This window comes from Oryctolagus cuniculus (genome assembly GCF_964237555.1).
Source record: "Oryctolagus cuniculus chromosome 16 unlocalized genomic scaffold, mOryCun1.1 SUPER_16_unloc_1, whole genome shotgun sequence".
Classification (NCBI taxonomy): Eukaryota; Metazoa; Chordata; class Mammalia; order Lagomorpha; family Leporidae; genus Oryctolagus; species Oryctolagus cuniculus.
In genome coordinates, this window is record NW_027208201.1 from 3,733,716 (window position 1) to 3,841,516 (window position 107,801).

The 107,801-nt window shown below is 55.1% G+C and overlaps 3 protein-coding genes across 5 annotated transcripts; 1 reads left to right on the forward strand and 2 right to left on the reverse strand.

Moving 5' to 3' along the window:
- Positions 1–3,171: 3,171 nt before the first annotated feature.
- LOC138847769 (glutamic acid-rich protein-like) lies at positions 3,172–6,650 on the reverse strand. Its single transcript, XM_070067506.1, has 2 exons — positions 6,300–6,650; positions 3,172–3,918 (listed from the first exon to the last, which is right to left on the reverse strand). The coding sequence occupies exon 2, from the start codon at positions 3,666–3,668 to the stop codon at positions 3,297–3,299; it is 372 nt and encodes a 123-aa protein (XP_069923607.1). The 5' UTR covers positions 3,669–3,918; positions 6,300–6,650; the 3' UTR covers positions 3,172–3,296.
- On the forward strand, positions 5,816–94,996 carry ARHGEF18 (Rho/Rac guanine nucleotide exchange factor 18). Of its 2 annotated transcripts, XM_070067505.1 has the most exons (29): positions 5,816–6,819; positions 22,107–22,228; positions 30,048–30,307; positions 30,930–31,080; positions 33,702–33,816; positions 35,638–35,695; positions 35,966–36,010; positions 36,938–37,015; positions 38,531–38,633; positions 38,774–38,915; positions 79,489–79,612; positions 80,579–80,691; positions 80,826–80,966; positions 81,621–81,871; positions 82,553–82,678; positions 84,704–84,821; positions 85,710–85,958; positions 87,367–87,443; positions 87,969–88,147; positions 88,740–88,831; positions 89,152–89,337; positions 89,892–90,029; positions 90,282–90,406; positions 90,956–91,012; positions 91,108–91,155; positions 91,257–91,727; positions 92,205–92,523; positions 93,103–93,228; positions 93,318–94,996. In XM_070067505.1, exons 1-29 carry the CDS (start codon positions 6,456–6,458, stop codon positions 93,476–93,478), a joined length of 4,539 nt encoding a protein of 1,512 aa, XP_069923606.1. In that variant the 5' UTR covers positions 5,816–6,455; the 3' UTR covers positions 93,479–94,996. The 2 variants fall into 2 exon arrangements, with proteins under 2 accessions (XP_069923606.1, XP_051691494.1); XM_051835534.2 differs by lacking the exons at positions 5,816–6,819; positions 22,107–22,228; positions 30,048–30,307; ... (5 more) ...; positions 38,531–38,633; positions 38,774–38,915 and adding an exon at positions 42,743–42,881.
- Positions 94,997–95,803: 807 nt separating this feature from the next.
- Positions 95,804–104,404, reverse strand: PEX11G (peroxisomal biogenesis factor 11 gamma). 2 transcript variants are annotated; one of them, XM_002722010.5, is made up of 5 exons: positions 104,283–104,404; positions 102,549–102,737; positions 100,653–100,831; positions 96,733–96,792; positions 95,804–96,369 (listed from the first exon to the last, which is right to left on the reverse strand). In XM_002722010.5, exons 1-5 carry the CDS (start codon positions 104,340–104,342, stop codon positions 96,135–96,137), a joined length of 723 nt encoding a protein of 240 aa, XP_002722056.2. In that variant the 5' UTR covers positions 104,343–104,404; the 3' UTR covers positions 95,804–96,134. The 2 variants fall into 2 exon arrangements, with proteins under 2 accessions (XP_002722056.2, XP_051691495.2); XM_051835535.2 differs by lacking the exon at positions 96,733–96,792.
- Between the last annotated feature and the right edge of the window lie 3,397 nt (positions 104,405–107,801).

Consider the following 107,801-nt stretch of genomic DNA (forward strand, 5'->3'; position numbering starts at 1 on the left):
ATTGGATCAGCGCGGTGCGCCGGACACAGCGCGCCAGCTGCGACGGCCATTGGAAGGTGAACCAACGACAAAGGAAGACCTTTCTCTCTGTCTCTCTCTCTCACTGTCCACTCTGCCTGTCAAAAAAAAATTTATAAAATTGTTTTAGTTTGTATGTAAAATATTATAAGCTTACACCGATGGGTTTCGTACATAAGGTCTTTTCATTCTTGGCTCCTGGGCTCGTGGTTTAAAACGATATTGTAAAAGTCGCTCTGTAAATTCCCAATACCATCACTTGCCTTTTCACATTGCAACTTTAGCCCACCTCGAAATTTTGCTTTGCTTTTTTTTCCCACACACTGAACTATTTTTGCTCTACCATGTCTCTGTCAAATACAGGCGAAGGAATGGTGGACCCAAGGACCACCTGAGTTGTACAGCCCACTATTTTCCAGGCCTGCCCGACTGGTTTTTTCCGTTTTGCTTGCTGTGGTCCTATGGGAAAGCTCTGCCCTCTAGTGGCCATCTCGAGGATAGCAATAAAGGGCGGAAGTAAGTGATTTTTTGTTTAAGCTTTCTTGTATTTAATTTTAGTTGGCAAACAGCATTTTTACTTACTTGTGAGGAACAGCATCATATTCTGGCACACACATACAGCATGTAACAATCAAATCAGGGCCCTTAACATTTCCATCTCAAATATTCTCATTTCTGTATGTTACAAAATTTTTTCTGATTATTTGGAAATGTATAGTTAATTGTTGTTGTACACTATTGTTTTATGAAAAAGGAAGGAATAACTTTTTAAATATTTATTTATTTATTTATTTATTTATTTTGACGGGCAGAGTGGACAGTGAGAGAGAGACAGAAAGAAAGGTTTTCCTTTTGCCGTTGGTTCACCCTCCAATGACCACTGCAGCTGGCGTGCTGTGGCCGGTGCACCGCGATGATCCGAAGCCAAGAGCCAGGTGCTTCTCCCGGTCTCCCATGGGGTGCAGGGCCCAAGCACCTGGGCCATCCTCCACTGCCCTCCTGAGCCACAGCAGAGAGCTGGCCTGGAAGAGGAGCAACCGGGACAGAATCCGGCGCCCCGACCGGGACTAGAACCCAGTGTGCCAGCGCCGCAGGCGGAGGATTAGCCTAGTGAGCCACGGCACTGGCCATATTTATTTATTTCAAAGGCAGAGTTACAGAAAGAGAGGGAGACACAGAGACAGAGAGAGATTTTCTATCCACTGGTTCACTCCCCAAATGGTTATAATTGAAGCTGGGTTGATCCAAAGCTAGGAGCCAGGAGCTTCATCTGGGTCTCCCAAGTGGGTGCAGGGGCCCACAAACTTGGGTCATTCTCTGCTGCTTTCCCAGGTACATCAGCAGGGAGCTGGATCCAAAGTGGAGCAGCCAGGACTTGAACCAGCTATAGTGGATGACGGCACCACAGGCAGCAGCTTCACCCATTGCACCACAACGCCAGCCCCAGGCTTAAATCACTTAAAGCTAAAAGCAGGACTAGTTCCCAGGCCCTTGCTTGTACCACTCCCCAGGGGTATAAACCCATGAAGCTGAGAGCAAGGACTCAAGTGGACACACAGACACCATGTTCTTAGCAGGATGGCTCACAACAGCCAAAAGGTAAAAGCAGCCCAACTCTCCACTGATAGACGAACCAGTCATACATGCCACCCACATATGTACAATGGAATATTAGTCAGCCACAACAAGGAAGGGAGTACTGGCACCTGCTACAACGTGGAGGGACTCCGGGGACACGGTGCTCAGTGGGAGACACAGACATGGAAGGACACACCCTGCAGGACCCCACTCCTAACAGGACCCTGGAGTGCTCAGAGCCACAGAGACAGGATGCGGAGTGGGGGTGGGGGTGCCGAGGCTGGGGAGGGACAGAGCTTCAGTCTGGTCAGAGGAGAAGGCTCTGGAGGCAGACAGAAGTGAGGGCTGCTCAGCCCCGGGAGCGCGCTCACTACCGCTGAGCCGTGCACCTGACAGGGGTTAAATGGTGCGTTTAATGCTTCGTGGATTTCACCACCAATGCAAGCAGGAAGTAGCCAAGAGGGCTGAGGGCCCTCCCTGGAGGTGGGACGGGGCAGGTGAAAGGGCAAAGGGCAAGAGGAGAGCCAGACTGCACAGCTGAGGGGCCGTCAGCCGTGGGGGGGGGGGGGGCTGCGTGCACAGCACTCTGTTCTCCTCCAGCACGGCTCCAGCCATGCTTGCCTCCTGTCTGTCAGCTGTCCGGAGCTCAGTCCTACCTCCTTGCTTCTGCCCGGGCACCTCCTGCCACCCAGAATGCTTCTCCTCCAATCCAGGGCTCAGCACCCCGCTCTCATTCCCCTGGCCGCCCCAACCTTCCTGCCCTACCCAGTCTCATTGTTCACTTCCTGTCTTCATGGACTTCCTCCGGGGTGTGCTTCCTGCACTGCACCGTGAACTCCTTCCGGGGCTGGAAGTGGGTAGGGAGGTCACATCTCTCTTGTTGCCTGTGTGATCTCACACCCATGACAGTGCCCTGTATACAGTAGGCACCCCATAAGCAAATGTGGCATTCAACTTACCGACTATAGCATCTGTGCTGTGGTGTCTGCCTGAGTCCCCTGCCTTGAGCCTGTTTCGGGGAGGGGGTGGGGTTGTGCCTCATGTGCCTCCCTGGGGACAAGTGTGGAAGTCTGGGTCAGTGAACGCTTCATTTTCTATTTCTTTATTTAGAAGGCAGAGAGACAGAGACAGACAGGAAGACATCCTCCACCAGCTGGTTCACTCCCCAATGACCACAACAGCCAAGGCAGGGTGAGCGCAAAGCCAGGAGCCCAGATTCAACCTGGGTCTCCCATGTGGGTGACAGGGACTCAAATACTCAAGCCTTCACTGCTGCCTCCCAGGGTCTGCATTAGCAGGGAGCTGCATCAGCAGCAGAGTCTGGACTTGAACCCAGGCACTTTGATAAGGGATATGGGCATCCAGAGAGCCAGGTGCCTGCCCTAATGATAGTTGTATTGAGGGGTTTGAGGGAGCCCCAGGAGGGGAATGCAGGGTCTCCATGGGTTCCCACAGCTGCCCAGTATTTGCCACATGTGTGTGTTTAAGTCTCTTGTGTGGGGCTGGCACTGTGGCATAGCAGGTTAAGCCACCACTCGCGACACTGGCATTCCATGCTGGAAGCCAGGTTCAAGTCCTGGCTGCTCCACTTCCGATCCAGCTCCCTGCTGATGGACCTGGGAAAGCAGCAGAGGATGGCTCAAGTGCTTGGACCCCTACACCCATGTGGGAGACCCGGATGGAGTTCCTGGCTCCTGGCTTCAGCTTGACTTAGTCCTGGACATTTGGCCATCTGGGGAGTAAACTAGCAGATGGAAGATCTCTCTCTCTCTCTCTTCTCTCTTCTTCTTCTTCTTCTTCTTCTTCTTCTTCTTCTTCTTCTTCTTCTTCTCCTTCTCCTTCTCCTTCTCCTTCTCCTTCTCCTTCTCCTTCTCCTTCTCCTTCTCCTTCTCCTTCTCCTTCTCCTTCTCCTTCTTCTTCTTCTTCTTCTTCTTCTTCTTCTTCTTCTTCATCTTTATTGTAAAAAGGCTCAACATGGCTTTGTTTGCACCTCTGCAAGCAGCCACAGGGCGTGCATCTCCGTGTCCCTTCCGTGCGGCCACGTGGAGGTGTGCGCTCATGCAGGAACTCATGCTGTGGTTGTGTCTCCTCGGGGCCCCTGTCTAAAGCTGTGCCTCAAGCTTCATGTTTCTAGGGGTCATGGTCCCACGGTGTTCCAGCATGTGCATCTGTGTGCAGTGGGACTCAACGGCGAGTGTCCACTGTGTGCAGTGGGAGCAGCGAGTGTCCACTGAGCAGTTCTCAGGTGCCGGTGCCCATGGCACAGACGCTCTCCCTGGGGCGGGTGTTCAGTCATCGAGACACTGCTTAGGATGCCCACAACTTGAGAGAGAGAGAGAGAGAGAGAGAGAGAGAGAGGGAGAGAGAGAGAGATCTTCCATCTGCTGGTTCACTCCCCAAACGGCCACAATGACTGGAACTGGGCCAGGCTGAAGTCAAGAGCCAGGAGCTCCATCCAGGTCTCCCATGTGGGTGCAGAGACCCAACACCTAGGCCATCTTCCACTGCTTTCCCAGGTGCATTGGCAGGGAACTGGATCGGAAGTGGAGCAGCCAGAACTTGGTGTTCCATATATAGGAAGCCAACATTACAGGCAGCAGCTTAACCCACTACAGGACAACATGACTTTCCATCCAGCTCCCTGCTAATTGCCCCCTGGGAGGCAGCAGGGATGGCCCAAGTCCTTGGGTCCCTGCCACCTACATGGGAGATCTGCATGTAGTTACTGGCTCCTGGTTTTGGCCTGGCCAGGCCCCGGCCATTGTTGGTATTTGAGGAGTGAACCAGCAGATGGGAGATCTCTCTTGTCTGTTTCTCTGCCTTTCATATAAAATGGAAATAAATGGGGGGAAAAATGTTAAATGCTGTTACCTCTGGGTTTTAGTGAAATTGATCAATAAAATAAATACACTTCATGCCAATTTCCTGCTGCCAGTGTGATGTCACTGCACACAGAGGTGGGGCAAGGCGTGTATGCTTCCAGCACTGCCTTGGCGTAAGGAATCTCAGCTCCCAGGAGGAAAACATGAGACAACACCTAGGAAGTAGTGGGCATTTTTATTGTGGTAAAAGAAATGACATAACATTTACTACTGTGACCGTTTTCAAGTTCCTTGGCGGGCTCTCTCTCCCTCATCTCTCAAGTATCTTTTTAAAAAGATTTATTTATTTATTTAGATGGCAGAGTTACAGAGAGGCAGAGGCAGAGAGAGAGAGAGAGAGAGAGAGAGGCCTTCCATCTGCTGGCTCACTCCTCAGAAGGCTGCAACAGCTGGAGCTGCGCTGATCCACAGCCAGGAGCCAGGAGCTTCTTCCGGGTCTCCCACGTGGGTGCAGGGGCCCAAGCACTTGGGCCACCTTGCACTGCTTTCCCAGGCCATAGCAGAGAGCTGGATTGGAAGTAGAGCAGCCGGGGCTCCAACTGGCACCCATATGGGATGCTGGCACTGCAGGTGGTAGCTTTATTGCCTACGTCACAGCACTGGCCCATCAAGTTTTATATATATATAATATATTGTGTATATATATTAATTATATATAATGTATTTATTTTGAAAGAGTTATAGAGAAAGAGGGAGAGAGATCTTCCATCTGCTGGTTCACTTCCCAGATGGCCAAAATGGCCAGCACTAGGCCAGGCTGAAGCCAGGAGCCAGAAGCTTCATCCGGGTCTCCCATATGGGTGGAGCACCCAATGGGTGTCTCTGGACACCCATATCCCTTATCAAGCACTTGAGCCATTTTCTGCTGCTTTCCCAGGCCACCAGCAGGGAGCTGGATTGGAAGAGGAGCAGCTGGGACATGAGCCCAAGCCCCATACGGGATGCTAGCATTGCTGTCAACAGCTTTACCTGCTGCACCACAATGCCAGACCCAGATTAATCATTAAAAAGAAAAAAAGCCATATCAGGGCCGGATATGGTGGTACAGTGAGGTAAGCCACCACTTGCAACACCAGAATCCCACATTGCCATGCTGGTTGGAGTCCTGCTACTCCACTGCTGATCTAGCTTCCTGCTGATGCACCCGGAAGGCAGTGGAGGATGGCCCAAGTGCTTGGGCCCCTGGCACCTGTGTGGAAGACCAGGCTGGAATTCCAGACCCCCAGTTTCAGCCTGGCCCAGCCCCAGCCGCTGAGGCCAATTGGGTCATGAACCAGCGGATGGAAGACCTCTCTCTCTCTGTCTCATCTCTCTAATTAATTAATCATGTTTTTTTTCTTTTTTTTAAGCCACATCTGAGCATTTCCTCCCAACCCACACTCAGTGAGTTGCTCTCAAGCAGCTGAGCCCCTTACGTGGGAAGACAGAAATCAGCGTGAGAGTGAGGCCTGAGGAAGGCAAAGCCCCCTGTGGAAGGAGGTGCAGCAACCTGGGGCGCAGCCAAAGCCTACACGGCCAAGTCCTGCACGTGCCATGGCAACTAAGCAGGTGAGCCCAGCTTCCCCACCAAGGAAGGCACCCAGAGGAATCCGCTACATCATCTGAGAACACCGGGGAATTCCACTTGCTCCACACTCAGCAGAGCCTTTGTCCCAGAGAAGTGGCCGAGGGGACCAGAAGTGGCAGGAAGATCTGGGCCCCATTCCCTTACAAGCCCTGGTCTGGATACAGAGTACGTTCCCAGCTCCCACTCCCTGTGCTGAGCCATCAGCCTGGCCCCACGGGTGAATCCTCTCCACCAAACCTTGCAGCCTTGCTTACCCCAGCCTGAGCATGGACTGCAGTCTCATCTCAGATCCATCTGGAGAGGCGCCGGGCCCCGTTACACTTCGCAGCCTTGCTAACCGCTCCTGTCCGTCTTGCACCAGGTACTGCCCATCTGAGAGGCCATGGGCAGTGTGAACACACACCTGCCCCATGCTCCCTGTGTGCACTCACGGGCCAGCCAGTGCAAACTCACATGCGCGTTCCCTGCACCCATGGCTTCCACAGGAAGCTGTCCTCACCCCCACCCCCGGCTCCCCGCCCCACTGCCTCAGCACACCTGCAGGCCCAGACACCAGGGAGGGGTGGGGGGACAGCTCTTTCCGCCCTCTGTGCGCCTCCCGGGGCCTGCATGGTGGCACAGGCCGGCGGGCGGTTGAGGAAGAGGAAGCTGGGGGAAGAGCTGGGTCACCCTGTGGTTACGCCACGCTCTGGCCGGCCATTGCGCCCCTGAAACCACGGCCGTGCGGCCTGGGGGCTGCAGGATTCCCCAGCACGGAGATCCAGGCTCCATCTGGTGAGTCACCAAACTGGGTGTGAAGGGACACAGAGACTGGGGGACCAGGGGCAGCAGATGGACTGACGGGGCACAGCGACTGTCCACCCTGCCATCAGCCTGCTCTGTGGTCACGAGAGGTCACCCAGGGGCTGGGGTCTGTGAAAAGCCGAGTGACAGAAATCTTCCATCGGCTGGTTTTTTGTTGTTGTTGTTGTTGTTGTTGTTGTTGTTTTGACAAGCAGAGTGGACAGTGAGAGAGAGACAGAGAGAAAGGTCTTCCTTTTGTCGTTGGTTCAGCCTCCAATGGCCGCCGCGGCCGGCGCGCTGCGGCCAGCGCACCGCGCTGATCCGATGGCAGGAGCCAGGTGCTTCTCTTGGTCTCCCATGGGGTGCAGGGCCCAAGCACTTGGGCCATCCTCCACTGCACTCCCTGGCCACAGCAGAGAGCTGGCCTGGAAGAGGGGCTACCGGGACAGAATCCGGCGCCCCGACCGGGACTAGAACCCGGTGTGCCGGCGCCGCTAGGCGGAGGATTAGCCTAGTGAGCCGCGGCACCGGCGGTTTGCTCTTTAAATGCCTGCAACAGCCAGAGCTGGGTCAGGCTGAGGCAGGAGCCAGGGGCTCAGTGTGGGTGTCCCTTGTGAGTGGAGGGGGGCCCAAGCACTTGAGCCATCACCCGCTGCCCCCCAAGTGTGCTGTAGCAGGGAGCTGGCCTCAGCAGCCAGAGCTGGGACTTGAACCCAAGCCTCTTGATGTGGGACAAAGGCAGCCCGAGCACTCTGTGCCAATGCCACCGCCCACCCTTCCCTTCTTAAAGTGCTGACTTGGGAGGGTCTCCCACTCCCAGCCCTTCCTAAAGGGGATGCTGGGGGGTGGGGGTGGGAGATCCAGCTTGCACACTAAAGCTGCTATGGCTGATGGGAAAAGGCTCCCCCTCATTCTTGGACGAACCCCTCCCCCCACTGCTGCCATGGGAGGACCCAACCCCCTCCCCTGGGGGGGGAACGCCCACACCCAGCTGCTGGCCTAGGGGTGGGGCGAGGAGGGGAGGGGGCTGTGGTTTGTGTGAGGCACACCCGTGTCGGCAGCTTCCTGCCAGCCCAGTGTCATGTGTTCCTTACACGAGCTCCAGAGGCTCCGGGGTCTGAGAGGGCGGCCCCAGAGCCAGGAGGGGGAGAGTTTGGAGCACAGGTGGTCAGAATCAAGCAGGGCAGAGCAGGGGAGTGGGCTGGGGATGGGCTCCGAAGGCAGGGTAGCCAGGGAGGTCGAGGGGTCATCCCTGCCATCACCACCGCCTTGCACTGTGAGTGCCTCTGGGAGGGCTTCCTAGCAGAGGTGAGCTCTGTGACTTCTTCAGTCTCAGCAGCAAACACCTGGGAGTGTGTGGTAGGGTCTCCCCCAGCCCGTGACACTGCAACATGTGTGCCTGGGCTCAGTACCGTGTTAGTGTGATGTTGTTGTGTGGGACAGATGTGGGTATCAGTCCCGGCTCGCTCGCCCCCGCGTGGCTGTGGGCAGAGACTTTGCTTTCCTCAAAGAGTCGTCTGGAGACCTCGTACCTGAGCCCTTAGCGCAGGGCTGGGCACAAAAGAGGAGCTGGGAACAGCCCCTCCCGACCCCGTCCCTGTCTGAGGCTTGCTTCTGAAGCAGTCCCCTCCCACACACCAGCCTGTGGTTCTGAGTGACCAAAGACGGATGCGTGATAGATCCCGATCTTCCTGGGTTCTGTGTGTTTGAGAGACAGAGACACAGAAGCATAGAGCTCCCATCTGCTGGTTCACTCCCCACATGCCCACTGTGGCCAGAGCAGGGCTCTGATCCAACCCAGGAGCCCAGAACTCAGTCCAGATCTCCCAGGTGGGTGGCAGGGACCCAAGCACTTGCGCCTTCATTGCTGCCTTGCGGGTCTGCATCGGCAGGAAGCAGGAGCCGGAGCCGGAGCTGGAGCAGGGAATTGAACCTGGGCTCCCTGATTTGGGACCCAGGTGTCTTAACTGAATCTTAATGGCTGCACCAAATACACACCCAGCTCCCAGTGTTTGGGGAAGTACTGTAGCCTCGCCTCAGCCACTGTTTTGGCTTTTTGTGGGTTCAGCTACCCGTGACCAGCCGCAGTCTGAAAACATTATATACTATGAAAAAGTGTGTGTGTGTGTGTGTGAGAGAGAGAGAGAGAGAGAAAGAGAGAGAAAGACAGAGAGACAGAGAGACAGAGAGAGACAGAGACAGAGAGAGAGACAGAGACAGAGAAGAGAGGGAAACTTCACATAACTTCTATTACAGTTAACTGTTACAATTGTTTCTTTTAGCTATTGTTGCTAACTCCCTACTGTGCCTAATTTAAAAATTAACCTTTTATAATAGAAAAAGAATAGTATGTACAGGAACCCAACCCTTAGGCCATCATTGTTGCCTCCCAGGAAGCTGGAATGAGGAGCTGGAGCCAGGGACAGAACCCGGGCACTCTGAGAGGGGACGCAGGCTCCCTCCGGTGTGTGCCTGTGAGGGGAAGACGTGGGGGTCATCTGTTTATGCCGTGAGAGCTAGAGTCACGAGCAAGGACCAGAGGGAGTCGGTAGGGCCAGTGGAGGGGGCAAGAAGTGGCCAAGGACACTGTGGGGACACAGAGCTGAAAGGCAGGCAGCAGCAGGAAGATGGGTCCTGCCAGGGAGAGATGCTGGGAAGGACCGAGGAGGAGCCCATGGTACCAGGAAGGGGATGCTGGAAGGCCCCCAGGAGTGGACCCCAGAGGGAGATCCGAGAGGAGCAGGCTAGGGGTCACGCATAGAGCCAGGCTAGAGATGGCTCCTGAGGGCAGAGCAGAGACAAGGTGGGCCAGGAGGTGAGGAGGGGGCATCCTGGGCCCTCTTGCCTGCGAGGCAAAGCAAGGTGGATCCGGGCCACATATGGAGGGGGTCCTGAAGGAACAGAGCCAGGAACTTTTCTTTTTTAAAGATTTTATGTATTTATTTATTTGAGAGGCCAAGTTGTAGAGAGAGGAAGAGACAGAAGGTCTTCCATATGCTGGGTCACTCTCCAAATGGCCACAACAGCTGGAGTTGGGCCAGGCTGAAGCCTGGAGCCAGGAACTTCTCCTGGGTCTCCCATATGGGTGGCAGGGTCCCAAGCACTTGGACTATCTTCCACTGCTTTCCCAGGCACATTATCAGGGAGCTGGATGAGAAGAGGAGCAGCCAGTGTCCATATGGGTTGCTGGCGCCGCAGGCAGAGGCTTAGCCTAGTATACCACAGCACCGGCTCCCAGAAATTTTTATTTTCAACTTAATATATTGTGTAGTTTAAAAAAATATTTATTGATTGATTTGAAAGGCAGAGTTACAGAGAGGAAGTGGGGGGGGGGTCTTTCATTTGCTGGTTCACTCCCCAGATGGCTGCAATGGCCAAAGCTGACCCAATATGAAGTCAGGAGCCAGGATCTTCTTCCTGGTCTCCTATGCAGGTGCAGGGGCCCAAGCACTTGGGTCACCTTCTACTGCTTTCCCAGGCCATAGCAGAGAGCTGGATTGGAAGTGGAGCAGCCAGGACTTGAACTGGCACCCATAAGGAATGCTGGCACTACAGGCAGTGGCTTTACCCACTATGCCACAGCGCCAGCCCCATTTATGTATTATTTTTGAGATTATATTTTTAAATTTATATCATAGCCAAAGTCTTAGTGCTCCACTGAATAATGAGTTCAGCAAATAAAAAGCAGTGAGAACACAGCCCAGCAGGGCAATCATCAGATGAAAAATGTTTAACCTTGTTCATGCACATGTTAACATACTCACAGAGTCATTAAACTGCAGGGTATGCTCCCCCGCCAATGGTGTTTAGCAAGGATTAAAACAGAGCCTGACAAGCACACGTCTGCACCCAGCACTTCCTCTTTTGCTTGTCTGCAGCTGCAGAGTTTTCACATGCAAGAGTGAAGACGCAAGGCCTGGCATCTGCCACCAGGGGCAGCAAACAGCACAGGCCTGTGCGGGCTCTCACACATAGCACACACAGCACATGCACACACACCATACATGCCACACTACATAGGGAGCACATGCACACCACACACATCATACATACCAGACTGCACACAGAGCACACAGCATACAGACACCATAGCACACACATCATACACGCCACACTACACACAGAGCACACACACTTTTCACACACATCACAGTACACAACCATATATACCACACTATACACAGAGCACACATATCACACACATAGCACAGCACACATACCACACATGCCACGCTACACAGAGAGCATGCACATACCAGATACATCATACACACATCACAGCACACCACACATGCCATGTTGCACACAGAGCACACAGCACACACATGCCACATGCATCATACATCACAATACACACTATACATGCCACAATATATACAGAGCACACACATGCCAGTACATCATACACCCCACATACCATACACACATTACACACCATACACACCACGGCACAGCATACACATTTACACATAGCACATACAGTACACTCATACATCCTACATACTACACATACCATACTACACCATACATACATCATATGCATACCATATACACAGCACATCCCATGCCATACCCCACATATAGCACCCACAGGCCCCAGCACACACATGAGCTACACATACCACACTACACTGTGCACACAAATCAAACACACCACACGCATGCTATATACTTGGACATACACATCATACATACCCCAGACACAGCACACATACCATACACATAGCACATGGACATCACACACACATGTCATATACATACCACAGCACACAGGTGGACACACACAAAGATGAAGACACAAGCATGTAGACTCACAGAAACCCAGACACAGACATCACAACTCCAAGATTCCAGAAAAAGGTGTTGCTTGTGGATCCAACCCCATGAATAACAGACAGAGGGAGAGACAGAGAGATCTTCCATCCACTGGTTCACTCCCCAGATGGCTGCAACAGCCAAAACTGGGCCGATCTGAAGCCAGGAGCTTGTTCTGGGTCTCCCATGTGGGTGCAGGGGCCCAAGGACTCGGGCCATCTTCCACTGCTTTCCCAGGCCATAGCAGAGAGCTGGATCAGAAAAGGAGCAGTTAGGACAGGAACGGGCACTCAGGTGGGATGCTGGCACGGCGGGAGGAGGCTTATTAGTCTACTATACCACAGTGCCGGCCCCACAGAGATTCTCAGATAGCTGGCCTCAGACATGCCAACACTCACAAGTCACACTCAAACACACACTCAGACACCCCAAAACACACTCTTCACCCTGACACAGCCTGCACTGTCACACACACACATGGATGATGACACCCACACATGGATGATGGTGCACACAGTGATGACACACGCCAACGATCGCGTGCCCGCACACACAGGCGCGCGCACACAAACTCCCCTCAACTCCCTGGTTGCTTTATTTTCCCTGGGAACGTCCGATCCAGCCAGGGCAGGGGCAGCCTTAGGACCTGGTTATGGCCTCCCCCGAGCCCAGAACCGCTGAGTCCCTCGCCCTTCAGCCCGAAACCCCAGGAGCCCATGAGCTGAAGCCTCTGGCGGACCCTGGAGGCAGCCTCCGCCACTGCTGCTGGCAGCCCCGGGCTGGCAGGGATCCCCAGCCGGCTCCTGCCTCCCCAGCCTCCCCAGCCCGCGCCGCTGCCGCCGCCGCCGCCGCGCACTCACGGTCTCGCGCGCACACGGGGGTCCCATGGCTGACTCTGCACTCCACCACTCCTGGCCGGCCTTCTCCAAGCTCTGGCTGCGACGGTGGGCCTTTAAGAGAGGTAAGGGGAAGCTGCGACTGGCTGGCCCCCTCCTCCGCGCCCGGCTTCCCTGGCCCGCCCGCCATCCCCTCCCACCCCCCACCCCGACCTCCGCGCGCCCTTCCTGTCCTAGGCGCAGACCGCCTGGACTCCCCAGGAGCCGCTTCGGGCATCCTGTCTCCTTCTCTGGTCAGGCGCGGCTCCTCCCAGGCCCAGCCATGAAGTTGTCTAGTGTGGAGGACTTCCTAGGGGCACCCTGGTGACGCCCCCTGGGGTCTCTCCAGGACCAGGCTCGGGGTGGTGCATACAGGGGTGACATTCAGGGGCCGAATGGGTGGTTCGGTGTTCACCTACCCAGGGTTCCAGTGCCTCAGTTTACTTCTACGGGGGACCACAGAGTCCCTTTATCCCCTAGGGTCTCAGTGCACTGGGCTTACAAAGAGACATCTTTGCAAAGAAGAGAGGGTCAACCCTTGGAGAGAATTAGATGGTGTCTGGGACCCCAGCGGATGGAGCCAGGGACAGGTAGGGGAGAGTGAAAGGAGTTGGCCTCCTGCGTGTCCCTCACACCCCCTGCCCTCCTGTCCGAGCCCCACCTGGTCGGGCCAGCTGCACTGCTCGGCTTCGGCAAATACTGGCACCATCGGTTTTCGAGGTAGCAAGGAGTTTCCCCGAAGGAGGGGGCTGGTGGGAAAGTTCTTTAGCTCATCGTTTCCACAGACTCCTGGCAGACTTGCTGGGGTCAGGAAGCAGGCAGGAGAACCAGGGAACCCAAGGCTGGGGTTGGGAACAGAGAGGGCGGCTGGGAAATGGGGCCGCAATAGAAAAGACGACTGACATGCAGAGTACAGCCACTGCCCGTGGTTGAGCCCTTGCAGAGTTGAGCTCAGAGAGGCTGAGTGACTTGCCCCATGTCACACAGCAGGTGCAGCACCAGAGGAGCCCGGATTTGAAGCCAGTCATGTGTGAGGCCGCCTTTGGGATGTGTTCTGAATGGGGTCCCCTGGGAGGGATTTCCAGTCCATCTGTGGATGGCGATCCTGGGGAGTCCTCCTGAAGGCTCTGCTCTCCTCCTGGCCGCCCAGCCCACCCTGCCTCCCACACAGGTCGATGATGTAATTTATAGGCCAGCAGGTGGGGGAATGAGCTCCGAGAACCTCGGCGACTTTTACACCCTTTTATGGCTGGTGCTCGGGGGATGGAGGAGGAGGAGGCTGCCTGGGACCTGAACTCAGGCTGATGGCGGCTGCTTGGATGGAGGTGGGAGCAGGGAGCACCTCCCCCTGCCACAGCTTAGCTCTCCTGGGAGAGGGTCTCCCTCGCAGCATCTCTCCTGTCTCTAGCTCTGGGCTGAATGGGTATTTTGTGTCCTTCTTAAGCTCTGTCGTTTGCTGTCAGAGCCCTGAGTCAGACTTCCTGAAGCAATGCTGGGGTTCAGCATGGTGGGGGGTGGGGCGGGCAAGTCTCCGGAGAGAAGGACGGAGACCATTGCTGAGTTTCCCTGAGGTAGGATCCTCTCCCTGCCTCTTGCCCTCGTCTGTTCCAGCTACCCATTCTGGCCATGCTCTTTCATTCATTTCCACATTTATAATAAGTGCACACGGAATGAGTGAGTTCCGGGTCGCACTTCGGTTCCCTTCCTGCTAGACTTCTGTGCCACCATTCTGCCCCCCTACCTTCTACATCTTTACCCATCATCCCCTCAGAATGCAATCTCCTGAATGGGGTGCATCACAGCACCTGGACACGGTTGTGTCATTTACCTGCCGACTATCCACCCAGTCATCCAGACAACCGGACACTAACCCATTCATCCATCCACTCACCTATACACATATGCATACATACACCCGTCTACCCACCCATCCGTTCATTCACCACCCACCTATTCATCCACGTATCCAAACACCCATTCATCTACTCAGTTATGCATATATACGTACACGCATTCACCCATCCATCCATCCATCTGCCCATAACCTACCTACCCACTCCTCCATCCATCCATTCACTTATACATATATACATCTACTCACCCATCCATCCGTCCGTTCATCCATCCATCCACCAATCCATATATCCATACACACATTCATCCACCCAGTCAACCACTCATCCACCCACTCACTGATCCTTCTTTCCTTCCTCCCATCCATCCAACTATCCATCCTTTCATCACCAAACTTAGGAGCACTGACTATACCCAGCCTAAATCAGCACAGGACAACCAAAAGGTTGTGAACCCTCGTTTTGAATTCAGAAATATCTGAGTTCAAATCTGTGCTCTTCCTTGTAACATACTGATCTTGGTTAAAAAAAAAAAAAAAAAGAAAAATAGCACACCTGTGTAAGCCTCAGCATTCCCTCTATAAGATGAGAACTCATAGGGTTGCTGTGAAGATAAGAAGTCCAGGATGGGTTTAGCGTAGGCTAGGCATATAGGAAGTGACCACTGTGTATATGATTTTACTACTTGGAACTTGTGTGTATAAAAGTGGATCATAGGCCGGTGCTGCAGCTCACTAGGCTAATCCTCCGCCTGCGGCGCCAGCACACCGGGTTCTAGTCCCAGTTGGGGTGCCAGATTCTGTCCCGGTTGCTGCTCTTCCAGTCCAGCTCTCTGCTGTGGCCCAGGAGTGCAGTGGAGCATGGCCCAAGTCCTTGGGCCCTGCACCCGCATGGGAGACCAGGAGAAGCACCTGGCTCCTGGCTTCAGATCAGCATGGTGCACCAGCTGCAGCACGCCAGCTGTAGCAGCCATTGGAGGGTGAACCAACGGAAAAAGGAAGACCTTTCTCTCTGTCTCTCTCTCTCTCTCTCTCACTGTCCACTCTGCCTGTCAAAAAAAAAAAAAAAGTAAATCATATACTGTCCTTGCCCTCACAGACCTCATACCCTGGAGCAGGGATCAGCAAATCTTTCTGTAAAGGAATAGGCAATAAATCCCTTCAGTTTTATAGGCCATGTGGTCTCTGAAGCAGCTTCTGCATCTGACACTGTAGTGCAAAAGCAGTCATGGATGATACACACATGAATGGGTATGGCTGTGTGAATATAAGATTTTATCTACAAAATCAGGCAGTGAGCTGGATTTGGTCCATAGCCTACAGAGCCCTGATTTGAGGGATGGCAAGTCAAGTACTGCATGGGTAGAGTGAGGAGATATCCAAAGTCCTCTGGCTAAAACTATCCACATGGGATCCAACAGAGCCCTTGGTTGCAAGGGTAAGGAGGGAAATGGGACCATTACAGAAATAGGCAGGATAGTGGTGAGTCTGGGACTCATGTGTGAGAGAAGGAGTTGAGAGGGTTGACTGAAAAGGTCTCTGTGTATCAAGCCAAAGGAACTGCAGTCTATGGTGGGCTGCAGTAGAAGGGGAGTGACCATCAGAGTATTGTGTCCAATTCCAGAACAGAAGATGGACCAGAGAGGAGAGATTGGAGACTGAGGGTCAGTGGAAACTGTAGTCTATAGTCTATAGTACAAGGGTTGAAGCTCAGCCCATGATACAAGGTGAGGATTCATCCTGTGACACTGGGATCGGGGCTCAGACTGACATGAGGATTGAGGCTCAGTGTATGATATAAGATCTGGATTTGTCCTGTGACACCAGGATTGGAGCTCAGTCTATGACACAAATGTTGGGGCTCAGCCTAGTACACAAGATCAGGACTCAGCCTGTAACACTGGGATCAGGGCTCAGTCTGTGACATCAAGAATTGAAGTTGTGTAGGGAGAGCTATAATGGGAAAGAGGCTGATATTAAGACAGTGGCAGAGTAAAGAAGGGATGGAATAGAGAAATGTCATAGAGGCGAAATCAGCAGGACTTGGTGTCCTGAGGGGAGAGGAAGAGCTGAGGCTAGCTCCAGGTGTCTGGTCTGCTCACTGGGAACACAGGATGGCTGCACCCGTATGGGGATACAGGAGAGGAAGGGAAATTGAGGTCGGGACAGCTTGGTATTGGGGTGTGTGAGCCACTATTGGGTAGTGATGACAAAATCTGGAGCTCAGAGAAGAGAACCTGCCACCAAAATCAGAGCTCAGTGTGTGACCCCAGGATCAGGGCTCAGCCTGGGACCAGGTTGAGGCTTCAGTTTGTGATCGGACTTGGGGTTCAGTTTATGGCACTAGGATAGGGGCTTGGGATATGACACCAACAACCAGGCTCAACCTGTGAGAGCGGAATGAGGCTCAGCTATGGCAGCAAGATCAGGGCTCAGGATATACCACAAGGATCAGAGCTTAGATCATGGCTTCGGGATGAGGTTCAGTCAGTGACACTGGGATCAGGGCCCAACCTATTATAGTAGGATGAGACTCAGTATATGAAACCAGGAGGAAGCTCAGTTTATGATGCAAAAACTGAGGCTCAATCTGTGAAACAGTGTCAGAGTTGACGTCATCATCAGGTCAAGTTCAATCTGCTCCCGGGTCAGAATCTTCCACATAAAAGCTGAACTCATCCCTGCTCTTTCGCCTTTAGCTTTTGGACCCTGGCCCTTCAGGGTTCACAGATACAGGGCGTGGGATTCTGCCTTTGGCCTCTCCAGGCTGTAAGAGTTCTGCCTGCTGAGGTAGACAGACCCTGGAGGCTCACCTCCAGCCTCTACTTGACCGGCAGACGGCAATGGCCCTTTCTTCCTGAGCTCCCATAAGCCTCCAGGACACATCCCCACATCTGGCTTTTCTCCTCCTTCACAGCCTGTGTGTTTATTTCCCACATTTCTCTGAGTCATAGATGCTGCCCTGACTTCAGGGCAGGGGATGGGGAGATGCAAAGCTCCACAAGGGCAGAGTCCTCGCCACAGGCCAGGGAAGGCGGCCAGGAAAACGGCCATGGCAGAAACCATGGCATTGTTTATCCATTCACTGTTGATGCAAGGTTAGCCTCCGAATGCATTTGCCTTGAACTGAGCATAGCTGAAACCTCAGACCCCTTGTGCACCTGCCCCAACCAGTGCTCTAGCAACTTCTTTGTAACCACTTTATTGAGAAGTAATTCATGCACCATACAATTTACCCATTTTCAAATAAAGATTTGTCTATTTATTTACAAGTTAGAGTTAGAGAGAGAGAGAGAGAGAGAGAGAGCTCTTTCATCTGCTGGTTCACTCCCTCAAATGACTGCAATGGCCGGAGCTAGGTTGAGCTGAAACCAGGAACCTGGAAATCCATCGGGGTCTCCCATGTGTGTTCAGGGTCACAAGCACTTGGGCCATCTTTTGCTGCTTTCCCAGGTGCATTAGCAGGGAGCTGGATTGGAAGCGGAGCAACTGGAACTTGACCAGCACCCATATGGGCCAGCAGAGGCTTAACCTGCTGCGCCACACGCCAGCCCTCAAATTACCGATGTGAAGTATATAATTCAGTGGGTTCTGGGTGTATGCGCAGCATTGTACAACCATGATTGCATCCACTTTAGAACATTTTCCTCAAACAGAAGCTTGCATCCTTTATTTCTCAACTCATAATCCTCCAGTCCTCCCCCTAAGCCAGCCTTGAACAACGACAGGGACATTTCGTGTACATGGAGTTCTTGACTGTGTGTTCTTTGGTGACTGGTTGCCTTGACATAATGTAATGTTTTCAAGGGTTATCTCTGCTGAATTATGTGCCAGCACTTCATTCCATTTTGTGGCTGAATAGTATTCCATTATGTAGATAGACCACATTGTGTTTAGCCATCACATCCATGAAAAGAGATTTAGATTATTTCTACCTTTTGGCTGTTGGAAAAAAAAATACTTGTTCTTTTTTATAAAGTTTATTTATTTATTTAAAAGGCAGAGTTACAGAGAGAGAGAGAGAGAGAGAGAGAGAGATCTTCCATTCTCTTGTTCACTCCCCAAATGGCCAAAATGGTCAAGGCAGAGCCAGGCTGACACCAAGAGCCAGGAGCTCCATCTGGGTCTCCCACATGGATAACAGGGACTCAAGCACTTGGGCCATCTTCTGCTGCTTTCTTAGATGCATTAGCAGGGAGCTGGGTTGGAAGCAGAGCAGCCAGGATTCAAAGAAGTGCCCATATGGGATGCTGGCATCACAGGCTGTGGCTTAGTCCACTGCATCACACAGTGGGCCCCAGGGATAATACGGCTATACACAGGCATATACATGTTTCTGGACAGATGGATGTTTTCCAGTCTCCAGGGTAACAACCTATGAGTGAAATTCCTGGGTCACATGCTAACCCTAAAATTGATTTTCTGAGGAACTGCCCTTCTATTTATCAATCTCCTTGGGATTTTTTGATACACATGCAGGTGCACATGTAACTCATTTCATTCATGTATTTATAAAATGGTTTAATTTCTGCCGTGGCTCTTGGTATGGCCTGATGCTCTTGGTATGTGCCAAGGACCCCAGAAATTTTGCATTCATAATTGTTTTTAAAGATTTATTTATTTATTACAGAGAGAATTACAGAGAGAGGGAGAGACAGAGACAGAGAGAGACAGAGATCTTCCATCTGCTGTTAACTCCCTAGCTGGCTGCTATGGCCAGCGTTGGGCCAGGAACTGCTCCCAAGTCTCCCACGTGGGTGGCAGAGACTCAAACACTTGGGCTATCTTCTGCTGTTTTTTCCCAGGCCATTAGCAGGGAGCTGGACCAGAAGTGGAGCAGCCAGGATATGAACCAATGCCAATATGGGATGCCAGCATCACAGGTGTCGGCTTTACCTGCTGAACCATGACACCAGCCACAAATTCATAATTTTTTATTCTTTTGCTTAAAGAAGGCTGCTCAAGTTGGAAAAGATCAGACTCCCAAGACTTTATAAGCATTTTTGTTCACACAGCTGAAAGCAGGGTGACGGTGAGGTGGCTGCAGACAGCCCCATCTCTGCCCACCGCTCCCTGTGCCTCCGTATTAGGATGCAGAGTGGCGTCTTCACCTTCTCTTCCCCTCTGCTAGCAGCAGGAGTTAAAGACAGGGCCCCCAGCCACACACTTTGCAGGGGGAACTCTGGGGTATTGTTGACAATCACCCTTGCTTTTATAAAAGGACTTTCCCCCTACAAACTGGGGCGTTGAGCCTCAGGGAAGCCGAGCTGTGGAGTGAACAGGAACTAACCTGGCACTTTCCCAAGGTGTCTGCCGTGCCACTCCCAGTCCCCATTTCTGTCCCACCTCGGGAAGTTACTGCTTTCCCAGTGAACATGATGATCATTCCTCACGTGTGTCCCCCTCAATGGTCTATTCCCTCTCTTCTACCTTCACCCACCCCTCCAGCCTCACCTCCAGGCATTCTCCATCCATCCATGCATCCTTCTGTCCATCTACCCAGCCATCCACTCTTCCTCACATTCATAAGCCCTACCATCCATCCATCCATTTCTCCATCACCCGTCCACTCTCCCATTCACCTGTCCATCCTCCCTTCTACCCATCCATCCAAACTACATACATCTTTCCATCTATCCACCCATCCATCCACTCTACCATATATACAGTCTTCCTTATGTATTCTCTATCCCTCCATCCATCCATCCGTGTATCCATCATTCATCCACTCTTCTGTTCCCCCATCCATCCATCCATCCACTCTTCCTTATGTACACTCTACCTCTACCCTATGTATGCTCTAACTTTCCATCCATCCATCTGTGTATCCATCATTCATCCACTCTTCCATCCCCCATCCTTCCATCCATCCATCCACTCAACAGTACCTGTGGTATGTTTGGGAAGGTGGTATTAGAGGGGAAATAAGGAGAATCTAGATAACAAGGCAATGGGATGTACACTCAGGAGAGGCACAAGATCTTTGGAAGTTGGGGGTTGGACAGGGGTTTTTGGGGGGAGAAGGGTATGATCTTCATGCAAGGTCATGTGAGGGTATGAATGGGAAAGTTCACAGGCAGCAAGAACAAGATACAGCAGGCAGATCCTTGAGGCATCAGTAGCTGGGCCAAGAGATTCAACTTTTTTCCTATAAGTGGTGAGGAGCCTGCCTAGAAAATTGAATAAGCAGGGGTGGACATGATCCAGCCACAGTGCAGGGAGCTCCAGAAGAGAGAAAGCCACTCTTCCAGCAACAGAGGGCTCAGCCCAAGCCCTAGCGTTAAGCCAGGGCACCCTGTTGACCTAGAGGACAAGGAAAGCACAAAGAATGGCCAAGCACCAGGACCAGTGCTTGACGTACAATCCTTACCAAGCCCCTGAAGGGTGGACATTGCCATACCCGCCTCCCATTTCTCAGAGAGACACTTCCTGGACTTGTGCAATTGTTAGTGGCAGGTCCTGGTTGGCCCCAGAGCCCTGAGTTTCTCCTCTCTTTCCGTCCCACCCAGAATTAACTCGGAGTTAATTGGAGGGAGAGAGGAGGGCTTGAGGAGAAGGGGACAACCTGAAGTTCCACCCTCAGAGACTCTTCTTCAAATGTGGGCATCTGATCTGTGAACCCCTTAGCACCACCCCCAAATAAAGGCTTTCTGATAGGCATAACAAATGGATTTCAGCTCATGATCAGCTGGAGACAGCTGCTGGAAATGTATGCAGGGATGATTCTGAATGGCTCAGCAGGAAGGAGTTTCATTGTTGATTGCAAATGTCTGCTACAGGCTCAGGGTGGAAAAGAAGTAGCATGGATGTTGGCTGAAAAGTTGCATGTGGACCGCTGTTACGGCATGTCAGTCTAAGCCACTGCTTGCAGTGCCAGCATCCCATATAAGCACCGATTCAAGAGCTGGCTGCTCAACTTCTGACCCAGCTCCCTACTAATGCACCTGGGAAAGCAGCAAAAAATGGTCCAAGTGCTTGGAACCATGCCACCCATATGGAAGACCCAGATGGAATTCCAGGCTCCTGACTTCATCCTGGCCCAGCCCCAGCCATTGCAGCCACTTGGGGAGTGAACCAGGGATGGAAAATCTCAATCTCTGTTCCTGCCTCCTTCTCTGTCTCTCCCCCCAACTTTTGTGTGTGTGTGTGTGTCCCTCTCTCTCTATAATTCTGCCTTTCAAATTAGTACATACATCTTTAAAAAAGAAACTTCTTGGAGCTGGCACCCAAGCATCTTGGTACCTGCATCCCATATGAGACTGGTTCACGTCCCAGGTGCTCTGCTTCCTATCACGCTCCCTGCTAATGCACCTGGGAAAGCAGCAGGTGACAGTCCAAGTGCTTGGGTCCCTGTACCCATGCAGGAGACCCAGATGGCATTCCTGGATCCTGGCTCTTCAGCCTGGCCCAGATCCTGCCATTGCAGCCACTTAGGGAGTGAACCAGTGATGGAAGATTCCTCTTTCTCTCTCTCTCTCTCTCTCTCTCTCTCTCTCTCTCTCTCTCCATACCTCCCTCCCCCCTTCTCCCTTTCTCTCCATAACTCTGCCTTTCAAATAAATAATTTTTTAAAAAAAGAAAGATCATTAAAAGATCTTTGCTAAGACCTCAGTCCCTTCCTCACCACCATCACCCCCATTTACAGATGAGAAAACTGAGACCCAGAGCAAGCAGCAGCAGATGCAGGCATTGGGTGCCAGCTTAGCCCTGACTCCTGGGCTCTGCTTTCTCCACAGGCTCAGAGCCCAAGCCATGCGCCCCGTCCTATGACTCAGGAGCCTCGGCCCCAGCCACGAAGAGCAGCAGTGGACCCTGGAAGTCTGGCCCGCACTTCTTCTCCACCATGGAGGACGAGCAGGCAGGTGTCCGGCTGCTGAGATGGGCAGGGGCTGATGACAACAGTGTTTAGCCCAGGCATGTTGCCAAGCCTTTACATACATCATTTTCTCAGTGAGCTCTCGTCAGAGCTGGGCAAGCAGTTACAAACTGGTTTTACAGATGAAGACACTGGCGTTCTTTCTGGAACAGACAGAGGGAGGGAAGGCAGGTGGGTGGGTAACAGGGTGGATGGATGGGTAGAAGAAGTGGAGGGAAGAAGGAGGGAGGGAGGGAGAGAGATGGATAGATGGATGCATGGAAGGAAGATAGGTAGATGGATGGATAGAAGGGAGGGAGGGCGGGCAGGCGGAGGGCAGGGAGGCAGGAAAAGCAAATGCAACTTAGAAAGGCATTCTGCCCTAGTTCAGCTCCCTTGGCAGCTAAGCAAGAAGCCCGACCTCATCTGACTGCACAGCTGCATCCTTGCCCTCTGCCCTGGTTACCCGTTCTCCAAGCATTTGACTTGGGAAGCCGGGCCCCTGGAAGAAAGGCCCTCAGTGGTGCAGGTCCATGATGGACCTCATGTCAGGCCCTGGGCTGGTTCTGGGGCTCCTCCTGTCCGACTTCAGGTTCCAGGGAAGGGCATGCTGGGGTGGAGAGCAGGACATTGCCTGGCCAGCTCCTCATTCCTCCAGGAAGCCCTCCTGGAGTGAGCTGCAGGCTCGGTTGTCCCCCAGCCTGCTGCCTGGAATCTTCCATCACACTTGATTCTAACAGCTAGGTTATTAGTTACTATCAATCAGCTCCGTGCAGTCAGGGGATCCCTATTACTCCATCTAGGGCTGTCAGAGACCTGTGAAGAGGCAGGTCCCTGACTCTGGAAATGCAAGATATCTCCATGCACTGACCAAGGGCATGCCACGGGCAGGACCCCATGCCCACACTGCCCAGTGTGGACCGTGTCACCCACACAGTGGCCCTGCAAGAGAGCAGCAGTACCCCCATTTTAGAGAAGAAAAGACTGAGACTCAGAGTGTAGCCAAGGTCACATTCAACTCGTACAAACCACAGCTCAGATGAAAACCTAGACTGAGGTCTTCCTACCTGACTGTTGTTCAAGACCATCTTCCCTTTATCTTTAGATAGATAGATAGATAGATAGATTTGAAAAGCAGAGTTACAGAGAGAGGAAAGAGAGAGAGAGAGGGAGAGAGGGAGAGAGGGAGAGAGAATGAGATCTTCCATCTGCTGGTTCACTCCCCAAATGGCTGCAACAGCCAGGGCTGGGCCAGGGTGAAGCCAGGAGCCTGGAACTCCAGCCGGGTCTCCCACAAGGATCCAAGCACTTGGGCCATCTTCTTCTGCATTCACAGGTCATTAGCAGGGAGTTGGATTAAAGTGGAGTAGCCAAGACTTGAACCGGTGCCCATGTGGGATGCTGGCACCACAGGCGGGGGCTTTACCCATTCCACACATCGGGTGTCCCTATCCAAAATGCTTGAGACTAGAAAGAATTGTTTTTCTTTTTTTTAGAGTGTTGAATATTTGCACACCCATAATGAGACATCTTGGGGATGGGACCCAAGTCTAAACACAAGACTCAAATGTCTCATGCACGTCCTACACACATAGCTTGAAGGTACTTTTACACACTATTTTCAGTGCACCTGCGTTTTGACCTTGACCCACACCCATGATTCCAAGTGTGGAATTTTCCACTTGAGGGTGTCACATTGGGGCTTGAAAACTTTTCAGAGCATATCAGACTTGAGGTTTTACAGTGAGGGATGCTCAGCCCGTATCTGCTTGCTATTTTGTTTGCTGGTGTTTGCTGTTGTTGTTGTTTACATGACAGCATGGAACCAGAGAAACAATTTGCCCCAAGTTGCTTTGATGTGCTATTTTCTTTTAAGAGTGAGCAAGATGAACAACTATTTACATTTTTAAAAGTAAAAGTGTACTCTCGGACTATATAAAAAGCATACATGCCAAGCACCCGTCTGAACAGTGGGGACTCCTGGGATGTTTTGACTCCGGGTTTGACTTTGGAAGGAGGGGGAGCAGCCATCCCTCACGGCTCCCACAGGCCTGGGAGACGGAGCCTGGATTTACTGTATCCTCTGTGGGGTGCCAGGGCTGGTGCATTAGTGTTTCATCGGATGCTTGGAAAGGCCCCTGTTGGGCTGGCTCCCATCTTTTCTAACCCAAGAAATAAATGTTGGGGGAAAGGTGCAAGCTCGCAGGACAAGGTGCCCTGCTCCACCCCCTCATCTTCAGCGTCCTTGCTGGTGCCGAGCCTGGGACAGCCTGTGCCCCACATGTCCCCCCTCCTCCTCCCCCGCCCCAGCTCTGGCCTGGCTCTCACCTCTGCCTCGGATGAGGGAGGCCCGGCCCAAGCCAAGAGCCTGCCCTGATGTGTTTATATTTAGCAAAGGATAAAAACCAGAGGCATGAGGAAACAGCAGAAGAGACAGGAGCCAGCAGGAGGCTGTCCAGACACCGGGGATAGGAACGGACCCATCCCCTGGGCTGGGGGAAGGCGAGAACCAAAAGGAGGCTGCCGTGGAAGCCACAAGGAGGCCAGGCCACGCTGAGGCAGCAGGAGCTGGAGTAAGAAGGGGACAGAGAAGTGGGGTGCTTGTGTTGAGAGGGCAGAGGAAGGAAGAGGAGTCAGTGTGGCTGGGAGGGAACCCAGGACAGTGGCCCCAAAGGAGAGGATCAAGAAAGAAGGGGGTGCTAGAAACCAATATGGTGGATGCTAAACAAGTGTGGGGTGGGAAGAGGCAGCCGTGCAAACTCCCACTTCTGGGTGGAGGCCCAGGACAGGAGGGGGAAGGGGCCCCAATGGATATTTGGCTAATTCACAATAGCAGAAAGGTAGAAGCCTCGGGGTATCCATCAACAGACCAGTGGGTAAATGTAACGTAGTGCATCCATGCAATGGAATGGTACTTAGCCTAAAAAGGGAGGGGATTCTGACACCTGCTGCAAGGTGGAGGGCCCTTGGGGACATCAGGGACACAGAAGGACAAACCCTGCAGGATCCCACTCCTAGCAAGGTCCCCATAGCCATCAGAACCACAGAGATAGGATGCAGTGTTGGGGTGGGAGTGCTAGGGGCTGGGGAGGGAGTGTTTCCTGGGGACAGAGCTTCAGTCTGGGCAGAGAAGGCTTTGGAGACGGACAGTGGTGAACTGAGTGCTTAAAAATGGTTCAAGCTGCATATTTTGTGTTCTGTGGCCATGATGGAAGGAAGAGACAGGGAGAGGCCAGTCCTGTGACGAGATCACATGAGTGAGGGCAGGAGAAAGAGGAAGCCCCAGAGAAGTCCCTGTGCCTGGCAGCCCCTCCTCACCCATCCACATCCCCGTGCATGGCCCCCACCCACTTCTGGCCACACACAACCTGAGCTGGCCCAGGGCCTGGCTTTGCTTTGCAGGTTTTCTCTGCTTTACATTAGAAGCTTCCCTGAAAATCCCCCAAGCGAAAGGTTTTGGGGACTGTAACAAACATCCTCGAGGCTGCAGAACTACATAAAGAGAGGCTTGCATGGCTCTTGGTTCTGGGGGTTCCAGGTGAAGGCATAGTCCTGGGGCAGCACGGGGTGGCACATGGCAGGAATCAGGGAGCACACACATGTGTATGTGTGGGTGCACGTACACTTGTGTATATGCGCACTATGTGTGTATGAGTGTGTCTATATGTGTATCTGTATTGTGCATGTGTATGATTGTGTGTTTATGCACATGTATTCATGTATGTATGTGTACATGTATGTGTGCATATGTGTGTGGTTGCACATGTGTGTGGTGTATATGTGTCATGTGCATATGTACGCACTGTGTATTGTGCATGTGTGTATGCTGTATGTGTGTGCGTGTGTATATCATGTGCTTGCATGCATGTATGTGTATTGTGCATATGTATTACATGTGTGTTTGTGCACGTGTGGGCATATGCATTGTGTGTGCATTATGTGTATTTTGTGTTGCATATATGTATGTGTGTGCTTGTGGTTTCTATGTGTGCATGTGTATATGTGCATGTCTCTGCATGTGTGTATGTGTGAATAAGTATGTGTGTATACATGCACGCTTGAGTTTATCTGTGTATGAATGCATATGTGTATGCATATGTATTTGTGCACATATGGGTGTGTGTGTGCATGTATGTTTGTGTGCATGTGTGTGCATTTTGTGTTTGTGCATGTGAGTGTTCACCTGTCTCATATCTCTTCTTAGAAAACCACCGAATTCAATCACAACGTTTGTGATGCCCCTATCACCTCCCACCTCTTTTATTTATTTGAAAGGTCTCTCTCTCTCTGTAACTCTGCTTCTCAAGTAAATAAATAAAATATTTATTTTTAAAAAAGATTTTAATAAATAAAATCTTTCTTTTTAAAAAATATTTTATTTATTTACTTGAGAGGCAGAGTTACAGACAGTGAGAGGGAGAGACAGAGAGAGAGGTCTTCCTTCAGTTGGTTCACTCCCCAGATGGCCGCAAGGCTGGAGCTGCGCTGATCTGAAGCCAGGAGCCTGGAGCTTCCTCTGGGTCTCCCACGCGGGTGCAGGGGCTCAAGCACTTGAGTCATCTTCCACTGCTATCCCAGGCCACAGCAGAGAGCTGGATTGGAGGAGGAGCAGCCAGGACTAGAACCAGTGCCCATTTCGGTTGCCGGCACCACAGGCAGAGGATTAACCTACTGCGCCATGACGCCGGCCCCAAATAAATAAAACTTAAAAAAAAAAAAACACACACACACAAGGCCCCCCTAGGGACAGGTGTTTGGTTAGATGCTGCTGGGACACCTGTGTCCCAGTGGGGAGTGCCTGGGTTTGTGTCCAGTTTCCCACTGCTGCACACCCTGGGAGGCAGCAGGTGATGGCCCAAATAGTTTGGTCCCTCCCACTGACAAAGGATTCCTGGACTGAGTTCCCACTTCCATCGGCCCCATCTGTTGCAGGCATTTGGGGAATGAACCAGTGGATGAGAAATCTCTCTCTCCTACTTTTCAAATAAATAAAATAAATAGCTTCTTGGGGAGAGAGAGAGAGAGAGAGAGAGAGAGAGAGAGATATCTTCCATCTGCTTATTCATTCCCCCAAAAAGTTGCAATGGGCGGGTGGGGCCAGACCGAAGCCAGGAACTTCATCCTGGTCTCCCACAGGGGTGCAGGGGCCCAGGTGCTTGGGTTATCACCTGCTGCTTTCTCAGATGCATTAGCAGGGAGCTGGATCAGAAGTGGAGCAGCTCCCAGTGCTCCAATATGGGATGCTGGTGTCACAGATGGTGGCTTAACCCACAGCACCACAGCACCAGCCCTGGCAGTGCCTCCATGCAAGCTTCCTGCAGAATTCAGGAGACAGGGGACAGGTCCCCTTAGGGTTAGAGTCTGTCCTGGGGCCTCACAAGGAGCAATGGGGGAGGCCCCCCCATCCAGCAAGTCCTGCCTGGGAAGAATCCTAACAAAGCGGGGGGAGGAGCAGCTCCTGTCATGCAGATCCCGTGGGCTCAGGGGAGCCAGGAAGGCAGTCTTGAGGGCACAACAAAGGTGGGTTTTGAAGAGTGCATAGTTCTCCAGCTAGGCTCTGGGTGGGCTGGGTGGGAGAACCGATTTTTCATGGAACAAAGTCTGGAAAGAATAGCAAATAGGGGCCGGTGCTGCGGCTCAACAGGCTAATCCTCCACCTAGTGGCACCGGCACACCGGGTTCTAGTCCCAGTCGGGGCGCCGGATTCTTTCCTGGTTGCCCCTCTTCCAGGCCAGCTCTCTGCTGTAGCCCGGGTGTGCAGTGGAGGATGGCCCAAGTCCTTGGGCCCTGCACCCCAAGGGAGACCAGGAGAAGCACCTGGCTCCTGCCTTCGGATCAGCGTGGTGTGCCAGCCGTGGCGGCCACTGGAGGGTGAACCAACGGCAAAAGGAAGACCTTTGTCTCTCTCTCTCTCTCACTATCCACTCTGCCTGTCAAAAAAAAAAAAAAAAAGAATAGCAAATAGGGTGAGGAGGAGTGGGTGACAGAAGTGACGGGCAGGAGATGCCCAGCAGAAAGAATCAATGAGAGAAGTGAGAACAGTAGAGAAAGCGCCCAGAGCGTGGGACAGAACAGAACTGGGTAGGAGTGTGGCCTCCGCGCACCGAGGCTCCAAACCGGGAAAGTGGGGCGACAGTGCCCTCTGGTGGATGAAGGAGACCGTGGCGTGTTGGTGCTCGGCTTTGCAGCCCGGGTCTGCGCCAGCGCGTCTTAGACCGCAAGCCTTGGCGTGTCTCGGGCTGGGCCTGAGCTGCCAACTGCTGGGTAAGGAAAGGTGTTATTAAAGGTGATTGACAAAGTCAGGTATTCCAGGTTCCACCCTGGCAGGAGGCAGCGGGAACAGGAGGGCAGGATCCAATATAGATTCAGCATCCCTCACCCAAAAGTCCAAGAATGCGTCAAAAACCGAGACGTTCTGATTACCAATAAGATGCCAGTTGAAAGTCCCATACCTGACCTTGTGGGGTGAAATATGAAAACGCAGGTGCACTAGAACCAGGGTCTAAGGTGTGTGTGCCAGGTGCACAAGTGTGCTTCAAACAATTGATGGAAAATGCAATGAATAGAGAAGTTTGTTTTGGTGCAAAAAGATTTGAAATCCAGGCATAGCTTTTGCATAATGCACATTTTCCAGGAACTTTTGTAAGTTCCTGGATGCATGGATTTCATATGCATATGCATGGATTTCATATGCATGGATTTCAAAAATGTTTTGCACCAAAATAAGCTTGTCTTTTAATTCCCTTTTCCATAAGCCTTTTGGGAAAAAAAAATAAAAGGTTATATAGGAGATTACATTGTATGAGTGAATCAAATGATCACATTTGTATACATTATATACACATATCACATTGTATGTATGTATATTATATACATGTATCAAATCATCACATAATTATTATGTGTCAATTGGAAGGCGTTTGGATAACAAGTACCAAAACAGATCTACTAACAAGTTTTCCTGTTCCATAGCAGAGTTGGGTAACTGTAGTTCACAATACTGTGTTGTACTGGGTGAAACACTCAAGGGAATTAGTAGCCTGCAAACATAAAGACAAGACAAGAAAATGGAAATGCTAAGTGCCTGATCTGATCATTATGTGCTGTGCACTATATCCCATAAAAATGTACAAGTATTACACATTAATCAAAAAAGTTTAAACAAGAAATGATGCATGAGATAAAAATATAGTTAAATTTTCATTAAAGGAAAACAAAGAATGTTTCATTCTGCAAAAATAAATAAATAAAATTAAAATAAGCTGATCGGGAGCACATATGTGGCCTAGCAGTAAGACACCCATATCCCATATCAGAGTACCCAGGTTCAAGTCCCCCTGCCGCTCCTGACTCCAGCTTCCTGCTAATGCAGACACTGGGAGGCAGCCAGCGATGGTTCAAGAAATTGGCTTCCTAGCACATGTATGGGAGACCTGGATTGTGGTCCTCATGGTCCTCGTTCCCAGCTCCAGTCCTGGGCCCACCCCCAGCTGTTGCAGGCATTTGGGAAGTGTCTGCTCTCCCCTCCCTCCCTCTGAATAGACACATCTTTGAAATGATTAGCTGCTGAGCCCCCATGGCAGAGGTGATTATGCTAACTGCCTAAGAGGATCAGACAGAGACTCAGCCAGGCAGGTGCTTGGCCAAGGCTAGGAAGACGTGGAAACCCAGGCTTCTGACCCCTTTGGGAATAGAGCACCCAGCCCATATTGGAGGGAAGGGAGCTAGGTAGCACGCGCAGATTGGGGACTGGGTGCCTTGTGGCCAGGAGACCCCAATCCCTGCTGCCCCTCAGTCAATGCCACCTTCTTCTGCCCTATAGGAGGATGGCTTTCCAAATCGGCTGGGTGAGAGTGCAGAGGACCTCAGCCTGGACTTGGAGGCTCTCCAGGGAAGTGTGTATCTCCAGGACCTGGGCCTGGAGGCCCCCTCGCACAGCCAGCCTGGGGGGGCTCAGGGCAACAGCCCCCCCAGCGAAGAAACAGGAGGAGACTCGCCCTTCACCAGCTCAGTGGAGGCCCAGGGCCTGCTCAAGAGGCGCAGCTGGGAGAGGTCGCGGAGCTGTTCTGAGAACTGGCAGAGGTCAGCCCCTCAGCCCTTCCCACCTTCCACGATGCGTCCCCAGGACAGAGCCAGGGCCCAGGCCACGCTGTCTCACTGCTCCTGCATTTTCTAGCTCTCAGATCACTGGGTGGGGGGGTGTCATAGCCAGCTCCAAACATCCTCTTCTAACACGCATGAGCACAGAGTGCAAATGCCCAGATCCACGTGCATGCTGCTAGCGTGTGCGTGCACAAGCCCAGACTGTAGATGGCACTCACAAGAGCCCACATGTACAACACCCCTGTGCACACTGAATGACACGCCATGCCTAACAGCTTGCATGCACAAAGCCACAGGTGCACTTGGGACCAAAACACAGGTGTGTGCTGGGCTCCATACCCCTCACCCTCTGGCAGCTTCACAAATAGCTGGAGGCAGTAACTTTGGCTACCCCAGCCACCCTTGTCCTTCTAAGTCAACCCAAGTGGAAATTCAGCCCATGCAAAAATGGCAGATCGGCTACCCCAATGCAGCTGCCACAGTTTAATCAGGTTCCCCTCTAGACTCTGTTCTGTGGCCTGTCCATCCCTCCACATCCTGGAGGGATTCAGATGGGTGACAAGTCCCAGTGAAACTTCACTTCTCTCCCTCCTCTCCCCAGGCTCAGCTTTGACGCCTCGGCTGTGGACAAAGGGCCCTGTCTCCCTCGGACACTGGCTAGCTTCGCCCTGAACCTGTCTGGAGAGGGGCTGAAGACTTGGACCCAAGGGTGTCTGCCCGGCGGCAGGACCCCAGCAGAACAGTCACGCAAGGTGGGTGTAACCAGCAGCTGCCCCTGAGAACAGCTCACCTCCGGGCCAGAAGCCAGTGCTGGGGGTGGGAGAAGAGCCTCACCCCTACCTGGCAGGACTCACATGTCATGGTGGGGAGGAGGGAGGGTTCCATGATGTGGGAGTTGGGGGGGGGACCTTTCTTCTGCCAAGATAGTGAGAACATCATTTGCAGGCTGTACAAAAGTGCCAGCTTAAAACCGAGCCTCCTGGCCGGCGCCATGGCTCAACAGGCTAATCCTCCACCCAGCAGCGCCGGCACACCGGGTTCTAGTCCCGGTCGGGGCACCGGATTCTTTCCCGGTTACCCCTCTTCCAGGCCAGCTCTCTGCTGTGGCCCGGGAAGGCAGTGGAGGATGGCCCAAGTGCTTGGGCCCTGCACCCCATGGGAAACCAGGAGAAGCACCTGGCTCCTGCCTTCGGATCAGCGTGGTGCGCCAGCCACAGCGCACCAGCCATGGCGGCCATTGGAGGGTGAACCAACGGGAAAAGGAAGACCTTTCTCTCTGTCTCTCTCTCTCTCTCTCTCTCACTGTCCACTCTGCCTGTCAAAAAAAAAAAAAAAAAAAAAAAAAAACACCGAGCCTCCTGTACATGCACTGGATTTTAAGTCCCACCTACAGCTGCTGGCCTTGGCAGGGCTGGGTCGGATGACTTTGCGAGCCTTACCCGGCCACAGGATGGACACTCCTCACCCTGGCCGCTGGACCGCATGACCGGCCCCTCGCCGAGCCCTGCGATTCCACCTGCATGGTCAGGCCTTTGCCACTAATAGCACGATGCCACAGACTGGGTGGGTGGCAGAGAGACGAGGCTTACCTGGGCTCACGGTTCTGCACATCCAAGGTCAAGGGGGTCTATATCTGGGGATGGCCTTCTTGTTGGAAGAATCCTGAAGGTGTACATGGCACTGTACATGGCAGCACATGTGTGTGTGCGTGCACCGAGTGTGTGTGTGATCTGTATGTGCACTGAGTGTCGCTATGTATGTGTGTGTCTGCACTGAGTCTGTGCCTTTCTGTGTGTGTCCATGTGTGTATATGTGAGTCTGTGTATCTGTTGTATGTGGATGTGTGTCTGTGTGCCTGTGTGTGAGTAGTGTGTGTCTGTGTGTGTCCATGAGTGTGTGTGTCCATGTGTCTGTGTGTGTATCTGTGTGTTTATGCACTGAGTCTGTGTGTGAGTCTATATGTGTATGTCTCTGTGTGTGCATGTCTGTATGCCTGTGTGTGTGTCTATGCACTGAGTCTGTGTGCCTGTGCCTTTCTGTGTATGTCCATGTGTGTGTCTGTGTGTGTGAATCTGTGTGTCTGTTGTGTGTTTGTCTGTATGTGTGCATGTCTGTGTGCCTGTGTGTGAGTCTGTGTGTGTCTGTGTGTCCATGTGTGCCTGTATGTGTCTGTGTGTTTATGCACTGCGTCTGTGTGTGAGTCTATGTGTGTGTGCCTGTGTGTGTGTCTGTGTGTTTATGCACTGAGTCTGTGTGTGTGTGTCTGTGTGTGTGTGTCTGCCCATCTTCTGGTCCCCCCTCCTCTCACAGAGCCAGCAGGACTCCATCCTGATGACCTTGTCTGACCCTGCTCACCTCCCAGAGGTCCCCCCACACACACTCACCATGGTCACGTGAAGCCTCCACCCTCTCAGTAATAGCACGTGGGGACTGAACTCCAGCACGAAAGCAGGCGTGTGGCACAGCAGTTAAGATGCTTCCCAGGATGCCCAATCTGGTATCCGAGTGCCTGGGTTGAAGTCCCGACTCTGCTTCCAATTCCAGCTTCCTGTGAATGTAGACCCTGGGAAGCAGCTGGTGATGGCTGCCGTACTTGGAACCCTGCAATCCACATGGTTGAGTTTCCAGCTCCTGGCTTTGGTCTGGCCCAGCCTCAGTTATTGCCAGCATTCGGGGAATGAACTAGAAGGTGGAAGATCTCTCTCTTTCTCCATCTCTGCTTTCTCTGCCTTTCGTTCTTTCTTTTTTTTAAGATTTATTTATTTATTTATTTATTTATTTATTTGAAAGGCAGATTTACAGAGAGGCAGAGAGAGAGAGAAAGGACTTCTGTCTGCTGGTTCACTCCCCAAATAGCTGCAACACTAGAGCTGCGCAGATCCAAAGCCAGGAGCCAGGAGGTTCCTCCAGGTCTCCCACATGGGTGCAGGGGCCCAAGGACTTGGGCCATCTTCTGCTGCTTTCCCAGGCCACAGAAGAGAGCTGGATCAGAAATGGAGCAGCTGGGACTTGAACCAGCGTCCATATGAGGCTGCAGGCTGCGGCTCTACCCAATACACCACAGCACCAGCCCCACACCTTTCAAATAAAACAAAAACAAAAATATCTTTTTCAATTAAAAAAAAAAAAAAGCCCTCCAGCGTGAGCTTCAGAGGGGACAAAACCTACTCAAGGGGCCGGTGTTGTAGTGCAGAGGGATAAGCCGGCACCTGTGATGCTGGCCTTCCACATGTGCCCCGTGGCTGGGGGAAGTACGTGCATCCCCAGGTTCTGTGGAAGTGACCCTGGCCACGGCTGGGGAGCCGGGCCTGGCAGGGCTGCTCCTGCAGTCCAGGCCACCTTCTGGGCTCACAGAAATGCTTGTTTCCCACAGGGGTGTGAAAGCCCTGAGAAAAGAGGGCGGTCACGGTCTGTGCCCACATCCTGTGATGAGATCAGCTCCCTGAACATTGCTCCGGGTCTGGGCAGAGATGCTCCGCCTGTGCAAGGTGACCTGGTTGGGGTGGGGGTGGGGTGGGGCGGGGTGGGTCTTAAGAGGAGGCTCCCCCCAGATGAAGCCTCCATTGGGACCCAGAGAAGGGAAAGGAGCTGATGGAAGACTCGGGGTCCCTTCGGTGGGAATGGGGCCCCTGTAGCATCTGCCCTGACCCCTGGACTGCCTCTCTCTCTCTGTCTCTCTGACTCTCTCTGTCTTTACCTCCCTCTCTGTCTCTGAATCTCTTCTTGCCTTGGGCAGTTTTCGTAACTATAGCAAAATTCCTGAGGCTAACTTGGCAAATAAAAGAGCTTGACTTTGAGCTGGTGGCTGTGGAGGAGCAGGGTGTAGGTGAGGACATTCTTGGGGACACAGTTCCAAGGCCACCCAGGATGCCTTTATCTATGGGATGCATCCCCCACTTGACAAACTGGCCAGAATTCAGGCGCCGTGGCTCACTTGGTTAATCCTCTGCCTGCGGCACCGGCTTCCCATATGGGTGTCGGGTACAAGTCCCAGTTGCTCCTCTTCCAGTCCAGCTCTCTGCTGTGGCCCAGGAGGGCAGTGGAGCTTGGGTCCTTGCACCCGCATGGAAGACCAGGAAGAAGCACCCGGCTCCTGGCTTCAGACTGGCGCAGCGCCGGCCGTAGTGGCCATTTGGGGAGTGAACCAACGGGAAGGAAGACCTTTCTCTCTGTCTCTCTGTCTCTCTCTCACCGTCTGTAACTCTACCAGTCCAAAAAAAAAAAAAAAAAAAAAAAACTGGTCAGGATTCAGTTGTGGGGGCTGCACCCCAGAGACCCCAGCCCACCTCCTCATTTCCCAGTGGCCCCACCTCTGAACACCATAGTCAATGACGTCTTTGCTTTCTCAGTGCCACGGACCTAAGCCTTTGGGGATGAAGTTCCTGCAGGGGCTCAGGGACTACTCCCAGCACTGGGGAATAGAGAGACACTTGGTGCAGTGGTTAAAATGCTTGGAGGGGCCAGCACTGCCTTGGCAAATAAAGCTGCCTCCATCCCATATGGGCACCGGTTCAAGTCCCAGCTGCTCCACTCACCATCAGCTCCCTGCTGGTGCACCTGGGAAAACAGCAGCAGATGGCCCAGGTGTTTGGGCCCCTGCACCCATATGAGAGACCCAGAAGGAGCTCCTGGCTCCTGGCTTCAACCTGGCCAAGACCTAGCTGTTGCAGCCACTTGGGGAGAGAACCAGTAGATGAAAGATTCTCTCTTTCTCTGTAACTGTGCCTCTCAAAAACATAAAAATCATTTTTTAAAGAAAGACACTTGGGACACATACGCTGGTGCCTGGAGTCAAGACCTGGCTGTGCTCCCCATACCAGGTCCCTGCTGATGCACACCCTGGGAGGCAGCAGTGGGTCCCTGTCTTCCACGTGGGAGACCCGGATGGAGTTCCAGGCTCCTGGCTTTGGCCTGGCTCAGCCCCCAATATTGCAGGAATTTAGGGACTGAACTGGCAGATGGGAGATCTCTGTCTCTCTGCCTTTCAAATAAATACACCAAGAACTCGACTGGCCTCACCAGTGTCAGTCAAACCTCTCTCATCTAAGATCTACCCTTTCCTGATGCACCTCTGGGCTTCTGTGGTCTCCTCTGGGGGCGGGGATAATGCATGGATCTCCTTAGGGAGTTTCCTAGGCTGTCATGTGTAAAGTGCTTAGTAGATTCTGAGCACTCACAAGAGGCTGAGGATACCTCCACCCTGGCTCTCTGCTCCCTCCCTGCCTCTCCTCCCTGGATGGCAGCCAGGTGGGCAGGTACAGGGCTGGTCTCCTCACACCTGTGCACCCTGGGGTGCGGGCTGCTTCCAGGCCTAGAGCCGCCAGTGCTGGAGTGTGTGGAAAAGGACCACGTGGAGCCGGATCGCGTGTAAGTGTCTGCCCTGCATTGGGGAAGGGACTCCCGGGGTGGGGGTGGGGGTGCTGGCTGAGAGAGGGAGGGCGGGGAATAGGAGGCATGGGTAGTGTGAGTGGCTGTGCCCAGCCACCACCCCTGTCAATCTCCCATACTCACCATCCCTCTCCTGGGGGAGGGACCAGAGGCGATCTCAACACAGCAGGCTGGGGCCCATCTCGGGGGATGCCTCTGTGATCCAGAGTGGATCTGGAGCCGCTTTGACCCCTCCCTAACCTCCCACAGGTTGATGGTCCAGCAAGTGCTTCATGAACTTCGCCAGTATCATGGGTAGGTGGGCAGGGGTCAGGTGTAGGGGCAGGTATAGTGGAAGGCAGAAATGGAAGACAGGTACAAGAGCTGACAGGTAGGGAGGACAGCTGTTGGGGATAGGCCTAAGAGTGGCCAGAGGGGCCAGTATTCTGGTGCACTAGGTTAAGCTACCACCTGTGATGCTAGCACCCAATATGGGCAGTGGTTCGAGTCCCGTCTGCTCCACTTCAGAAAGCAGAGGAAGATGGCTAAAATGCTTGGGCCCCTGTCACCCATGCGGGAGACCCAGATGGAGTTCCAGGCTCCTGGCTTCAGCCTGGCCCAGCCCTAGCCATTGCAGCCATCTGGGGAGTGAACCAGCAGATGGAAGATCTCTTTGTCTCTTCCTTTCTCTGTAGCTCTGCCTTTCAAGTAAATAAATAAATCTTTTTTAAAAGAAAAAAAAAGAGTGGACAGAAATGGGGGATAGGTACAAGAGTGGACAGACACGGGAGACAGGTGAAGAAGAGGACTGTAGGAGACAGGTCGAGGAGAAGTGTGGCAGACAGGCGTGGAGATGTAATGGGACACAGAGACGTAGAGAAGACAGAGCTGTGGGTGGGAACTGGGAACAGCAGAGCTGGAGAGGAACAAGCCACTGCAGCCCCTTGGCACCGCTGCAAACGACATTAGGTGCATTTGCCTAAGATCCTGCAGCTTGATAGATTATCTGCCTGCCTGCTGCACTGGCATTCTCCCGCCAAGATGTGTCACTGCCATCTGCCAGAAACCCACCCCCTGCCGACACCGTGTCTGTGGACAGGTCTACAATGGCATGGCCCAGCGGGCTCTCAGACATGGCACCTGGCATACACCAGCGCACTGAAGCTCTGAGGGGTGGGAGAGGAGGAAGCTGGCGAGGGAGACCCTTGACCCACCCGTCTGTTCCCTCTGTTTCTCCTGCAGGGCCCGGCAGAGGGCTCACATGTCTGCCAGCCCTGGGGGAGCCCACTCCAGCCTCACCTGGTTTGAGTTCCTGTCTGAGTGAGTACACAGAGCTGCTGCAGGTGGGGCCAGCGCTGGGTTGGAACAAGCACTTACCAATAGCCTTCTCTATAGGACACCATGTGCTGTGGACAGGAGCTGAGGTCCCCCACCAGGGAAATGGCCAGGACTGCTGGGGAGTCAGGGAAGGGAGGACATCCTGGGAGGGCAGAGGAAGACTTCCTGGAGGAGGTGACAACCCTGAGCTGGGTTCTGAAGGAAGAGCAGGAGTTTGCCATACAAGGGCTCTTCAAAAATTCCTGGAGGAGTAGGCACTTAGCCTGGTGGTTAAGGCACCCGCATCTTACATCAGTGTCTGGGTTCAATTCCTAGCTCTGGCTCCTGCCCCCAGCTTGCCATCAATGCAGATCCTGAGAGGCAGCAGGGATGGCTCAAGTGGTGGGGTTCCTGTCACCCATGTAGGAGACCTGGGCTGAGTCCCTGGTTCCTGGATTCAGCCACCATGGGCATTTGGGGAATGAACCAGTGGATGAGATCTCTGTGTGTGTGTGCATCTGCCTCTGTCTTGCAAATAAATAAAATATTTTTTTAATTTCTAAAAATTAAGTAAATTTTGGTACAAAATAAATTGAAATTGTATCACCAAGCAGCATTCAAAAAATTCTTGTGAAATGCATATTACAAAAATCTATGATTTCAAAGTCTTTTGGCACCAAAATAATTTTTTTTATTTTCTAAAAAGATTTATCCATTTATTTATTTGAAAGGGATAGTAACAACAGAAAGAGAGGAAGAGGAGGGAGGGAGGGGGAGAGAGAGAGAGAGAATGAGACCCTTTCATCTGCTGGTGTACTCCCCTCCCCAAATGGCCACAACATCCAGGAGTCAGGAACTCCATCTGGGTCTCCATGTGGGTGCAGGTACTAGAGCCATCATTGCCCTCCCAGGTGCATTAGCAGGGAGCTGGATCAGAAGCAGAGCAGCCAGAACTTGAACTGGTGCTCCCATATGGGATGCTGGCTCTGCAGGTGGCAGCTTCACCTGCTGCACCACAACACTGGCCCCTAAACATATCTTTTGATTCTATTTTTCCATGAACACTTTGAAGTACCTGGTAAGTATTAAATAGAGTGTTGCAGGGGAAGGGGTGTTGGCCGTCTGGGGGTGGGGGAAGGACTTGGCTGTGCCGTGAGGATGGAGCATGCATGGGGAGGTGCAGGATACAAGAAGAATGGGCAGGATTGAAAGGTCAGCCAGGTATGGGGCAGGGGAGCCTGGGTGTGAAGGAGAAGGAGGAATCAGAAGTAGCCAGAGTGAGGATGTCCAAGCTAGGTCCATCGAGGGACCTCCAGACCGAGAGACCACCTGTAAAGCCCATCCCTGGGGGCTTCTGGATGTTTGTTGAGTGAAGGAGTGAAGGAGAGGAGGAGGAAGAGAGGGAGTCGGGGGCCATGCAAGGGGTAAGCAGAACTGGGAGTCCTCGGGGAGACAGGCTCAAGGAGCATGTCACAGGGCTGTCTCAGAAGGGCCTGTGTCCCCCTGCCCCCCACCCAGGAGTGAGGATGGCTCCTGCAAGAACGAGAAGAGCGACAAGAGCACCAGGGTGAAGCGTAGGCTGAGCTCCCTCCGCAGCCGAGTCACCAGGCAGAAGGAGAAGGTGAGGGCCAGGGTGGGGCAGGGCGTGGCGGGGAAGCTCTCTCTTTCTCTCCCACCCCCCCCCCAAGCCAGGATGCACCGGGCATGAAGGGGCAGCCCCTGCAGAGGACATGCTAACACCCACCTCTGTCCCCCGCACAGGGAAAGAGCCCGATGCATTTGAAGGACAAGGCCCCGGACGGCCGGGAGAGGCGGGAGTGCATCAGTGGGCACCAGCTGGTGCAAGGGACCTTCCTGGGCCACTCGAGCTGCCCGCTGTGCGGCAAACCCTTCCTGAGTGCCGGTGAGTCAGCTGGGCGGCCAATGCCCGCCTCTGGATGGCAGGGGTTTTCCTTCTGCTCACGCCACTGGCTCCTCTGCTGTGTTGGTCTTCGTTTCACTTCAGCCTTGCCTGGCAAGGGCAGACCTCAGTGGCTCCGAGGGAATAGGAGCTCTGGGGTTATCTCGCAATTTGGCAAAACTCCTTTTAGCATCATAGCATTGGCCCTGGCAAGAAGTCCTGAGAAGTACTAATCAGGGATCTCGCTCCATATTCCCCAGCCTTGGTTTGTCTGATGTTTTCTCATAGGCACACGGAGGATGTGTTGGGGACTTTGGGACCTTGTTCCATTGTGTCAGGAGTACAGGCTAGCTGCCTGATGTCCCTGGCGATGTTGACCTTAATCACCGGGTTAAGGTGACGTCTCTCAGGTCTAGTTTTCCTTTTTCTTTCTTTATTCTTTGGAAGCTAATCCTGACATCCAGCCCACCCTCAGGGTGGCAGGAATTAAACTCTGGTGTTGGAGACATCATTTGATTTTTAGGACAAATCTTGGAAATGGGGGAAGATTTGAGTTTGTATCGAAGAAACAATGTGCAGCTCTTAGCAAGGTGCCTGGTAGGAATGAAGAATGGTATCTTTTATCTTCCTCTTCCTCCTCCTCCTCTTCCTCATCACGTGATGTTCTGGTTGTCTAAAGGCTTTTGGCCGGGTGGAGGCAGTGCCTGCATTTAAATCACAGAACATAGCCTTGTGCTCTGACCACCCCCCCCAGCTGTGTCAGAAGGCACACAGCACCAGAGCACCTGTGTGTCACTCCCAGCAGGCTGAGAATGGGCGCCAACTCAGTATCACTCCCCCAGAGACCTGCCTGCCACCCTGGGTATTCAAAGCTGGACATTACTATCTGTCAGGTAGAGGGAATGACCTTGTGCTAGGTTAACTGGAAGGGACAATGAGTCATATACTGCAGGTAATCAGGGGAGGTGTGTCCCTAGGGCAAAGCTGTGGTGCCTTCCCAGGGGCCAGCCCAGTGACCAAACACCATTGCTGATGGTCCTGCTCCTGATGTTGACCTTCATGGTCTGAGCCCACCCATCCTTCCATCCTCTCTCCCATGGCTCAGCCACCCGAGACGACTCCAGCCCCCACCCCTGAACCCTTGTGCCTGTCCACGCACACATACCACCTGTGCTTGGCTCATTCAGCACTGCTCCTGGAAGCCCCCACTGCCACCTGACTCTTACCCTTTCATACAAAGCACAGGTGCACCACCCACAGGACACCTGAGTGTCTCCTAGGCCAGCCACTCTCAGCCAAGGGCCTGAAGAACAACTGGATCAGACGTCATCAGGACCAGAGGGAGCTCCTGGCATCTAATGGTAGAAGCCAGAGATCTAGTTCAATGATCCTCTAATGCACTGGGTTCCCCCACCCCAGCCCCAGTCCCGCCAAACGCCACCGCAGAGAATTATCCAGCCCCAATTGTTGAGAGTGCCAAGTCTGGGAAACCCTGTGTCCCCTTAGCTCTTAGAGGGACCCAGACCCTCACTCAGGACTCTAAGTGCAGAATGGGTGGATGAGCCTAAAAAAGCTGAGGGACTGTCCTCCTTCCTGGCAGCCTCCTTAATGGGGAGAAGTGAGCTAATTTGAAGATTTCTAGAACTAATGCAGCTTAGAAGTGAGGCTAGGGATGCCCTCCCACTTAAAATCAATAGTTTCTGATTGCCGTTGGCAGGAAATCCAGAAGCCATAGCAATTCAGAGAAGGGATGCTGTGTTTTCTGATTTATTTATTTGAGACAATGAGAGAGTACTCCTATCTACTGGTTCACTCCCCCCAAATGTCCACAATGTCCAGGATTGGGCTGGCGCTCAAACCAGGAGCTGAGAACTCCATCAGGGACTCCCATATGGGTGGCAGGGACCCAAGGACTTGAGCCACCACTGCTGCCTCCCAGGGTGTGCATTGGCGGGAGGCTGGAGTCAGGAGTGGAGCTGGGTGTTGAACGCAGGCACTCTGATTAGGAAGAGGTGTCTTAGCCACCAGGCTGCACACTCACCCCACAGTGAAGAAGCATTTACCCACCATGAAGCCTCTGACAGTAGCTGTGTCAGGGCTTCTGGCTTCTACTGGGATAGGGCATCTGCTGGGCAAGGGGCTTCAAAAAAGTTCATGGAAAATGTGTTATAAAAAACTAGGCATGGGCCAGCGCCGCAGCTGAATAGGCTAATCCTCCACCTGTGGTGCCAGCACACCGGGTTCTAGTCCCGGTCAGGGCGCCGGATTCTGTCCCGGTTGCCCCTCTTCCAGGCCAGCTCTCTGCTGTGGCCCCGGAGTGCAGTGGAGGATGGCCCAAGTCCTTGGGCCCTGCACCTGCATGGGAGACCAGGAGAAGCACCTGGCTCCTGGCTTTGGATCAGCGCGGTGCGCTGGCCACAGCACGCCAGCCGCAGCGGCCATTGGAGGGTGAACCAATGGTAAAGGAAGACCTTTCTCTCTGTCTCTCTCTCTCTCTCTCACTGTCCACTCTGTCAAAAAAAAAAAAAAAAAAAAAAAAAAAAAAAAAAAAAAACCTAGCCATGGATTTTAGAAGTTTTACATCAAGATACAACTTATCTTTTAATTCCATTTCCATGTGCATGTGTTTGCAGAACCCCCAGTTCCCTAAGCAGGTGTCTTCTCTTGACCATGACTATCAGACTTAAAGTGTGGACTGGGTAGTTGGGGACTCTGTGCCCCAGCTTCAGGACCGAGGGCTCTCAAAAACACGCTGAGTGTGTTTTGAAGCGACTTGAGTTTGGGGAGCTCTTCCTGGCCTGGTTGGCCAACCTGGACCTTTGGTGACAGCTCCATCCCTGGCTACCACCCCACTCTCCCACCTGCAGGGGACTGTGACTGGATAAACAACCCCAGGGCTGGGATGCCTGCTGGCTTCTGAAAGGGTGCTGGCTCTGGAGAAGGTACCTGGCCTGTCTGGAGGTATTTAACAGCAAGAGGGAGAGAGTGGCATGTGTTTCAGACTCTGAACACCTGCTGGAGGTATCTGACAGCATTTATACTGAGAGTATCAGATGGTCTTCAGAATGTCTCTGGGTGACTGAAAGCCTGTTTGAGAGTATCTGGTAGCACTGGCCTGGGTGTCTGGAATGGGTTGGGGTTATTGGTGGCATCTTCCTGGGTAAATGGTGTGTATTGGGGTATCTGGTGGCACCAGCCTGGGCATCTGGCATGTGTGGGGGTTATTGGTTGCACCTGCCTGGGTGTCTGGCATGTGTTGGGAGTATTTGCTGGTACTCGTGTTGGGGACCCTGAGACCACCTGTCAGGTGTGGGATTTATTTTTCCCCAGATCAGCTTTTTGTCGAAACACTGCCACTTCTTCCTCACAACAACCCCTCTCCTCTGATTTTCTGCCGCCGGGGGTGCCCTGGTAGGTACCCCCACCCTTCCACGTCCGCAGGCACCCGCTGATTCCCCCAAGAATCCCACTATCACTCCCCGCCCATCTACCCCTGGGACTCGCTCCCCAGCCGTGCTAATCTCCCAAGCCCTCTTAGACCCCACAAAGTGCACCCCCAACCCACTGATCCCCCTCTAGGGTCTCTCCAACCCCTCTATCCCCGTAGGACCTCCCAGCCCTGCTGATAAACAAAATGCAACCCAACCCCGCAGACCCACCCCTCAGGGGCCGCCGCCCTCCTCCTCCCCACAAGGACCCTCCTCCCGCCTCGGTCACCCCGCCCCGCACCCGCACTTCGCGGCTCAGCCCGTCAGAGAAGCTCCGCCTCGAAGCCACGCCCCCTGGGGGACCCAACCCCCCTGGGACCGCCTCCGGGGCGGGGCCGCGCACGCGCCCTTCCCCACGCGAGGGCCGCTTGCTTCCGGCTCGGCGCTGTGGGCGTCTGTGGATCCGGGAGGCCGGGCAGAGGCGGCGGCCAGCAGCGGCTGAGGAGTGAACGGAGAGCGGCCTGCGGGGGACTGGGCTGAGGTGAGGGCGGCGAGGCGGTCCCGGAGGGAGCTAAGCCAGGGAAGGAGGTCTGGGTTCCTCCCTGAGGTCGCCGAGGGGGGCGGGACTGCCGGGGCCTCCCGGCGGGCCCTGGACAATTCCCTCCGGCAGGTGCACCCGGCTGCGGCCCAGGCTGCCCGAATCGTGCCTGGGGGCTCCGGGTGGCGCGTGCAGGGTGCGGAGGTGCCGGCGACGCCCGCAGGCCCTGTCCGGGCCAGGGCCGGCCCTGGCCTGGGGCGTCGCACCCTCCCTTCCCCCAGGCCCCGGCCTCACCGCTCCTTCAGGGGTGCGGGGAGACCCTCATCGCGAGCCCTCACACCCCGGAGCGGTGTCCTCCCTACCAGGGGTCGCGTGGGTGCAGAAGCCCTGCGCGGCGGGGGTGCCTTGGGTCTGTCCGGCTCTTTCCAGCTGCTTTGCGGTCTCGGGACCTAGCAGGTGCAGCGCAGCCTTCCAGGGCCCTGCCCAGGTCCTTGCTGCGTGCTGGGTCGTAGCTTGCCTTCCGCTCACCTTTTACCTGTTGCTGCTGTGTCGGAAAGGTGGCTGGCGGAGAAGCTGAAAAGTTTCTTCGAGTTTTACTGCGGAAGCAAAGAGAAAAAGGCAACTTTTTTCTGGCCTTGTGTTCGGGAGAAGAAACTGCAGCCAGTAGCTTTGAAAGGTCCTTTCTGTTTCGCCGAGGTGTGGCCAGCCCGGTGGCTAAGGGCGATTTGGGGATGATTTTTGCAGGTGTCTTCTGGTGAATAATTAATCCCTGAGCTAACAGGAGAAGTGTGGAGAGCTCAGGTGTGATTGTCAAATCAGATCTGGGTTCTGGTCCTAGTTCCAGTCCATACCTGGTTGGCCGTAGCTCTCCTCATCTTTGAAATGGAAACAAAGATTGTTGGGGGGGGGGGGCGGGGAGGTGCAGGGGTCTGAGAGGTAGTATGTACAGGCACAGGAGGAATGGTCAATACGTGTTATATAACCTGAGCGTATGTACACGTGTGCTCCTGGGCCTTGTGTTTTTAAGTCGCCATTCAAAGAAATAAGGAGCCCAGGGAATCTGAGCATCTCGGTTGTTGTTTGGACTGGGCTGTTTGCTGTTTCTGTGGGTCCACAAGCCATTGGTGTGGGGGGGGGGGGGGCGGGGATGAAGATGTTCATTCCAGAGCAAACAGCCGGAAGGCATAAAACATCTCATTTTTTTTTCTTAACTAGAGCTGGTATTTTCACCCAGCTCTGAGTGTATGCTCTTAACCAACACATAGTATTTTTTTTTAATTTATTTATTTGAAAGGCAGAGTTACTGAGAGGCAGAGAGAGAGAGAGAGGTCTTCCATCCACTGGTTCACTCCCCAGATGGCCGCAACGGCTGGAGCTGTGCTGATCTGAAGCCAGGAGCCAGGAGCTTCCTCTGGGTCTCCCACTAGGGTGCAGGGGTCCAAGCACTTGGGCCATCCTCCACTGCTTTCCCAGGCCAGAGCAGAGAGCTGGATCAGAAGTGGAGCAGCAGGGATCCCTATGGGATGCCAGCACTGCAGCTGGTGGCCTTACCCGCTGACACCACAGCCCCGGCCCCACATTTCATTCTTGTGTATGTAATTTGTTCTGATTTTGTAGAGCATATTTCATTTTCTAAAGCGCATATGTTTGAGAACTAGAAAAAGCAATTCTTGTCTTTCTCTTTTTTCCCCCCTTAAATTGACCTGACAATGCCCCCACTTTGAAAGTTGAAGTGGCGCATACCTTGTTGTTGGCATAGCTGGGGTGTAATTTTCATTCTTGTCACACAGCAGCAATTAAGGAGGCAGCCGTTGCCCTTCGGTGTCACCAGCCCCGGGGACGAGGGCTGCGTTCCTGCTGCACCTCCCTGGGTGTTTACCCACTGCATGTTTAGCATAGTTCCAATCCGTGTCAAGGTCTCCTTCATTCTCACATCCTGGGCCACCTTTCCACTTCTCCTGACCCGTTCTGTGACTTTCGAAACATTGTCACCTCCAGCCAGCTTCAGTAACTTGAAGCCCAAAGGCCTTTATAAAGTCCCATCCATCCTGGCTCTTTTGTTATTTGTTGGGTAAACTTCACTCCCCCCACTGCAACCACCCCCCTCCAAAATGGTCGAGAGCTGCTGTGTTTTGAAAACCCTCTCTTCAGGTGCAAAACACTCTGGAGCTGCCTGTAGGAATTTTCTGGAGGAGGAATGTGGCTGCAGGTGGGGGAGGGGGGAAATAGTTACCATAAAGTCCTCCCTGAGGTCCCAGGAAATCCGTCCCTGCAACTGGGCTCACTTTTTGTCCTCTGGATTAAGCTGTGTGTAAACTGATTCAGTCTCATGCTGTGCCTACTTCTGTCTGTAGATAGATTCATGGTTTCCATTGATATAAAATTGTAAATTGTAGCCGATTGTATTCAAAGTAGCAAGTACATGGACTTGTGATCCTTAAAAAAAAAAATGCATTCTAAAGGTTTCGTTGTGCAAGAGTATACCTTGAACACACTGTGGAAAGTTACATTTTAAACTCCTGTCACTTTTTTTTTTTAATGCAACAGCTTTATTGAGATATAACTCAAATACCCTGAAATATACCCTTTTAGTGTATTTCAGAGTTAGGCAACTAGTGCACCAGTATCTAATTCCACCGTGTCATCCCTTTTTTGTTTTAAAGATTTAATTAATTAATTAATTAATTAAAAGGCAGAGTGATGGAGAGTGGGAGAGGGAGAGAGAAAGAGAAAAAAAAAAAAGATCTTCCATCTGCAGGTTCACTCTCCAATTGGCTCCTACCACTGGGTCCACCATGTGGGTGGCAGGGACCCAAGGTCATCATCTGCTATCTTCCCAGGCACATGAGAAGGGAGCTGGATAGGAAGTGGAGCATCCAGGACTTGAACTGGTGCTCCAAGATAGAATGCCGGCTTAAACTTTCTCCCCACCACACACACACACACACCCGGCAATGCTGGCCCTGTCATTCCTATGGGTGGGTTTGGGAGCAAGGACAAATGTCAAAGGAGGGAGGCGGGTCCAAGCAAGGAGCCCGTGTGTCGCAGGTGGGATGGAGGGAAGGGGACCCGGGCAAATTACCCTCCAGCAGGAATCCAGCATAACCCTGCATACAGGGCATCTGGGTCTGCACTGTGAGGGGGGACTCTAATTTGCTGAAGTTCATTGACGAGTGCAGCTGAATTTAGGAAGAGTAGTAGACGGTGAGTCCCCCACAGCAGGAGTCTGTTGGTAAAATGGTGCCATCTTATCTGTGGCACCATCTATGCCCCGTACACTGTCTTAGGCTCTGGCCCCCATTGCCACCTTGCACAGGAAGCTTTGGTCCTAAGCCCAATGGCCCAACCACAGGTGTTAGCTCCACCCTCACCCGAATGGGATTTGCTGCTTCTGCTTCCCTGCCCCCCGCAAAGGTATAACAGGACCTGCTTCTCACACATGTGCTCTCTCTCTCTCCATCTCTGTCTTCGCCCCTTCCCTCTGGCCCGTTGGATTTCCCCCGTCAATAAACCCTTTCCCTTAACTCCGGTGTTTGTGATGGCCTTACAGAGTCAGCCTGCTCAGCAGTCCCGTGACTGGAGGCAAGATAAAGCAAGGAGTGTGAGTGTCCTTGGGTGTCCAGGGCAGCGAAGGAGCCAGCTGTGCTGCTGAAGCGGTTAGGGGATGGGGACTGAGTGATGGTGTGGGTCCCTGTGACCCTCTGTGATGTTCACCTGGGCTCTCCTGATGAGGATTTTAAGAGAGATGGAAGGGACCGGTGATAGGGCGCAGCAGGTAAAGCCACCGCCTGTGGTGACATTGGCATCCCATATGGGCACCAGTTTGGGTCCCAGCTGCTCCACTTCTGATCCAGCTCCCTGCTAATGCACCTGGGAAAGCAGCAGAAGATGGCCCAAGGACTTCACGCATATGGGAGACCCGAATGAAGCTCCTGGCTCCTGGCTTCAGCCTGGCCCAGCCCTGGCCATTGCAGCCATTTGAGGGATGAACCAGTGGATGGAAGATCTCTCTCGTTCCCTCCTTCTCTCCTTCCTTCCCTCTCTCCCCCTCTCTCTGTAACTCTGCCTTTCAAGTAAATGAATAAATCTTAAAAAGAAAACAATGATGGGAAGATGGGAACCTGGGACCCTTGTGTGCTGTTGGTAAGGAGAGCGAGTGGTCGTGGCTGCTTTGGGAAATGTCTGGCAGTTGCTCAGAAGCGTAAACTTAGCGTTAACACCAGACCCAGCTTTTCCACTCTGAGATGTCTGCCTAAGAAAAATGAAAACACAGGACTACTCAGAAACTTGTACAGGTGCTCCCTGGCATAGGGTAGAGTTATGTCCTAATAAGCCCTTCCAGAGTTGAGAATACTATAAAGTCAGTAATGCATTACTCTGGCTGGCCTAATGCCCACAGCGGTGGTTTCTGCCGAGTGCATTTTGCCAGTGCACTGTGGTAAAGTCAGACCGTTGTGAGTCGTGACCATCTCTACACAAGTGTTCACAGCAGCAAGTTTTGCAGTTGCCACAAAGTGAAGATGGCACAGTGGGCCAAGCCACTGCCTGCAATGCCAGCATCTCACATTGGCACACCAGTTCGAGTTCCGGCTATTCCGCTTCCAATCCAGCATCCTGCTAATGCCACTGGGAAGGCAGCAGAAGGTAGCCCAAGTACTTGGGTCCCTGGTACCCACGTGGGACATCAGGATGGAGTTCCAGGCTCCTGGCTTCTGCCTAGCCTAGCTCAGCCCTGACTGTTATAGCATTTAGGGAGTGAACCAGTGGATGATCTCTTTCTGTATCTCTCTCTCTCTCTCTTTCTCTCTCTCTCTCTCTCTCTCTTTGCCCATCTTTCTTTCTCTGTCACTCTGCCTTTCAAATAAATATTTTCTATCAGCTGATGAATAGGTTTTAAAAGTGCAGTGCGCTCATAGAATAGACTATTATTCGGCCATAAAAAGGAATGGAATTCGGATGCATGGATGAAACGTGAAAGAATTGTGCTTAGTAAAAGAAGCCAACCTCAAAAAGCCATGTGTTACGCTATTCCATTTGTGTGCAAGGTCCAGAATCAGCAAATCCACAGAATAAGAAAGAGAGCCATGGTTGCTAGGGCAATGCAGGGTGACAGCCGAGGGGTGTGGGTTTTCTTTTGGGGATGACGAAAACATGGTGCTTTTGGTTGCACAACTCTGCATGTTCTGAGCGGGGAGAAACGTAGGATAAGAAAGCAAAGCACAGTGGAAGTGGCTATGGGCATGGAACAGGAACTCAAGGCACGGTTGGGGCTGAGTGGGCAGGAGGCTGAAAAGCAAAGCAAAGAGAAGGGTAGAGGAAGCACCAGGCTGTGCTTGTCACCGTGAGGTGTGGGGCTGGATTACTGACACTGACATGTTGTCATTTTCCTCTGTGCCAAACAATGCGCCAAGCGCCAAGGACAAAGATCACCAATTTAGATGCTGCCATCTGGGGGAAGTGAGAGTGCCTCCTTGCCCTCTGTGTGATGAGCACTGAGGCAGGGGTGTGGGTGACAGCCTCGTGGGCACAGTCCAGGTGAGGTGACACCTGATGGGTGGGGGGAGCCTTAGCCAGTACTGGCAGTGGGGGGAACAGCGTGTGCCAAGGCACGGAGTCAGGAAGCACCACAGTGTTCCTGTGGTGGCACCAGAAGCAGAAACTTTTTTAGGCTGGGCTGTTACCACAGAGTGCTTTCTGCTGATTTCCATCCATCAGGAGTGGCCTGGGTCTAGATAGAGACCGCATGGAGATGGAGAACAGGAATCAGATCTACCTCAGGGTACAGGTGGCTGGACCTAGGTGATGGTGTGGGAGAGGGGTCTCCTCCAGGGGCCTCAGGGCACATGGGAGGAGATCCTGCCGTGGGCCGCCCCATGGGCTTTATCATGCACTGGGGAGGTGAGAAGCTGCGTCCCCCCAACACACTCCACCCCAAGATCTATCTGGTTTTTGTTGTTGTTGTGTTGTTGTTTGTTTTTGATTTATGTATTTATTTGAAGGACAGAGTTAGAGGAAAATATGAAGGGGCTTTTCCGTCCACTGGTTCAGACCCCAAATAGCCACAATGGCCACAGATGCACCAGGCTGAAGTCTGGAGCCTGGGACTTGATCTGGGTCTTCCACATGAGTGGCAGGGGCCCAAGCACTTTGGTCATCTGCTGCTGCTTTCTCAGGAACATTAGCAGGGAGCTGGATCAGAAGTGAAGCAGCCAGGACTTGAACTGGTACTTATATGGGATGCCAACATCACAGGCAGCAGCTTAACACACTGCGCCCCAGCAGTGACCCCACCAAGGTTTTCCTTTCCTTTTCCTTTTCCTCTTCCTTTTCCTCTTCCTTTTCCTCTCTTCTCTTTCTTTTCTCTTTCTCTTCTCTTTCTTTCTTATTTATTTATTTCAGAGGGAGGGAGGGAGAGACAGAGACTGGTCTTCCATCCTCTGGTTCACTCACCAAAAGACCACCACAGTCAGGTGCTGGGCCAGGCTGGAGCCAGGAGCTTCTTCCGGGTTTCCCAGGTGGGTACAGGGGCCCTAGCACCTGGATCGTCCTCTGCTGCTTTTCCAGGTGCAGTAGCAAGGGAGCTGGATGGGAAGTGGAGCAGCCGTGACTTGAACTGGCACCCATATGGGATGCCGGCATCGCAGGTGGCAGCTTTACCCACAAGGTCTTCCAATATGGCTCCAGTCAGGGACCCCAAAGTTGTGCTTCGAGGTGGAGAGGGTAGGGCAGAAGGCAAGTGATGATGTTGATGCCCTGGTCTGCTGGAGGGCGACAGGCAGCAGAGGATGGAGTGGGGCTGGATGACACGCAGTCCATCTGACACAAAAACCAAAGTGAAGCCAGCAGCGCTATGGGTGCTGCACTTGTGCAGCCAGAGGCAGTAGCCTCCAGTGGTGTCCGTGTCCTTGTAGGTCTTCTGGCCGCTCTGTTCACTCTGTGCAGGCTTCAGCGAGTTCTGCAGGGGGAGTGGAGGGATGTGTGGGTCCCTTCTCTGTTCCAAAATGTGCAGCAGGCCTCATCAACTACGCTGCTCCTGCAGAAACCTGGTGACCATCCTGGTAGGCAGGATAACAACCCCCTCCCCAAGACGTCCACACCCTGCCCTGAGAGCCGTGAACACCTCACATCACATGTAGACAGCAACTGGGCACGTGTGACTAAACCAAGGTCTTGAGATGGGACAGGGTGCTGGATATTCCAGGGGCCATTTTCGTCACGGGGTCTTTGTAAGAGGAGCAGGAGGGTCAGAGTCAGGGAGAGACTGGGAGGGGCTGTGGTGCTCACTCTGCAGGGGGAGGGAGGGGCCAGGCGCCTCTAGAAGCTGGCAAAGGCAGGACCAGATTCTCCCTTGGAGCCCCCACGAGGGAGTAGCCCTGCCCACAGCTGCGTTTCAGACCTCTGACCTCCACCACTGTAGGATAAAGAAACAGGTGTTATTTTCAGCCAGGGCTTATGGCCGTTTCTCCAGCAGCCATGGGAAGCTAACAAGCTTGATTTTCTTTGATCCATGAACATTTAAATTTCCCAGCTGACTTGGGAGCCCCCTGCAGCCCCCTCTCACCTTCCCCTCCAGCCTTTCCTTCTTCCTGGAGGGCTCGTCAGACGCAGGGGGTTTCCTGTACCACCACCCCGGCAAGCACGCTCCCTGCCCCCTCTCTGACCCAATCCTTGGCCCCTTCTCCTCCCCTGTGACCTGAGTCCCAGGAGCAGGAGGGTGGGGCTGGCAGGAACTCAGGTGGGCTCATATGGTGTGGGAGATGCTCCCAAAACTGTCTCATCCTCGGTCTCATCATCTATAAGATGGAAACACTACGGGCCAGCGCCGTGGCACAGTAGGTTAACCTGCCAGCAGCGGTGCTAGCATCCCATATGGACGCCGGTTCTAGTCCCAGCTGCTCCTCTTCCAATCCAGCTCTCTGCTGTGGCCTGGGAAAGCAGTAGAAGATGGCCCAAGTCCTTGAGCCCCTGCACCCACATAGGAGACCTGGAAGAAGCCCCTGGCTCCTGGCTTCAGATTGGCACCGATCTGGCTGTTGTGGCCATCTGGAGAGTGAACCAATGGATGGAAGACCTTTCTGTCTCTCCCTCTTACTGTCTATAACTCTACCTCTCAAATAAATAAATACAAATCTTTAAAAAAAAAAGAAGTTGGAAACACTCAGCACTCCGCTCTCCATGGAGTTGTTACTCATGGCTCTGTGCACAGTGTTAGGGTGTTTGTCCCTTCATTCGTTCATTCCGTGGATTATGGCCAGCACCTGCTGTACGAGACAGGACGATAGTGGACACAACTCAGCCTTTTCTTAAAGCTTGCTTTTAAAAATGTCTTTGTGAAAAACGAAATGGGGGGGGGGGGGGCTGACATTGTAACATAGTGGGTTGACCTGTATGGGCACCTGTTGCAGTCCTGTCAGCTCTGCTTCCGATCCAGCTCCCTGCTAATGGCATGGTTAAGGCAGCCAAAGATGGCCCAAGTCCTTGGGCCCCTGCCACCTACACAGGAGACCCGGAAGAAGGTCCTGGCTTCTGGATTGAGTCCTTGAGTCCTGGCCGTTGTGGCCATTTGGGGAATGAACCAGTGCATGAAAGCATGCTGTCTCTCTCTGGCTGCCCTTCATAGTCTTTTAAAAATTGGGTTATCGCCAGCGCCGCGGCTCAATAGGCTAATCCTCTGCCTAGCAGTGCCGACACACCAGGTTCTAGTCCCGATCGGGGCACCGGATTCTGTCCCGGTTGCCCCTCTTCCAGGCCAGCTCTCTGCTGTGGCCTGGGAAGGCAGTGGAGGATGGCCCAAGTGCTTGGGCCCTGCACCCGCATGGGAGACCAGGAGAAGCACCTGGCTCCTGCCTTCGGATCAGCACAGTGCGCCGGCTGCAGCGCGCCAGCCGTGGCAGCCATTGGAGGGTGAACCAACGGCAAAGGAAGACCTTTCTCTCTGTCTCTCTCCCTCACTGTCCACTCTGACTGTAAAAAAAAAAAAAAAAAAAAAAAAAAAAGGGTTATCATAATTCCAGTGTATAAAATTTCCCCTTATACAGCTCAGTAGTCATACATTTACAGTGTGGTGTGACTCTCACCACTGACCCCAGGGTGTTTTCATCACCCAGAAAGGAATCGCCTCCCTCCATCCTCCCTGAAAGTCACAGCTCTGCTCTCTCTGCGCTCGTTCGCTCGCTCTCTCCCTCTCTCTCTTGGCCTTCCTTGTCTGTGGAACCCAACAACACATGGGACCTTACTTGGCTTAACAGCTTCAGGGTCCATCCACGTTGTCAGCTAAACTTAGCTATCTCAGTCCTGGGGTAGTGTGGACATTGCAGTAGCAGTGCCGGGACAGCTGCCCGAGGGAGTGTCCTTTTCTGCTTGGTTGGCCTGACCTCTGATTGTTGTTGGTTTCCCCTGCCTGTCTCTGTGGAGACGGTGAATTAGCTCCTGGCTTGAGGGACTTCTCAGCCTGGGTCTGCCACTGTCAGTACTGACCAAACTGGACAACTGAAGAAAGGTTACAGTGAAATCCAAGAGGTTTTTTTTTTTTTTTAAACATTCATTTTATTTATTTGAGAGGCACAAAGCTGGTGACAGAGCAAGCATGTGTGTGAGTTCCTGTCTGCTGGTTTACTCCCCAGTCAAACCCAGGAGCCAGGAGCTCCATCCAGGTCTCCCACGTGTGTGGCAGAGACCCAAGTACTTGACCATCATCTGCTGCCTCTCAGGGTGCACCTTACCAGGGAACTGGAATCAGAAGCGGAGCTGGGACTTGAACCCAGAAACATGACACATCCCAAGTGGGGTCTTAACACTGCACCAGGCACCTGCCCCCAATACCCTCATCCTTTATTTCTGTGTTCCACGAACTTTTGGAAGTCACCTCGTGTCAACAGGCATCTGATGTCACAGCCCCCGTGTGTTCAAGTGCTGCCTTCATCCAGTGCAAGCGTTTTGTGCCAACCTGCTACCCCAGCACCTGGCCTACGCTCTGACATTGGGAAAACTGGCGTTGTTAAAATGCATTCAAGCTCACAGGCTGCAGTTCTTAAAGGAATGCTAATGATGTCTTTGCAAGGTCTTAGAATTTCCCTGAGGTAGGGGCTGGTCACTCACTTTCATTAATGGGTAGAGCCTGCATTCTTGGGATGATGGCAACTTGAGATGCTCAGAAACCTGCCTCTTCGCTACCTGTGTGCTGTGGGCATGGCTATTTCAGGACTCGAATTTGGTACTTCTGCTTGTCAGGGACAGCAGTGGTAGTCCCCAGCCTGGTAGCCTCTCTTCGGTTGTTGGGAACGATCCCCTCCCTCCCAGGGCAAACCAGTTAGATGCGGTAGACCAGCATCAGCAAATCTGTTCTGTAGAGAGCCAGATGATGACTATTTTAGGCTCTTCAGACCACATAGCCCCTGCTGAAGCCACACCATGAGCCAGTGCGGCCACAACTCATAGCAGCCACAGAGTGCTCAGTAAACCTGTGGTTATGGTTGTGGCTGTGTTTCAATAAAACTTTATTTGCAGAAACAGATGGCTGGCCCTTGGCCTACAGCAAATTTTTTTTTTTAAGATTTATTTGTTTATTTGAAAGTCAGAGTTACACAGAGAGAGGAGAGGCAGAGAGAGAGAGGGAGGGAGGGAGAGAGAGAGAGAGGTCTTCCATCTGATGCTTCACTCCCCAGTTGGCCACAATGGCCTGAGCTGCAATGATCCGTAGTCAGGACCAGGAGCTTCCTCTGGGTCTTCCCACAGGGATGCAGGGGCCCAAGGACTTGGGCCATCTTCCACCGCTTTCCCAGGCCATAGCAGAGAGCTAGATCGGAAGTGGAGCAGCTGGGACTCAAACCGGTGCCCATATGGATGCCAGCACTGCAGGTGGTAGCCATACCCGCTATGCCACAGCACCTCCCCATCTTTTTTTCATTTTTTTAAGATTTGTTTATTTATTTGAAAGAGTGAGAGTGAGAGAGAGAGAAAAGCAGAGGTCTTCCATCTGCTGATTCACTCCCCAAATAGCTGCAACAGCCAGGACTGGGCCAGGCCAAAGCCAGGAGCCAGGAGCTTCCTTTGGGTCTCCCATGTGACTGCAGGGGCCCAAGGACTTGGGCCATCTTCTGCTGCTTTCCCAGGTGCATTAGCAGGGAGCTGGATCAGAAATGGAGCAGCTGGGTCTTGAACAGGCACCCATAGGCAATGGCTTAACTGGCTATGCCAAGCTCCAGCCCCAGACTCCTAGTTTTTAAAATTCTGTGTCTAAGACCAGAGCTGTCTGACTTTGGCAAGGAGCACAGCTTAGGGGGCAGGAAGCCCTCACCTGGCTCATGGCCTCTGCAGATGCCTCTCCCCGAGGGGTACCTGTTCATGCTGTGGAGCGGGCACAATGATCTCTTGTTTGCAGATCAACCTGGACCTCAGGCTCCCCCAGGTTTTAGAACAGTGAGACCTCCAGTTGTTCCAGTCCTTCCTCCAGGCCCACACTGGGCCTGACGTCAGCGTGGAAGCCCCATGGAGAGCCCTTTCCCCGGCTCCTCTACCCTGACCCCATTCCAGTTGTCTTTTTCTAGAAGCATAGTGCCCTTGAATCCTTGCCCAACCCATTGAAGGCAAACAGGTTTAGTCTGGCCTTCTGCGGCTCTGCCCTGCTTCTGGCCCCCCCACCATTCCCGCCTGCCCCGGACAGAATGGAGCCTGCCGGCCTCCTGACCACCGCCTTTCCTCTCTATTTCCACCTGAAAGTTGTCTTTACACAATCATCACCACCACCCTCAAGTCAGTGGGGTTCTCTGGGCCATTTCTGATGTGTGGCAGCTCCACCTGAACGAACCTTTTTGAAATCAGTTGTTTTCATTAAAATGTCTTTCAGCCACGTCATTTCAATCTCTGCACAGTCCATGGAACTGACATAATTGTTTAAAAGAGGAAAGCTGCAGCCGCCCATCCTGGGAATGCCCCAGGGGTGGTGGGGATGGGTGGAACGGTTCTGCTGGGACCCCTGACGGTTCAGCATCTGAACGCACCAGAAAAATATGAGGATCCTTCAAGAAGTTCGGGGGGGGGGGGGGTGGAATGAAATGTTTAATTTGGTGTGGAAAAAAATTTTTTTTTTAAGATTTGTTTATTTATTTTAAAGGCAGAGACAGAGAGAGAGGTCTTCCATCCACTGGTTCACTCCCCAAATGGCCAGAGCTGGGCTGAGCCGAAGCCAGGAGCAAGGTGCTTCTTCCGTGTCTCCCTTGTAGGTACAGGGGCCCAAGGACTTGGGCCATCTTCTACTGCTTTCCCAGGCCATAGCATGGAGCTGGATTGGAAGTGGAGCAGCCAGGACTCAAACTGGTGGCTATATAGGATGCCAGCACTGCAGGGGGTGGCTTTACCTGCTATGCCACAGTGCCAACCCCTGGTGTGAAAAATTTTGAAACCCATGCATAGTTTTATTTTTGTTTCTTTTCATAATGTACATTTTCCATGAGCTTTTTGAAGCCTCATATACATAAGTTTCTATTTTTATTTATTTTTTTTTATTTTTTTTTTTTTTGCGGCACTAAAGCAGACATCTTTTGTTCCATTTCTCCACGAGCTTATCCTGCAGCCCCCTGGCACTTGCATCTGGAATACCCATAAATCTCTTGGCAGGTCCCTGTGTCCTGAGTGCTTCCCAAAAGCCAGTGTGAGCTCAGGGCAGAAGGGAGCAGGTGTCTGGGACAAGCCCAGGCAGTGCAAGGCACCTGCATCTCATTCTTGGTGTTCCTGCACATTCTTATCTTATGTTTTCTCAGAAATGTTACAAATGAAGTCACACAGCATGGCTCTCCCTGGGCCCACCATCCCCTTCTCCAGCCTCAAGGCTGTAGTTCCAGCCCCCTGGTGGGATCCACCCCCTTCAGCCTCTGTCATTTCTCCTGATGTGTCATCTCCTTACTGCTGGTTCTTTTTTTTTTTTTTTTTTTTTCTTTTTTAGATTTATTTACAGAGAGGCAAAGGCACAGAAAGGGAGGTCTCCCATCCACTGGTTCACTCCTCAGATGGCTGCAATGGCCAGAGTTGTGCCGATCTAAAGCCAGGAGCCAGGAGCTGCTTCTGGGTCTTCCATGCAGGTGCAGGGGCCCAGGCACTTGGGCCATCTTCTGTTGCTTTCCCAGGCCACAGCAGAGAGCTGGATTGGAAGTGGAGCAGCCAGGACTTGAACCGGTGCCCACATGGGATGCTGGCATTGCAGGCAGCGGTCTCGCCCACTACGCTGGCCCTACTACTGGTTCTTTTTTTTTTTTTTTTTTTTTTTTTAAGATTTATTTTATTTATTTGAAAGAGTTACAGAGAGAGAGGTCTTCCATCCACTGGTTCACTCCCCAGATGGCCACAAGGGCTGGAGCTGCGCCGATCCAAAGCCAGGAGCCAGGAGCTTAATCCCCTGCACCCCCGCGCCAGCCCCCCCCCCCCTTACCTGCGCTGGGATTGCCTGGGAGTTGTGATGAGGAGAGGCAGGGACTTCTGGGCACTTGCATACCCAGACGAGAGTGTGTTGGAATCAATCGCTTGAGGAAGTTGCTGGGGTCCTATCACACGGGATGATTCTCGGTGGAAAAGCACGGAAAGAAACTCCAAGGAGTCCTCCTCTGTTTGCCTCTGTTCTGGAGACTTGAGATCCACGGGAGGAAACCTGAATCCAAGAGAGACCAGGAGCAGCAGGTCTGAGGTTCAGGTCTCCCGCAGGGTTAAGTCGCCTCTCCTTGTTTTAACCGTTTCTTTCTTTTAAGATTTATTTTTATCTATTTGAAAGACAGAGTTACAGAGAGGTAGAGACTGAGAGAGAGGTCTTCCATCTACTGGTTCACTCCCCAGATGGCCACAACGGCCAGAGCTGCGCCGATCCAAAGCCAGGAGCTTCTTCCAGGTCTCCCACGTGGGTGCAGGGGCCCCAGGACTTGGCCCATCCTCCACTGCTTTCCCAAGCCATAGCAGAGAGCTGGATCGGAAGAGGAGCAGCTGGGACTAGAACCGGTGCCCATATGGGATGCCGGCGCTTCAGGCCAGGGATTTAACCCACTGCGCTGCAGCGCCGGCCCCTTCAACCGTTTGAACATACAGCTGAGCAGCATGAAGCAGGTTCCCATGGCTGTGCAGCCACCACTGCCGAGTGTCTCCGGAACTTTCTCCGCTTCCCAAACTGAAACTGTCCTCGTGAAACACTCACTCGCTCCCCACCCCCATTCTGCTTCTGTCTCTGGGGCTCTGCCAACTCCAGGGACCTCCTGTGAGTAGAGGCACAGGTACTTGTGTTTTTGTGTGGGACTTGCGTCGCTCGCAGCCCACGCCTGTTGAAGCAGGTGTCGGAACCTCCTTCCTTTTTAAGGCTGAGTCACAGTCCGCTGGAAGGGTGGACCACGCTGTGTTGACCCGCTCGTCTGCTGATGGGCTGTTTCCACCTCGCGGCTGCCCTGAGTCACGCCGCCGTGGTCCTGGGTGCGCTCCTGTCTGTGAGTCCCGGCCTCCTTTCTTACAGGTGCACACCCAGAGGTAGAAGGCTGGGTCGAGGGCTTGCCAGGTCCTGTTCATGGCCACTGCCCCATGTTTCCTTCCCACCAGCATGCACGGAGCCTCTGGTTCCACCACACCCTAACCAGCGCTCCTGAGAATGGCACCATCCTGGCGGCTGTGACACGTTTTGTCATTTGCACTTGGTCATGTGTTTCCCTGATGACCTTGATGTTGAGCTCCTTCTCATGTCCCTGTTGGCCGCATGCGTGTCCTCTCAGGAGACATGCCTGTTCAGAGCCTTTGCCCATTTTTTCATCCGAGTCGTCGTGTTTTATTGTTGAGTCGTAAGCGTTCTCTACACTGGTAGCATCTGACACTATAGGGTCTTGCAAGAACCTAAAAGTGAATCACGGGTGCCTGTGACCTTTGACATCTAGCCATGTCCACCAGGTGGCTGGGATCTGAGAGGTGCAGTCCCAGGCTTGGGAAGGAAGCAAGGAATTGTCAAGGTTCAGTCTTTAAGCCCAGCCGTGGTCACCCTGAAAAGTGAGTGAGGGTCACAGGCAGGAGCCCAGGACTCAGCAGCCTCCAGTGAGGCCCCGCCCCACTTTCCCAGGGACAGGAGGAGATGTGCAGAGAGACCGTGCAATGCCCCCAGTCCAGCTTCCGGCTGATGCACACCCTGGGAGGCAGCAGTGAGGGCTCTAGTGCTTGGGTCCCTGCCACCCACGTGGGAGGCCTGCATGGAGCTCCTGGCTCCTGGTTTTGGACTTTGGGCATCTGGAGAGTGAACCAGCAGGTGGGAGATCTGTGTGTGTGTCTGTCTGTCTCAGATAAGATTAGACGGATAGGGCCGGCGCCGTGGCTCACTAGGCTAATCCTCCGCCTAGCGGCGCCGGCACACCGGGTTCTAATCCCGGTCGGGGCGCCGGATTCTGTCCCGGTTGCCCCTCTTCCAGGCCAGCTCTCTGCTGTGGCCAGGGAGTGCAGTGGAGGATGGCCCAGGTGCTTGGGCCCTGCACCCCATGGGAGACCAGGAAAAGCACCTGGCTCCTGGCTCCTGCCATCGGATCAGCGCGGTGCGCCGGCCGCAGCGCGCCGGCCGCGGCGGCCATTGGAGGGTGAACCAACGGCAAAGGAAGACCTTTCTCTCTGTCTCTCTCTCTCACTGTCCACTCTGCTTGTCAAAAAAAAAAAAAAAAAAAAAAAAAAAAGATTAGACGGATAGACAGTTCTGAGCTAATGACCCCTCAGCCAGGCCCCTAACCAGGTAGATGGAAGTTCCCAGAGCTACTCATCAGTGGGCTGCCCTCAGGTGCCACCCTGGGCACCTGTTTAACGTGTCATTTGTGAAGGTAAAGACGCAAGAAGATTTCCTATCACAGCTGCAGGTGACAGACTTGAGCAGAGGGGCGGAGGGACCCAGAGTCTGACCCAGAGTGACCCAGAAGGATCCAGAGTCACCAGCCGCCAGCGCTGTGCCTCAGGGACAGGATCGGGCACTTGGGTCTGAGTCAGGGTTTCCCAGCCCAGACACTCGGCCTCTGGGGCCAGGTCATTGGTGGTGGCGGGGGGAGGGTGCTGAGCAGTGTCTCCAGACGCGGCCAGAGTCGCCCTTCCCCCACCACCACCACCCCGGTTGAGAGCCACTGCTCTTAAAGAAGCAACCACATAGATACAGGACCAGATGGCAGCCTATGGGAAAACGACACAGGGGTTTCATTGATAAAAAAGCTCATGTGTGCGCGAGCCTTTGACTGTGTGGCCAGGGCCCTGAGGAAGTGAATTCTGGGTCCTGTCCCATTTTATACCTGACCCCCAGCCCTGTAGCTCCTCCCTGGTCCTGCAGCTCACTCCCACCCTCTGATGCCTGAATTCCCTGGCTTAGGTCTCCCTCCTGGGTCCTGCATTTCCTGAGTCTGCCTCCCTACCCCTGCCCAACTCACCTCTGCCCTCCCCCATCCCTCCGCTTCTCCCCAGCATCGCTGCCCTGGTCCCCCAGTGTCCTCCTCTGTTGTCCCCCTGCATCCGGTCTGTTCCTCGCACTGCAGCCTTTGCAGAAGCAAACTCTGTCTGCCACTCAGTCTCCTTTCTGTGGCTCCAAGTTCAGGGAGAAGATAATGAGCTCCAAGGGCCCCTGAGGCCCACGACGGAACCTCCCCAGCCAGGTGCTCCGTTCACCCTGTACTTTCGGTTTCTCCTCTGAGGGCCCCCAGACCCGAAAGCCCCTGGGTTTCCCTGGCCTCCCTGCCCTTCAGCAAACACTTAGCATGCACCCACCATGCACCCACCGTGCTCCAGGCCCCTCACCGGCAGCGATGCCCCCAGAACACCCCTGTGAGTAAACATAAGCACAGTGCAGCCCCAGTGCTGGTGGGCTCCGGGTAGAACTTCTGTAGCCCCCACATCCACGCTTGTGCTGCATTCATGGTCATTAACGCACGTGCAGAGGGATGGACCACGGGCAGGGCGTGCACCCTGGGACGCACACGGATGCTCTGCCCTCACGTTCAGCTCTCGTTCTGGAAGCAGGAGCCCTCCCCAGGTGTGTTGGCTGCCACCACCCTGTCTTTTTTCTTTGACTTTTGTGCTTTTTGTTGGTGATCTGATGTTGGCTGCAACCCCCAGGTGTAGCACTGAAGTGCCCACTGATGCAAGAAGGCTGCGATGAGCTCAGGGGAAGATAGGAAAGTTTGTGGGAAAATGGAGTGAAAGGATAGGTTTATTTTAGCTTAAAACAATTTTTTTAATCCAGTGTTTCCCATAATACAAATTTTCTATGAACTTCTTGAAGATCCCTCATCTGTATAGAATTCAAAATTTTTGCACCAAAGTGTATCTTTTAATTCCCTCTTGTCACGGTTTTATTGATCTGAAAGGCTAAGAAACAGAGATAGACATCTTCCACCCTTTGGTTCACTCCCCAGATGCCTGCACCAGCCAGACCTGGGCCAGTGCCCAGATGCGGGCCAGGAACTCAATCCGGGTCCCCAACAGGGGTGGCAGGAGCCCATGTACTTGAACCACTGCTGCCGCCTCCCAGGATGTATGTCAGCAGGGAGCTGGAATCAGAAGCAGAGGAACCAGGACTCTAACCAGGCATTCTGAGAAGGGATGCAAGTGTCCAAAGCAGCGTCCCAACCATTGCACCCAACGCCCACCCCATCCGTGAAGTTTTCAAAGCCCCCTGTATACAGCAGTGGTCCCGTCATGTTTTAGCTCCTTGTGACATCGTGGCTTAGTTTGTGTGAGCTCAGCCTGTGACGTCCCCACAGGGATAAAGTCACCTAGCCACATCTTCCCCAGAATGCACCCCGTGCTTTTGGGACTCCTGGCTGTGTCACCTGCCTGGGTTCTTGACGGTGTCTGCTGGGTACTCTTTTTTATTTTATGGCATTTAGAAATGGGAAAACTGAGGCCAGTGCTGTGGCACAGTGGGTTAAAGACCTGGCCTGCAGTGCTGGCATCTTATATGAGCCGTGGCTCAAGTCCTGGTTGCTCCACGTCCAATCCAGCTCCTTGCTAATGAGCCTGGGAAAGCAGCAGAGGAGGGCCCAAGTGCTTGGGTCCCTGCACCGATATGTGAAGAAGCTCTTGGCTTCAGATTGGCTCAGCTCCGGCCACTGCAGCCATTTAGGGAGTGAACCAGCAGGTGGAAGACCTTTCTCTCTCTCTGTCTCTACCTCTTTTCTGTAACTCTTTCAAATTAAAAAAAAAAAAATCCTTTTTAAAAGAAATGGGAAAGCTACTCAGTCTTTACCAAGACAGCTGCTACATTGAGTCCCAGAGGCCATGGTTGACCAATCCCCACTGTGGGCACAGGGAGCCCCCGCAGGGCCTGAGCAGGGGAGGACATACCCACCTTGGTTGCTCACAGCCTCGCTCCAGTGGCTGTAGAGGGAGTGAGCTGTCACATCCACACCTGGTGCTGGTGTTTGCCCTGTACCAGGTGCTGTTCTAGAATGTTCCCTGTCATAGCTGCCTTCTGAAGAGCGTGCTGCTGTTACCACTCCCCCGTTCTACAGATGAGGAAGTGGAGCAGTGGTTGGGTCACTCGCTTGCAATCTTGGCGGTGGGCTCTCTGGCTCCAGTGCCCATTGCCAACACACTGCCCTGAGCTGCCCTCTGCCAGGACACGGATGGAGTCCTTGGTGTGGACTCAAGGTGGGCAGAGGGAGGGGAGGATGCAAGGATGGCACTGGCATCGTCCGCTTGTAATTCCACCTGTGCAGATTTGAGTCTGCCTTCCCTGAGACACCTCAGATTCTGGATTGTGGCATAGTTGCATATTTGTCATGAATATTTCAGGGCTGGGATGCATGCAGAGCTAAACACAGAATTTATCTGTCAGGCTCACAGCCTGAGGTCATTTAGTGCACCTGTGTTCTGACTGTAGCCCATTGTGTGAGGTCACGTGTGGAGTTCTCTGCCTGTAGGCGCCCAGGGTGTTTTGGATGTTGTAGCATTTGGGATCTGGGGGTTAGGGACGCTTACCCTGTACCCATTGCCTAGAGGCTCTGCCTGACCAAATGTCTCCTAGGACACCTGGCACTTGCCTGGTGAGCACCAGAGAGCAGAAGAACCTGTCTGTTATTTCTGTCCCCCACGGTTGTCCTCTGCGCCCCAGGTGCCCCTAGAGCTCCTTCCCCAAAGCCTGGGTACCCCCACCCCACCATGAAGGGACCTCTGGTTCCATTACCTCAGGAGCATACCTGTTCACACCCTCTCTCGTCCACTTCAGGGCCATCCCCTCCCTAGCCTTGGTTCCAAATCCACCACCCTGCAGAACCTCTCACTACTCAAGACTCACTGTGCCTTCAGCACCCTTGCCCTGGCCCCACACTCCAGACTTGCCAGCCCGAGGACCCCTGTGCAGCACAGACCCTCCCCCTATTAGGTGCTTCTCTACCGTGACATCTACAGCAGGAGGCTGCCTGTGGGAGAAACACCAAGCCCAGCTCTTTGAGCCCTCAGAGATCCCAAGTCGATCGACAGAGGTCAAGGGCAGCACCAGGCGCAGTGATCAAGATGCCATCTGGGACACCCACATCTCACATTGGAGTGCCTGGGTTCAAGTCCCAGCTCCACTCTGATTCCAGCTTCTTGCTAATGCACAGCCCCGGAGGCAGTGGTAATGGTTCAAGTAGGTGGGTCCCTGCCACCCATGTGGGAGAGCAGGCTCCTGGCTTCAGCCTGGCCCCGCGTTGGCCATTGCTGGCATTTGAGGAGTGTGCCAGTGAATGGAAAGCAAGCCAGCTAGCTATCCATCTTGTCTTCCAAATACATAAAATGATTTTTTAAAAAACAGAAAGTCCACGGGGCCAGTGCTGTGGTATAGCAGGTAAAGCAGCCGCCAGTAGTGCCAGCATCCCATATGGGTGCCAGTTCATGTCCCAGTTGCTCCACTTCCAGTCTGGCTCCTAGCTTCAGATCTACCCAGTTCTGGGCATCTGGGGAATGAACCAGCAGATGGAAGATCTCTGTCTCTGTCTCTCTGTCTCCCTCTTTCCCTCTTACTCTTTCAAAATTTAAATAAATCTTAAAAAAATAAAAAGGACAGCAGTTACTTTTAAAAGTTACATGCTTGAAATACTTCCTTCAACTTTGAGTGGATAAACGCAGTTGAACTTGTTGGTCTTCTGATGTGGACCAGCAGCCTTTCCTTCAAGAGGGGAGTTTCCTGTCCTTATCATCCATTGCTCAAGTCTACGCCCTGTATGTAGACTGTAGCCTGTAGGTACTCTCAGTGCTCCCTGGCCTCCACATAAGGCAAGATGAGCATTTAGAGAAACCTGGAGGAGTCTGGGTGCCGGACTCACCTAGATTCTAGATCTTTGCAGTCATTTGCCCGGTTTTCCTTTTCTGTTAGTTCACCTTCTCCTAATTGGGTAGCATTTTGGTTTTTTTTTTTTTTTCTTTTCTTTTCTTTTGTATTCGAGAGGCAGAGGCAGACAGACAGCACCCGTTTGCTGGTTCACCCCTGAAATGCCCACAACAGCCAGGGCTGGGCTGGGCTAGGACCAAAGCTGAGACTGGGAGCCCAATCCAGGTCTCCCACAGGAATGGCAGGAACCCAATTGAGCCATCACTGCTGCCTCCCAGAGTGTGCAGTAGCAGGAAGCTGGAGTGTGGAGCCGGGTGTGGGACCTAGACATCTTAATCACTAGGCTAAATGCACACCCCAGTTTTGCTTGTTTCCCAGAGCATCTGACTCCATTCCATACAAACCCCTAATTCTTTTACATCCAGGGATCCACAGATTCACATAGTAGTTTGTCATTAAAGTACAAGCCTTAGTCACACGAGTCCCTGGCATGTAGCGCTCTGGGAACAAATGGCCCTCGTGGAGCTGAGGTTTGCGGGCTCCTGCCTGTTGCTGGAGAGGAGACGTGGATTCCCCAGGGGTGGATCTGTGGGGTGGAAGGTTTTGGGTGCAGACAGCGCCTGGGTCTACTTGGTGCTGCCGTCTGCGGGGTTCTGTCCTCATGCCCTCCTTATCTTCCACCGTCCAGCGGGTCTGCGCTGGCTTGCTCCCCAGCAGCTGTGCCCAGCAACCCTTCTGAGTCCAGCTTCTCTTCAGCTACCGTCAGGACCTCTGCACCTTCACCTCTGTTCTGTGCGTCCCTCCTGTCCCTTCCTTCCTGCGAGTCTCACCTCAACGAGTCACCCTGAGCCAGACGTCTCCCTCGCTCCCTGTCTCCTCCGTCCGCCCCCGTGTCTAACAGGACGCCAAGCCCTGCCAGTTCCGCCTCTGAACTCCTGCCCTGGCCTCCACCCTCTGCCTTCCTCAGGGCCTTTGTCGCCTGGCACGCAGATCGCCCGACTGGTTTCCTGCTCCTGTCACCAGTTCTCTCTGAAATGCAGGTCTGGTCACGCCTGTTCCACGGCTCCCCAGCAGGAAGGAGAAATGCCATAGGGTGGCACATGAAACAGCACATAAGACCATCCCAGCCCACTCTGACCCTCATCTCTGGCCACGCTCCTCCTGTGTCCCCTGCCTGCCCACCCACCCTGAGCCCCCTGTGCTGTAAGAACCCCCCCATTTCATCGTCCCTTATGTCCCTTCTGCCCTTGCCTACTACCCCCACTTTTCTTTTTCCTCCTAACAACCTCCTACTCATCCTTCAAAACCCAATGCTGATGACCCGTCACTTCTCCCCATCACCAGTCAAGACCCTCGCACTCCTGCAAACCCCGTGACGGTTTGCTAACAAACACATACCACCCCTCGGTCTCACACACACAACACCAGCATCCCAGTGACAGGGTCAGAGTTCAGCTTTTCTCCACAGATTTCTCAATGACTTTTTATTGCAGGGCGGGAATGGAAGGGAGGCCCGGGCCATCCGTAAGCAGTGACTGCCCAGACAGTGTGTGGATTGTGCACTGGGAGGAGCTAGGTCTCATATGTAGTCCTGCCTGCTTCCGGAAGGTGCTGTCAGGTCTTCCTTGGTGAGAGGCTCAGCTCTCAGGATCAGGCTTGCAGGAGCTCACAGGTGACCCCCGCTCTGTCCCATGCTGTTCAGGTTCAGTTCCTCATTAAACCCTCCCAGGCGCCCGTGAAGTAGATGCTATTTATTGCTGTTGCACAGATGACTAAACAGTCCCAGGGGACCACATAATTGGCGAAGATCGCAGACAGCACCCGACACAGTTCAGAGTCAAACCCCAGGGAGCGCTGGGCACAGCAGTTCAGACACTGCGCAGGACGTCCGTATCCCACGTCAGAGTGCCTGTGTTTGAGTGAGACCCAGCTATCCCACTGGCTAATGCCCACTCTGGGCGGAGCAGTGATGGCTCAGGTCCTGGGTCCCTGCTGCCCATGGAGACCTGGATGGAGCTCCTGGCTCCTGGCTTCAGCCTGGCCCAGCCCTGGCTGTTGCAGGCATTTGGGGAATAAAGCAGTAGATAGAAGATCTCTCTCTCTCTCTCTCTCTCTCTCTCTCTCAGTCTCTCTCTCAGTCTCTCTCTCGGTCTCTCCACCTTTCAAATAAAAATAGATGGGCTATTTTAGAAAACAGACCCAACTCCAAAGCCTGTATCTGAAGGAGAGAACCGTCATTTACCAAAGTAACCATAAATCTCCAACCCCACACCTGGGAGAAGAAACTGGGGCAGTGGTTCTTACACGGCTGAGTAACCCTTGTCCAAAGTGCCTGGGACCAGGAGCATTTGGGATTTGGGATTTTTCTTAGATCTTGGAACAATCACATATACATGATAAGATATCTTTCATGTACACCTTATGCGCATAGCCTGAAGGTAATTTTTGCACAGTCCTGTTCACGCACCGCACCTGTGTTCTGACTGCACCCATCACATGGAGCCAGGGGTGGAATTTTCCACTTGAGGAGTCATGTGGGTGCTTCAGGGGTTTTGGGTTTAGGAGCATTTTGGATCTTGTTTTTTTCGAATTAGGAATCCTCAGCTTAAATAACTGAATAGAGATGGAATATGTTCAGGCTGACACACTGTTGGTTTGGGGTGGCATCAAAAATTGCTACCATCGACTTTGAGCTTTTTAAGTTTCATTTTGGAATCATTGTCGATTTAAAGAAGAGTTTTATTTATTTGAAAAATAAGAGAGACAGGCAAATAGAGCTCCAATTCTCTGGTTCGCGCCCCACAAATGCCTGCAATATTTGGAGCTGGACCAGGCTGAAGCCAGGAGCCAGGAACTCCATCTGGGTCTCCCACATGGGTAACAGGGACCCAAGAACTTGAGCCATCACCTGCTGCTTCTGAGGGTGCACCTCAAGAAGATGCCAGAATTGGAAGCAGAGCTGAGACTCAAACCCAGGAACTCCAGTGTGGGATGCAGGCTCGCAAGCGTCTTAACCACTGTACCAAACGCCTGCCCCATTGGAGAGTTTTCTCAGGATGGTGTGGGGTGGGCAGTGTTGCTCCATGGGTTAAGCTGCCCCTTGGGATCCCCGCATCCCATAATGGGTGCCCGCATCCCAACCCAGCTTCTGCCTAATACGTCTGAGAGGTGATGGCCCAAGTGCATGGGTTCCTGCTACCCACGTAGGAGACCCAGGTGGAGTCTCGGGCTCCTGACTCCGACCTGGCCCAATCCTAGTTATTTTGGGCATTTGGGGGAACCAGTAGATGGAAGACCTCTCCCCTACCCCTGCTCCCACCTGCTCTGTCACTCTACCTCTCAAATAAATAAATCTTTGGCTAAATAAATAAAAGATGGTACAGAGTTCCCTCCCTACTGTTAACTTTGGGAAAGGTGATGATAGCAGTCTTGTGACCATTGCAGGACATTTGGAAGATGAAAGAGCGAGGGGCAACCCCCATCACCCCTTGCGACTTCACTTCAATGCCACCTGTCACATCACCCCCCAGGATTGCCTCTCGGTAGCCAGATTTTCCTGTGAGGTTGTGCCCCTTAGGCCTTTGGAAGGGTACTTGGGTGGTGCACATCTAAAGTCATTCATAACCTTTGCCTCCATACCCGTGTCTCCCAGAGGCTTGTGCACGACACTGGAATGCATCGCATGCCTAGCAGTAGGGTGATCAAAGCAGTGCTTACGGAAGCCGGAAGGGAGCCGGTGTTTGGTGCAGCAGCTAAGAAACTACTTGGGACACTGACATCCCACGTCAGAGTGCCTGGTTTGAGTCCTGGCCACTCCACTTCCAAGCCGGCTTCCTGGTCGTACACGTTCTGGGAGGCAGCAGGTGATGGCCCAGGTACTTGGGGCTCTGCTACTGGCTACCTAGGTGTGAGACCCGGGTTGAGTTCGAGTCCCAGCTACTCCACAGTTCTGATCCAGCTCCCTGCTAATGCACCTGGGAGGCAGCAGACGATGGCCTAAGTACTTGGGTCCCTGTCACCCGCACGGGAAGCAGACTGAGTTCTGGACTCCTGGCTTCAGCCTGGCGCAGCCTCGGCTGTTAGGGTCATTCGGGAAGTGATGGAAGATATTCTCTCTCTCTCTCTCTCTCTCTCTCTCTCTCTCAAATACTGTTTTTTTAATTTCATTGTGAAGTTAGTATATACAAGGATACTTCAAAATCTTCATGGAAAATGAAATTAAAAGATGTTTATTTTGGTTTTAAAAGTTTTGAAAGCCTTGCACAGTTTTTTGGGGTGTTTTTTTTTTTCATAACGCCAACCTTTCACAAACTTTTCGGAGCCCCTGAGTGAGCCCTGTGACTGGAGCCCTGAGCCCGCATGCCCGCATCAGTAAAGACATCTGCAAGCCGCAGGTGTTTCAGTTGGTGTTCGCTTACTTCTGACTTACTCTCCTGGAGACGCTGAGTCCGAGTCCTCTCGGGCTGTCCCCGAGGACGGCTTGCGCTCAGCCAGCAGTGGTAGAGGTGACTCTACTTGAGCTTTTATCAGCACCCCCTGAGGGCCACTCTTATCGGCCGGCATCTCTGTGCGTGACCAGCTCTCACCCGTTCATCCCAGGAACGGGGCGGCCGGCTGATCTCACACTGGAGAATGTTCCACTTTGCTCTTTTTTCCCCTTTCCTCCCAAGATGACTCACCTATGGCAGTTTGCCTTAGTTACTTCTTATCTTTATTAAACAAGAATAAAGCTTTTAGCATTAGAAATTAAAGAAATACTCTGTTGATATTATCTAATGAATTCAGAATGGGATATTTAGGCAGAAGTCTCCCCGCACACCACCACCATGAAAAAAAAAACCACCTTTGGAGTTCAGGTTTATCAGCAGGTATTTAACCCATGTCTAGTGATTTAAGCAGCACAGCTCAGCTCACTGCCTGCCTCTTCCATTTCCATCCCTTCATGCTTTTCTCTTCTTTTCTTTTCTTTTTTTTTTTTTTTTTTATGTAACTTGGCTAAGACCATGTTTCTGTTTCTTTTAAAAAAAATTATTTATTCAAAAGGCAGAATTAGAGAGGGAGCGACAGAGATGTAGTTCTTCCATCCACTGGTTCATTCCCCAAAAGGCTGCAAAGGCTGGAGCTGGGCTGATCCAAAGCCAGGAGCCAGGAGCTTCTTCTGGGTTTCCCATGCAGGTGACAGGGACCCAAGGACTTGGGTCATCTTCTACTGCTTTTCCCAGGAGCACTGACAGGGAGCTGGATGGGTAGTGGAACAGCCAGGCCTCAAACCAGTGCCCATATGGGTTGTCGGCGCTGCAGGTGGTGGCTTTACCCTCTCTGTGCCTCAGTACCACTCCCCACCCCACCCCCATTTGTGGTTATCTGCACATAGTATCACCAGTTGTTGCTGCCCTAGCCGAGTGAACCTCTAAACAGAACAGAATGTTTCCTGCATATTTCCATTAAGCCAGGAAATCATCCAGGCCTCCCATGTGGGTAGCAGGGTCTCAAGTACTGGAGCCATCACTGCCACCTCCCAGGGTGTGCATCAGCAGAGATCTGGAGTCGGGAGTTAAGAACTGGGGTGTGGGGTGCAGACGTCCCAAGCAGCATCGTGCCTGCCTCACAGCAGAAGTTTCTGATGTCTGTGAAGATGACTTCAGTTTCCCTGAAGTGGCTTCCATTGAGGAAATTGCCTGCATTTTCACGTGTGTGTGAAACTGACTTGGTAGTGAATGGCGGCCGAGCAGCGGCAGTGCTGGAAGCGTCTTCCCTAGTTCCTGGTTGGCTTTCCTAAGAGGGTCACCCCAGCACTCGGGAACCTCCTGTCCTCTGTCTGTCTCGCTGGGCGCCCGCCTGCTTCCTGACCACAGAGCCCGGTGGCCACACAGCTTCCGCATTGTGCGATTAGTCAACCTTTTATCACCAAGCCTGGATTACCTGAGAAGGGCTCCCTGGGAAGCAAGAAGGTCGATTTCAGTTCAGAATCAGGCAGCCCCATTGGTCTGGTGTCTGAAGAGGGAGGTTGACGGACACAACAAAAAAGCCAGGAGCTTCTCCTGGTCTCGCACATGAGTGCAGGGGCCCAAGCACTAGGGGCCTCCTCTGCTGCCCTCCCAGGCACATTGGCAGGGAGTTGGATTGGAAATGGAGTAACTGGGACTTGAATGGGTTCCCATATGGGATGGCAGAGCTGCAGGTGGTGTCCTTACCTGTTATGCCACAGTGCCAGCCCCACTGCTCCACTTCTGATCCAGCTTCCTGCTTAATGCACCTGGGAAGGCAGTGGAAGATGACTCAAGTGCCTGGGTCCCTGCCACTCACACAGGAAACCAAGATGGAGCTCCTGGCCCCTGGCTTCAGTCTGGCCCGGCTCTGGTTGTTGTGGCCATTTGGGGAGCAAACCAGCAGATGGAAGGTCTCTCCCTCTCCCTCTCCCTCTCCCTCTCCCTCTCCCTCTCCTTCTCCCTCTCCCTCTCCCTCTCTCTCTTTCTCTTTCTCTCTTTCTCTTTTTCTTTCTCTCTTTCTCTTTCTTCTCTTTCTCTTTCTCTTTCTCTTTCTCTTTCTCTTTCTCTTTCTCTTTCTCTTTCTCTTTCTCTTTCTCTCCCTCCCCTCCCACCTTCCCTCCTTTTCTGGTAACTCTGCCTTCCAAGCAAGTGAATAAATCTTAAAGACAACCCTGAAGATCAAGTGTTCTTAAAATTTTTATTTATTTGAAAAGCAGAGTAAGAGATCTTCTATCTTCTGGCTCACTCCCCAAATGGCAAAACAGCTGAGGGTGGGTCAGCCTGAAGCCAGGAGCCAGGGGCCCAAGCACTTGGACCATCTTCCACTGCTTTCCCAGGCCATTAGCAGGGAGCTAGATCAGAAGAGGAGCAGCCAGGACGTGAACTGGTGCCCATATGGGATTCCGGTGCCACAGACGGAGGCTTGACCTACTGCACCACAGTGCTAGCCCCTTTTATTTTCTTTTAAATAAAATAAAACCACCACGATTTGATCCTGTAGGCTGTACCCTAGCAACCTAATCACTTCCAGGGGCCCCTGCTTCAGACAGCGTGATCAGCTTAGCTTCCATCCTTGATCCATCAGCTTCAGCCTCTGGGGACCAGGCCTGTAACACAGGATCCACTTCATTAGAAAGTGCCATCCCACAGAGGTAAAAGCCGTCACAGCAGCCATCATCCTTAAAGTGGAGGCTGTCCCTGAGCCCACCCCAGCCCATCCTCACTGCACCCCATCCCCTTGCAGCAGCTCAGGTAGCCTGCATGCTTGCACAGCAGGAGGCCGACTGATCTCACAGATCTGAGGTGGTGTGGGCGCCCAGAGATGCGAGATGCCTGACCTCAGCCCTGGGGAAGTCAAGGCGCCCACAACCAGGCCATGAGGGCTGTTGTCAGCACAAGCTGGGTATGCAGGCCTTGACTATGGCCAGGGAGCAAGGTGTAGGGAGGGGGCGGCCAGGGGATTCCTGGAATCTGTCCTCCCTCTGAAGCCAGCTGGGTACTTGGGCATCTCAGGCTGCATCTCCCCAGTGCTGTCAGCATGATTGGAGTACACAGTGCAGATGGTGGCCAAAGGTGAGGAAGCCGGCAAGGAGCTAGGACCCCAGGTGGGGAGGCCGGAGTATGAGCATGGTAGCCCTCCAGGAGCTTAGTGACCAGGGGCAGCCCCATGGCCCATTAAGGAGACAGAAGGCAGGCCCAGGGACTGACTGGATATGGAGGTGCAAGGGACATCCAGACTGGGGCTTGAGTATGGGCACAGAGGGAAGGAAGTTTCAAAGGGACCACTGGAGGGAACAGGGGGCAGAGAATCTGGTGCTTGTGAGTGGTGCCATTGCTTAGGACCCGAGCCTGGAGTCCATGATCCTCCAGCAGGGGGCAGACCTGTGTCCCCAGCTGGGTAGAAATCTGCTGAATGAGCCAACCCCGAAGGGTCAGAACCAGGACCCTCCACCTGCGTGAGGAGCTGCAGGTGCCACCAGGTAGTTCAGCAGCAGCCATGCTGCGCTGTCTAGAAGCTGCAGACCAGGGAGGGACTGGGGACGAGCTGTGCAGTGGGGCAGGGAACTCTGGGGCTGTGGAGACGCTCTCCAGCATCACCCCTGGCCTTGGCCTCTCTAGAAGCGTCTACCTATGTGTCAAGGTGAGCTGTCACAGCAAGACTGAAGTCTGAGGAAGCCCTCCCCACATCTGTTCTCTGGGGCCCTGTGAGGGCAGCCCGGGCCGGCTGAGACATGGGGCGTGATTCTATCCTGGGTTGCTGCAAGTGCTCCCCTTCTTTCCAGACCATCCCAGACTCAGGTTACCCCCCGCCCTGCTCCCCGCCACGGTGAGCATGACACACACAGATAAGGGGGTGCTGCAGGACGCTGGCACGGGGACTGCACCTGAGCCCAGACCTGTGACCGCCCCTGCTGTCACAGGATGATTCTGGCCCCTGAGGGTCCCCTGGAGCCGTCCCTTTCCAGCCACGTCCTTACCCTACCACCCCCCTACCCACCACGAGCCCTAGAAGCACTCGTCTGACTCAGTTGCATCATTTCAGGGGTGTTATGAAAGTGGGGTCAGATGCTGGCCTGGACTTGGGGACCTTTCACTCTATTACACCCTTGAGACCAACCAGCACTGCCTGATTGCAGTCTTCTGTGGGTGCCGTTGGATACCAAAACCCACAAGTCCTCCATGTAAAGTGGCAGTGTCTGCACAGACCCTGTGTACTTCGTTCCACATACTTTTTTTTTTTTTTAATGTTTATTTGAAAGGCAGAGAGAGATGTCTCATCTACTAGTTCACTCTGCAAATGCCGGCTACAATAGCCCAGGCTGGACCAGGCCAAAGCCAGGGACTGGAAACTCAGTCCAGGTCCCCTTCCATGGGTGGCAGAGACCCAAATACTTGAGCCATCACCTGCTGCCTCGTAGGGTGCACATTAGCAGGAGGCTGGAGTCAGGAACTGGAGCTGGACCTTGAACCCAGACACTCCGATGTGCCTGGCATGGGGTTAAGCGATGTCTTCACTGCTGCGCCAAGTGCCCGCCCCTCCTGTGGAGTTTAAATCATCCCTGGGTGACTTACAATACCTCCTACAACGTAAATGCCATGTAAGCAGCTGTGGTGCTGTGTTGTACAGGGAGCAGAGAACATCCTCAGTACCAATGCAATTATTCCTCCTGTTGTTTTCCATGTGCGGTTGGTAGACAGAACGCCAACCGTCTAGGTTAATGAAGACTGACTCATAATTGTCTTCTGCACTACAACAGGCCTTTTTAAACCTTTTCTCTTGAGGTGGGGAGGAGTGGGTTAAAAGTTTTTTTTAAAAAAACCCTTTCTTACATTTTTATTCTTGCTTAACACCGTCTTGCTTGTGTAACATCAAAACGAGGCAGGGCAGAAAAATCAATGCCGCCTCCTCTCATCGATTGGATCTCGTCCCAGGGGGCTGCAAAGCCAGGAAGTGTGAGCTGCAAACTCCACCTCGCGTCCCGTTGCCCTCGGAGCGTCTCGCGAACCTTTGCCGCTAGCCAGCACTTGCCAGAACTCTCCAGAGACGGGCAGTGCCCTCAGCCCCCAGGGAGAGGACGTGGTCGAAACAGAGACCCAGTGGGCAGCTGAGGCCAGAAAGCCTCTCAATCTGAGAAAAGGGGCAGTCGTTTCCAAGGCTGACCTCCCAAAAGCCCAAGCCCTCCTGCGGTCCATTTCCCCTTCCCCGTGACCTCCTTTTTTTTTTTTTTTTTTTTTTTAAGATTTATTTATTTATTTATTTTAAAAGAGTTTCAGAGGGAGAGACAGATCTTCCATCTGCTGGTTCACTCCTCAAATGACCACAACAGCTGGAGCTGGGCCAATGCAAAGCCAAGAGTCAGGAGCTTCTTCCAGGTCTCCCATGTGGGTGCAGGGGTCCAAGCACTTAGGCCATCTTCCACTGCTTTCCCAGGCCATACCAGAGACCTGGGTTGGAAGTGGAGCAGCCAGGTCTCAAGAGTGGAGCAACCGGAACTTGAAACGGCGCCTATGTGGATGCCTGTACTGCAGGCAGAGGCTTTACCCACTATACCACAGCGCCGGACGCCCCCCACCCCCATAATCTTTGACTAAAAACCACAAGAACATCTGTCCCAGGGCCCCGATGCCTTGAAAGTCCATTTGCCAGTGAGAGGCACCCGAAATCTACAACCCAGAACCCTGCTCATAAGTTGGTGTGTCCAGAAGCCGGTGTGGTTCAGGTTATATAAAGAGGCAGACAGTTAATATAAGGGTACTTCACAAAGTTCATGGAAAAGAGAATTCGAAGATAAATTTATTTGGGTGAAAAAATAAAGGTTGAAATTGTATGTGCATGGGGCTGGCACTGCAGTATAGCGGGTAAAGCCACTATCTTCGGTGCTGGCATCCCATATGGGCACTGGTTCAAGTCCCAGATGCTCCACTTCCAATCCAGCTCCCTGCTAATGCACCTGGGAAAACAGCAGAGGATGGCCCAAGTGCTTAGGCCCCTGCCACCCACATAGGAGACCAGGAAGAAGCTCCTGGCTCCTTCCTGGCTTTGAATCATCCCAGCTCCTGCCATTGTGGCCATTTGGGGAGTGAACCAGAGGATGGAAAAATCCTTCTCTCTCTCTCTCTCTCCCTCCCTCTCTCTCTGAAACTCTGCCTTTCAAATAAAATAAAATAAATCTTAAAAAAAAATTGTACATGCAAGAGGTCTTCAAAAGGTCTTTGAAAATGTGTTATAAAAAAAATCGGACCAAAATTGATTTTTTACAAATATTTTTGTTTCTTTATCTGAGAGGCAGGCAGAAAAGGAAAAAGTTCCCATCTACTGGTTTACTCCCCAGATGCCCGTAATGGCTAGGACCCAGCCAGGCTGGAGCCAGGAACCAAAAACTCCATCCAGGTCTCCCATGTGGATGGCAGGGGCCCAAATACTTGAGCCATCAGTGCTGCCTCCCACAGTCGGCATTAGCAGGGAGCAGGGGAGCAGTGATGTGGTATGCTGGAATCTAACCACCAGACCAAACACCTGCCCTTAAATTTACCTTTGATGTCCGTGTTTCACTTTTTGAAGCACCCTCCTATGTCCTGCTCAGCTTCCTTGGAAATCCCTTCCTGCAGATTGGGAACCCGTCAGCCTGGTTAATGTCATTTCTTTGTGGGTCCTCATGAACCCTACAAGAGCAGATCAAAGGAAGACACCCGTGGCTTAGAGGACTGATGAGAATGTGGGGGTCCGCAGGCAGGAACACTGTGCAGGGGCCAGCGCCCGTGTGGGCCGGAGCTTCCCCAAGCAGGTGTGACCCCAGAGCCTGCCCTTGACCTCAGGAAGCCAGCACCAGGCTGATCGCGGTCACAGAAGCCCTCAGGAGAACAGGCTGCCGTTTGTCGCCTGGTGTATTTCTCTCCCTCCCCGCTCAGGCCAAAGAATTTTTTCCATTTTCACTGTTCACTTCTTATTTTCGGCCCTGCCACTTCTCCTGGTCTGCACACAGAAGCAGCTCCGCGGTGCGCGGTGCGCAGTGGCCACAGCCGGCCAGGTCGATGGTGCCTCTCAGCGGGGGGCAGACGGTGCTAATTAGGCTGCAGAGCGGCTCCTGTAGCTGAGCTTGTGAGCACAGCACCACACCATTTGAGTGGCCCACCATGGCTGTCGGCTTTAGGGACACACAGTAGCAGGAGCCAGAGGCGTGTTCCTCTGCGCTCAGGGCCAAGGGCAGCAGGACTGACCCGTCCCATATGTTGAACGACAGGTCCCATCCCGTTCTCCACCTGCCGGGTCAGCCCTTCTCTTCCCTGGAAGTGTGTGTGTGTGTGTGTGTGTGTGTGTGCGTGTGTAACAGCTTTATTGAGAATCACACAAACCACACAATTCACCCACTTAAGGGTATGATTCTGCACCTCCTCGCATATTCAGAGTCACTGCTGTCCATTTCAAGACCCCAAAAAGAAACCCCCATAACCATTAGCCGCTACCTTACCAGCACCGCCCTCCCCAGGCCCCTGGCAAGCATCCGTCTGTCTCTTGTCTGCAGACTTGTCAGCTCTGGATGTTGCCTGCAGATGGAGGAGGCACTCAGCGCGTGGTGTTCCATGTCTGACCTCTTTTATGGAGCCTGGTGTTTTCAGGGTTCTTCCATCTTGTGGTGTGTGTCTGCACTTCATTCTTTCACGGCTGAATGATATCCCGTTGTGTGTGTGGACAGGATCACACCAGGTGATGAGTGTGTGGTCGTCTCTGCCCTGGGCTACTGTGGACCCTGTCACTGTGAAGACTCACACATATTGGTGTGGGTGAGCATTGTCACTTCTTCTGGGCAGGTGCACAGGATTAGAAGTGTCGGGTCCTGTGCTACCTGGGTCCAGCTGTTTGAGGAACCAGCAGACCGTTTTCCAAAGCACCAAACCATCTTCCATCCTCTCCTGCAGCCTTCTAGTGTTTTTTTTTTTTTCCTTTAGAAAACAGATTATTTATTTGAAAGATAGGATAACAAGGAGGGACAGACACAGAGATCTTCCATCTGCTGGTTCACTCCCAAAATGGTCACAACACCCAGGGCTGGGCCATACTGAAGCCAGGAGCCAGGAACTCCATCCTGGTCCAGCACTTGTCATCATCCACTCCCTTATCAGCAGGAAGTTGGGTTGGAAACACAGTGGCTTGGACTCAAACCAGTGCTCCAGTATGGGACGTCAGCCTGGCAAGTGGCGTCTAAACCTGCTGCGCCACAGTGGCCACCCCAGCCTCCCAGTTTCCGTGATGTGGTGCGCTTCCTCTCTCTAGACACAAGAAAGCCACAGCAGGAAGAGACCGGAGGCTTTGCCTACCTGGCAGGCAGTGGTTTAAGGGCACCTGAGATTCGTTGTAGCCAGCAGGGATAAGACACGCAGATGTGGAAATGACCGACATGAAGGCACAAGTGAAAACGCTCAGTGCCTAGAAGCAGGAGGCAGGGCACGCCAGGCACGGCTACGTGGGGACACACCGGTCAGGAGGCAGAGCAGGGAGGAGGAGGTGGGACAGAGCTTTTATTGTGGTTTCTGCAGGAAGGACCACGAGGCAGGCTGAGGACTGGCCCGTGGAAGATTTCCGCAGGCCCTGGGGCTCAGGGCCATCCCCAGATGCAGTCTGGTGGCTGCAGGGGATATGTGGAATCGTGTACCGGAGCAGGTGGCTCACATCTGCCAGCAAGCTTTCCTGTGGTCCCTCTGCCAGAAAACCTCTGCTGCTGCTCTAATAGAAACCAGGACTGGGTGACTGTTACAAAGGAGGGAGGCTGGGAGGTCCCAGAACATGGCACCAACATCTCCCAAGGGCCCCCCTGCCGCTGGGTTGTCCCTTGGCAGAAGGTGGAGGGGTAAAGAGGGCTGGAGTGTGCCAGCTGGATGGAGGCGGCAGGTGGTGAGGGTGTGGATCAACTGTTCTGTGTATGACAGGTGTCTATGAGTTCTTGACATTCTCTAAGAACCAGTGACCCTGGGGAGGGCTGTGTCTCAAGCCCCCCCCCCCCCCCCCCCCCGCCGCTTGAGACCCCAGCTGTCAAAGCATCAAAAATGCCAAACAAAAAGATGTGCTTAGCACGTGGTCTCTGGGCTGAGCCACTGACGAGGGAGTTATTCCCATGGCTGCGTCCCTTACAGAGAGCCTTAGTCAGCGACTGTCCACCCTAAGACGTGAAAACCTCATCATTGCTGTATCATCAGAGGAAGGTTCAAGTCTCTTCCTGCTGGGGAGAAATGAAGGCACTGTGTGGGACCTGTGGCTCCCATATCAAAGTGCCCGAGCCCCACCACCACTTCCCATCTGGCTTCCTGCTGATGCACATCCTGGGAGTGATTTGGGTCCCTGCCACCTTCATGGAGACCTGAGTGGGGTTCTGGCTCCTGGCTTCCTTCTGCCCCATCTCTAGCTGCAGTGTGCATTTGGGAAGCAAACCAGTAGATGGAAGATAAATATCTCTCTCTTTCTCTGCTTTTCAAATACATACATACATATATAGTATATGTACATGTATGTGTGCATGTATAAATTTATAAGAGTTTAGAAACCTATATATAGTTTAAATATATATATATATATATATAACTACAGGTTTAGCTTTTCCAATAGTTTATTGGTTTATTAAGACCAGGATGGAGTTATGGGCTCTTGGTTTATTAAGGTTCTTTGGAATGAGCAATTCTTCGGTGGGGTTTACGGTCATCTTTCTCCTGTGCACCATTTGATTAAAGTGGAATCCATCTGACTTGGGGCAGGCCTCGGGCTCTCGGGAGCCGTCTGTCATCCACACCAGGATGCTCAGCGAAGCCTGCCTCTCAGGATCTGCCCCATGTTAGTACTCTTAGGTCACAATTTCCTGGGCATTAGCAGAAGCAGGAAATGCTTGTCCTGGGCCGTGGAGCCCTTGGTCTGTGATTTTTGTCTTTGTACCTGGGTCAATGACAGTCCCATAAATGCCACCCTCACCATGAACAGCTGCGGAGAATGCGTGTAATCCGGTGTCACATGGCTGATGGTTAATATCTCTTATAATTAACAAGCTTTCATCATTCCTCTGCCAGAAAATCTCTAATATGCACTGTCCCTATCTGTATAATAGAATACAGAGACTGAGCAACTTACAAAGAAAAAAGATTTATTTGGTTCATGGTTCTGGATGCTGGGAGGCCTCTGGGGCCCACCTGATACTGTGTCTTCCCATGGTAGAAGACAGAAAGGCAAAGAGGGCCAGACACACTGGTTAGCAGATCCACTCTTGGGTTAACTAACCCACACTGGTGATAATGACCTGAGTCTATTTGTGAGGACAGAGCCCTAGGGACCCAACCACTTGTTTTGAGGGAGGCCCCACCTCCAGCACTGTACCAGTTAGGAATTCAGTTTCCAACCCATGGACTTGGGGGCCACACCCACCTACTGCAAATTTGCAGTCTCTCTGAGTCTCCACCTGAACTAGAACCTGCTCAGAAGGGTGGTTGTGGTAGTGCAGCGATTTAAGCCAATGCTTGTGATGCCAGCATCCTGTGTGGGAGCACTGGTTCAAGTTCCAGCTGCTCCGCTTCCCATCCAGCTCCCTGCTAATGCCCCTGGGAGGCAACACATGATGGTCTAAGTACTTGGGCCCCTGCCATCCATGTGTGAGACCAGGATGGAGTTACGGGCTCTTGGCTTCAGGCTGGCCCAGCCCTGGCTGTTGCAGCCATTTGGAGAGTGAACCAGCAGATGGAAATTCCCTCCGTCTTTCAGATAAATAGAAAGACGGAAAGGGAAGGGATGAAGTGAAATCTGGTGGCCTCTTGACCTGGCTGTGCAAAGTTCAGGAGACTTGGGGGTGGAGCACAATCCAGGCCTCCCAAGTGGGCGGCAGGGGCTTGGTTACTGCTGCCTCCCAGGGTGTGCATTCATTAGCAGGAAGCTGGAGCCAGGCACTGCAGCATGCAGATGGGATACAAGTGTCCCAAGCAGTGGCTTCACCTCGTCCCCGAATGCCTGCCTCAGACTCTTTTCAAAGCTATTACTTGTTCTTGCCTGGGGCAGCCCATCCCAGTGAGGCTGGACATAGGTGGTGGGCTGGTGGTCTCGGAGGGGAAGGGCCATCAGTGGGCAGGCGTGTCCCACATCTGAGCCTCTCCCCTGGCTTACAACCACTGTGTACAACAGGGGCAGGGCCCCTCATGCCCCTTGGTGGTAAAAGTCTACTCAAGTGCCCCCCCTCGCGCTGCTATCCCGTTGCAGATTCATTACCGCGGGCAGGAGCCACACCGAGCTCAGAGCCGCGCAGCTCGCAGTCTGTGGTTATTCTCAGCCAAGGCAAACGGCTCCCTGCTCCTCACCCCCTGCCAAGCCCGAGCGCAGTGTAGAGAGCTGTCAGGTTTTTTCTTTTTTAATTTATTTATTGTTTTACCAAAGGAGAAAACACCATGTCTCCACGCCAAACGGTCACGATGGGGGACCAATTTCCTGCCCTGCAGCCCCGCTGCCTCAGCCAATACTGCGAGGGGAGATGCAGCTTTCTTTTCTAGAAGGATCCCACCGAGGCATAAAAGCCGCGCAGCCGGGCCTGGCGCGGTGCCGGGTCTCGGAGCCCCGAGCGCAGCGCGAACATGGGGAACGCACATTCCAAGAGCAGCGGCGGCGACAGGCGCAGGGCGCTCCCCGGCCGCCCCGAGCTGTCTTTCTACGGCTCTTTCCCCAGGAAGTGGAATGAGAACGTGTTCTTGGATAACGAGCTGTTGACCTCCAAGATCCTGTCGGTGCTGCGGCCCCAGGCGGAGCGGGGCTTCCGCGCCGGCGACCTGCGCTGCCCTGCCCACTTCCTGAGCACCAACTCGGTCTTTGCCTCTGTCGCAGCCTCGCTGAAGGAGCACCCTCCGGGCAACCTCCTGTCCGAGGGCAGGAATGTCGGCATGACGGTCGCGCAGAGAGGGGGTCCCCAGCCAACACCGGGCCCAGCTGGAACGGGGCCTCGAGTCGGGTAAGCCGGGGCCCCTCCCTGTCCTCAGGTGGGGTGGGCGGCATCCAGCAGCCCTTCTGGAAGGAGACCCCTAACTAGGGTTACTTTGATTCAGCAGAGCCAACGCCTCCACCCCACCATGTGCGATTCCCAGTAACACCTGCTCCCAAGCCCCCTGCTTTTTCTTTATTCAAAAGCGATGTGTCCCGGGATACGTGCACGCGTGCAGGGACCACCCGGGACAGGGCTCCTGGCTGTGCTCAGCCTGTCCTCCGCGCCTTGCCTGGCTGCACGGGACTTTACGGTGATTCCCGCAAAGGCTCAGGAAGAAAGAGACGCTGAAACCCAAGGCGTTTGCCGTGATCTTTACTGAGCTGGCGCGGGTCACCCTCTCCTGTGAGAAGGGGCCCTACCTGCCCCCACTCCCCTGTGTCCACCTGGCTCCCGGCAGGAGGAATCCCAGGGGCTGCAGCGGGCTCCTGTGATCCTGACTCGCATGGGGGTAGGGGCTTGTGGAAGACGTCCTGAGGTCAGAGCTGAGACAGTGCAGGGGAGGAGAGGCTGAAGAGCAGCCAGGGGGCAGTGGGCCATGGGTTCCCCAGCACTGGACAGTGGTGCTTGGGGGCCAGTGTTGAGAGGGTTCTGAACACGCCCAACACCAAGAAATGATCAGGGTTTGAGGTGACGGACCGGCCGATGACCCTGCTCTGATCATGATCCCTTGAACATGCAAATGTCACCCTGCACCTCAGAAATACATGCAGTTACTATGTATCCTTTGACAGTAAATGAATACACACAGAAAAATCTGACCAAGCTGAGGCTCCCAGTGAAATCCGGAAAGTTCTAGAATCGTGTCTAATCTGACAGTCATGTTCCGATTGGTCTTTGTAATATGTGTATGTGTGTGAGTGCGTGTATATGGGGATGCGTGTGTTTAATTCCCCTTTTTCAAACAAGTGGGATTTTTTTGTCACTTCCCCCTAGACCAGGCACAGGAGAGATGGATGAGGCCGACTCTGTGTTTTTAAAACTGAAGCAGGCAGCCGACGACTCTGTCTCACTCACGTCCTCCAACGCCGAGTCTGTTTTTGTAGAAGGTATGGTCCCCATTCACAATGGCAAGTGCCAGGGGCCCGCGCTCACGTGTCCGTGGGAGGGACTGTGGTGGGGTGGCCCAGAGAGCCCTCCAGGCTCCAAGCTCCTGCCAGCAGCAGCCCGGCCCTTCCTGCAGACCCCTACACCGCCTCGCTGAGGAGTGAGATCGAATCCGACACCCACGAGTTTGAGGCTGAGTCCTGGAGCCTTGCCGTGGACTCGGCATACGCCAGGAAGCAAAAGAGAGAGGTGGTGAAAAGACAGGACGTCCTGTACGGTAAGACGGCCGGAGCCCTGCACCCTCCCCTCAGTTCCACCTGGAGTCTGGTTCTAGGCCACGACCCCCAGGGACCACGACCCTGCCTGCCCCAGAGAAGGCCTTGGGTGCACACGGACGCAGCCGGCTGTGTGCCCGCGTCTGACTCAGCCTTACCTTGCTGCTGGCTGTCTCGGTCCACTGTGACTTGTCAGCCGCCCACGAGTGGTGCCAGCAGATTCGTACCTGCTGGGGCCCAACTCCTGGTTCCCAGGGGGCTGCATCTCACTGGGGTCTGGGCTCCCATCCGGGGCTCCACCCTCAGGACCCCGTCATTTCTGACATCTCCCACTTGGGAGTTGGGAATCCTGGGAGGAAGGGGACAAAAGCACGCGGTCCGGTGCCGTCTGGATCTGGCTGAGACACACGCATGTGGCAGACCACAGCAGTGCCATCCACAGCAGACCAGGATCATCTGCACAGACCTCGGGCACGGACCCCTTCAGATGCCAAGGTCCTAGCTCATGTCCCAGGCCCTCTCTCTTTGCTGCTCCTTTAGCTGGGGCCGGAGGAGGTCTGGGCAACCAGACACTGGGGAGGGGCAGTTCTAGAAGCCAGCCCGGCACACGCAGCCCGGCAGGCAGACAGCACCCACAAGTGCCCGCGTCTCTGCAGAGCTGATGCAGACGGAGGCGCACCATGTGCGCACGCTCAAGATCATGTTGAAGGTGTACTCCAGGGCCCTGCAGGAGGAGCTGCAGTTCAGCGGCAAGGCCGTCAGCCGCCTCTTCCCGTGCGCCGACGACCTGCTGCACCTGCACAGCCACTTCCTTGCCCGCCTCAAGGAGCGCCGCCAGGAGGCGCTGGAGGAGGGCAGCGAAAGGAATTACATCATCCAGAAAATCGGGGACCTCCTGGTGCAGCAGGTGGGCACGGCCGCGATGGGGGCACAGGGGGCTGCTCCGTGTCTGCCCTTCCCTCCCCCCATGAAGTAACAGCGGCCTCCATGTACCAAGCACCTGCCACCCCAGAGGTTACAGGCCTGGGCCCCTTGCAGCTATGCCCACAAAACAGAGACCTAAATAGTATACACACCTGAACCAACACCAGTCAGATGGTGGTGTTGTTGGGTGGGTCGGTGCTGTTGTGTCTGTGACCTGGAGAAGCGTGCTCGTGGCCCAGAGCTGTCCACTGCAGGGGTGTTGACCCCAAGCGGTCAAGATTGACAGAGGGTCATACCCCTCATCCAACCTCCGACTGCTTGCTCTAAACCTCCCAGCCTGTTAGTTGGAAGTGACAAGAATACTGCTTGTAGCTCTTTGGTGTTTCTGACACTGAGGGGACTATATTTCCTTCTTCTTGGATCTCAGGGAGGTTTCCACCATCTGTGACGTAGCACAGTCCCTAAGCAGAAAGCCTGCTCAGTCTCCCCCCATCCCACCTTGGGGTCCGACCCCCTGTCCTAAAACACAGCCCCGACACAGGGGGTGTCGGGAAGCAAAGCTGGCAGCAGACCCAGCAGTGCCAGCTGTGGGGTGGGCAGGGCCAGAGGAGACCATGCGTGCTTCGTCTCGCCTTGGTAACGGCCGCGTCCTGTGTCGTGTTAGTTTTCAGGTGAGAACGGGGAGAAAATGAGAGAGAAGTACGGTGTGTTCTGCAGCGGCCACAACGAGGCGGTGAGCCACTATAAGCTGCTGCTGCAGCAGAACAAGAAGTTCCAGAACTTGATCAAGGTGAGGCGCGAGCCAGCCGCCCTTGTAGCGCAGTGCTTGCCCTGCTGTAGGCTCCACCCGCGGGACCCCAGCGTCTTGGCACTTGGGGGGTTGCAGCGATTTTTCACAGTTTGGTTTTTCACCATAAACCCATTCAGAACATGCGTCACAGCCTTTTGTCACTAACCAAGTCCCTGAGGCCAGGCCAGCTCTGTAAGGGAAAGAGGTTCATTGCTGGCTCACGGTTCTGGAGGCGCGAGGTTGAGGAGCCGCCCTGGCCGTGTCCGAGGAAACAAACAGGGCATCACATGGCAAGGGCTTAGGAGCACACGTGTCCGTGTCCGTCCGCTCTCTCCTCCTCCTGATAGAGCCACCAGCGTTGGGTCACAGGGCCCTGCCCAAATGATCCATCAGATCTCAGCACTTCCCAGAGGCCCCACCTCTGGACAGCACTGGCAGGCCGAGTTCCCACCCTCTTCGCACCGTTAGCGTAAGACTCGGGAGGAGACGGAGCTCCTGCAGGGGGTGGGCGTTTGGCTGGCAGGTGAGACACTGGTGATCATACCCGCATCCCAGAGCACACTGCCGGGCTCCCATCCCCGGCTCCTCGCCCCAGCTCCCTGCCAGTGCACACCCTGGGGAGGCAGCCATGGTGGCTCGAGTGCTTGGGTCCCTGCCACCTATGTGGGAGGCCTGGGTGGAGCTCCTGGCCACCACTTGATGCCCTCTCCTCCCCGCCCCCCAGTCAGCCCTGGTCATCATGGGCATTTGGGGAGTGAACCAGCATGTTGGGGCTCTCCGTCTCCCTGTGTCTGTGCCTCCTGAATAAAAGCTATCTCCTGGGAGCCCGGGGGATAAGTCATCCTTGTGCCACCAGCAGAGCGCATCAGTGAACCTGCTGTAGGATCCCCAGGGGGGAAAGCAAAACAGACACGTCTAGGGCCCTGCTCCCTGCTGCACCAGGCGGCCCCTCACGTGGCATCCCCTGACCATCACTCCATGGACCGTGTGAGTGACAGGAGAATCATCGCCAGGGCCGCCCGCCCTGCCTCGGGAGCTCTGGCCATGGTCGGGAGCACTGCTGTAAACCTTGGTCCCCTTCATCCTCTGACTGTCCCCCGGGGCCTGCGGAGTGATCCTTGTTGGGGGGTGGGGGGAGGACTCAAAGCTTGGAATCAAAACCATTGCACATCCACAATCACCAGGTCGACCCAGGCCCACCACCCACGTCCTTTGCATAGGTCAAGGCCGGGTTCCTGTCAGCAGTCACCCCTCTGGTTCTGGATCAGTCCTGCCATCTCTGCCCCAGGGGTACCTGTGCTCTGAAGTGACATCGGGCTGTGCTGAGCTGACGTTAACAAGCATGTGTGTCTAACTCAGTGCCATTGCCGTCACTCGGCAGTGGAGCCATGTGAAGCCAGAGAGGCCGTGGGGGCTGCAGCTCACCCAGTGAGCCGTGGCGTGCGTTGCAGTGGGCCTCCCAGTGGCGGGAGCGAGAAGTACCAGGGGGCGGGGGTGTGCGGGGGGGTTCTGACGGACGGCTCGGCCCAGCCACGGACTCCCACAGCCCCACAGCAGCTCTCTGCCATCAATCGCTGACATTCCCAGGAGTCATCCAAGCCCATGGAATGTGAGTCGTGCTGGGGGGCACTGCTCCTGCCCCCCCAGGAAGTGACTGCAGAGGCCACGCCCAGTGTGCTCAGCCAGAGGTGCACACGGGGGGGTCCCAGAGAGGCCCTCTGGAAGGCACACGCCCAGGCTGATTCTACAGGGTTCCAGGACAGCTGTGGGTTAGGGGCAGGGTCACGGCAGCTTTCAAGGGGGCCCCGGTCAGCACACAAGCTGAGGCTGCGTTGGCACTGGTGACCTTTCTGTGTACAGCAGGCGATCCCTGCTTTCGGGGATCCAGTGTGCATCCGCTCCAAAACCCAGAGAGAAAAGCCGCTGGTGAGGTGACAGAGGAAGCTGCCCTGAGCCGTGGTTACCGGTTGTTGGGCTGCTGATGGGATGCTAAGCTCTGCTGCGCTTCTGTGCTCCCCTTCCCAGAAAATCGGCAACTTCTCCATCGTGCGGCGGCTGGGTGTGCAGGAGTGCATCCTGCTGGTGACCCAGCGCATCACCAAGTACCCGGTGCTGGTGGAGCGCATCCTTCAGAACACGGAAGGTAGGAGGTGCCCGCCCCTTCCGGTGCAGCGTGGGATTTCCGACACCAGAAAGTTTGGGCAGCGAGCACCACAAAGACAGGGTCTCTCATGTGTTCTGCTGCCCCCTACTGCCAGCACAGGCTGGGCTGGAGCAGTCCCGTGGGACGCCTGCTTCCCGTGTCAGAGTCCTGAGTTCAAGGCCTGGCTCTGCTTCCTGTTTCAGCCACTTGCTAACATGCAGAAGCACCTGGGAGGCAGCAGGTGGTAGATCAAGGACTTGGGTCTCTACCACCCATGTGGGAGATCTGAATGCGGTTCTCAGTTTCTGGCTTCAGCCTGGCCCAGCTCTAGCTGTTGTGGGCATTTGGGGAGTGGACCAACAGAAGGGAGATATCTCTCTTTCTCTCTGCATTTCAAATAAATAAATAAACATTGGAGAAAAAAAATAAACTCACTCCTGGATAAAGACAGGCCCAGAGATGACCTCTGTGTCACTTTACCAGACTTGAGACAGGGTCATGCCTGGAGCCACAGAGGTCACAGGGCAAAGGGCACACTGCCCAGTGAGTAGTTCTCCAGGGCCAGGGCAATGCTCTCCACACCTGCTGCGTTTCCTGTGGACCCTGAGCAACCTGACCTGGAGCAGGGGGAGCTGGCTCTTGGTCACAACAGCTGGGGGTGGGTGGGTCCTGAAGAGCTGAGGACTGGGGGAGTTTCCCAGGGAGTGGCAGGGGATGGCAAGGGTCCCTCACATCTCAGGGATTAAGTGGGAGGTGGTTCTTGAGTGAAAGCCTCAGGGAACACCCCTCAGAGACACAACCCCCCCGCCAGGTGTGCACAGTGTGTCCATTCCTGTGAGCCCCTGTGCAGGGACAGAGATGGACACTGTGTGTGTGTCTGTCTGTCAGCCGGCACTGAGGACCACGAAGACCTGACCCAGGCCCTGAACCTCATCAGAGACATCATCTCACAAGTGGACGCCACCGTGAGTGAGTGTGAGAAGGGCCAGCGCCTCAAGGAGATTGCGGGCAGGATGGATCTCAAGTCCTCCAGCAAACTCAAGAATGGGCTGGCCTTCCGCAAGGAGGATATGCTGCGGCGGCAGCTCCAGCTAGAGGGCATGCTGTGCTGGAAGACGGCGTCCGGGCGCCTGAAAGGTAAGGCAGCCTCGGTGGGGCACCGTTTTGGAGCAGTGGGCACCATCTTGGAGTGTCAGGCACCATGTTGGAGTAGTAGAGCTATCTTGGAATATTGGGTACCATGTTGGAGTGGTGGGTACCATCTTGGAGTGTTGGGCGCCATCTTGGAGTAGTGGCACCATGTTGGAGTAGTGGGTGCCATCTTGGAGTGCTGGAGCCATCTTGGAGTATCATGTTGGAGAAGAGGTGGCACCATCTTGGAGTATTGGGTACCATGTTGGAGTGGTGGTGCCATCTTGGAATAGTGGAGCCATGTTGGAGTGGTGGCGCGATCTTGGAGTAGTGGCAGCATCTTAGAGTGTTAGGTACAATGTTGGAATGGTGAGTGACGTCTTGGAGTGGTGGGCTCCAGCTGACACCCTGGCCCCTGCAGCCTGGCTCCTTTGTGGTCAGAGGGAGGTTGTGCGCTACGTCGGGATGAGTCTGGACAGCCAGGAGTGCAGCAGAAGTGAGGCAGCTGCATCAGTGCCCTCTTCCTCTGGCCTCTGAATCGGTGCAACCCAGGGGCGCCCTGAGCCCTCCCACACAGAGACCCAGGGCTTCACACAAACTCAGCTGTGATCCCCCTGCAGTCACAGGTCAGTCCCCACAGACCCACCTGCTGAAGGACCCCCTGGGGACACAGAGGACTGCCAGTGTCTCCAGCCCAGGGGGTGCTCTGAGCCCCCCAAGACATCCCAGCCCAGCCCTTGGCACCAGATCTTAAAGGTTGTTCAGGAGGCTACTTGGGGTGGCCGGATGGCAGCACCTGTCCCTTTGTCATGGGAGTGGGTTTGTGCGCCCCCTGGGGGAATCCAGTGCCTTCTGCGTGCCAGGCCCTGAACTGGGTGGTGGAAACAGAGGACCCTGCAAGACCCAGATCCCCTGGGACTTTCATCTGTGGGGCAGGAAACAGGTGAAAAGCCTGGAAGCGGGAGGCTGCGGGGCAGAGGATCAGCTGGAGGAAGGGAATCTGCTGCAGAGGGCATCAGAGGCAGCGCCCCTCCTGCGACCTGAGGGCCCTGCGTGGGAAAGCCTGCCATGCGAGACGCTCCCACGGGGACAGGCAGCGAGCTGCAGGAAGGGCCTGAGCCCAGGCCGGCCTGGCCACAGCAGGAGGCAGGACAGAGCACTGGCGGGGAGGGTTCATGTTGGGACATCACAGCAAGAACAGCTCCAAGGCCCGGGCTTCGCTCAGAGCTCTGGAGCTGCAGGCGCTCTGGGGACGTTGGAGGGCGGCTGGTCGTTCACCGCTCACCAGCACTAAATGTGCAAACCCAGGAGGGGCCGGGTGAGGGTGAGGTCAGAGGGCACGCGCAGGGCAGGCAGGAGCGGGAGCCGGCGGCCACGCTGACTGTGACGCGTCCCCTCGTGTGCATCCCCGCAGACGTGCTCGCCGTGCTGCTGACTGACGTGCTGCTGCTGCTCCAAGAGAAGGACCAGAAATACGTCTTTGCTTCTGTGGTAGGTAGGGGCCGGGAGGGGGAGTCGGGGGCTGTGTTAGCCAAAGCGGGGCAACAGGCGTGGCTGGAACGGCACCCCCTGCGTTCTCCTGGGCCTCCCGGAACCTCCCAGATTCCAGCCTGGCAAGAGGGGAGCATTCTGGGAATAGGTGGCGGGCACTTGGCACAGGGCTTCAGACACTGCATCTCAGATCTGAGTGTCTGCTCCAAGTCCCAGCTCCTCTGCTTCCAGTGTGGCTTCCTGTTAGTGCACGCCCTGGGAGGCAGCAGGGAAGGCTCAAGTACCGGGGTCCCTGCCACCCACGTGGGAGACTCAGATTGAGTGCCACGTTCCTGGAGCTGGCTCAACCCAGCCTTAATTGTTGCAGGTATTTGAGGAGCGAACCCATGGATGGGAGCTCTGTCTCTCTGCCCTTCAAATAAATCAAATGAACAACTAAATAGAGAATTAGAGAAACGGGGTGCACAGCTCCCAGCCCTACTGCCCTCGCCTGAGGCTCACGCTGTCCCCACTGTCCCCGTCCAGGACTCGAAGCCCCCGGTCATCTCCTTACAAAAGCTCATCGTGAGAGAAGTAGCCAATGAGGAGAAGGCCATGTTTCTGATCAGCGCCTCCCTGCAAGGGCCTGAGATGTATGAGATCTACACCGGCTCCAAAGAGGACAGGAACGCCTGGATGGCCCACATCCGCAGGGCCGTCGAGAGGTGAGGGCCGGGGGCCCGAGCCTCTTCTGCCCACTGTTCTGCCCTTGGCTGTGACCTTCAGTCCCCCTCCCCCCGGGAGGCCGCTTCGCATCTCCTCTCCCTCATCTCACCTTGGAGCCTCGTCCATCTGCTTCTCTGAAACGGACAGGAGACCCCTTCCAGCTCCTTCTGACACTGCACGACCTGGGGGGTGCTGGAAAGCCCAGATGTCCCTGGCCAGGGCATGAGAAGCCAGAGAGACCCAAGCAGGAGCCTGCATTTGGGGGCCAGTCCCACTGGAGCAGGTGGTGGTGTTGTGTCCCTTCTCCCCAGCCCTGTCACCTGCATGGCTCGTGCTCTGCCCGACAGAGCACTGGGCAGCACTGCTGGCCTCTCCCGGTGGCTTGCAGCCACCCCCACCTGGCAGGTCCTCACTGCAGCCACTTCAGACCGCCCTCCGCTTGCATACTGACACCTGGCGGCCATGCCCCGTGGTGCTCTCCCTCCCACCCTTGCACCCTTTACAGGCTGAGGTGGCTGGCTCTGCAGAACCAGCATCCGCGCAGAGGCCAGCCCAGGAGGCAGTGCCACCACCTGTCCCCTGTCCCCACAGCTGTCCTGACGAGGAGGAGGGGCCCTTCAGTGAGGCTGAGGAGGACAGGAAGGCGCTGGAGGCCCGCGCTGGGAGACTCAGGGACTTCCAAGGTGAGGGTCCGGGACCTAGGCCTGCCCCCTGTGTGGCCGCAGCCCCACAGAGCCCTCCTGAGTCAGCCAGCCCTGGGCCCCTACAGCCCTGTCGGAGCTGGCCGCCAGCTGAGCTGTGTCCAGATGCTCTGTGGCAGGTTCGGGGCAGGGCTGCGGCATGAGGCTGTGATCTTGGGGGGGGGGGGGGGGGCAGAGCCCCGAGCCCTGAGCCCCCTGTTCAGCTGCACCCCAGCGGTCCTCATGCAGGCAGGAGTTCAACACCTCGCTCAGGTTCAGCGGGGGTTGCCCGCTGGGCCCCTGACCCCGCCGTGCCTCTGCAGAGCGCCTGAGCCTGCAGGACCAGCTAATCTCCCGGAGCCTGGCGGAGAAGCAGCACATCTACCTAGAGATGGCCGAGCTGGCCGGCCTGGAAGACACCACTGCCCACTGCAGGGCCCTCTGTCGTGGCGGGGACCCCTCCGAGACCCTGCAGGGGGAGCAGATCCTGAGGTCCGCCATGACTGAGAGTAAGTAGGTGCCCCCCTCCTCAGAGGACCCCCAGGCTGGGCACACAGCCCAGGTGGCCATGACGTCACTCCCAGGACATATGTCTGTCTGAGGACGGGGCATGGCAGCAGGAATGACCCCCCGCCTCCCCAGATGTCTGCTAAAGCCAGGAGGTCCTCAGACATGGTCAGAGCCCTGCATTGCAGACCTAGAGCACTTTCTCTCCTGCTCAGCCACTCTCTCGTGCCCTCACCGGGCCGGGGGTCTGAACCGGCCAGGATGGGTTCCTCTGTTTGGGACGGGTGTCTCCAGTGACACCCCCAGAAAAACGCAGTCAGAGGGCTGGCTGAGAGGGCTCCCGTGAGCTGGTGCTGGGCCCAGCACCTGCGACTCGCAGGAGGTGGCTGTTGTCACCCTGCACTCTGCCTGCAGCCATCGGTCCAGGCAGAGCCCCTGGCTGCGCTGAGTTGGCCCTTGGGACAGGCAGCCCGGCCTCTGCCTGTGCTGTGGACAGGGAGCCAAACAGATGCAGCCCCTCTGCAGGGTAACCCGTTTCTCCCGGCTCCTTCCACAGTCGAGGGCATCCAGAGCCTGATCTGCGGGCGGCTGGGCGGCGCGATCAGCCAGACGGAGGACGGAGGCAGCTCTGCGGGCCTGCCCCGCAGGGCCGAGACCTTCGGGGGCTACGACAGCACGAGCAGCCCCAGCAAGAGTAGGTGCCTCCGCCCCACCAGGATGTTCCTTAGGGGCAGCTCTGAGCGTCCTCTGAGGTGTGGTTTCTCGGAGCCTTCTGGAACCCCGCCGGTGCTGTCAGTCATGGTCTGGTAGCAGCGCCCTCTGCTGGTCTCTGTGCTGCAGACGGCAGCCTGGCCTGGTTTTCCTTGCTGGGCGGGGGGGAATGAGGGTGGGGTTCCAGACCCTGCGGGAACTGAAGCACTCTCACTCCCTGGCTTGGGCTTCTCAGATGGCAGCTTTAAGAAGAAAGATAACGACCCCAGGCCACGAGACTGGCGAGGCCCCATGAGCATCCCAGACCCAAAGCTGTGCGATGGCGAGGCCCCGGGGGGCTCCGAGGATGCCCCGCAGGCGGTAGGTGGCTCCCTCTGGTGTCCAAGCCACGGGAGTTCTTGTTAATGACAGGGCCCGGCCTCATTTCTCCATCTCTGGTGAACACTGTACGGTGACTGAGAGTATACCCACCCAAATTAGCCTGCAGGCCGCTGGCCTCCCCCCAGCCCCAGGAGGGAGGCGGGGAAAGCCGAGCTCAGAGCGCTGGCCATGACGTCACCCGCAGGTGGATACCCCATACAGGGACTGCACAGGCTATGCTCGATGTGGGGAGCGCCCACCCAGTGCCCGAGGCCCACGGCTGCTCCCTCTCCCTCCATCTCAGAAGCTGCCTCTGGCTGGCTCTGCTGCTTGGGCTTGGCCTCTGTGCCCAGTGCAGACACCCAAGCCTCACTTCTGAGCCAGGCCCAGGACGGCTGGCCGGCCACCCCGCATCCATCTGGCAGATTCTCAGACTGACCCGTCAGATGACCCGCAGGGCCTGTCCCTTCTGTCTTACTGAAAGTGCCTGGGGCCTCCCAGGATCGGTCCTCTGACGCGCTTTGGGGTCTGACTCGGACGTGTTCTCAGGTGGAGGCGCCGGGCACAGAGGCTGGCCCCAGACTGCCCATCACCCTGGAGGCAGAGGTATGCGGGGCTTGGCATCCTTAGGGGGCGGGGCCTGGCATGCACTCCCCATGCGCCTTCAGGGAACCCAGCATCCATCTCTGCCCTCCCCACAGCTTGTCGAGCGCGTCCAGACGCTGTCCCAGCTGCTCCTCAGCCTCCAGGTACCCAATGGGCGTCCGGGAGGGAGCAGCCACACCTGTCCTTCCCCGGCGAGCCGGGCCAGGGTGTGGGCATGGTTCTCACCGGCCCGCCCTCTCCCCAGGCGGTCATCGCGCAGCAGGACAGCTACGTAGAGATGCAGCGGGTAGCCATCCAGGAGCGCGAGCAGCAGTTCCGGCTGCAGTCGACGCGCGGGAACATGCTGCTGGAGCAGGAGCGGCAACGCAACTTCGAGAAGCAGCGGGAGGAGCGGGCGGGCGTGGAGAAGCTGCAGAATCAGCTGCGGCAGGAGCAGCAGCGCTGGGAGCGCGAGCGCGAGCGCCAGCGGCAGGAACTGGAGCGGGCGGGCGCGCGGCTGCAGGAGCGCGAGGACGAGGCGCGGCAGCTGCGCGAGCGGCTGGACCAGGAGCGCGCCGAGCTGGAGCTGCAGCGCCAGGCCTACCAGCACGACCTGGAGCGCCTGCGCGAGGCCCAGCGCGCGGTGGAGCGGGAGCGCGAGCGCCTGGAGCTGCTGCGCAGACTCAAGAAGCAGAACACGGTTCCCGGGGCGCTGCCGCCCGAGGCGCTGGCGGAGGTGAGCGGGAGCCCAGGGGTGGAGGTGCCCGCCCAGGGGCCACGCGCGCGTTTGTGGGAGTGCATGTGTGCCGTGACTGGTAAGTGGGAGTGCACGCGGGAGCGCACGTGCAAGGCCTAGCAGTGGAAACAGCCCACGCCTGCGTGCCAGGGTTCACGTCACAGCTACTGCTCCTGATTCCAGACGCCTGCGGATGCCCCCCTCCCAAGGAGGCATCAGTGATGGCGCCAGTAGTTGGGCCAAAGCATGCCATTGCTCAGAGCCCTCAGTGAACGCCAGGGACGTGTCTTAAACAGCGGGGTGCACACGGGGCGCGTGTGTTTGCGGCCTGGTCCTGCCTGCCAGGAGCTGGGGTGCAGGTGGACAAGGTCTGGCCGTCTCAGACCAGCCTGAGGTCTCCCTATGCTGGTCAGAGACCAGCTGGCGGGCCCCCAGCAGGAATGACAGTTATGGGACGTGTGCTCTGTCACTCTATAGGCCCAGCCTCCCAGCTTCAACGGGGAAGGGCTGGAGGCGCCGGGGGCCCTGGCCAAAGCCACGGGGCCCCGGGTCAGCATGCTGGTGCCAGGCGCCGGGCCTGAGTATGTGGAGCGGCCTGAGGTGGCTCGCAGGGACAGCGCCCCAGCCGAGAGCCGGCCGGCCAAGAGCGACGTGCCCATCCAGCTGCTCAGCGCCACCAACCAGATCCAGAGGCAGACGGCCGTGCAGCAGCAGATCCCCACCAAGCTGGCCGCCTCCACCAAGGGCAGCAAGGACAAGAGCAAGAGCAGGGGCTCCCAGCGCTGGGAGAGCGCAGGTGAGCCCAGCCCTGCAGCTGCCGCTGGCCCTGGGGCGGTGGCTGCTCTCCCAGGTGCCCCTGGACTGGGAGGTCTGGCTGTGGGCGGTGCCCAGGGATGGCAGGAAGGCAGGGCTGCAGCGGAGGGCCTGAGGAGCGAAGCTGGAAATACAGAGCCCCTCTGTGCTTAGTTCTCAAATGGCTGGGGGGTGGGGGGCTGGCGGAGCCCCAGAAGGGTCTCAGCCAGAAATCAGAGCACCCTGGTCACTTGGGACCATGCAGCTGGGGACTCTTCCCGTGTCCCCATTCCACAGGGGGACACTGAGGCCAGAGCAGCCACGGCCGCTGCCCTCAGACCCCTGTGCAGCGAGCTCAGATGCCCAGCAGGGGTACTGGGTGACAGCCCGAGGTGCCTGTGGCCGCGGGGACACAAGGGTCATGGGGAGGGGATGTATCCTGAGCTGCCACACCCCGGTTTCAGATGTTGAGTGACCCCAGGGGCCCTTCCTGGGTCCCTGCAGGGAGTGTGGGGTAGAGAAGGCCGGCAGCCGCTCCGCCCCAGCTCCCTGGAACAAGGCCCACCCACCCTTCTTCTTGCAGCCTCCTTCGACCTGAAGCAGCAGCTGCTTCTCAACAAGTTCATGGGCAAGGAGGAGAACACCGCACGGAGCCGCCGCTCACTCAGCCCCATCCTGCTCAGCAGCCAGGGCTCCGCGTCCCCCACAGGTGAGCCCAGCCTCTACCCCACCCAGGGCTGGCGTGACCACCTGCAGCACCCAGTGGCTGCTGACGTCCCTGGCCCCTGTCCCCTCCAGACTCCAGCTTCCCGGCCCCGAGCCCGACCCTGGCCGACGTGACCCCCGAGGGCTTCTCGCCAAAGGCAGGGGGCCCATCCTTCCCAGTCCCCTCGCCACTGCCGGCCACGCCACTCAGCGCCAAGGAGGAAGCCAGCAAGGAAGACGTCATTTTCTTCTGAAGAGTGTGGCGTGAGGCGTACGCCCCTCTCCCTGCCCTGCCATTCCCCTGTGCCCTCGGGGGACCTCCGAGGGGTGGCCTGCCCACCCAGCTGCCCCTCCCCTCCCAAGTTCGCCCTGGACGACCGCCTGGCTGAGTGGGCTGTTGGTGCTCCGATCGCATGTCCTGGCAACTTTCTCCACCTAGGTTTCTTTTTTTATAAAAAGGAAAGTTTTTAATCGAAAGTTGGACCTGAGCTAAGCCAAGAAGCTGCTTTCGGCCACAGCACCCCCCTTCAGGTGGGGGAGAGGTGGAGCCAGGCTATGTGTCCACGCAGCGAGGGACAGTGCATGTTCCACAAGGCACCCGAGGGCAGGCCAGACCTCAGCCTAGAGAGCTGCTGGCCGCAGCATGGCTTCACGGCCACCAGGAGCCGCTGGAGCCAATCACCAGGGCACCACATGGGGCTGGTGGCATTGGCCAGACACCCACACAGGTTCACGGAGAACCTCGACACGGATGGGACACCTCCTGCCCGGGGACAAGAACCGGGGGCACGTCTGGAGCTGTGGTGGGCAGACCTCATGCTTCACCCAGAGCCACCACCCTGGGGAAGAGGGTCCTGCACCCCCATGGACTGAGCAGGTCTTCCCGGGGCTGCTGGGAGAAAGCCCCTAGTGGCAGGGTGGTGGGGAGGAAGCACCTTGAGACGATGGCCTGACTCCCCTGAAGGAGCTGGGTAGTGGTCCCGGACTGGTCGGATCCAGAGCCAGCTCTGCCCAGGGCAGAGCAGGGGGCAACAGGCATCGGCAAGAGGGTCCTGGACTGGCCATACTGTGGCCCCTGGCAGGGCCAGGCTGCTGAACCCAGCAGCTGGGGACCGCAGGCCTTCTCCCAGCATCTCCTGCCTCCTGTGATGCCCTACAGGGATGTTCCCACCAGCTGGGGCCAGGTGAGCACAGGGGCAAAGTGCTCACCTGAACATCTGACCCAGTGGCCGTGACACCTGATGGGTGCTGCAGGCCCCGGAGGGATGGCCAGGTGCGGGTGCTGGCCTTGGTGGCAGCACGGTGACAGGTGCTGAGCGCAGCAGTTCTCAATGTCCTGAGGCCAGCAAGTGGCGTCCCCATCCCGGGTCCTTTCCCATTGCCAGCACGCTCCATCCGGTGCCCTGGGCATCCCCACCGGCCCGCAGACCCTGTCCGTGCCATGTTTGTAACAGTGTTTTGTATTTTTGTACTGAGAAGTATTGGAGCACTTTAGAAAAGCTGACTTAGGAGTTCCCACCCCCTCCCCCAGGCTCGGCTCCGCCATGCGTGGTCCAGCAGCACCGCGCACCCCTCTTCTGTCGCCAGCACCCCTCAGTCACTCCTGGGGGTGCCCCGTGTCGGTGACATCAACAGCCGAGCCAGTGTGTGCGTCCCCGTCAGCTGTGGCCCTGACCGTAGTCGGCCTGATCCTTCCGTCTCCTCCCCATGGGCTGTCTGGGAACCACCTTAGAGCTTCAGACCCGATTCTAGCAATAAAGGTGTCTCATTGGGCTCCGGCTGCCGCGCGCTCTCTCGGGTTGTGTCTGCAGAGGCTCCCGAGGCTCCCATGCCCCACCTCTCTGACACCCGTGCTCCTGGGTGTGGCCCAACATGTTAGAGGAGCCCCGGGGCTGCTGACCCCGGCGCCCATATGAGATGCTGGCACTGCAGGCTGGGGCTTTACCCACTATGCCACAGCACTGCCCCACCCTGAGATAGTCTGACCAGGTGTTCCGTGGCTTCTCCCCCTGCCTTACAGTGGTTGGCTGGCTGAGTCTCCAGGTGGGTAGTTGGGTGCCCCTTATCTTCCCAGGGGCAGCTGGGGCAGGTGTGCACGGCCCTCTCTAATGAAGGGAAGGCAGAGACTTAGGGAGCCCCAGCTGCCCAGACGTCCTTCCTGGGCAGGGTCTCCTGCACCACAAGTACTCACAGCTCCCGCGTGTCTGTAAACAGAATACGTGTGGGCCCATGTGAGGCTCCTGCAGCATGAATGGCACAGCCACAACTCAGCGCCCGGGTCTGAGACACAGGTGGCGCCAGGCATGCGTAAGATTCCCTCCGTGCCCAGGAGGAGGCGTGGCCAGGGCATGGCCTGGTGGGATGATGGAGTGTGGGAGTGGGGAACGCCCCGGTGGCTGAAGGCTGCTCAGGATCAATGGGCAGCACTTGTTGGGAGACAGGACCCACCAGGAAAAGTGTTCCAGAAGGCAGACTGGGCAAGTAGGGTTTCTTACAGAGGCTGGGTCCCCATGTAGTGGGCCAGTGGGATGCTGGCAAGTGGCCTGCAGCCACCAGTATAATAATCTCTCACACCAGGGCCCAGCACCAGCACCGAGATATTTAATTGCTTTCCATTTCGGCGTCTGCTCTCCTTCCCATTACTGGATGTGAGAGGGCAGCCAGCAGCCCAGGGTGGCCTTGACCAGCACTGCCAGGGCCCAGGAGTCCAGGGGCCCATCCCTGGGGTCTTGAGAGAGGGCTCCCCCTCTGGGACCTGGGGAGCCCCTTGCCAGCCCCTCTTCCCGCTCCAGCCACGGGCTTGCTCCTCAGGCTGCTTATCCAGAGACACAGTCCCCGGCCTGGCGTTGCCTGCGTCGGGGGAAGGGCTCCTCCACCAGTCCCAGATCGTCCACACGCTCCTCATCCGCGTCAGGGGCTGGCAGCATCTGCCTGGCCACCAGCCCGGGCCGCCTGGTAGACGCTGAGCAGGGAGGAGATGGTGCCCATGAGGCCCACCAGCCACGGGGGGAAGCGGCCGGCCCACAGGACGCCCGGTGGCAGCCAGTGCACGGCGTTGGCCAGGTCCGCCAGGTTGCTGAGGGCTGTGAGCGCCTCGGACCGCATCTGTGCCTCCATGGCCCGCCGCTTGCTGCGGGGCAGCCGGCTGCAGGGGCAGAGGGCGTGGATGAGACTCGGGCAGGGGAGGGCTGGCAGGGTTCGAGGGGGATCCAGTCTCTGTCACGCCCCCCAGGGGGAGCCCACAGTGTGAACCAGGAATGAAAGTCTCCCATCCACACCTCAGTACTCCCCCACGCCCCACGACCCAGCCCCACAGGAGGAAGCAGGAGAATGGCCTTGTCCTTGGGAAACCGGCGGGAGTGTGGCCGGGCAGGCTCAGGCCTGGCGTCCCAGAGCGTGCCTCGGTTTCCCCATCTGTGAAAAGCACTGCCTCGTGCCCTGAGACTGCAAGGGTCTGCATGGGGGTGGGCTCTGAGCGCTGCCCCGTGGGGTGGACACCAAGACATACCTGGTGAAGGCCGTGGGGCTCCGCAGCCTCCGTCTCAGCCTCTGCACCGTCCACAGGGCCCTGGGACATCAGAGATGAGAGGAACTCTGCTGGGGCAGCGGGAGACCCAGGGTAGCTGCCCAGTGCCTCCCCGCCCCGGGAGGGGGCTGTCCCTGCCACCTGCGGCCACAGGCTCCTGTGGCATCTGGTTCCCTCCTCCATGCCCTCCTGGAGGGAGCTCTGCTAGCACAGCCCCGGGGCAGGGGGACCCGGTGCCTCTGCCAACCACTGGCCGAGGGTCTCACAGCCTGGTGGGGTGGCTGTGGACACCAGGACATGGAGCTGGCCTCTGGCTGTTTACACAGCCTGAGAAGCTGGAACCCTCTCTGCGCCTGGGCCCCCAGGGCTCTCACTGTGTGGTGGACAGGCCAGTCAGAGTGCCTGGCAGCACTTATGCCTGGAGGTGAGGGACAGAGTCCCAGCTGTGGGCCCTGCTTTGCTTCCTGGGGACTTGGGCCAGGTGTGGCACCCACCCAGGCTGCTCCAACAGGCGCCTGCACCCTGGAGCCCAGGCCATGGCAATGTGGCTGTGAGTGTGCAGGTTCCTGCAGCCACTGTGTACTCAGGCATGTCCCACAGGGTGGAGGATGGGCCGTAGCTGAGGCACTTGGGAGCTAGGGTACAATGTCCATTCACGGACCCCTGTCCCCTGGGTGCCTGGCCCGGGCATCTGCATGTTCCCTGGGGCCCCGAGGAGGATCCAGATCCAGGGGAAAGATGGAAGCCTGGCCACTCTGCAGATGAGCAGAACCACAGGCAGGCCCCAGGGACCTGAGGGCAGTGACAACTCTGGACGGCCCTGTCGTAGAGGACGCCTGTCACTGAACTTGGGTTACATGGGTCCAAGCGGGGCTGAATGGTGACACTGGGGGGTCACCAAGGAGAACCACTGCATGCCCCTGCTGGGAGAGGCCCAGCAGGAGAGCCTGGGGGGCTCTGTACTTGGGGCCAACTTTGCTGCAAAGCTAAAACTGCTCTCAAAAATAATGCTTGTTAAAAAGTGGTGGGGCAGTGCTGTGGCGTAGCAGGTAAAGCCGCCACCTGCAATGCCAGCATCCCATGGACACTGGTTCGTGTCCTGGCTGCTCCATTTATGAGCCAGCTCTCTGCTATGGCCTGGGAAGGCTGTGGAGGATGGCTCAAGTGCTTGGGTCCCTACACCGTGTGGGAGATCCAGAGGAGGTTCCTGGCTCCTGTCTGAATCAGCGCAGCTTCAGCCGTCGTGGCCAGTTGGGGAGTGAACCAGCGGATGGAAGACCTTTCTCTGTGTGTAATTCTGACTTCCAGGTAAATAAATAAATCTTAAAAAAAAAAAAAAAAGAAAGAAAGAAAAATGGAACCCAGGCTGTCCCTGAAACAGGAACAAGGAGTCTTTTGGGGGAGCTCAAGGTCAGGAGGACCCTAAAGGCAGCCAGCGAGAGGCTGTGAGCCGTGGCCTCCCTGTGAGCTGCAGCCCCAGTGGTGACAGAGAAGCAGGACGACCCCTGGGGACCGCTGGGATCAGGAGATGACACCGGGAACCGGGTAGAGGGTGTGGTGCAGTGCAAGACCAGGGCGAGGAGAGGACAGTGCAGGGCAAGGCTGGAACATGCGGCCAGACACCCAGGGGACCTCACCCAGCAGTAACAGATGAGGAAGTGTCGCCACCCACACCAAAGTGGGCGGAGCTGGAGAACATCATGTTAAGTGGAACAAGCCAAGCCCCACTGCCTGCTCTTGGTCATCGATCTGACTTAAAACAGTGATCAGCGGAGGCCAGGAGGGAAGCAGGAGGCAGGACAGCAGGTGCCCAGGCACAGGAGAGGGCTCAGCCCGGCTGTCCTGCAGCGCAGGAGGTGGCAGAGCCCACGGGAAACCAGTCCGTATTTTATGAAGAACAGAGAGGAGCTCGAAGGCTGCAGATGGGGAGAAATGATAAGCAGACGGCCTGCATATGCTGGGGACGTGCTGACCCCCACCTGTGCCACACTGTGCAGTAACTGCATTCATCAGAAGGGGGGGGCAGCCAAAAGGAGAGGAAGAAGAACCCACCAGAGCCCAAACACTGGGGTCTGAGTCTTTTACTTAGGGTGTGTGCATGTCCAGACAGTCCACACCATGCATGGCATGAGGGAACCTGCGTGGGGTAGCCGGGTGGGGGTGGGGTCTGCATGTCCCGTACCATCCACACTGTGTGTGGCATTGGGGCAGCCAGGGTGGGGTGGGGTCTGCACGCCCCATACTGTCCACACTGCATGGCACAAAGGCACCTGTGCGGGGCAGTTGGGGGTCTGGGAGATAGGAATTACTGAAAGGCAGTGCCTCACCTGGGACAAGAGACAGCACACTCAGCTGTGTCCCCCAGGGGAGGGGTTCCATGCCAGGGATCTAAGAGAATTCTGAGGCCTTTCTCCGCCTTGGGTTTTCTTTTTTTTCCTAAGGATTCGTTTATTTATTGGAAAGGCAGGACTATAGAGAGAGGAAGAGACATACATGGCCATCTTCCATCTGCTGGTTCACTCTCTGATTGGCTGTAACAGCCAAGGCTGGCCGGGTTAAGGCCAGGAGACCGGAGTTTTGTCTGGGTCTCCTACGTGGGTGATAGGCCCACGCACCAGGACCATCTTCTGCTGCCTTCCCAGGTGCGTTAACAGGAAGCAGGACTGGAAGTAGAGCAGCTGGGACTTGAACCAGTGCCCTGATGTGGGATGTGGTTTTTACATGTGAAGGCGTAATCATCCTACTGCACCCCAAATGCCATTGGGTCTCCTGGGGTGGGGATTCTGAACAAACCAGCTGAGCAAATTTGCAAAGAGGAAACTGGGAGAAAACCGTCCCTGCCAAGTTCCGGAAACCAGGTGGCTTGGGGAAGCATGCAACGAGTCAGGAAGGTGCCGTTTTCTTCGGGGACATGTGGAATGACGCCCTCACAGGCTACTTCCCTGCAGGCCCTGGAGTTAGTTCTCCCTGGACCTGGCCGGCAGGATCTCGCCCCCAGCCCTGATGACATCCACGCGCCAATCCCCAGGCCCTGGGAGGGTGGCACCTTACGCGACAAAGCGGCCTCTGCAGGGGCAGGTGTCGCTACCATTTGGATACTCCCTCCCCCTCCTGGAGGGTCTGGAATTAAGTCCTGGGTCTGCTTCCAATCCAGCTTCCTGCTGATGCTCCTCCTGGGAGGCAGCGGTGGCAGCTCAAGTATTTGGGTCCCTGCCGCCCATGCCAGAGACCCAGACTGAGCTCCAGGCTCCTGGCTTCAGGCTGGTGCAGCCCTGGGTATTACAGGCATTTGAGGAGTGAACCAGTGGATGGACGATTTCTCTCTCTCTCTCTCTCTCTCTCTCTCTCTCTCTCTCTCTTTTTTCTTTCTCTTTCTCTTTCTCTCCCCCCCCCCCTTCAAATAAATAAATAAATAAGAAGCTTTGCCAATGTGATTAAGTCTGAGACTGAGATTGTCCTGGCTTGTCAGGGTGGCTCAAGGTCACCACGAGGGCCCTTACAAGAGGGAGGCAGGCACGTCAGTCAGAGAAAGAGCTGTGATGACGGAAGCAGAAATCAGTGATGCACGCAAGATGACAGAGGCAGGGGCCGGAGCCGAGGGTCGCAGCGCCTCTGGAAGCTGGGACCGAGATTGTCCCCTGGACCCTGGACCCTCCACCAAGGAGCAGCCTGCCTGCACCTGGCCAGACTTCCAACCTGTACATCCTGAAGACCATAACCCGTGTGGCTTGAGGACGCTGAGACTGTGGCCATGGTGACACCCGTGATGGGACACAGCAGGCTCACAGCTAAAGGAGGAAGACGGGGAATCCAGGGCCCATGTGCCCCACCCCAGCTTAACCCAGGCAACCCACCGGTGCCCCTGCAGCCCTGTTCAGGAGAACAGGACGTCAGGTGCTTACCTGGCGACGCCCAGGAGGAGGGAGAGGCCCCAGAGGGTGGTGCTCAGAGTCCACCAGCGGGCAGAGTCCACACGGAGGACCTTGGCGTCAGCCGCCCAGGCAAGGTGCTCGCAGGGGTAGTAGAGTTGGTCGGCCATGTTGCCCAGGACAGACACCCAGCGGACAAAGACGTCCTCCTCCTGCGGGATGGGGAGAGGGCGTGGGCCTGAGGCCGGACCCACCCTGCCCATCTGGGATGCTGCCAACAAGATTCCTCCCAGCCACCTGTCCCCTGGCCAGCAGCTACAGGAGGAGCAAGGCGCCGGGGGGAGGGGGGCTGGGGGGTCCCCCACCAGCCAAGTTCCGTCTCCACAGAGTGGTCCTCCGTGCCCACTGGGTGCAACAGCAGGTGCACAGTGGTATCCCCCAGAGCTTCAAAAATACCATGCCCTGTTGCAGCCCCAAGACTCTGCCTCCCATGCTCAGGGCTGGGCCTCGGCACTAGGATTTATTTTGGGACCCAGGTCATCATCCCTGTGTTACAAGCAGTCTGGGGATGCCTGGAGGAAGCCACCTGCCCCATGCAGGCAGGCACGGGTGGCCTCAGCCCACAGAAGTGCAGAGTCCACATGGGCTCCTGGCCTGCACAGTGCCACACCCTCTGTCCCTGAGTTCTGAATGATATCCTGTGTTCAGCTAGACCGGGCTGGTGTGGCCACAGGAGTGTCATCCCCTGGAAGACAGGATGGCCCCAGGTGGGGACACAGAACTGGCTGCAGCGTGGTTCTCACAGCAACATCTTAGACATAACCGTCCACCGGGGACTGGGTGAATAACTCACCATCTGCCTTTGCGACCGACTACTGTGTGCTGTAAAGAAGGGGCAGGCGCCTGGCCTGGCGGTTAAGCTCATGGTCAGGACACCCGAATCCCGTGTCAGAGCGCCTAGCTTCCAGTGCTGGCTCTGCTCCTGGTCCAGCTTCCTGCTGGTGCACACGTGGCAGACAGCATGTGGCTGTCACACATGGCTCAAGTCACCAGGGCCCTGGCACCCACCTAAGAGACCCACACTGAGCTCCTGGCTCTGGGCCTCAGCTTCCGGCCAGCCCAGCTCCAGTCGCTGTGGACGTCTGGGAAGTGAACCAGGGGTAGAAGCTCCCCTGTTTGTGTCCCTGTCTTGCTCTGTCTCTCAATGCCTGTTGAGTAAGTTTTGCTTTTTGTTTTTGTTTTTGTTTGAATTTTTAAGAAGAGAAGGAGCTCTTTATGGACCGATAAGGAATGATGCCCAAGTTGTTCCATGACATGAGAAAAGCAAGCCGCGGCAGCGTACATGGAAGAATGCCGACTTAGGGAACTGGGTGCGTTGCCTGTCCAGGCACCAGGGAGCTCAGGAAGCAGACACAGATGCTGCCCTGGTGGCTGCCTCTGCGAGGAAAATTGGGGGCGCAGAAGATCAGGAAGGGAGCAGACACATACTGTATCCTCTGGAACACACTAGCTACTTTTTAAAAATTCAAAGCCAATCAGAACATCTGCTCACCTCAAAAAAGGAAACGATACAACGTAAAGTGTCCTGGGGCAGGCATTTGGCACAGGGGAAGATGCCGCTGGAGGCAGCCACATCCCACATCAGAGTCCTGGCTTCCCTTCTGACCCCAGCTCCCTGCTAGTGTGCACCCTGGGTGGCCGCAGGTGATGGCTCCAGGACGTGGGCCCCTCCCACTCACATGGGAGACCTGCAGCGAGCTGCCAGTTCCCAGGCTGCAGCCCGGCCCAGCCCTGGCTAGTGTAGGCGTTTGGGGAGCGAAGCAGTGGGTGGAAGCTCTCTTTCAAACACATACATTGTATATATACACTGCAACAGATGGGCTCCCTGAGGCCCGCACCCCTCTCCCGGCAGCCCCCGGGGACCGTTACCTCTGGCCCCAGGCCGTACTGCTTAGTGTAGACGAACATGGCCAGGTCGTCAAAGAGCCGCAGGACAGTCCTGCAGTGGCTGAGCTGGGCCGACACCGCCAGCAGGCGCGTCCCCACCTCCGACTGGGTGGGACAGCGTTCCACCAGGATGCCGCCAACCAGCTGGCAGCAGTACCCCAGCGTCCGGATCTGTGGGGAACCAGAAGCAGTGAGCACAGTGGAGCTGAGCTGCGTCACCTTCGACCCAGCCGTGGGCCATGCTGGCCTGCATCTGTGCCCGATTCTGAACCCAGGGGCCACGTTGTGAATAGCAGGTGAAGCTGCCCCTTGCAGTGCATCCCAGAGTGCAGCACTGGGTTCGAGTTTTGGCTGCTCTGCTTCTGATCCAGCTCCCTGCTAATATGCCTGGGGAAGCAGCCAGTGATGGCCCAAGAGCTTGTGTCCCTGCCACTCCTGTAGGAGACCCAGATGGAGATCCTGGCTCTTGGCTCTGCCTGCCCCAGACCCAGCAGTATTAATTACATCTTAAAAGATTCTAGGGGCTGGCGATGTGGTGTACCGGATAAAGCCACCGCCTGCGGCGCTGGCATCCCATATGGGCGCCGGTTCTAGTCTCAGCTGCTCCTCTTCCAATCCAGCTCTCTGCTGTGGCCTGGGAAAGCAATAGAAGATGGCCCAACTCCTTGGGCTCCTGCACCTGTGTGGGAGACCTAAAAGAAGCTCCTGGCTCTTGGCTTCAGATCGGCACAGCTCTGGCCATTGCAGCCAATTGGGGAGTGAACCAGCGAATGGAAGACCTCTCTCTCTCTCTGCCTCTCCTCCTCTCTGCGTAACTCTGCCTTTCAAATAATTACATCTTTAAAAAAAAGATTCTAAATTCGTAACCTTCCAATAGAAGCTGAAAGATGGAAAAGATTCTCGTGGGACAAACGGGCCCGAAAGGCAACCTAGGGAAGTCCAGCAGGACTGCTGCCCCATGTGACAGAGGCACAGTCTCTGGGGACAGATGTGACAGGGACAAGGAATACAAATCGGGTTCCCAGAGTCTCCTTTCCCAGCAGGCAGGGGCTGGGGGCTGAAATGCCTATTTGCATCCACCTCGTGGGACCTAAGCCCTCAGCTGGACTGCGGGCTGGGAGCAAAGGTTGCCTTGCGTGGCATTAGTGACCAGGAGGCCGCCCGGTAGGTGACGTGCAGCATTGTGCTAAGCTCCGATTCCCGTCTTGAACGACTGCCTGCCTGTGCTTTTCAGAAATCGCTGGGTCTTGCTGTCTTATTTGTATTTGTGCTTACAGCTCCCTTCCTGTGGCAGAACACTACCATCCAGCCTGGGGGGAGACTGGTTAAAACCTCCAGCACCACAGAGAGACGGGAGGAAGGCACACGCCACAGACGCCGGTTCGATCCCCTGCTAATGCGCCTGGGAAGGCAGCTGAGGACGGCACCGGCCCCGGGTGCCGGGGTCCTTGTCACTCACACGGGAACCCGGATGGAGCTCCCGGCTCCCCGCCCCCGGCCCAGCCCCGGCTGTCGCAGCCATTTGGGGCACCAGGCGGCAGATGGGAGCTCTCCGTCTCCCCCTCTTGCCCTTCAAATAAGTTAAACAGCAAAGAGGAAAACTTTTTGAAAACTCTGGGATGTGGCTGGCTTGGAACCGTTCAAGGTCGAACAGCCCCCTCCCTGGCCTCAGGGTCCCCATCGCTGGGCTCTGGTCGCACTCCGCCCCGGCCTCACCAGGCGGTCCCGGCCCCTGTACGACTCCAGCGCCGCCGCCACCTTGCTCAGCGCCGCCATGGCAACTCCGCCGTGACGTCACCGCGCCGGCGGGCGGGGCCGCGCCGCTTCTGGGGCGGGCGCTGACGGCGCGCGGGCTCTGCGCAGGCGCGGCGTGGCCCTTGGGGTCCGTTCTGGGGTTTCGCGGGTAGCGAGCGGGAGGCGGCTGCGTGGGCGCTCCCCGGGACCGGGCGCCTCCCACGGCGGCTCGACCTGTCCCCACAAGGGCATGGTCCGTATTACCAGCTCCTGGCTCTGCACCAGTGCGAGGGCTCAGGCCGGGGGTCGCCCTTCCCTCTCCTTGCCCTCTGTGTTGTCCCCTCCCAACCCACCCCCGTCTGCACCGGGCTGTATCAGGTCCCAACAGCGTCTTTAGACCTGAAGTAAGCGTGCAGATCGTTCTGGAAGAACAGATAACTGGACCAAGGGTGACTGGGGAGGAGTTTCACCTTTAAGCCATTTTGTGGCTCTTTTAAGATTGTGCAAGATTTTTCTCTTCCCCAAAATTCAAAGATTTTTCAAAATTGAGCACTCCTTCCCTTTTCAGTTTTTTAATTTTTTAAAAAAATTTTATTTGTTTTATTTGAAAGAGGAAGAGATCTTCCATTTGCTGGTTCACTCCCCAAATGACCACAGGGGCAGAAGCTGGGCTGATCTGAAGCCAGGAGCTTCAACTGGATCTGCCACGTGGGTGCAGGAGCCCAGGTACTTGGACCATCTTCTGATCCTACCCTGCTGCATTAGTAGAGAGCTGGATTGGAAGCAAAGCGGTTGGAACTCCAATCAGTGCCCCAGAATGAGGTGCCAGTGTTGCAACCAGTGGCTTAACCTGCTGTGCCACCAGGTCAGCCCTGTTTTTTTTATTAAGGTAAAAGTCACATGGCATGAAATTCACTTTTTTTTTTTTTTTTTTTGAAGATGTATTTGAAAAGCAGAGTTAGAGAGAGGTGGAGGGAGGAGACAGACAGGTTTTCCCACATGGGTGCAGGGTTCCAAGCACTTGAGCCATCTTCCACTGCTTTCCCAGGTGCATTAGCAGGGAGCTGGATCAAAGTGGAGCAGTCAGGACTTGAAGCAGTGCCCATATGGGATGCTGGCACTGCAGGCAGTAGCTTAACCTGCTATGCCACAATGCAAACCCCAAAATTCACCGTTTTTAAATGGTTCAGAGTGGGCATTTGACCTAGGGACCTGGGTCCCTAGGTTTGAGTCCACTGGTTCACTCACCAAATGCCTGCAACAGCTGGGACTGGGCCAGGTGGAAGCCCAGACCCAGGCACTCCATCTGAGTCTCCCACTTGGGTGCAGGGACCCAAGCACTTGGGCCATCATCCACTGCCTCCCAGACACATTAGCAGGGAGCTGGATTAGAAGTGCAGAGAAGGAGCCCCCGCTGTGGCGTAGTGGGCTAAGCCTCTGCCTGTGGCTATCCTATATGGCCGCCAATTCTAGTCCCGGCTGCTCTTCTTCTGATCCAGCTCTCTGCTGTGGCCTGAGAAAGCAGTAGAAGACAGTCCAAGTGCTTGGATCCCTGCACCGGTGTGGGAGACCCAGAAGAAGCTCCTGGCTCCTAGTTTTGGATTGGCCCAGTTCAGGTCATTGTAGCCATTTAGGGAGTGAACCAGCAGATGGAAGACTCTCTCTCTCTCTCTCTCTCTCTCTCTTGGTCAAAATTATTTATTTGAAAGGCAGAGAGAGTGAGAGAGAGAGCTTTCATCCACTGATTCACTCCCCACAATGGGCTGTGTTGGACCAGGCTAAAGCCAGGAGCCTGGAACTCCATCTGTTTCCTACATGGGTGGCGGGGATCCAAGAACTTGAGGCATCTTCCACTGCTTTCCCAGGTGCGTTAGCAGGGAGCTGGATCAGCAGCAGAACAGCTAGGACTTGAACCAGCGCTCCCAAATGGGATGCCAACATTGCAGCAGCTTGACCCCCCTCTGCCACAACCCAGTATTTCCTATAAAGGCAGCCACACAGGATGTGACTGTTCGTGTTTGGTTTCTCACACGTCCCAGGTTCATCCAGGTTGCAGCATGGGTCAGCATCTCGCTCCTGTGTAGCTGAGTCCCAGTTCCTTGTGTGGAAGGACCCCGCTTTGCTTAACCATTCAGGAGCTGACTGATGCTTGGGCCCTGTCTGCCTTGTGCTGGTGTGGACGATGCACTGTGGACTTGGTGTTCAGGTCCCCATGTCAGTTCCTGCTTTCAATTCTTGTGAGTATAATATGCCTGGGTGGGGGATTGTGAGTCATCCTTAGTTTAGCTTTTTGAGGAACTGCCCCCCCACATCCTTGCAACATTGTTTCTATTGCTGTAGGGTAGTAGTGGGTGTGGAGTGGTATCAGACCATGCAGGATGATTTCCCTCTTGACATGATGTTGACTTCTGTCCTTGGGCGAAGTATTTCCTCTGGATTTCACTTGCCTTACTCTGCCCGGCACTTACCCTCCAGCCACATCCTCCTGTTCCCTGGAGTTACAGCACATTCCTACTGCAGGACATTTGCAGCCAGTCCTGCTGTCTGAAATGCTCTTCCTCCATATTCCAGCATGGCTGAAACCATCACCACTTCCTTTTTGTGTTGTTGTTGTTAAGATTTATTTATTTATTTAAAAGGCAGAGTTAGAGAAAGATATCAAGAGAGATTAAGAGATCGATCTTCTACCTGCTGGTTCACTCTCCATATGGCCTCAGTAGCTTTCAGAACTGGGCCAGGCTGAAGCCAGGAGACTTGAACTTCACCCAGGTCTCCCACGTGAGTGGCAGGGGTCTAAGCACTTGGGCCATCTTCTGCTGCTTTCCCAGCCACATCAGAAGGGAAGTGGAGCAGCAAGGACCCAAACCAATACTCCAATGTGTGATGCCGACATTGCAGGTGGTAGCTTAACCTGCTGTACCACCACACTGCCCCCCCCCAAATCCCTTGAATCCATCAGCTTTTTCCCAGTTCACAACCCCTCCTTGGACAGCCCCAATTCTTGCTTCTCTGGACCCCAAGACCCTGAGAGACTCTAACTCCCAGGCTCAACAAATAGCTGTCCCTGCTAAGATGTGGGTCCTAGGGTCTGAGTGTACTCCCTCTCCCCAGTTGAAGCCCACAAAAACACCCAGGCCAAGGTCAGACAAGACAGGCAAGACCTCTGAGCCCCCTCCTCTGAAGCCTGGGGTGTCCCCAGTGCAACTCCAGGCAGCAGAGACAACCCCCCCGCCCCGCCCAGGATTTGCCATCTACAGATGGCTGAAACGGACCTTTGATCCATTGACCTCTGGGTTATGGGCCCAGCACACTTAAGCTGTGCCACTCTGCTCCACTGAGACGGACCTTTGAGAAAACACCAGGAGCTGGCCCAGCCCTCGCAGCTGACCTTGGTGTTGCTAGGAGCTGGCTTGGCCAGCTCAGCTGGGCCCCAGCTGGACATAAACACTTGCACTGAAGGCCAGCATCCGGCAAGGCCACCCTGTGACCCTGGCGGAGCAA

What these genes read in the sequence shown, in the direction of transcription:
- PEX11G (XM_002722010.5), bottom strand. Translation starts at nt 104,342, where the DNA reads ATGGCGGCGCTGAGCAAGGTGGCGGCGGCGCTGGAGTCGTACAGGGGC. An exon ending in AGTACGGCCTGGGGCCAGAG is followed by an intron (nt 100,832 to 102,548) that starts GTAACGGTCCCC and finishes CCCATCCCGCAG; the next exon opens with GAGGAGGACGTCTTTGTCCG. An exon ending in AGCCCCACGGCCTTCACCAG is followed by an intron (nt 96,370 to 96,732) that starts GTATGTCTTGGT and finishes CTGCCCCTGCAG; the next exon opens with CCGGCTGCCCCGCAGCAAGC.
- ARHGEF18 (XM_070067505.1), top strand. Translation starts at nt 6,456, where the DNA reads ATGCTCCCTGTGTGCACTCACGGGCCAGCCAGTGCAAACTCACATGCG. An exon ending in CCACCATGGAGGACGAGCAG is followed by an intron (nt 22,229 to 30,047) that starts GCAGGTGTCCGG and finishes TCTGCCCTATAG; the next exon opens with GAGGATGGCTTTCCAAATCG. An exon ending in CGAGTCTGTTTTTGTAGAAG is followed by an intron (nt 80,692 to 80,825) that starts GTATGGTCCCCA and finishes CCCTTCCTGCAG; the next exon opens with ACCCCTACACCGCCTCGCTG.
- LOC138847769 (XM_070067506.1), bottom strand. Translation starts at nt 3,668, where the DNA reads ATGAGTTCCTGCATGAGCGCACACCTCCACGTGGCCGCACGGAAGGGA.